Below are 117,451 nucleotides of genomic sequence, written 5' to 3' on the forward strand. Positions count from 1 at the left end.
TCTTCTCTTCTCTTCTCTTCTCTTCTCTTCTCTTCTCTTCTCTTCTCTTCTCTTCTCTTCTCTTCTCTTCTCTTCTCTTCTCTTCTCTTCTCTTCTCTTTTCTCTTCTCTTTTCTCTTTTCTCTTTTCTCTTTTCTCTTTTCTCTTTTCTCTTTTTCCCTTCCCTTCCCTTCCCTTCCCTTCCCTTCCCTTCCCTTCCCTTCCCTTCCCTTCCCTTCCCTTCCCTTCCCTTCCCTTCCTTTCCCTTCCCTTTTATTTTTATTTTCCCCACAGGAGATCATTAATCCTGAAAGCAAGAAGTCTATCTATTGTGGGGTTTCTTAGAGGAGCTTGCTCTACAGGATGTGATGCAAATGCTCATCCTTACCTCTTTCCTCGCCTCTGAGCTCACCCAGCATGGCACTGTGCAGAGCTGATGCAAAGTGCAAAGAAGTTCAGCAGTGAGGAGAGACACAGACCCTGATCACTGAGGAGCTCCTACCAGTACTGGGGGCTGTATGGAGGAGAGACCCTTCCCAGCCCTCAGCAGCAGGGTTGAGAGTCCTGTGTACACCCCTGAAAGAGGCATCCAAGCAAACTCTTCCTACCCAATACTCTCCTCCCCACATCATCCTTGAATCTCATCCATGGCTGAGAGGGGAGAGTGCTCCTGACAACACAAGCTCAGGATTTACTATGATTTTGCTGCTCATCTTGCAATAGGATGAACCCAAATAGTTGAGGCCAAAGCCCCTGTGCCTTGTCTTTTCTGTTTTCTTGTCTGTGCTGCTTTCTTCAAAAGGAGCTCTTCCTTCTTTAAAATACAAAGTTTAGTCCCTTGCCTACAGCTGCTAGCTCCAAATGGAAACAAGGCTTGTCTGAAAGGACAAATACCACTGAAAACAGCTAAGCACAGAAGGCTGCATCCTGCCTCATTGTATATGTATAGTGCCTACTGAAGTACTTTTGAGAACCTTCATCAACTAGGAGATCAACTAGTACAGTATTTGAAGGCATGAGCCATCAGACACCTCTCAGCTCCTCAGAGGAGCTGAGCAGCCCTAAGTCTCATGGAGAACATGCAGAAGCATTCCTTCAGTCCATAGGTTTGCAGTGCCCATGTCCCTCTACACCACAATGGGACTTGCTTGTGGAGTCACAGATAGAATTAGATACATCCCTTCAGATGGCAGTATCTTCAGTATTATTACTGCTTCACCTATATTCTCTACTGTGGCTCTTACAGAACAGTATCTTCATCCAGGGCATGTCAAAACAGAGACTATGAGAATTTTTTCCTGCAGCCAATGCTCTGTCCCACTCCTATGAATAATGGAAAACAAAGTCTTACAGTAGGGTAATCTACTACTTATTCCATAGGATGCTTTTAGCCACCCACCAGGAAGCCCACTTAGGTGCCATGCACTAAAGGATATTTCTATTTGAAGTTATACGTGAATATTTGTGTGTCTTGACTTTCTCAGGCACCATAAAGAGCCTGAGTCACTTTATCAGGGGACAGTGAATGAGAGCCCAGTGGAAGCCAATCTTTTGTTCCACTTTCCAGTAACAAATAACACAGTCTGCTGCAATGACAGCCTTACTTGCTGTTCAGGTTTCTGGGTAGCAATAACCACAAATTTTAAGAGGCAAAACCATAGGCTATTAAGCAGAAATTTACTTACAGAAATCCAGTCTAACTTGATTGTATACTGAAAACTGGGCTCTTTCAATTCCTAAAGAGGTCTCAGTTATTCTCTAATGTGCTACTTTTGTATACACTACCCAGATAACAAGCCCTATTTTCCAGCTTTTCCCTACTGCTATCCATTTCTGACTCTAGTTTTGCTGTTAATTTTCTCCCTTTGACTTGGTCTTTGCCAGATCAGCTCATTCTGAGGTTTGGACTATGTTTCTTACAGATACCGACTTGCTTGAATCTCACTCATCTCCTGGATATAACCTACTCCTTATATTCACCTAGTTATCCCAGTTGAGCCCAGCCCTATTTCACACTATTTGTACTGCCTTTAATGGATCGTTGGTAGCTGAACCTAGTAGCAAATTCCTGGATCTTCTTTTCACTCTGACAGAGATAACACCTTTTTGTCTCTTTGGTGCATCATACTCATTGCTTATTGTCATTACCAACCACTTGGCAACACGGCAGCAGACTGCTGTCTTCTGAGCTCTGTGGAGAAAAATAAGCTAAGTACTGCTCCACCTCAACAAGTGAATAGATTTCTGTGTTGGAAGAGGAGCATTGCTGCAAATATGTGGAATTTTCATGTCATTTCACAGAAATCTTCTTTGTAATTATAAATGTGCATGACTACCAGGACCAAATCACAGCACCCTGTTCTATTTTTAATTTAATTTTTCATTAAATTAATCAAATTTTTCTTACCTCTGCTCTGGCAGGATTATGAGCAGGTTCATTTGTCAGAAGGCCTAATTACTCAGGAATGGATTACACAGAATGGGATGATTCTCCTAGGCCAGTAGTTATCTCCCACAAATCATAGTGTCCAGGAAATGCTCTAAGCAATATCTTAATAGCTTATATATGAAACAAATGGACATTAAAAGCTGGAGCTTAATGTTAGTTTGTTTGTACAACAGCTAATGAAAATGAGTTGCAGGAATTGCATTTCACCACGGATCCCAGGGCTGTGCACTGCACCTTGCCTATGCAAAATACCCAGAATCATAGGGTGAGGCAGGTTGCATGAACCTTTTCCCTCTGAAACCATTTCTCTTGACTGTAAGCCTTGTATTCGATCAAGATGTGTCCTAGGAATCACCAAGTGCTGCTACAGCAGTGGTTGGGAACTCAGGAGGTTGCACCTCTTTCATCACAAACCTTGCAGCCACAGAGCTGCCCTGCGAGCTGCTATACAAGCCACACGAATGCTTTACAGGTCACATACTCGCCATGCAGAAGAGGTGCCCCAACTCCCCAGTCTTACAGCAGGTTGTTTGGGTTTTGCCTTTCATGAAATGCTGTTGCTCAGGAAAGCAAAGGTGATGATTTTGTTTAAAGGAAGTCTGCGCTTGTTCTGAATTGCGTGTTGCTGGCTGACTCACTGCTCTGAAGGTCAGTGGCTGAAGAGATTGCTAGATGAAACTGAGGACCCAAAGCCCCTCCTGGAGCTCTGAAGAACAACCAGTGAAGAATAAAGCCATTACCACAGCACAAAGAACATTGTGACTTTCACTGTCTATTCTCTACATTAAGGTGGAGCCTAAATCAACCTTTCAGCAGCTCTGGTTACTATGCCTTTCAGGAAGGTGCATTAAGTACCTTTTCATTGTATAAAGTAAGAGACATTGTTTTTCAGGGGATTTTCCTAATAGCATTTCATATCATGGCTGTCTGAGATGAAAAGTGAAGTGGAGAATTGGACTTGCTAAGTCAGTAAACTGCTCTATGATGCATTTCTTCTACTGTTGCTGCAGAAGACAGCACAATAACTGGATTATATATGTTTTTAATGCAAATTCTGCAGTTGGCAGCTTCTGGATAGACAAAGTACACAAAGGATATATGTCACAACTTCCCCCTTGAATAAAACTCACAAGAACCTTATGCACAAAGCTCAAGTCAGTAATTCTCAAGGAATAAAACTTCCTGTCATTCCTCATTTCTTTTATTGTTTATATGTATTTCTGAGCTTTTGCATTCAGCACAGTAATTTTTTCAAGATTCACTTGCACTGTAGTCATCCTGCTTCTTAGCCCATCAACAAACGCCACTGCCTGAACCCTAAGCTGCATTCTGCTTGCTTGCAGCAGCCAGCTCCCAACTTTGTTGCGTGATGTTAGCAAATGCAAAACACATTTTGTTAAGCAACAAAAAAGAAAAAAAAAGTTCATTCTATAAGATACATTATATTCAGCTGCTAGAGTTGGCCATCTTCCAGTCCAAGATTTTTAGGCATATTATTTTGAAGGTGAAAGAAAGTGGTACTACCCACAAATGTTAGCTGGAATATCGCTTGATACCATAACTGCTGGTCAATCAGGAAACTCTAAGACTCAAGCTGGAGTGTTAGAAAGCATTCATTCTTTAATAGCAGTTCCGTATGCATGGTGTTCATCCTCTTATCATGCATAGCTTATATGAAAGGTCTCATACACATAAGTTGTGTTTCATATGCAGAAGTTTTCCAAGAGGTATGTTACACATGCAGAAGTTTCTCAGAATCATGTTACATCTGCTAGTTTCCTAGATGTGACATATTCAGCAACTGATTCCAAGTAGCACCTCCTTTTTCCTTGGTACAAAGACTCAGTAAGTCTTTCTTACTCCCTCGGTTCAGAGACGGGGCAAGGGGGTTCATCAAGGAAGACTAGCAAGCTTAATAACATTGTTACAACTTGCATCATTAAAAGAGCTCAGGGAGCCTACACAGATATGGATGTGAGGCAGAAATCAGTTTGCTACAGCTGTAGGAGTGGCTATGTGAAAACAGAGAGAAAACAGCAACAGACGTGAAAAGAAAAAAGAATGAAGACTATAACAATGGAATGCTATGGAAATACACATTTAGGACGGTTTTTTTACTAAATTTATCTTGGCTTCAACGAGTGTTAGGTATGTGCAAACATGAACCTTTACATGTGTAGGCATAGGAATACAATCATGGTGTCATAGCAGTTATTTATTATCTTGATTAATTATATATGTTACTCCCTATCATGTAACAAAGTATGATCGCATCACGATAATAAGACAAAACTTATATTTTCTGGGAAGCTTTGCTTCCTACCACTTCATAGAATCACAGAATTGTATGAGTTGGAAGGGATTCTTAAGGACCACCTAGTCCAACTCCTCTGCAATGAACAGGGACACCTACAGCTAGATCTGGTGCTCAGAGCTCCATCCAACTTGACCTTGGATGCCTTTAATGACAGGGCATCCACCACCTCTCTGCACAACCTGTTCCAGTGTTTCACCACCCTCACTGTAAAAGACGTTTTCCTTATATCCAGTCTAAATTTTCCCTTTTAATTTCCCTTATCCTATCACCACAGACCCTGCTAAAGAGTCTGTCTCCTTCTTTCCTTTAATCTCCCTTTTGCTACTGACAAGCCTCTCTCAGATCTTCCCAGAGCATTCTCTTCTCCAGGCTGAACAGCCCCAGCTCTCCCAGTCCAAACTCGTAGGGGAGGTGTTCCATCCCTTGGATGGAATTTGTGTAAAGTTCAGGATCAGACATTATTTGGTTGTCATTTACTAGCTTAACATTAAATCAAGCCATGTTCCCTACAGTATTTATATGTGCTGAACTGCTCCTGCTCTGGAGACCCACAGTCATGGCATTCCCAAAATGGGAAGTCCTGGTTTCACCAGCAAATAGACACATAACCTGCATGGAAATGAAAAGGTGCTGCTTTAGCCTTGCAAATTAGGGCATCTCAAAACCCCTTGCTCTGTAAAAGCTCTTCTGTGCTACAGTTATAACACTGAGTTTGTTAAGCCATTCTTCTTTTTTTATATTTTCCAAGAAACTCAAAACCACAGAGTTGTCATTTCTCTAAATTGTTGTCTCTTCTAAATTGTTCCTCTTCCTTCCAGTGAACTACAAAAGATAACCTTTCTCTCCTCAGAAAAAGGGTTTCTCAGTTGCAAACATTTGTAACTACAAAACTTAATGGGTATAATGATGGTTGAGCTCCGTTAGATGTGTTACATCCCTTCCCTTTTTGTAATCTTTGCTTTTTTCACTACTCATCTCCAAAGAATGGAATGTCTAAAGGAATACAAGGCACAGCTGGCTACCCAGCCTGCACAGCACAACGAGCTCCTTGGTGAACAGGCTCTTGGGACAGGATAAGGTGTTTTGCCTTCTAGCTTATAAAAACATAGATAGCATTTATAAGAAATATATGTGAGATAGCCGAAAGTAATCTATTATGGAAAGATAATGAGTAAATTTCCATTAGGAAATTACTTTTTTAATAACTTAATTAGATGTCTAAAGGCAGTCTATGGGGTTTGTCTGTGAGGTGTAAACATCTGTAGCAGAATTTAATGCACTTAGTTGTATAACGTCTCAGCTGCATTCCCTGATCCACTTCATGTTTCCCAGTTCTGCTGCACTCCAGGTGCTGAAGGATAAAACAGTGTTTACTGTAGCCAAGCTCAGCCTTATCAAAGTCCACTACTTGCTGCCTTGTGCTTACAAGCACAAGAACTGATTGCAGGCTTCTTGGTCCTTGCAAGAAAGGAAAGAAGTGCAAAACAAGCAATGGACAGGTCAAATAAGGACAGAAAGCCCCTAATCAGATCTGTGAGATTGCAGTGAATACACAAACAGATGCACGTATACAGAGGGATTCTCACATCCATCTGTTTATACCTGCCTATATTACCTATCATAACACAGTGATCAGAGGTTTTTTTCCTATTAATACTGTGGGAAGATGCTGGTTTAGAGCAATCTGAGAAGGATCCTCAGGGCCACCTTTCTGGGTTGGTGTATGCTGCAGACATTTGCAAAGACAATGAAAAAAACCACAATTTTCATTCATAAAGTATTGAATTGATTCCAACTTTCTGCATCCGGAAATAAGTAGGACATTGGTAGCTACTGTAAATACTGTAAACACTGTACAGGTTTTGATTGAAAAGCTATGTACCAACCAGTACCTCTGATGTTTATTCATGAGAGAGGGGCAATAAGGAGGCATAAACAGTCATACAGACCTACAAAGTATTTGCCAGAGGCTTACTTCCTATTAGAGGTACCACGCTTGTTTATCGTTTGTTGAAAGCTTGCTTTGCAAGAGTCCTGCAAGCTTTTCATACTGAATCTCAGAATTTTGGTACAGAATCTGAGCACTCTGGTCCTGTGTGTGCTGAGTGTGTTGTCAACTCCCAACTGCCATTCACATATTGCTTTCTTAACTCAGTTGCTGCCAAACACAGTACACATCTGAGTACTCCATTCTGAACAGGAGATAGAAGAAGAAATAACAAATTTTGGAGAGTATTTAAAGAATTATTATTACTGTTTTGTCAGACTCTGCCCTGAGACTTCTTTGCATAGTTCTCTTTAGCACTTCTGTTCAGATTATTTTGTGAAGTAACTGATCAGTTCCAATACACGTGGCAGTGACTAGAGGTCACTAAAAACAGAAAATGTTCCATCTGAAAGTTTACATATTTGAGAAACAGCAAAGAGAATGCTTATAGCTTCCCCTCACTCTCTCTAAAGGAAAAGTCAATATGTTTGCAGAGGAAATAATAAAAAATACAATATTCTGTAAAACAGCAGTTTCAGCAGACAATTTCTGTCAAGTTTACTGGCAAATCATGCAAATCCTCATAGTAATTCAATAGCAAGCTCAGAGCTTTTCTTCAACTCAAAAACTAACATCCAACTGACATTTAAATGGCTTTGTCGTAACAGAACCCACACAAAACTCACTTCCTCATACTTACAAAGTTTTTGCTTGTTTGTTTGTTTGTGTTTTGTTTTGTTTTGTTTTGCTTTCCCCAGGGATATGTGCATCTGTGACGCTGGGTCTCTTGTTCACGGTACTGATATAGGCTGGCTTAGCAATAGGGATCAGTATACTAGTTTAAGGATCAATATATTAGTTTGTCTGAAGGAACAGATTAGTGCTAGTTCTAAAACTTCCCATTTTTGCTTTGCTTGGTGTTTGGGCAGCCTTGTTTTTCTCAACAACCCTGTATCACAGGAGCACTGGAGTCACAGTAGACTACTTTTATCTTTGCATCTATTGAGTGCAAGGACTTTTTCCTTGTATTTCACATAAATTGTTTTGGGTTTTTGTGCACAAAGATAGAAGGCTTCTCACTGAGGCATAACAAGCAATGGAAATACAATAAATCAGGGAAAACCAACTGAAGGTGGGCCAAAATTCACCACGGTGAAGCTGATGATGGAAAAATGAGGAGGAAGTTAAGTGATCTAGGACTATCATAGGTTCATAGGTACATTAGGTTGGAAAGGACCTACAAGATCATCTAGTCCAACCATCCTCCTATCACTATCCCTACCCAACTACTAAATCAAATCCCTTAGCACCTCATCTAAACGCTTCTTGAACAGCGCTAGGGATGGTGCCTCAACCACCTCCCTAGGCAGGCCATTCCAGTGCCTGACCACTCTTTCAGAGAAAAAATGCTTCCTCAAATCTAATCTAAATCTTCCCCGGTGCAACTTGTGGCCATTCCCATCAGAAGCACCTACCACACATTCCCAGAATGAACTGACATATATTAATTCTTTCTTGGAAAAGAATGAACATGTGTACCAATGTATTGCATATGTACGTCTTAACTATTTAAATATAGAACCTGAACTCTGATTTATGAAGTTGTCTGGTACGTACTGTGAGGAATAAAGAAATGGCATTCCAGGATTTCAGATGACAGTACCTCACATGTTTTGGTCTTACACTTAGTTTCTTGGTGTATCCACAGCACAGAACTGCATAAATGTACACCTTTGTATGGTTATGAGAGGAGGCAGTAATAAAAGCAATACTACTTCTACTGTTCTCACTTAAGAACTATGAATTCAACTTATACAAAATTGTTTTGGCTGTATGAGGACCTTAGAGGTTGCTGTTTCTTTAGATACATATCTAGAATGCAAGGAGATAAGGTTTCAAGCATGCTATTATTGCATTAGCCTGGACCTTAACCTGGAGGTCATCTTAGATAATCTGCATTTTTCAAAGCAATACAAGTTCAAATAGAAAAACATTGACAGAGGCAAAAACAACAAAATTTATAAAGATAAAAAAGAAAGCCTTCAAGCTGTTCAGATCTTATCCATAATTTGCAAGGAAGTCCTTGCCATCTCTCCCCTGCCCTTGCTTTTCACCCCACAGTATAAGTGGTCCCACGTGTCTCTTGCAATCCCCCTCACTCACTGCCCTCTCCAACCTCCCTCTGCTTGGGCCTCCCTGAAGCACCTAGCCCTCCAGCCCTGCCACCAGCCCTGGAGGACACTGTTGTCTTCAGAATATAGCTTTGCTCTCCAAGCAGTATTCACAAACATTTTGCTTACCTCTTTATTTATTATCAGTTTAGTTTAGCTATGAAACAAACACTTCGATCAACATAAGGTTTTGTATTGTCCAGTGTCTAGAGCAATGGAGCTGGAGGATCATGGTGTACCAGTGAGCACTACTGTTGCTGTAATACAACAAAACAATGTCATTAACTATTTAAGATTTTAGAAGATCTCTGATTTGCCACAGAGACCATTCTCAACAGTGGAAAACAAGAAGGTGGTGTTTACATAGAGAATCTGCCTATCACAGGAGCTTCAAGGACCCTGGAGGCATTTCTGTTGTGGTACAGGAAAAACAATTTTGTGACAGTCAAGAATTAGGCTTCTCAGAAATATGAGGATTGCTCTGAAAGTAATGCCTCCTATTTTATTATTTTGGCCCAAAACATCAGAGACAAATATTGGTGGTATTGGTGGCATGAGAGGCTGAACCTTCCCACCAATATCCTGTTACATTTTGTTACTGTGTCACAGATGGCAGTAGAGGGAGGTTCTGACAAAATGGTGTCTGGCATGGAAGTGCGTATGGAAGTGGTGTGTCATTGAATTCCTTCATGCAGAAATAATAGCACCCACTGACATTCATCAATGCTTGCTGAATGTTTATGGTGACCAATCAGTGGATATGGGCAGAGTGAGGTGGAAGGTGATGAAACATTGTGAAGTGGGGTCGCTTCCGCTGATGCTGTTGTTATTCACTGTGCAAAAATACATAGCTATAGTTGGTGATCATTGAAAAACAGTGTTCTGTAGCTGGAACTGTCTCTATCAAACAGCACTATTCAGTATTTTGTATCTGTTGTAGTTTTCAAGGAAATAAATAGGAGGCATTACTTGTGGAGCAACATATACTTTAGGAAACCCCCTTTTTTTTTTTTTTTTTTTTTGCAATTTTTAAAGTGACTTGGTGTCAAGAGTGAGACTCCAGCAAAGGCTAGGAACAGCAAAAAGAAACAGGTTGTAGTACGATGCAGGACTCAGTCAGGGGAGGCAGGAGTTACCTTACAGCAGGGAGTACTCAAGGTGTGACTATGTAGCATTGGCACATCTCCGTTAACTTCTACTTTCAGGCATTGCTTCCTAGTAATACACGACCCACTGAAATCTTCAGCTTGGCTTCCCGGATGAGCTTTGAATCACTGACCGTTAACTTTCCTTGTAAACTTGTGCATTAGAGCTCTTAATTGGGGCCACGTTACAGAAGGCTGTAGCATGAAGGCTCATATACAGCATGCTATTACTGCAGGACCAGCAATCAGAAGCGAGAGCTGCAGACATTTCCCAGTACCCAAGCTGGGAGCAGTGTTGGCTATGATTGACTCTTGAGCCGCATTCCTTCAAGTCTCACTGCCCACAACTACCACTAACCTGATGGATGGATGGATGCATCTGCACCATGGGTCCAGGGACCTGAGGGTTTTGAGATCTTAATAATCTGCACCAGCATGACATCTTTGGTTAAGCTGATGGCTACTTGCTGATTCAGCTATTTCAGTTTGTGCTGTACCTTCCCCTCCACTACCTGTTCTCCTTCATGATGAGAATAAAATTCATAAAGATAAGCCAAGTTAAATAGGTGTGTCTGCTCATACTAGTAGGCCTTCAGCTGCTTCAACAAGAGCAGTGTTTTCACATGTAAACCACCGTAACTGGTGCTAATTATTGCAAGGTCCAGTGGTCAAAATGAGCAAGTTCCACTCCTAGTTGAATTTAGCTGTTTTTAGTTCAGTTGATTCTATGACTTTATTTGAAGACTTGATCAAATGCAACCTGCCTCCTGCATAGAACAGACCATGAGAAACTGAAGTAATTCCCACAACAAGCCTTCAGTTATAGATGAACTAGCAATACCTCCAAATGATACAGGATCAAACATAATCCTAGGTAATTTTTACCAAAGGCAAATTCCCTTGCTGAGAAAGAGTAATAATTTGAATTTTATTGCTTATACCTGGCATCATGTTCCAGCCACTGGACCTTCACTGTATTTCTGTCTGCTAGATTAAGCAATATTGCAGTAGCTGATTTGTTCACTTTCTGTGTTTATGGCCTAAGATCAAGTTACTTTCTTGCCTGGAGCCAGAAAAAGATAGATATCTCAATCTTTCAGAAGCACTGACATATAACTTCTTCTTGGCTGCCTTCCCTTCCCTGTGGGTGTTGTTTTACTTTTATCTGGTCAAGTCACTTACCTATAATTCAATTTCTATTAAACATTCAGCACATGGTTCATCTGCATCAGTGGGGGGAAACTGCAACAAGGAGACATGTATGGATTTATTTTTCTACAGAAACCACAAAAATGAAGAATGTGATCAAACAGTTGATCACAACAGATTCAGTAGAAAATCTGCAAGGATTTTTCAAGAGCTTTTACCCAGCTACCAGAGGGAAGGAGAACAAATCCATTCTTAGAAAGGCTCCAGGACTGGTTTGTAGTGAAGCAATTGAATCACCCAGGGCAGGATTCATTCACTACACAACACTATAGCCCATATTTTGACATGTCAGCCTTCAAACACACCTTCATCCTAGACCTAAGGACAACAGAAGCTGTTGTGAACCCTTCCTTTTGAGAGACCAGAACTGAATCACTTTCTGACTCCTTCCAAAACTGGTCAAACCTTAAATTATCAAATTGAGTAGGCACCTCCCTCATCACTATGCCTCAGCTGGATGGGCAGATGTGATCTTTTCATCCATCTTGACAGCAAAGGCAACTTAGTTGAACGAGTTCAATTGACAACAGTTAATTGCTCACAAAGATCATCTCCTCTGCCCTTTACAGCCCAGCAGTCACTACACTACTGCCTGGAGCACAAGGGTTCAGGTCACATCCCTGCCTCATCACAGATTGCATTGGAGGAGAAGGCACCAGGCAGATGGATGTGTTTCTGCTGCAGTTTAAACTAGCTGGTGGAGTGCATCGCCTTTCTTTAGTGCTTTTCAAACATCCACTTTCTGGAGTCAGCATCTCTCTCTGGTTATCTGAAGGGAACATCTCTTCACAAGAATGATGTATTTTTTCTGAAGGGAACATCTTTGTTGTATTTATCTGCTACAACAGCCTTTAAGTGCTAATGGTACTGCCTGAAGCATTATTTTTAGAGATGCAGACTCTTCCTCTTCTTTCCCATTGACCATTGGCCACAATGAGCAGTGCCTCAGCAGAGGGGAGAGCATAGGCCTCGAGGCCCTGGGGAAGCAAAGAGGAAGTGGTGCTACACAGGGAAGGGGGCACAGTGTGAGCAGCACCTCTGTGATGTGTAATTTGCCCAGCAACCAAAATAAACTCCTTTTAGTTTTTAGAGTCGTTTTTTCATGTCTTTTACTCTTCATGGTTTTATGACTATAGAACCGAATTTGGCTGCCATGATTTCAAGGAAGGACAAAGCATTTAGCACAAGACCTATTGTGTCTATCCCATAATGTACAATAGGAGATTTTAAATAAATCTTCATTTAAGAAAGCCGTAAGAGAGAATTCCAAGATTAAAATGTTCATCCATTGAGTACAACAGAGATAATACAATTAGCTGATTGGTTTTGAAAACTGTAATCCTGATAGGCTCTATGGAAGTGAAAGTGGCAGTATTTGCCCTGCTGGGCTGACTCCTGCTCCAGCCTGCCTTGCTTGAGAGGCAGCCTCACCCTTGGGCAGATGTGTTGTCTGTGCTGACAGACAGATGCTTTTCTATTTATTTCTCTAGTTAATTTTTCTGTCTTACAGCAAAGCTGGAAACTGAGACCTGGCAAAATAATGAACCATCTAAACTTGTTAATGCACAGTATATTTCTGTTTTGCCAAAAGAGGGATGAGGCTTTATCAAATACTGGCATTCACATTCCAGTTAAGCAAAAGCTTGGAAATAAGATTTTTTCTTTTTAAATGAGTATAGCAGTCAGAGGAGTAACTCTCTGACTATTTGCAGGTAATCTGCATGTGATAATAGCTCTGTGCGTTTTATTTCTATTTTGTCCCCAAATCATTAATTTCTTCAATTTCCTGAAATGAATTTTCTAAACCAACTTTTCTTCCCCTTCTCTAATGGTGTACATGACTGTGCTTCTTTGGATGCCTCTTCCTGATACAGGTTTTTAATATATATCTCTGCCTCTACTAAGCAGAATCTGGGGTGAGAGAAAGAGGTTGCTTGGCACAGGAACAAAAAATTACTTTTCTTCAAAAGACAAGCAGAATAAAATTTGGTAATCTCTTTGTGATGGAAGCTCCTAAATGCTGTACCTGTTCAGGCCCAGAGTAGCTAAGCAAATGCACGTGTCCCACCAAAGACCATTAAATGGAAATTCAGCCGTTCCCCACATTATTGTATTGAGAGCCCTTACAGCTGCTGCTGGAAGAAAAGCGAGGTCTGAACTCCAGAGCACGTTAGACTAAATGAAAGGCAAAATTTAGTTGATATGGGTATCTTAAGGACACAAAGGACCTGGGGCTGCATTATTAATAGATAAGAAGGAACCATAGGAAACATAGAAGTATAATAACTCTTAGAGAAGACAAAGACATGATGCCATCATTTCTGCCATTTTGAACCTCTTGAAAGAAGACTACTAGTACTTTTCTGCTAAGTGTCTTGCAAGGTCTTGCCACTCTTTGTCTACAGCTGGTATTTCAATTTGTCAGAGAAAAGTGCAGATCCACCTTTGTTTTTCATAGATTCAGAATCACAGAATGGTTCATTTATGTTAGAAGGTACCTCTGGGTCCATCTGGCCCAACTGGTGCTTGAGCAGAGACATCCAGAGCAGGGTGCCCTGGCTCATGACGAGGCAGCTTCTGAACATCTCAAAGGAAGAGAATCCACAGCCTCTGGGCAACCTGCGCCAATGTTCCAACACCCACACAGAACTGAAGTGCACCCTGGTGTTCAGTGGGAGACTCCTGTGTTGTAGTTTGTGTTGTCCTGGCACTGGGCAATGTTTTCTTAACACACTCCCTTCAGGTATTTTTAGACATTGATAAGACCCCCGCTCCCCCCCGAGCCTCCTCTTTTCCATGCTGAGCAGTCACACATCTCTCAGCTTCTCCTCATAGGAGAGATGCTCCAGTCTCATCATCATCTTGATAGTCCTCCATTGGATCTTTCTATACATCTAGATCTCTCTTGAACAGGGAGGCCTTGTTCCCATGGCCATTAACATTTCAGAGATAAAATATTTGCATGTAGTCATACCAGCTGTATGAATTCCAGTCCCTGCTAGGTTTGTGAATAAGTGGTGACTTCAATCCTTATTTCCAACAATCCAGTTCTGATTTCTCAGCTGCTATGCTGTGGTGGCAGTAATATCACCTGCAGAATCTTGGTGTACTCTCTAATCTCTTTCTCATCACTCTGGGTAAAGCTTGCCATCTTTTCAATCTCAGAGAACAAATTCAAGCAGTAAAAAATGCTCAGCAATAGGAAAGCTGCTGCCTTTAATTAAAACACAATGAAGTCTCTTCATTGTAGCCCAGCGAGGAGACTTCTAAATAAACTTGAATGTGTTACAGCTAACACTTGAGATGCAAGGTAGAAGTCAGTCGCATACTTTTCACATTTGCACGTGTTTAAATTGGTTACTAGAAATAACAGAAAATATCATTAAAAACCATTGACATGCCTTAAGCAAAGAATTCATAGACTCTTTTTTCCACCCTTCCTGTTGCAAATATCACAGTACTCTGGAGTTACCAACTAGTCAAGCTGCAGTACATTTTCAACATTTTTCTAAGTAGTTATTTCTTACAGGAATAGAAGCTGACACAAGCTCTGGGCATTTTCTCTTTAACAATTTTCATTTTTAAAATGCATTTAGCCCAAGTCTGGCTTACCTTTATCAGAGATGGCATCAGCATTCATGCTATAGGTACTTTCACTTAAGCCATTCTTAGCTAAGACACACATGTGGCAGTTCTATAGCAAGAAAACATATTTTCCCCATCTACCTTCCCAATATGCCTTCTAGGTCCTTTCTATCTTGAGAAAATTTCTGGTCCAAAGCTGCATGGTATTTGATTTCCCCCCATTCTAAAAAGGATTGCTGCTCTAAGGATTAGTGTAGTTTAGCCATGGGAAACTCAAAAAGCCTGACAGTCTAGGAAAAAAGAGGAATAGGGTAATGTACAACTATTGGCTTGAGAGACCAAACAGTGCTGAGGCATTTCCAGAGAAGATTTACTGTCTGTTATTAACAGATGACACTGTTCTACAGTAGCATTTCTGTGAAAATGGGAGCTATCACCACCAACAACTAAGCAAGGTCTATAAAAACAACACAGTCAGATACCATACCTGAACTAAAATTTGAGGTCACACCATAAATATGCAACAGCTACTTAAGCTCTTTATTTGCTGCACAAAAACTGCTTTTCTCATGGTCACACATTCTGCCTCGAATGTTAGAGCTGTGATGGTGTACCCACAGTTAACCCATGGTTAACAGATCAAGTGTTTTTTTAATTATAATTGCAGATTAGGTGTCTAAATTCTATTGTTTCCTTTCACAATCTTTCATTCTAATATCAAGAAAAATGCATTGTGAGACATTTGTGCTTCTGTATTCCTTCCTAACTCCATATTCAGTCTAGGAAATTCATTAGTGAGGCAAGCTGCACAAATATCTGGCACCTCTTTTTTTAAAGCATGTTTCTTACTGTGTTCACTTAACTTTTCATGTTAGGATGCACTCAGCAGCTGTTTCCAGCCACTAATAAAGCAGCAGGCTGTACCTATACTGACAGCAGGAACAATATCAGTGCTCTGCATTCACATCCTTCCTGCATAGGAAGACCATGAGAACTGATAGTTCATCATGCAGCCAGCAAAGGACAGGATGGGTGGAAAAAGGACATCTTGAGCAAGAGAAAAAGAGAGTGAACTATCTGATATGGCAACCATATGTGCATTTCAAATTTATGAAATAACAAGAAGAGTGAGGAAGGGGCAGAAAGAAGGAGGAAGGCAAATCTGGACCTTACTAAGGCAAATAAAAATCAGCCCTATGAGAGCAAATTATTGCTTATAATCTAAGTTGCAGCCCAAATCGGATACCTTTTTTTTTTTCCATAAGCTAAGTTCTGTTACTTTTATCACTGAGATAAAGGCATTTATGGATCATGATTCAGCAAAGAAAGACCCACCTGTCTAAAGAACAAAGGTGGTGAAGTCAAAGGCAAATAAAGAAGCTAATCCCCAACTTCACTGTCTAATCAATTGTATTATCTGAACTATGACACATACATCAACTTTGCACCCACACTGCTAATAGCAAAGTAAAAAAAAAACCAAAAACAACTAAGTCAAACTAACCAACCAACCAAACAAATAAACAAAAACAAAACAAACAAACAAACAAAAAAAAACAATAAAAACCCACGGAAAATTATTCAAGAGCTAAAGAACTTATGTTTTAGCAAATTTTCAACCCAGGAACACTGGGACATATTGCCTCAGAGTGTGAATTTGATGATCTTTAGCCTGAATGATCCTATGATTTTGAAAACTGCCTTCTACAGACATGATTGGCCTTTAAAGTTACCTTCAAAAATAGGTATATTTATAATTCATAAAGAAGAAACTATATACAACTTGTACTTTTCCAGTGAGAAAACCTAACACTGTAATGTGTGATGGTGCCTTATTTTACGTCATCTTTGCATCCACTTCTTTGTTACCTAGGAAGCAAGCACTGCCTTATTTCAGACTACTTTAATCAAAGAGATTGTTAACCCAATTCAGTTGAAGCAGCACAGAGCTGCACATTGATTAAAATTATTTACTTCAGTTAAGTTTATTATGCTGGTGGGTTTTGTTTATAAACTTATAATGAAGCAAATAATTCAAACACAAATGGGAACGTGTGCATGTACTTACATATAAGTAGAAAGTAATCAGCTATCTAATTATATATCATTAAAAATCAGTTTACGTGTACAGAAGGCTGAAACTTTGTCCTCTGGCATCCCAGTGCTCTATTTTATTAACTTTTTTTTCCATGTGAAAAGTCAAATACTGATGTCTGAATCTGTACATACTATCAATATTTCATATTCTGCAAAATATATTTAAATCACATCAAGTCAGCTGCGAGATGTAGCAAGTCACTAAAGTAAGCAACACACACTATAAAAATAATCCCCATTTATTTGAGAAACAGTACATCAGAGAAATAAACAACCTGTGCATACACAGACTTAATCATAAATAGCTTTGATCAACAATTAGCACTGTGCACCCAGCCCACAATGAACATCATCCATAGGTTTTCAAATGCTTAGCAAAGTATAAGAGCACTGTTTCCATTTTACAGCTGGAACAGAAAAGTCAGATGACTTGTCTGAAGACTAAAAAGAAATCAGTGTCACAAATGGAGAAAAGGCCCATGACTCTTCACTCAAGCCCAAGCTTAAGCCATAAACATGTTGACTGTGACTGAATTTTAAAAAGTTGAATTAAAAAACAAAACAACAATGAAAACAAACAAAAAAAAAAAAACCTGAGACAAAGGAATGAGTTGGTTCCTAAAACTCAAAGAAGAAACTAAGTTTTCTTGTGGACATGGGACATGATCACTGTTGTGGCAATCTAAGGATCATTAAAACCAGACACCTGAAGCTGCTCAAGGGAAGAGGCCCCTTGATAAGAGCTAGATATGAAGAAATGGCACAGTAACAAGGAGCAAGCTGGACCACAAGGCCCACTAGAATCACCAGAACTGAGCTGGTGGCACAGCAAAATTGTGGAGAACCCCCAGAAATGGCAAAAGTTTTTTCTTAGTCACATGCTGACCAACAATTCCCCCACACTGTGCAGCTGCCCAGCTGAGAGGAGGCTGCCCAGCCCTTTCCCATGGTGGGGAAAATGGACAGCATGGGCTGCCTTGAAGCACAGCTACTCCAGTGCTGACCTGCTCTGAAGCAGAACATCCTTGGGCACAGATCAGTCTTGGACCATGGGTGCATGAAGCTGTGAGGCTTGCATAGAAGATTACTTCTACACAAGGCCTTCCTATCCGCAGTGTGACTGACCTTATGATTGCTGCTGGATGTAGCATGTTTTGCACTTCAGCATAGCACAACTCTGCTGAATACTGATTATAAATAGCACTTGTTACCTATTGCATGTAAAAATGCTGTCTCAGAAGGATTGGAATTTTACAGAAGGATATTTCTATTGGCAGGGGAGACATCTTTTGGCATGGTTACCTGTACTACTCTTGAAGAACAGTAGAGCGTTATTTGAATGTGTTCGCATAGGTTGCTTCAGTCCACCACCCATTCCACAGGCACAGCACAGCCCCAAACATAGGCTCCAGAAAGACAAACCACACACAGACAAGCTGGAAGAAGGACATAATGCTGTGTTCACTGTGGCATCCAAGGGTACCTCTTCCACTGTGCCATCCAGAAGCATTAACATCGTAGCTCTGTCAGCACATGCATGCGGGGATTGGGGCAGTCCAGGCTGCAGCAGGGGCTGCACAGCCCACGGGAGTCACTCTGTTCCCTTGGTTGTGTCTGTGAGCTGGGCACTTCCAGTTTTCCTGAGGTAGCAGATGCAGAGGTCTTTGTTTCATACCTTAATGAAAAAGTGCAGGAAAAGGAGACAGACGAACAGGGATGGTGGGGTTTCTTAGGAAAGGCACAAACACAAAATGTAAAACAGGTTTCTGAAGTATTTCATTGGGACAGACAGTGCCAGGGACTCCAAAAAGCAATCCTTACCATTCCAGAATCACCTTGAAAGAATGGTTATGGGATTGTTGTTGCAAGTTAAAAAATCAGTCAGCAAGAGAGTTGTTAATTTCACAAATAGTGTTCAGATACCACATCTCTTCAAAGTCCTGAAATTAATGGAGAAGGAACTCCTCTGCAGCAGGTTAGGACAGAAGAATCCCAGGCCCCAGGCTATAGCAGTACTGGCAGCTGGGACAGCAGCATTGCTACAGGGAGGCATTTGCAGGACTGATATGCAGAAAATGTTTGTCAGAAGACAAACAAACCCACTCTTTTTGTTGTTCTGCCAGTTTTTCTGCCAAGCATTTTACCAGGACAGGATCTACTTTGGAGTCAAACTTATTGGCAAACCAATGGCCATAATTCATAAGCCATCTTAATTCTGCAGCCCCATAGATACAAACACTACGAAGGTGAGTACCAGTGCATGGAGGATACAAATGGTCTTCAAGATAATTCCATTTCACCAAACGAGTTTTGCTCTGCAGGTCTGTGATATCTTCAGCAGACCTCGAAAGTTCCCCAGGCACCCCAGGAACACGCACAAGAGTGGCCCAGAAATGTTCATCTGGAGAGTAAGTATCCCTTGACCAATCAAAAAAGTCTTTTGCAAGAGAGCTGCTAAGGGTGTACTGAATAAAAGCTCGACTTAAAACGAAATAGGCACTGCCAACAAATACCTCAATATTATGAGGTGGCGGGTTCTTGGAAACATTGGTTTTCACAGGCATCTGCATGTATTCATAAGGCACTTTCATAAGTTCATGGTGATAAGTAAATCGTTCTCTTTTGCTACTACTTGGCTTTACAGTTTCCAGCATGTTTCCCCCACCGAGTTTCTTCAGTTCAGCAACCAACTGGAAATTTGATCGCAAAGGGAAATCTTGGCCACACAAGTTAATAACATACTTCCAGGGAACTGCAGAGTCCATCAGATCAGACAAACAATTTAAATCTGCTTGCAGTCTTGAAATGTGTGCATAGTTCACCATCTCCAGTTTCGATGCTATGAATATATTCGGAAAACATTTAGCTAGATTGTTCATAGCAGATTTAAAACTTTTTGCTGCTTTTTGGTCATAATGAATGCAGTATACATTTTGATGACTGTACAGTGAATGTATGAGCCTTTCAACCATCACTGCATCTTTGTGAACAACAAAAGAATAAGCTATTGGAAAACTCTCTTCTTCTGGAGAAACAGGTTTCAGGTGGTATTTCCTCAGTGTACGATATATGTCGCAATCATTTGTCATTGCAATGATATCTTCATCATCTAAATCAATTATATCTTTCCTTCTTATCTCTAAACTCTTGCCAATCTCCCGGGGATCTTGTTCGTATATAGATGAACAGTTAATTTCATACTGGAAGTGGTTTCTAAGATAGGAATATCTGTTTCTAACATAAGAAGAAGTGCTCAAGAAGTGCTCAACCAAATAAATACTATTAGGTGGAAAGAACTGCCTTTCAACATGGAGGAGCTTCAGGAGAGCAATCACCCACCCTGTGAAACACAGGATCATAATCTTCCTTCTTGTGGGACACTTGTAGGGAAACTTATGCCTCTTCATTCTGTAAGAAAACAGAGTACGTTGATATTTTACAAGAGGAATGATGTTTCAGAGGCAATTACATCTTTACAACAGAAACACCACCTTTCTTTTTAATCATCATGTTAAATCTAAGACAGATTTTGCCACAATAACAGGCAAGGATTTCATTGTGCCAGTTATCTGAACAAAGGCAATAAAACACCTCTGATTTCAGATAATAACCAGCTAAATAGGAGTGTTTGAATAAGACTTCTCCTGTATATTCTCCAGAGCACGTTCTTTCTTTTATTTGAGACACAAAGAGAGGTACAACAACCCTTGAATTGGCAGAAACATGCTTGTCATCTTAAGTGAGTAAGATGGAGACTTTATTTTCTGAAGCAAGAGTTCAGAGGGAGGAGCAAAAGACTCTCTGATGAGTCTGCAAAGAATGCATGCTTAACAATAGGCATTAGATTAACAAAAAAAAAAAAAGAGAGAGAGAGAGAAAGAGGGAAAATATTTACTTGAAAGCTTTGGAATTCATTCAGAGCATCCTCATTATCTTTAATACTGGCATTGGACAATGAAATCTGAAGAGAAATGAATTTCATTCCTGTCCCTTCCCAGCAGAGTCTGACGTGTCTGAAGTTCTGATTTCTTGAAAGTATTGCTGATCTCCCCTGAAAGAAAGAGACATATGCAGACACAGCATTTCCACCCACTGCAGGTAATATGTAACACAACCTCTGAAGGCAGGTGGGGCAGCAGTGAGAAACAGTGCATATATCTTGCTTTGTGAGTCACCCTTGACTGTGACTGCAAAGCAGAGACAAGGCCCTTTTTTTATGGAACAGGATATATAACACCACTTCTGTGAAGCAGTTTAGCAACTGTGATAGTACAGCAAGGAAAGTTCAATACAGTGATCCTGTTTGCATATATTCTTGCCTTACCAGCTGAGTGCAAAAGTAATTATTGCTGTTCCTGAACTAGTTATTCTAGAGTCCACATCCAAGTGAAGCACTAGTTTAAGCTCCATTTCCTGGCTTCACTGATTGCACTGTTCTTGCAGAACAGCTCCTAACATTTTCTTTTGGGAAGAAACTGATCCAGAATGCTTCATAGTGCCCGCCAACTTTGCCAGCTACGTTCAGGCTTGTTATTGGCTTTGAAACTTTGCACGTGTACAGTCAACAGAAGGATGTATGTAACCTGCTGTAAATCTTACGTAATGCTGTTGCAATGACAGAGAGGCTTCAGTTCAGGACAGGAACAACACGATCTTTTGCAAACCAAAGAAATGATCTGGGAGTGTTGTACATAGTCTCATGCTGGGAGTATGCCTGCACTTTGGGCAGCTTGCCTCTAGGTCCCCCACATCATTCCCACTCTGCTTCCTCCTTGCTGAACAAAAGAGTGGACACAGATAAAGCAATGTGTGTTCCCTGGTTCCTGAAGCTATGTAACAGATTGTGGTGCCATTGCAAAAAAGTCCCAGTCAGTTTCATCATTATCCACGTGGATGGATGGCTCAATATAACCCTTCTCCTTAATTCCCTATGACAAACATAAGGCAAACACCTATAGTGTTGTGCCTTCTCAACTGTACAAACCTCAACAGGAGCTATGCTTCCATATGGCACACCAACATCAACCCTTTAAACCAAATGCGGGAGCTACCCTGCATCCCTTCAGAGTTTTCAGGTGTGACAGTGGGATTACCAGAAGTGTAAAAGCCAGAGCTTTGAGCTCTCTGTAGGTTGTACAAACAGCCATCAAGCATACTAATTAATGATGAGAAAAAACAGGTCTCACCCTCCAATGCTCCATTAGCACAAAGCCAACATACCACTTTCTCCCTTAGTTAGCACTACCTTGCCTTCAAGCCTTCTCCAAACTAGTATGTAATCAATGTCTTAATGTTGAATCCAGATTTCCCTTCTACCTCTTTCCGTTGTCTTCTTCCTTCCCTCTTCAGCTCTTCCTTTGCAGGAAGCAGGGATGTAGAGTGTGATCTCTCTGGCAGCCCACCCTGCCACTCTGCCCAGTCATCTGTCTACCCACCAAGGACAATCAATACCACGCTTGGCTGAACAAAGCTACTCCTTTCAAAGGCAACTGAGAGGCCGGAAGAAGAAAAACAAAGCAACACAAAGTAAACATGCTCTCCAGTGCTCCAAAAAGCCTGTATGTACATTAGTCCTGGTCAGCTCCACCCAGCATCAAACATTCTGTTTCTACGTGAACCAACAAAGAAGCCAAGATGGCAGTTACCTGCCTAAAACTGCCATTCCAGACCACTGCATTCTGGTGTGGTGCGGAGATAGGTCAGGATAAGAAAGAAATCACTAGGATAGCACTGAGGTTTTTATATCCCAGCTGATGGGCAAAGCACCTATACTCAGCGCAGCTGAACGTTCCCATGGATTTTGGCACTGCCAACCACAAGGTACTATTATGCAATAGAAAGAGATCCTAGAAACAAAAAAATGGTGATGTGTTTGAATTCCTGTGGAGAATGAAATTAAGGAGCACTGGTGAGAAACCTCAACTGTTCCACTGAATCCCTCTGTTATGGAGGCTCTCCCTGATCCTGGTCAGCATTTGTTCAGATGATAGCACCAGGAGCTAGACATTACACCTTCAGCCTCAGCTGTTTTCTTACAACTCATAACAATTTCACTATTACTACAGTGGTAAGTAGAATCAGGCTGTGTGTGATCCCACCCACCTTTCAGCAGGGCAGCCACAGCCAATATCCCACTGTCTCTCCTACTCATCCTTATTGCATTAAATTTGCAGTCAGCATTGTTACGTCCAAAGCCAGGCTCAGTGTACCGGTATAGCAGCAACAGCTTTGCTTGGTAGGCACAAAGCATTTGCCTCTAACCAGGACAAGAGAGAGGGATTTCCCAAGCAACAGTGTGCGAGAAGAGAATGGAAACATTCTCCCAGGACAGAAGAGTCACCACTGAATCTCACCAGCTTTTGGTTAAAGTGCACAGCTCTTATTTCTTAGCACATGCAGCACTTGAAGCCCTCTCACACACAGCACTGTGCCACACACACAGTCATCCCTGGACAAGGAGAGGGAATGAACAGGAGGCAAATGACAGTACAAGCCACCTGAAACTGCCCAAAGCACATACCTCACGTAGCACTGACCATAATGGATATCAAGCTCATGAGTAATTTTTCTCTCGAGTACTAACTATGCAGGATCAAACTTCACAAAGAATTGTAAAAAGCACAAGGATTTTCCAGTAGGAACAGTGAGTGCCATTGCCATTATACTTTGTTTCTTAAAATTTCTGTCTCTCTCGCGTGAGAACACTGCTGAAGGAGTTAATGGAGAGCGGCCATATCTCAATAATCAAAAGATACCTCGTGGCTACAATATACATGTGCACAGTATCTGGTCCAAGCATTCAATGGATAGGATGCAAAGTATTGAATGGCTTAGAGGAGACAAAGAGGGGATTTTATTAATCCTTTGCATCTGTAATACAAGAGCAAAGTTAGTTCAAAGAAAGCAGACATGCAACAAATACAAGGGAAACTCATGCACATTGTGTAAGAACACATGCATGTGTTTATACATGTGTTTATACATGTGGTTACAGTCTGTCAGGAGGCATCCTAAAGACCACAAACTCAGCAGGATTCAAGAAAGAATTAGGCAATCAGCTGGCTATTGGGAGTTTCTAGAGTTACACTAGCTAAGATATAAATATGGCTGAAATCTCAATTCTCCAACTACAAGACTTAAGGCAATTAGTAGCTGCCAATAGCCCTAACTGGATTTTTTTACAGACAAAAATGCTTATTGTGACTATTGCTCTGTTTTCTGAATTTCCTTTTATTTCCTTTTGGACCAGAATAAGGATTTATCATCAGATTCACTGTAGCACTATTTCCTTCCAGGGAATAGCTGGGTTTTCTGTATTTTCCACCTTGCAAGAAGCCAGTCTGAGCAGCTTTACACCTTCACACTCTTCAAGCCATTTGCTTTATGCAACTGTGAAAGCTATGCAATTATGCCAAAGGACAAACAAAGGGAGTTTCATACCCCCTAAAGGACTTCAGCCATGCATCAAGTCCTTGGTACAGAGGAAGACACTGGATGTTCTAGATAAAGAACACAGGAGCTGTGCCAGCTTTTGTCAGCAGGGCAAATCCTCCTGAGTGGGACTGAGGGAAGCCTGAGCTGGGAAAGAAACTCCCTCCTTACATCAACTAGACTTACAGAAGGACTAGAAAATGCATGGCACACCATGCTTGGGCTTTGATACAGCGCAGCTTTTGGGAGCCTGAGAAAGAGTTCTGCAGCTCTCCTGTGGCTTGCAAACCTCTCATCAAAACCATAAAGCCCACACAGTCAGAACATAGGCTTTCTTCTTCTCTCTGTCCTTGAACACTGTTCAAGCAAACAGCATTTTGACTCATCTCATGGCAGCATAACTTGTTGTTGCTGGAATTAAAGTGATGAAAAAGCCTGTAAGAGAGGCTTCTTTAGCAGGGATTTTTCCTGTGCCTCATGAACTCACAGTGAGCACTGAACCTGTTGAAAGTGATGAGCAGAGCTTGGCCAGATAAGGGAAGCATGGGGAGGAAGTCCATGCTGAATGCATAAGCATGCTAGGAAATGCACAATCGGAATTAGACAAGCTTGTTCTCCCATGGGGAGATGGAACTAAGAAAAGAGGTAATAACATACGTTGGTGTTTACATATTATGTATATTTTGGGTAACCAGCAAAGGTCTGGGGATGTGAATTACTGCAGGAAAAACATTACTGCATCAGTCACTACTTGCTGCACTCAGCTGGCTGTGCAAAAGTTTAGCTTCCTGAGAAAACAAACATTCTTGCTTGCAAACTGGTCAGCTGCAAAGTGCCCAGAAACATGCCCCGCAGTGTTATCATGCACGTGGAAAGCAGAATTGCACCTGTACACCAGCCAGAGGCAACCCACTTGTGTCCACCATGTGGCACAGCCAACACCGAGTTCATACTGGAACACTTTCACAGAGGCAGAAGTAACATTCACCAACATGGCAAGCAAGGCAAATTGAACTAGTGTTTATTTCTTTTAGCTTTTACAACACAGCTTACTATGGTACAGCAGAAAAACATAGCAGCGTGTAATTTCTACTGAGCGACTGCAGCTGGTTGAGATGTTAACAGCTTACAGGGTGAAACCCAAGGAAAGGCTAACTGAAGGTAAATTAAAACCCACTTTTAGTATTCTTTTGGGAGAGACAAAAAAGAGAAGTGTTAAACCAATTATAATTCTAGCTCAGCAGGCGCATACTATTTCTAGGCACTACTAGATATGCACTCTGTAAAGCGGACAGCCTCTTAGTAGTTTTGTCCCTCAGTGCAAGGCTGCTGCTTTGACATTTTTTGTGCTTTACAGCCATGAACGCCACATAGAGTCCAGTCACCACATGACAGCAAATGAAGCAGCAGGGAATAGAAGGAGATCCCATCTGCAAGCACTCCAGGTGGAAGAGCAGAGCGGTGGTTGGGAAATGGCCCAGCTAAAACCTTTCCCTCGTGAATCACAGGCATCACCACTGCTCTGACTGACAGCCAGGATCCACTGTACCTCCAGCAATACCAGAATTTAAGGCACTGTCCAGGAAAAGGGTTAAGCAGAGGTCACCTCCAGGTGCAGTCTGCGTAGAGAGTCCCACACACTATGACCACTGATTCACATCTGCAGTATGTGAACAGCTGTGTGCTTTTGCATTTAGCTGGCACTTTCCACAGCTACCATTTTCCCTCAGCTCAGTAACTTGGAAGACACTGTTCCTATCCTAGGATCTTTCATTTATACAGGATGGAAGAAGTTGTAAAATAAATGCAGTTTTAAACAATATTTTAGTGAAAGTTCACATTTGGTCTTGTTTTTCAGTTTAGCCCCTGAAACTAAACTGGATTAGAGCAAAATTTGCTTATTCATTTGCATCTTTACAATCAAAAAGTTGTCTTATAATTCTCTGTAAAATAAATAAATAAATTATAAAAGTTACTGGTGGTAGCCCTAGGGCAACAACTGTCCTGGGAATAAAGCACTCCTGCAGCTAAACACTCTAGATTTTGTTGCATTATCCTCAAAAGACACCAGTTCAAATCACTGTGCACTACCAGAGAGTCAGTCAGGCAGCTCCAAGTAGCTTTTGTAACTCTCCTATATTACATGCCTTGTGTTATTTATAGCTGAACATCTACAATGCTGTGAAACAACACCGACCAGTGTAAACCTGATATAGAGTGTGCTTACGTGAAGTATCACCTTTTTAATTAAATCTCTGCAAAACTGGACCTTTTAAACTGTTGTGTGTTCTCCGTGCTACGGTGGCAAACAAACCACTGTTATTCATAGGTTCATAGGTTCATAAGGTTGGAAAGGACCTACAAGATCATCTAGTCCAACCATCCTCCTATCACTATCCCTACCCAACTACTAAGTCAAATCCCTTAGCACCTCATCTAAACGCTTCTTGAACAGCGCTAGGGATGGTGCCTCAACCACCTCCCTAGGCAGGCCATTCCAGTGCCTGACCACTCTTTCAGAGAAAAAATGCTTCCTCAGGTCTAATCTAAATCTTCCCCGGCGCAACTTGTGGCCATTCCCTCTCGTCCTGTCGTTATTTATCAGGGAGAAGAGGCCCACCCCCTCCTCACCACAACCCCCCTTCAGGAAGTGGTAGAGTGCAATAAGGTCTCCTCTGAGCCTCCTCTTCTCCAGAATAAACAATCCCAGCTCCCTCAGCCGCTCCTCATAAGACTTGTGCTCCAGACCCCTCACCAGTTTTGTTGCCCTTCTCTGAACACGCTCCAGGGCCTCAATGTCCTTCTTGTAGTGAGGGGCCCAAAACTGAACACAGTACTCGAGGTGCGGCCGTACCAGAGCTGAGGACAGGGGATGATCACCTCCCTGCTCCTGCTGGCTACACTATTTCTAATACAGGCCAGGATGCCGTTGGCCTTCTTGGCCACCTGGGCACACTGCCGGCTCATGTTGAGCCGAGCATCAACCAACACCCCCAGGTCCTTTTCCTCTCTACTTTCTTCAAGCCATTCTGCCCCAAGCCTATAGCATTGCATGGGGTTATTGTGGCCAAAGTGCAGGACCCGGCACTTGGTCTTATTGAACCTCATCCCATTGAGCTCAGCCCAGCTGTTCAGCCTATCCAAATCCCTCTGAGGGGCCTCCCTACCCTCAGGCAGTTTGACACATCCTCCCAACTTGGTGTCATCTGCAAACTTACTGAGGGTACACTCAATTCCCTTGTCTAGGTCATTAATAAAGATATTAAACAAGATGGGCCCCAATACTGACCCTTGGGGGACACCACTCATAACGGTGCGCCTGCTGGACTTAACTCCATTAACCACTACCCTCTGGGCACGGCCCTCCAGCCAGTTCTCCACCCAGAGAAGAGTGAACCTGTCCACACCACGGGCTGCCAGTTTCCTCAGGAGAATACTGTGGGAGACCGTGTCGAAGGCCTTGCTGAAGTCCAGGTAGACTACATCAACAGCCTTTCCCTCATCTACCTGTCTGGTCACCCAGTCATAGAAGGAGATGAGGTTGGACAAGCACGACCTGCCCTTGGTGAACCCGTGCTGGCTGGGTCTGATCCCCTTGTTGCCATGCACGTGTCGTGTGATCTCCCTCAAGATCATCTGCTCTGTAACTTTCCCTGATACCGAGGTCAGGCTGACAGGCCTGTAGTTCCCCGGGTCTTCCTTACGGCCTTTCTTGTAGATGGGAGTCACATCGGCAAGCCTCCAATCTTGTGGGACCTCTCCAGATAACCAGGAATGCTGATAGATGGCAGAAAGTGGCTCGGCAATCACCTCTGCCAGCTCCCTCAGCACCCTTGGGTGGATCCCATCTGGCCCCATGGACTTGTGGCAGTTCAGATGGAGGAGAAGATCTCTGACCATCTCTGCTTGGATCACAGGGGGTACATTATGCGCCCCGTCCCGGACTTCCAGGTCAGGGCAAGTACCCTGTGGACAACTGCTCTGTCTATTAAAGACAGATGTGAAGAAGGCATTGAGAACCTCAGCCTTTTCCTTATCATCTGTGGTTACATTCCCTGCCTCATCAAGTAAAGGAGAGAAATTTTCCTTAGTTTTTCTCTTGCTGTTAATATATTTATAAAAGGATTTCCTGTTCTCCTTTACAGCAGTAGCCAGTCTAAGTTCAAGCTGGGCTTTAGCATTTCTAACATTCTGCCTGCAAATCTTGACCAGTTCTCTGTAGTCACCCCAAGTAGCCTGTCCCATCTTCCAGAGGACATAGACTCTCTTTTTCTCTCGGAGTCTCAACAAAAGTTCCCGGTTCATCCACACTGGTCTTTTTCTCCTCCGGCTCGATTAGCCCCCTAATCCCCTGAAATCTCTTTTCATAGTTCGCAGACTTCTCTGAGATATTTCATTGCAGTCTGCCTGAACTACGAGTAACGGGTAGTAGTTGGTGGGGCGTATCAAATCCGGGAGTCTTCTAGCAATGTCCCTGATCCGAGCCCCAGGGAGACAGCACACTTCCCTGCGGTTTGGGTCTGGTCTGCAAATGGGGCCCTCAGTTCCCTTTAGAAGGGAGCCGCCCACTACGATCACCTTCCTTTCTTTCTTAGTAGTAGCAGTCTCAATGCGTGGAGTTGACTGCCTTGCCATTGGTGACCTCCTGCGGGAATCTTCCTGCACTTCCCCCCTTATCACCTCTTCAACATCCAATGCTGCAAATCTATTGCTTAGGGGCATCTGGGGACACTGGGGAGGCAGAGGGGGAGATTGCCCATGGTACCGAGTAGGGACTCTCTGCCAGCCCTTCCTATCCCTCAGATATCCCCCTTCTGCCCTACGGGGACAGGTCAGGGAGTCCACCACCAACTGCGGGGGATCTCCCCGGTGCCTTTCTCTCTGGCGCTCTAGGGAGCTACTCCACCAGTCAATCTCCCGCTCACAGTCCCTGATGGCCCTCAGTCTCTCAACCTCCTCTTTCAGTTCTGCCACCATGCTAAGCAGATCTTCCACCTGCTCACACCTTGCACAGGAGAACTGCTTAGCACCCTCATCCAGCAGCAGCAGGCTCTGGCACTCCTTGCAACCAGAGACCTGTGTAGCCACGCTTCTAGGCAGACCTTCTGTCTGGGTCACCACAGCCTTTTTAAGGCAAGCCCTCTGTCTAGTAGAGAACATGGCACAAAAAAGAATAAAAACAAATAAATGAAAAATTGAAAGTAAATAAATAAATAATAGTTTATAATGATGTATATATAGATATGAATTGTAATAACTTAAAAGTAAATAAATAATAATTAAAATATATATATATAAAATAAACACAAACAAACAAACAGTGGGTAGTGACACTTCGCTGCCCCCCCTGAGCCCTATTCAGCTGAGGGGTGTGGGCAAGGGCGCTGAAACCCTGGCAACACCTACGCCTCGTTAACGCCTCGTTAACGTCTCGAGAACAGCCCTAGGGACTGGCCCCTCTCACTCGGTTCCCGTGAGACAGGAACCTCCCGAAAACCCCCCCTGTACCTCAATCAGCCATTGCAGCTCCGGCTGTGCCGATTTCAAAGCAGTTGATCACGAGGACTGAGCGGTACTTCCGGGTTCTGATCGTTTTAAATCCCCCGCCGTTGCTCTGGCAACGCCTACGCCACATCAGCCTCTCGCGAGAGAGAGCTGCCGGGGTCTGTCGGGACTAGCCGCTCTCACTCGGCTCCCGAGATACAGGAACCTTCCGAAACCCCCCCCTGTACCTCAATCAGCCACTGCAGCTCTGGCTGTGCCGATTTCAAAGCAGTTGATCACAAGGACAGTGATGTCAGATGGTCAACTGCAAATCTGGGGTAGCACAGGACACCTTCTCCAGCCCATCGCTCTTCCCATAGGACCATACATATGGAAAGAAGAAAAGGAGAAGTCATATCCACTTCTGTGTAACATGATGGTCCTGGAGGGAAAATCAGGAGGTGACTGCCGAAGGAGGAGCAGAAAACTCAGATATTAACCTGCTGAGTCACAGCATTATACAGGATGTTGTGCTCCAATGGTAAATCACTAAAGAGCCTCATGCAAACAAGGAATATGCAAGTTAGTTTATTGCAAACCACATCTGGTACAGGGTGCACACCCATTCCTTCAGAGCAAAAACAAATTTAAGGCACCACATGGGAAACCATACTACTGTGCTGTCATGCATTATTTCTTAGCATTGTCTCACTGTGCCCTTGAGTATTTCGTGACACGGAGCAAAACTCACTGTGGCTGAAGCACTTGAGTGCTTCTGAATTTGTTTCTGATGGAGACCAGCAGAGAAATTGTCCTGTAGAGCAACTCTGCCTGCAGCCCAGCTGGCCACCCCTCATGCTCCTGGTATTGGCAGTGCACATCAGAAAGCACCAACTGCTTTGCTAGCTGTGGAGCATGCTCCCCTGAAGAACTCTCCCCAGATGTACCCTTAAGAGCCTGTTTTAACCCATCCAAAAGGACAGCCACCTCACTGGCTTCATCAAAACCTGTAGTCTTTTTTCAGCCTTTCCTGTGTAATGTTTAGTTATTCCTTTTTTGTCTGTTCACCACCCTTTCTGGGAAGAACTGTTTCGTGATACCCAGCCTGAACATCCCCTGGCACAACCTGGAAACATTCCCTCTCGTCCCACCATTGTGTTTATGTGTGTGTGTGTGTGTGTGAGTGTGTGTGTATGCAAGAGAAAGGAAGAAACTCTTCCTGCTTATTATTCTGCTTATCTGTGGGTACTAGGCAGAACTATTGGGTACGTTCCTGTGTGTAACACATCAGTTTTTAAGGGGAGTTAGCATGGTGTCATAGTGCTTGTGTAAGAAAGTTGGTGCTGTGTTGCTGGAAGTCCCATAAGAGACTGCTGCACATGAATGATTGTGGTCTCTCCTCTCCTTCAAACTCTTCCCTATGGGAACTTCACACATCTTCCCTCTGTCCATCACCTTTTCTAAGAGGCCGCTACCTCTTGCTGTCACCTGAGAGAAAAGACTGAATCCTATTTTGAATTCAGATCATGCTGATTTGCCAAACACTCATTAACCAGATTATTTGCAACTGTAAGGGGCTTTGCAATTCTCCAGCACTCAGTTTGGTTTTCTCCTCATGTTTGCTGTTTGGAGATCCTTGCAGCCCAGCACTACAGCATGGGAAGGAGCTCCAGGGAAGGGATTGAAGGGTGAGCCAGCAGAGCTGTCTGAGGAAGCTTCCAGTGGGTCTGCCTGCAGCAGTCCCTGCACCGTGGCTCCCTGAGGAATGCTGTGAGACGCACTCCAGTCAGCACACACCGGCCCTCCTGCAGTGCCTTCCGCCAGCCCATCCTGAAGGACTCGTCTGGTAAGCAAACAGAATTCCAAGCTCAGCCAGCAGCTACGTAGATCTGCAGAAGAACAACAGCCATGGCCTCACTTAACACACCTCTCTCCCTAATGTATCCTGCTTCTTTTCTACTTCAGTGTATGTCATGCCAGGCGCAGATCACCACCATCTGTTGGGATGGCAGGGTGTGTTGGCTGCTACCAGAAGAGGGACTTCTGGAAAATTCAAGTTGAATGTAGGCAGCACTCCCCCCCGGTGTATCTGGAATATAGGGTACTCATGATGGATAAATGTCATCATGGGGCATCCTGATTTTGTGCCTGCACAGAGCAAGACTTGAGGATTCACAGAAACTCTAAAGATTAACCTGTGAGAGAAGAGGAAATGGAGATGCAGGGAAGCAGGAGTCCTCCCTCTCCTCTGTGCAGTTCTATCTCCCAAGCAGAAGCCCTTCTGGGCAGGAATGAGGATCCTCTCCCAGCTCTCAGGTAAAAAAAAAAAAAAAAAAGAAAAGAACATAAAAGTATGGAAATTCAGGTACTGAGTAAAGTTTGAGCAGCAGAAAATAAGTGGGAAAATGATGAAAGAGGAGAATGGAGAGAGGGGCCAATGAAAGTAGGTGCTCTTGTATAAGTGGCATTAAGAAAAAAAATAAAAACAAACAGCAGCCAGACAGGCGTGCCACCTGACATGCTGCTCCTCCAGTCTCAAAGGCACCTGAGCCTAGAAAAAACAATTTATTCACTTACTGGTGTTTACTGGTGCTAGCCGGTTAATTTTCATTGCAAATTTATCTACGATAGGGATCTCAGAGCTCCAGGAGGAGTACTTTATACTGGCATCAGATCTAGATCACTTGGCTTTATCAGCTTTGCCTGTTTTTCTACCTGTTTTTCTGAGCTGCTTCCCTGCAGTGGAGCCCAGTGCCAGCCCTGCTCCCACCCCTCGTTTTGACTTGCCTGATGCAATACACAAGTCTCCTTTGAGGGACTGACAGCTGGAGAACTAGGAAATGCATGTTTTTCCCTTATTACTTCCATGCTGTTTTACGGACTTCTATTTGAGGAGTTCACGATGTGGAAAACCTCTCCTTTACTTTTAGATCCCAGCCTATTCAAGCAGTAAGTCTTTTAAGATTCTGAAGATTTGAAATAATATGGTGCCCAAAGAACAACAACAATAATATCTATAGTTTTTCACAGACTGATTTGTTTGTGCTTCTGGAAAAGTAACTTTTGAAGGAGACAACTGAGAAACATCAGTTCTACACAGATTTAGTGGTTATGGATATCACACTTGACTTCATCATCTCACAATGGCACTGTCATCCTAGCACTAAATATTAGGATATTCACGGAGTATGTAGACTTGTGTCCCTTTACAGAACAGAGTGTGCCAACAGCATGTGATTCTAATTATCTTCCTGCTCCCATTCCTAACCCCATTAATATTGGTTAGGCCAAACCTTTAGTACTGTGTTCAGTTTTGAGCCCTTCACTACAAGAAAACGTTGAGGCCCTGGAGCACATTCAGAGAAGGGCAATGAAGTTGTGAGGGGTCTGAAGCACAGGTCTTACAGGGAGCAGCTGAAGGAGATGGGATTGTTCAGTCTGGAGAAGAGGAGGCTCAGGGGAGACCTTACAGAGCTCTGCAATGACCTGAAAGCAGGTTGTGGCGAGGTGGGGGTCAGCCTCTTCTCCTGTGTAACAATGATAGGATGAGAAGGAACGTATTCAAGTTGCGCCAGGGGAGGTTCAGATTGGATATTTAAAAGATTTTATTCTCTGAAAGAGCAGTGATGCATTGGAACAAGTTGCCCAGGGAGGTGACTGAGTTATCTTAGAGATGTTCAAGAAACGTGCAGATGCAGCACTGTGGGACATGGTTAATGGGTATGGTGGAGATGGACTGACAGCTGGACTTTATGATCTCAGAGGAATTATTTAACCTTCACACACACACAGGTGATCCCCATAATCGCAGTAGAAAATCAAGCACCACTTCGTCCATTCCTGAAACACACTGAGGCCATGAAAGCCACGTTCCTCCTCTCTTGGCCAGAGCGTGGGACAGGTGATTTCTTGAGTGAGCACATGATGGCATCTCATCCTGGCTGCTCTGCATCCCTTGCTAGCCTGGGGTGCTTCAGAGCAAATTCTGCTGCAAGCTGCTCTACTGAGTGTCCAATAAGAACAGACTCTCGGCTAATCCCTTGGTACGCCCCAGACAGCTCTGCCCTGCCAGCCGGTGGGTTTGCAGCACAGCTAAGGCTCCAAGCTGCACATTCAAACTCTCAGACTTCAAGAGGTGGGAGTATCTCTGTTTTTCAAGGACTTAATGCACCATAAAGTCAGGAGTCAGAGGAAAAATACACAGGTAAATAGAATTTACTTCTATCGTGGGGCAAGCGGGAGTTAACAGATTCTCTCTGACTTATACAAAAGTTTAAAATAATAATACGCTATGGTGTAGTGAGAGTTAACCTTTACCCTCAGACTACTGCACAGCATAAAAATCAGACCCAAAGGGGCCACAGCTTGTGTACATTGGCAGCGGCACTGGCATGACAGGGTTGAAGCTTCCTGTTGGAGACGAAGGCAGGGGAAACCGCACTGTGCTGCAAGAGGCTGCAGCCAGCAGCCAGGCGCGTTCCTATCTTGAAAATGGGCAGAGATGCCTTCACCTTTCTTCTGAGACTCTCTGCAGACCTCACTGTAAGTCACACCCTGCACATCAATTCCTACTGAGTCAAAACCTTCCCTGCCCATCACATCTGTCACATCGGTCCTGTCACATCAGTCGTCTCACTCACCCTGCGCTTACCGGCCCCTTCCTTGCATCTGTGCTCTGGAAGTGCTGTTGGATGTTCTGTGCAGCAGTCGAAGCCCCATCGTCTGCTGCTCCCCCAGCTCCAGGTCTACCTGTGCTTCAAGTGAGGGCCAAGTTGGTGCACAAAGGAGCAAAGGGAACTTCACTGACTGCGAGGATTTTTTTTAAGTCTGAAAGTTTAGCTGAAAAATCATGAGAGCAGGCTTGTTCAGTAAACCATAGGAAAGCAGAAATTACCTATACAATAAGCACCTGCTTGTGGTTGCTCAGATGGCATTCCTAAGCACAGGGAGGATAGGGAAAACAAACATAAAAAAGAGCACATCACAGAATTGTATGAGTTGGAAGGGACCCTTAATGGTCATCTAGTTTAACTCCCCTGCAGTGATCAGAGACACTCACAGGTGCTCAGAGCCGCGACCAGCCTGACCTTGGATGCCTCCAAAGACAGGGTTCTACCACCTCTCTAGGCAACCTCTTCCAGTGCTTCAACATCCTTACTGTAAAAAACTCTTCATTATAGCCAGCCAAAATCTCCTCTCATTTAGTTTGAAACCATTTCCCCTTGTCCTGTCACCACATACCCTGCGTATGAGCCTGTCCCCTTCCTTCTTACATCTCTCCTTTAGATACTTAAAGGCTGCCCTGGTCTCCCTGGAGTCTCCTCTTCTTCAGGCTGAACAGCCCTAGCTCTCAGATCCCATGTTTCATCTGGACAACTGAGAAAAGCCCAGGTCAGCCTGGCTGCTCCCCAGGAGCCAGGCTGAAGCGGCAGCCCCAGGAGGACACAAGTCTACGTGGTGCTGTCCCCAGTATCTCATGACTCCTTGACTCAGAGGCCACACTTTCCTCTTGGGTAACAGCATGGCAGCCAACCCAAGGGCAGGAATCTGGGCTACGTATCATGCTGATGGTTCCAGTGATACCTTCTGAAGCTAATTTCAGGCATAACAATCTACACTGCAAGTCCATCTATAATATAACAATATTCTGTGTGATCCTCACAAGTCCCTTCCAACTTGGAATAATATGTGACCCTATAAGTACCTCAGTTCCCATTTTCTTGCCGTTATACTTGAGGTTTCTACAAACAGCAGTTACAAAGAAATTTTGAGGAACCATGTCTTGTACAATTTGCCTGTACATTAAGAAATGCCACAGCACTTTCCGTTGGGTACCCCTGTAGCACATGTCACTTTCTTCCACTGGCACGTTCTGCACGCCATCCCTTCTCACTGCCAGCTTGCCCAACAGTGCCAGCCCACAAGCCAGGGGCTGACATGTGCTCTGCCACTGGGGTGCAAATGATCACTTAACAATGCGTCTGGGTATGACACTACCTGAGAACTCACATTTTGTCAGAGTTGTCCATCCTGAGCTGGAAGAAAAGGGACTCATGAGCAGCACATTGCCCTGTGAGATCCTCATTCTGCTGGAACTTCTCAGTCAGAGATCTGGCAAGGCTGGGCTTATCAGCAGAGACGTACAAAGCTTACCTCCCCTGCCAGATTCAGTATCCTATGGTTTATGTGCCAGAAATGAGCTTTTGTGACTCAGCTCCTCCATTGATATTTCCTGGGAAACCTTAAAAGCTAAAGCCACATGGGACTCCTGATGCCTTCTCTGTCACGGTAAATTTACACCATAATTTCTACCAAAACCCCATGGGCACCACATGTGATCAAGACCCAACCACCTCACCAACCAGCACCAGCAGCACAGCCCATGCTCCTGCCTGAAGCAGCTTTTTTTGTTGTGTATGGGCACAGAAACTACCAGAAAGAACATCAGCATCTCTCAGATCCTGGTGCTGAGCAAGAGCTGTCACATTTCCAAAAGCCCCTTTTGTTATGCCTGCATTCTTGTGTCCTGAAATCTTTTAGCAGAAGTCTGAAAACACTCTCTTTCTGCTCTGCTAAGTGACACGACACTCCCACAAGGGAGATGCATAGATCTGAGGATTTTTCTTGATACCAGGCTGTACATCTCAGGCACCCATTGAGGCCCTCAGCAGAAAGGACAAACAGCTGGCAGGCTGACAAGTTCTTGGGACTTACCTGTTCTCTATGAATGTTTCAACATTTTCTTGGCTTCCCTGAATGCTGTATATCGGTGCTTGTCTTTACACTACCTGATAACACGCTGCTTGACCCTTTGTGCTTTCTGAATTTTACCTTTGGTTACTTCGCCTGGAGCACTTCTGAAGAATTCTTGAGATCTGGTCTCAGCCAAAGAGCTATTTTTAAGGTGATGGCTGGCAGTCTGGGGACTTACCAACATAATCTGTATGTATTATGCCAGAATATAGCACAAACAGCATGGATTACTATCCACAAAACCCACAAAGCTGTCGCAGGAGTGGATTTCACTGTTTGGTGCCTCTCTTTTGCATTCCCACTGCAATCCAGCACAAGCAATCTAAAACACAGCCAAGTTTTCCCCATTTCCAACAAGTTGCATCCCTTAAGAACTGCTTGCTTATATGGATTGCACAACACAGGGTGTTAGTCGGTGCTGTCTGTGATTCTGAATGACTCTGTGAGGGGGTAGCATACACAAAAATGCACAAAAAACAGACCAAAGCGAGTAGCCAATATGCGACCAACAAGTGAAGATGCACAAGGATGGCAGCAGCCCATGCTCCTTCCTATGCTGTCTTGTAAGAGCAGGCACATCACTGATCTCACCCACGGGGCACCTCCAGCACAGGACACTGTCTCTGCGTACACAAAAGCAGGTTCTTGGAAACGAGTACAAAGCACAGAAAGATGACGAGAGCACCTCAAGCCTCTTCTCCACATACACTTAACATCAATTCACAGCTCAGAAGCTGGCAAAGCTGGGGGCTGCACTTTCTGTTCCACACTATTCCAACATCCAGTGACTGTCCACCAATGAATTTACCCAGTTGCTTTTGATGTAAATTTTCTGATAAGCAGGAGACTGTATCAGAAATCACTGTGCAGATGATCCCAGTCCTATGTAAAAAGAATAACGAATAAACAAAAAAACCCACAAACACGCTTTCTTATACTTGTTTTCAGTCTTCCACCTCCCACCACCACTGGACTGTTGTGGTTCTGTTTGTGCAGGACTGTGAGTAGCACGTCCCTCGCTTGCTGCCTTCACTTCAGCTACGAGTTTGCCTTGTCCCTTCAATCTCTAACTGTTACTTCCCGAAGCTGTCAAGCGCGAAAATAAATAAATAAAATAATTAAAAGGAAAAAAAAAAGCTCACGTGGTAATTGCAGCAGTAACGCTGCCGGATGGACTCATTTAGGGGGTGTGCAGCGGAGCAGCTGGGACGCTGACCCCAAAAGTCACGTTATGCAGAGCCTCAAGGGAACGTCCCCGGAGGGAGCCCCTTCGGAGCCCTCCTCCAGCATCAGGGAAGTTTCAGCCCGTGAAAAGAGAAGTTGCCTCCGTCATTTCTCGAAGGGCAAGACCAGCAACAATTAAAATGCGGACCTTCCTGACAGAGCCTCGCTGCTCTGTTACTTCTGCTTCGCTAGAAGTAACGAGCGCCGTGCTAAAGGAAAAAAAGTGAGCGCGCTCGGCCGGTTAAGACTTAACACACTCGCTTATAGCAATTTACGGAGCGGTGACACAACACGGTGGAGACTCCAGCCCCGATTCGCTCCGTGCTGCAGACCCGCATGCAGCTTCCACCGCTCCGCTCGGGCGCAGCTGTCGCGGCTCAGGGCTGCGCTCGGCTCCCGGCGTACACCTGCCCTCGGCCGCTCCTCTCCTGCCGCCAGAGCCGCCAGTTTCACCCCGCCGTTAACTTTTCGGGCACACGGCGCGATCTTACCGGAGCTCCTCAGCACGCCTGCTGCCAGCGCAGCACCGCACCGCACCGCACCGCACCGCACCGCCCTCCTCTCGCCGCGCTCTGCCCCGCGCAGCAGCGCGCCCGCGCCGCGCCCCTTACTCCTCCTCCTCATTCCCCTCCTCCTCTTCCTCCTCCCGCCTCCTCCCCGAAGTCCTTAGCTGTGGCCGAGTCTCTAAGTTCGGGGAGACGGAAAGTTGGGGCCGGGCCGGTGCCGCCCGCAGGGCTCTCACCGCGGCTCCTCGCGGTGCGTGTGTGTGTGTGAGTGCGGCACGCCGCGACGGGAGGAAAGGAGGGACCGCTGCCCGCCACGCAACCTGGCGGCCAGGAGGAGGAGGAGGAGAAGGAGAAGGAGGAGGAGGAAGAGGAGGGGGAGCCGCGCTCCCGTAGCGGAGCTCAGCGCACCCGCGGGCGGCTGTGATGGCATGTGCCCCATGCCCCCTTCAGCACAATTTGCAGATACTGCCACCGAGTATTTGCACCATACAGGACCTGAAATCACTTTCCACAGCCAGCCTTCATTCTTGCATTTCACTCACCTTACCTGTTCTGACTGGTTACAGTTCAGCTTTGCCTGGCAAGAAAAGTGCACTGTGTTGTGCTGATCCTCCACATTCAGCTTTGCCCATCTTTCTGTTTCTGACTCATTTCCCCTCACCTCCTTTGCTTCTATCTACGGCCTGTGCTACGCGGGAGACTGGAGTTTCACATTGGTGTCTTCTGGCCTTAATGTGGATGAATCCAGCTGTATGGTTTGCCTCCCAGCTGCTTATCTCCTCTCGCTCTCATGCTTTTGTTTCACACCTTACATCCTTCCTCACTGATAGCAATCTTACCACTGACTCTGCTTTACTCCATCATGGCAAAACATAAATGAGTAAATTGGTGGGAATGCAAATCTGAATTCATGGCTTTTGTTCACTGCATCGTCTCTTTCTCCTCTCACTCTGCACCTGAATGTTAACAGCAGACAGAACGCCAAGGGTTTTGTATTCTTCGTGTTTCTTGTCCTTTGTTCTGCACGGCATGAAATACGCACTAATTCACAGCCTGCCAGTAGAGAAGTGGTTTGTCAAGCAAGGGAACGGCATCACAGAAGCAGCAGGAGGGGCTGCGTGGACCAACCACGGCTGTGTGCCACTTATTGTACTTGGGATCACTAATAGCTGCCCACTTCTGACCTGTGCCAACAGCTTGTGTTTTTATGCAATAGTACACTGAGAAAAAAATAAATATAAGCTGAGAAAACATCCTGTTCACAGTGGTAAGACTTCTGTCATCTCGGAGTGGATCTTTACACTGGAAGAAGATTCCAGTACGCAGAACATGAAAAATTCATGGGTGTAAGACTTAGGAAGCAGAGCTCCACACTTGTTATTCGTATTAAAACGGATGACGTAGTCAAGCTAGGATGTTCACATACAACACAAACACTGAAGAATGTGAGAGCTTACTTTCACATAAGATGACAATGAGAGCTGTTTCCATGTAACTCTGCATTTTTACCCTTTGCCCGCTTCGAATCAATCAGACTTCTGTTACTGTATCTTAGCATTGCCTCCGGTCACAGAAACACACTGGTGTAACACTGTAGAAACATTCACCAACTGCTCACAGTTTTTTATTATAATTTTATTAAACAATTCCTAACACAGAAAAGATGTCAAATAACATATAAGTGGCTCTAACAGTAACTTCAACAACCAAAATCTTTCACCTCTGATGAAAAACCACTTTTCTGCTCCAAGGATGCCCCAAGCAGCAGTATCCAAATGAACAGCTTCCTTCGACCAATACTCCTTCAGGTCTGTTTTGCTGCAGCAGCTGTGGGAATGTTGTTTACTTGCTGCTTGCACACTGACCTTTACAAATACCCATCACTCAGTAGCCTTTAACTTTCTCTGGCTTCAAGGCACTTAGCTTTTTCTTTCTTTTTTTTTTTTTCCTTTTTTTTTTTCTTTTAATCTTTACAGCCTAACAGGCAATGATTGCTCATGCATCCTCAGGCACAGTATTAACTCTCTGACCATCAGAAGCCTGTCTGCCCTAAACCTTCTCTTGTTTAAGACACTAATCAAATCCCTGCAGAACAGCTCTTCACACTCCAAATAGCGAGCTGAGTATGTTATGTATTGACAGGAGGTATTTCTCACCCCATTCACTCGAGTTAGGAGTAGTAGGTGTTATTATTTCAAGTCTTCTTACAACTCAGGGAATGAAAGAACTAGAACACCGCTTGAATACAGATAATTCCCCTAACAGACAAATGTACAATAAATGTGCCACTGAGGCAGACTCACACTGTGCAAAACCAAAACACACAGAAATCCCCCAGCAATCAGGCTGAAAATCCAGGACGTTGCTAGGCTGAAAAACTCATCTACCAGAAGTGACCTCACCGTACTTCCTGCCATGTGCTGGCACATTGTTTTTTGACTGTTGGATGGATTTGGTTGAAGCAACAACGGAACTTCCCTGAGTAACTTTCCAACAGTTAAAAGCCCTCTTCTAACCTCTCCCAGCATACACTCTGTTCTCAATTGCCTGCATATAACCAAGCCTCACAAAGCAAAGTTGCTGATGACTGTCAGAGCTGCCCATCTTGATTTTCACTTAATAGCTTACATGACTGCACAAACTCTTGCAGCCACTTCTGACAGCACGTGCTTGGGCGGATTGGTCCAACACTTAGCTGTAACAAGTGGACACTGGTGCTGATATCTGGTACTGTCCAGTATGGGAGGATAAAAAGCCACAGGAATCAGTGAGGTATCACAGAAAGCTAGCACAACAGAACACGATTTGTGGATCAGTGTATAACAAGCCCTGTCTGTTCTAGAACATTAAAGCACAGAATTTGATAGTGACAGTTACTCCCACCTGTACTCTTCAGTTTAATCAAACAATCTTTCAGCCCATTACAAGCGCAGGGCAAATGATTTATCAAAACAATAGTAACAAGGCTCTTAAAAGCAAACATGTGAACATTCAGAACTAAACAATGATGGAAGAAAAAAAGTGTTGGCATTTAAGAAGAATTCAGAATCCAAAATCTTCACATGCTCTGTAGAAATTCCAATGCTTTTCCATTTCAGGCCATGGTAGAAACTCCTCCATAGATATGACAAGTAACTCAGTGAACTGAAGAAAACAAGTTGGACTTTCTGCTGAGTTGAATTGGACAGAGAAACCTGTTGAAAAAGAATGTGGATGATTATATGGTGCACACTGACACAAGTGAAAACATTCACTGGCAGTATTATCTAGACAGGTGTCAGTATCTTGTTGGAACTATGCAGGCATTGCAGATCCCACTGCCTTAGATGTTTATATCATGAGATCTCAGCTACCTCATCTGAGATGCTGGCACAGTACTTGCACCAAGATTTCAGTGATGTAAGACCAGTGCTACATGCTATGGGGGGCTGAGTGTGAGAATCCAACCCTCAGCAGCCATTTCCAAAGATTCAACGGCTCTCAGTGGGAACTGGTATGGAAAATGCAGTTGTTCATAAGCATTACTCAAATTTCACATGTTGTGTACACAAACAAACAGATGTATACTATCCAAAAATGAGAGTGGTGATGGCCTCTGCTTGAAAAGAATGTTTAAGACAGTATTTGATATTTCAGGATAGGTATTCCAAGATGATCAGATCAGCCAAAATAAATCTCTCTTAAAATGCAAAAAGAACTTGTCTCAAGCAACAGCAGTTGGCTGTTTACCTTGCACTTATTCCTAGGCTGCGCTATGTCATACCAAGAATTTACCTTTCTCTTTTACCTCAACTTTCCAGTTGTGTCACTTACATCAGTTGCCAAGTGCATGATATATTCACTGAGCTGACAACATTAGTAGGTCCTCATGGTAAAAAATCAGTGTATCTAGTAGGTACTAGACATTTCAACTCTATTTCTCCTGCCCAATAAGGATTTGTCTGCAATGTCCTGATTTCAGGGAGCTCACTATGCAAAGCAGAGAAGTAGCACATTACTATATATGGTAAGAACTGTAAGTTCAGAATTGCAAACAATCTTGCACTTGTGTTGTTCCATACTTGTGACATTCGCAGTAAACTTTCTGACTTCAGTGAGGAGATCATTCCATGTTTTACATTCTTAGTGTGACTTTGGCATACTCATGCCATATCACAATAGAAAATGGAACAAAAAAGGACAGTAGAGTTATAATCCGATGTCCAATGTATACTTAAATATCTTAGACTATGGCAAGTGAAGATTGGCAGGCTGAATACAGGAAATCTCTGATAGGTTGTATAATAATGCTTCATGCACAAAGCCTTTATCTTTTATGAAAGAGTGGTCAGTCACATTAGAAGTCTCTTACATACTCAACTGGAAATAATGTTTCAAGGAGTATAAACAGGAATATTTGAATGGGAATTCGCAGAATAATTCTAAGGATGATCCCCAGGAAACAAAAAATCTTAAAAGTAAGTCTGGGGATATCTTGATAAAATAAACTGGCAGAAACTCAGCCAAAAAAAAAAAAAAAACAGAACTGCGTCCAGAATGGCATTACAGGCATTACTTTAACCTGTTTTGCACTGTGAAAAAGAAGCTTTTTCATCCTGCCCGCAGACTGTAGGTTAGTAGAGAAAAAAAATCAGTGTCTGAAGTTATTTTAAAATCTTTCTTTGAGAGATCATAATGGGACAAGAGACATTCAGTTTTTACTTTTGGAAATGGTCCTTCTAGTATTCTTGCTGCAGCATTCTATCTCACAAAAAAATCTGAAGTAATATCTGAAAGTGTAATAAAATTATGGCCATGTAAATCTACTGAAATATATTTTTTTCCCCTTGCAGTTGATGGTTTTCTTTGCTGATTCATTTTTCAACTGTATCATAGTTTTCCCACTATGAATTATCCATTGGATTAAGATTTTGAAAATAAAATGCAAGCATTACATTATAAATACAACTGGAGCATATAATTTAAACCTCTATACTCCCTAATCTCTAATATTCATTGAACTTAGGTAACAGTCAGCAGCAGAAGTACAGTAACATATTGACCTCGGTGTTGATCTCCTTGGTACTGACATTGGTCTTGAGTAACAGAGTTTCCACACCCACACACAGTATCTTCTTCCCCAGTAGGAACTGGTAAGTTTCGAATGTTTATTCCTTGTGTTGCTTAATCCATATTCCAAAACAGGTGACTAACATTCACCCTGTTTCCATTTTTCTTTCTCAGCTCTTCTTCCCTTTTCTCACTTTGCTTATAATTAAATACTTTAATACCCACTTTGAAGTTTCCATTCTCCATTTTTCTGTTAACTCTCTTCCCATGTTGAAAGTTGTCTTTGTTAAGACAGGCAGCTTAGAGGCTTTTAACAGTGCAGAAGTGCTTCCATACTGCTATCCAAAACTCATCTGTATGCCTTAGGAGCAGAAAAAAAAAAAGGTGGATAATTTGCATGTAGTCAGGATCTTCTCTGTTGTACTACCTTTGCTATCTTGTCAGGTGCTCTTCATTTTCTTCCACCTTTGTAAGCATCAATTAGTACCAACATCAGAATGAGACTTTTTTCCCTCTCTCTCTTTGTGATTCCAGGGAAAACACAAATTCTCTTGGTACTCTTTCCATCCTGCCTGCCAATAGCTTTGACATCTGTGTTGGCATCCATTTCAGGCTTATAGCTTTGAAAGTACTTTAAAACAGTTTCAACTTTTATCTTCATTTTCTTGCAGCTTTACAAGATGTTGCTTCTGTGGTAGGTAAGAACCTGAAAATGCTATTTAATGGAAATTCCCATTAGTGCTGCAAAATCATAAAAGTCAGGCCAGAATTTCCAGCTGCATAAAAGTTGGTCACAAAAGATTGCTACTTCTGTGCAGCCATCACTTTCTGATCATTACAAAAGAAGAACCAGTTTTTAAATATGTCTATCCCAATATTTTTCAAAAAAAGACTGTGTTGGAATCACACAGATACTGTAAATCACTTTGTAACTATTATACTGTTTCAAATAATCTGTAAAAGGAATTTAAACGTTCTTGCATTTTAACCACCAGCATAATCAAGTCAACTTACAGGCATTAATCAATCTAGTGTAACACAGAAGATTATTACTACATCTGAGAGAAACCTTAACTGATTTGTGACCTCAACAGTAAAGTCACAGAAGCTATTATCTACCTGGCTCAGATGGATCTGTTAGGTGCAGCTAGTTTAGATATGGTCTACAGATGCATTACCAAAGAGAAGATCCAAGGACAACACACTTAAAGACAACAGCATTCGATCCATAATTGCAACATGAATATTTGGAACAAAAATAATCTTAAGAGATTTCAAGTTTCCTGGGCCTCATCTGCCTTCCACTCAAGATCTCAAAACAGACATTGGCCCTTCACATCAAGTAAGGACTCAGAAATGACAGCCAGTACTTCGCACAAACAACATTTTTAGATCCTGTTACTCTCAAAGTGCTGTGACTGAATTGAGGCATACAAATTCTTCCCATGTTAGTGGTAATGTTGGAAATGACTTATTTATAGTTGATTAAGACCTGGTATCTTAGAAAAACAGACAGTGTGGAGACACTGAAGTTAGGCTAGATCTTTCTCTGACAAAACATGAAGCTTCCCTGATAACTGGTTGGTTTTTTTTTTTTGTTTTTTTTTTTTGTTTTTAATCTCTTCAGAAAGCTGCTTCTTTTTTCCAGGTCTCCCTGCACTTCTTGATTCACTTCATGTGATGAATATCTTCATTCTGACAGATTTTTCCTCCTCTTAATGCTGAAGCCCAGGTTTTGGCTTTTGCAGATGAATAAGAACTGATCCTTTTCTAACAATGAGAGGTCAACTAAGTCAGACACCCGAAAGTAAGGAAACCCTAGAAGATACAGGCCAGCATGGAGTTTGGCTACTTTGTGACACTTTGTGTCCAAGCCTACCTTTTTCTTCAAAACCTAATTTATAAAATGTTGTATTTTTCTTTCTAATATTGGTAATTTGGAAAAAAAATTGAGGCTATTTATCACATCTTGTAAATTAAATCATTTGAGTTTGGAAGTTACCTAGTTAACTATAAGGATGAGTTAACTTGTTGTACCACTAAAATTGTACCAGAAATTACACAGCAATATTTTGGAATGTAATTAATGCTTCACAAATTATTATTCTATTCTGTTGACGCTAGATAAAATGTTAGATTTGAGAAAGCAATGTTTCTTCCTCTACTTAATAAATAATAGCATTTCTCATAACCTCATTCTTTCTTTTTGTCCTCTAGCAAGACTGACAAAAGCAATGTCATAGAGCAGGAAAACAAAAACAAAAGCACACAAAAAAAGCCAAGTATCTAGAATCACTCTTCTTTGAAGGTATTTTGTAACAGTGACCTTTCTTGATACACTCTACTTCTACATGGAAAAAGTACTTGCAGGCATGATGAGAGAGCATGAATTCATGCCTTTTATTCTGAAGCATAGGATACAAGGTTTATGCTGAAACCTCTATTTTTATACTTCATGTGCCAGGAAGTACCTACAACACAGACTGGGAGACTGTACTTTCTGTAGAGATACAGTTACAATTAAATCTGTGTCTAAATATTTAAAAATTGTATTAATAATACTTCGTATCTCCTCTGCCAGCAACGAAAGTGGTATAAATACAATATATCATCCTCCATTAAAACTTTTTCCCACCTCATAAACTTGCACAGTAAGGTAACTTTTTCCTATCTGCTACATACAGTAGGTATATGCATGCTAGCCAGTAACAAAAACTTTATGTGATATGATAACAGTATGAAAAGCTAGCTACTCTTCAGGGTCCTTGTGCCAGTTTAAGTTTAGTCTTTTTATTTACCAACACAAGGAACTCAAATCCTCAAATCTATTACAGAAATAGAATATTATAGTACAGAAATACAGTGTTACCTGTTAGGATAAAAAGAGAACAATCCAAGTATCAGCAGATTTTACTGACATTACCACAGCTGTAATTTCATTTTTCCCAGAAAGAGGTATGATTGACATACAAGCCAATATCATTCTTTAAATGTACACAGGCTCCCATAAGAGAATATACCTTCAAGACTGAATTTATTTTTAAATAAATAAATAAATAGATAAGAAGGAAGAAAGAAAAAATGGAAAGAAATACAGTATTTTAAAATACCAAGCCCAATTCCTTTTTTTTTCCTAACAAATATTTTTACATAACTGTCCAATAGACTTTCAATTCCTGGATTAAGTCAAAGATTCTATTTAAATAACAAAATACTGAGTTCTCCAATAACAAATGCATACACTAGTATCCTTTATTAAAACAGTGTGATCCTCTAAAAGGATTTGGAGGAAACTATTTCTTGCTCTAACAAACACGCTGCAGGTTCCCATCACCAGTTTCTCTCTTTTCCAGTTTATTATTTTGATTTATTACTTTATACTTGATAGACAATAATTTACTTGTGTAATCATTTGGAAGATAAATACACAATTACCATAGATTGTTTCAAGCTTTCTATAAAACCTGACTTTAATGTAACAAGTTATTAAGAACCAGCTCCAGGGTCAATCTTGAGTAATTAAGAAGTAGCACTTCAAAATTCTCACAACTTACAGCACAATGTCATAGATTAGAAGAAACAGAAGATTAAGTATAAATCCATTTGCAGCTCAGGCCCAAACAGTTATCTGATAAAAATCCTATTGCCCATGGTTTTCACACACTAGCAAAACCTACAGGAGCTGTGACTTGCTCAGTGGATTATTATGTGCAGTCTCAAAACATCTAGAGGCTTCCCCTAAGCTATTACTGTGTGGTGATTTAAACACTGAACCTTTTTACTTAGGCAATTTGTTTCAACTTTGTTAAAATTCAGTGCAGGAAAAGGAAAAAAAAAGTGTGATACATCAGAATGCTCATCAATTTATTTAGGTAGCCTCTTGAGTGCTTCAATTTGACACTATTAGACTGCGTTGTCAAAAAGAGTCTCGATTCCCTGTTCAAAAGCAACAAAGCAAGCCTTCCTCATGCTGTTAATTACACTGCCTTTCTTTTATCACTTTTGTAAGTAGGACAGGAAAAGATAGGTGCATACTAGGAAAGTAATCTACAACAGCTCTGTTTTTCTCAGTTTTCTCGCAGTCTCCACATGACCACTGAAGCAGATGAAAAGCAGCTGTGTGCAGCTGAAAGGCCAGATATCAAAGTGCTTCTTTTACAACTTTAAAGTAAAAAGGCCAGAGAGACACTGTTTAAAGCCCTTCGCAGTAAGTTTACTTTTAGCCAGGTTTCTTAAGAAAACAAGATTCCTGTGCACAAGAAAAACTAATCACCGTCAGCACGGTCAAGCACTGGAACAACTTGTAAAGGCATGTTGCACAATGTACATCCTTGAAAATACTCAGAAATTGACTGGACAAGGGCTGGAGCAATGTTATCAGACTTGTAAATTAGTCCTGCTTAGACCAAGAGGCTGGACTGGACACTTCCAGAAATTCCACCTGACCTACATTAGCCTACAGTTCTGAGTCACCTAGTTACCTTTGAAGTAATATGCCATTTTCAGAAACAAACAAACAAACAAACAAAAAAAAAACTTAAGAGGTAAGAGAACACAGACATTAAATTCTTAGAATTGGCTTAAATGACATCCACTCCTTGAGATTACTTTCTTATTTTTCATTCCTGTTCTCCTCAAAAGAGAGTTCTATTTGGTTCTCATTATCCACTCAGCTCAATACACACTCAGTCACACACCCTTTTACCTTGCTGATAGTCACATAAGAGCAGGAAGAGGATTTTGGAAAGGAGAAGTACACAGATGAAGCAAACCTATACTTCAGGCAGGGCACAAAAAGTTACTGGAAAATGCAGCTTTGTAAGCTTTGCTGACATAACTACTTGCTTTTTTGTAAAGTATGCAATTAACCAAAGCAAAACTCTGGACCCTAAAACTACTGGGAAATATTTTTAAACACTTTGTCTATAAGGTACAAAGGAGAGAACACAGAATGCATTCAAATACAATAAAAATAAATTTTTGAAGCCAGAACTCAAATAACAGCCTTGCCATGAAATATCTGAGATGGAAAATTGTCACTGATAGAAGCATTTGTTTACAATCTCACTGCTTCTGTAACATAAGATATAAAGAATATGTAGTATGTCTCTGTCCTATACAGGAATTTGAATCAGGACACTGTGTAGTTAATGAATATTTTACTACAGGATACTAATATGTCCATGTATTTCTATATTTCCAAGCACTTTTCTTTCTGTCACTAATGGTGATGTGCCAATAATATCCAATCCAAAACTCACATATGCAGAGTCATGCTCCTTTAAGTCATGACATTTGTTTAAAAAGAATTAAACTTCAGATTCTCAGTTCCCATCCTGACTTTTTAATTACTAAATAATATTAATCATCTTTTCCATCCTTCTTCCAAAAATATTAAGATAAAAATACCAAACCTAAGCCTGAGCACAATCTGGAGCTCTGAAGTAGGAGAACACTGAGGAGTACACAGTTTAAGGTCTAAAGGAAAACGCTTGCTGATCTGCACACACAATGTTTACTAGTACTCCAATGTTATATTTACATGATACAGAAATACTTAACAGTTTTGGTTTCATTCTGTGGAGCATTTCATTTCAATTTAAGTATTCTTCTGCCCCCTAAACAGCTTCAATACCAGAACTTTGTACTGTACAAGACTAACAAGATAAGATCGACTATCAAGAAAACTGCTAGAATTACTCTTTTATCATTTTCCAGGACTAGTGAAGCCAAAAACAAATATTTGTTAAAAGTCAATTTAAAGCAGTTGAGCTTTACATTTAGAATTTATTCATCATTAAGTAAAGAAGAAATGGCATTGCGTATCTGCATTTGTTTCGTATGAGCCACCCAAAGTGCAAACAATACAGCAAATCCATCCTTGGGCTACGTGGGTTCTCAAGGCACTTTGAAAGTTTCATTCAAGAGACTCAAACACAAGTTTTTGAATAATTTTCCTTCCTAAGTAAGAGTTATTTATCCATAGTTTGCTTTCAGAAATATTTTTGGTCAGAAATTTGAAGTTTCTCCTCAAGTGGATATAAAAAGTGGATACAAAAGGTTTGGGTTCTGTAAGCCAGAAATGTGGAAACTGTTGGTTGGTTAAATTTTGTAAAATTCATACAGTGCACACTAAGCAGTTCTCCCTTTACTGACAAGAATAGTTGTAGTAGATATAAAGAAATCTATATTTGAAACAATATTTTTGTGAATTTCCAACATATTATTATTGTACTAGAAACTTTTATTTTGCATAATCCCTACCTGCCTGTCAGAGGTTATCTTTGTCTACAAAGTGAACCTTCTCATCACTTTCAGTAAGTTTCCAGATAGGACTGGTAACCCAAATAACAGGGTGACAACAACCACTCATGCTAAGTTAGCTGGTAAGTAAAACTACAATGAGTAAGTTGAGAAAACATTAAGATGCTCGGAGGTAACTTGTTCAGCACAGAACCACAACTCCTCTGAGCTGTAACTTTTCAATTAAATTCAAAGGGGGTTCAGTCTGCTGAGGGGTTTATTTTATAGGGTGTTTATGGTTTGTTTGGACTTTTTTTGAGTGTGTGATTTTAAAAATGGCAGTTAAGACGTTCAGTTTGAACTGCTCAGTATTAACATCCACACACGAACATACAAAAAAGTAGGCTAACAAAGTATGTTTTGCAGAAGATTCTCAGCTCCAGGGCTTACTCCATCTTTTGCACTGCAGCTGAAGGCCTTGGAGAAGCTTCAACAATGGCTTTACAATATGAATTTCAGTTCATAGTGCCTGACACATATTTAGACTTCACCTCCCATACACTTGTTACTGTTTCCCACAACAAATCTGATTCACTTCAGTGGAAAGTGACACTGGCCACTCACGGTTTGAATTTGACCACCCTGACTTTGCACTGCAGTTGAAGAGGGCTCTCAGTGGTCATGCCTCTGTGGTGTAATCAAAAGTAATACAGGCAGAAATGCTACCTGAAATGCAGTAAGCACTGCTGAATACTGCTAATACTGCCAACAGTGTTTAATGTGCAATTAACACAAAAGATGTAGTATTGAAAATACAAATTTAAAAGCTCAGTGAACTCCCCAGAGATCTCAGCATCTTCAGTAGCGTTTCTATTCATCTCTGAATTAGACAATTTTACATTATTCCACAATGTTGTTATATCATATTATTCTACCTACATCAGGGAAGCATCTGTATTTGCCATTTCTCAGTTACTCGGAGACAAGCAACTGAACACTTCAAATGACACTGAGTTATCTGGTTAACTACATGAAAATAACTAAATGTTTCTAATTTGGATTCAAGAGACTAGAACATACGGAGCTCTGAAAAACTTCATTATCTTTAGATTGATCCAATCAATCAGCAGAGTCATCATTTTTACCCAATATGCTTTTCTTTGCTCATCCAAATCTGGATTCCTGTTCCCCTTACTTTCTTTTTCCTTGTGTATCTGCTCTTAATCTCCACCCTTTGCCATTATTATTATTTATTTATTTTTACCACTTAAAAACAGAAACCTTACTCTTTAATTCTCTGTCAACGGGAAGATCTTCAGCTGCTTCTCTTTCACTGCATGGAAATGTTTCCAAAGTTTCTGTTTATGACAACAACGGGGTCCATAATTAGTATTGCTGCTTCAACATACTTGGATTTCCACCAACACACATTATTTGTGATCTTAATACAAAGATAAAATTAAAAGCTATGTACATAACTGGGTTTCCAAAAGAGTAAGTAAAGTATGAAGTTAACTTACTAAAAACTTCACTCGCTATATATTAAATATTTTTAAACAAAATTTTTCACAGATATTTTTATATAGGAGCCAAGTAATTAATAGTTATCTCCTTGATGCAACAACTTTCTGAAAGAAAAGAAATGTACTTCTTTAAAGACCACTTGCAATTTATGTCACTATGTGTTGCAATTCACGGATCTAATATATGTGTGTAGCCCAGAATGAATCAGAGAGCAATGGATACATTTTGGAATTTAAGCTCTTCTGATGCTTCAGTCATGGTGAATATTAGATTTTAAGTGGTACATGCCTCCAAGCTCTCTCTGTTGTGATGGCATTTCCAGGTCATTAGAAATAGGTGCATCTTCAACAACAAGCTTTGATAATTGTGTCCCACAATAAAGAACCTACAAACAAGATCAAAAAGGATAACTTCATTTTAATGAAGCTTTGTGTTTTGTTTTTTTTTTTCTGAAAAGTGAAAAACTTTCACTTTTATTCTAAAATTGAATTTAAGCTCTTAATAGTCTGCATCTGCCAATATCAAGCAGAAATTCTGCTAATTTAAATTCTTATTGAAAAAATGTCATTATCCACTAAGGTCTCTAAACTATAACACTATTTTTGCTACATTTGTCCCTGGCTTTTTGACATTTCAATAAGACTGCTCCTTTTTATCCCCTTATTTATCCTCTTCACAGTGAGGGTGACAGAGCACAAGAACAGGCTGCCCAGAGGTTGTGGATTCTCCTTCCCTGGAGATATTCCAAGACCGATCTGAATGCCTACCTGTGCAGGCTGCTGCAGGGAGCCTGCTTTGGCAGGGAGGCTAGACTCAATGATCCCTTCCAACCCCAACAATTCTGGGACTAACTACCTATCAGCTTTTTCAGTCCCCTTCTTAATCATTTTTAAAACTACATTTTCAAAAAACTGACAGCTTATAGAGTAGGTATTCCACAATCACTGAACATCTATGTCTAGTTCAGAATTCTACAGCTACTCTTTCTGGAGTTATGTCCTTCTGTTCACATCACTTCATTAGCAGTAGGAAGACTTTAAAATTCAGGCTCGTACCCTGTTTTTAGGATGAAGAAATGCAGATTGAAAATAGCAAAAATATTTCCTGACTGCATTTCACCTTATGAATTACAGATTTGTTAAATTTGTTACTTCCATTTATAAATATTATTTCTGAGTGTAAAAGTCAAGCATACCTTGTTCCACGCATACTTCCATGTCACATAAATATCATTTCCTAGTAGGTCTTTAACCCACTCAACTGGATTCTGAAATATTTTGTTCTTGCTTGTTTTGACCTTGCCATCTGCTAAAAGTGTTGCTTTGCAACTGAATTCCTAAAAAAAAAACAAAAAAAAAAAAAAACAAAAAAAAAAAAAACTTTTCAGCTCATAAATTAAAAACCTTAATTAAATTCATAAAAACATGGAAAAAATGTTGGACCATATAGCTGAAGAGTTGCATCAATTTTTTTCTTTCTCAATAAATAAATACAAATTGTTATGGCTTACAGTCTTTTACAGTCCAGCAAATTATAGTTTTGTTATGTACATTGCTGGTTAATGATGGTTACTATGTAGAAGGTTAAACAATCAGAATAAGGGAATGATTCACCAAAAATAATCAGCCACCTTCCACCATAACAAATGGTTTGACTCTGTAAGAATCTAAACTAAGATGTTTAACTCAAACACTTTGATAAACATTAAATCTAATTCACAGTTTCATAGCATAGGTTCATAGTGTTCAAAAACCAAATGCTGCATGCCTAAAGCTAATTTAAGTAAGTACTTTGTACTTCTAAGTAGATATATATAACTGTAAAGACACTTCACAAATCTCTTCTTTGCAATGCAGCAGATACTGGCCTCTAAATTTCAATCTCTACAGCACTGATGGTTTTCTAAGACACAAATGAATGTCACTTCCTTTCTACTAAAATCACTGTCTTCTCTAAAGCCACAACATCAGCATTACAGCATAGGGTTATCATTCCTTAGGATCCACACATAATTAGTTGTAATCACAACAACAGTCTTCAGAGATAACAGCATGCTAATTTAATCATTTTAGGGTTTGGAGGAGAATTACACATCCTCCAACAAAAAGAGTGTGTATAGATCTATGACATAATCCAGTGTATACGTTTCTAACTTGATAACACTGTCTTATATTACAAAACATAGCAACAAATCAGCTGCTCTTTTAAGAAAAGCAGAATTGTAGGTGCAGAAAAAGAGGTCTTTCTGCATTAACTCTACCTGGTTAGCTAAAAACAACCTTTCATATTCTAATTAATATGTTGCTCTGGAAATTAACTAGATCACAGATGTGAATTCAGTCAATAATTCCACCATTTACTCAATACTAAGTCAGTTCCTTAGCGGCTGTCTTAAAAATCTACTTTATATTTGGAAACACGGGGTCACGCTTTTGTATTAAATAGAGGTTGATTTTACTTTATTTTTTGCAAACATGGTTTGTATTAGACCCCAGAACCAGGTGTTATGTTATCTGGCATACATTCATATCTACCATGACACAGAAGTAATCCTTCATAGCTGCTTCAAAAAGCTACATTAAGTCATAAAAACCTGAACATTCCCCTCCTTCGAAGTTGAGGCAATACACAACACAGACCAACCAACAATTCTACTCTGACTTTAGCAATAAGAAACACTAAGAAACTGATAATGCAAAGTTAAACATTACATAAAAAGTATTTTGGGTATTATTATTATGGGCTAGCAGATGTTATCTACAGCATTTTTCTTTAAAAACTCATAAAAGATTACCTGTAACTAACACACACCATTTTTCACTACTAAATACTGACAGTACAGTCTGATGTTTCCCCATTTTTTTGTTTTTTGTTGTTTCTTTCCCCTCTCAATTATTCACTAATGTTAGCATTATTATATCTCAAAAAATACCTTCAGTGTGAATTGCAAAACATTTTCTCCTGGCTTAATCCTTCCCATTTCCAGAAGATCTATCAGTTGAAGTTTTCTTTTTGTGTTTTTTCTTACATACTTCCTTTGTTTTCGTTCACATTCCTTGTAACTATACTTCTGGAAACATTTCTTACTAAGGTTTACTGGATAATCTGTTTTTGATGTAAAATTTGTCACCATTGAGTCTGCAGTAGACAAGTTCCCACAACTCTGAAAGAACTCTTGAGGCAGATTAGGGAAGTTATCAGCAGACTCTGACGCCACTACTTGCTGGTGCAGCTGGAATGCTTCCTTCTTATGTGCATATCTGTGTATATCCTCATGTGCAAGAACCTGATGACAGTCACTGTCTGGCTGACAAACATTATTACTGACAACAATGCTTTGGGCTCTGGAAATATTTAATGTGTTGGTCACTGAAGTGCGATATGACGACTTGTTTCCTTGCTCTCCAACTGCTATGTGATCAATGTCTTTTTGCTGCGAACACTTGGTTTGAGAAGTGGAAGCAGCAGGTTTTGAAGGCAATGCCACTAACTCTCTAACATTTGGCAATGTTGGCATGTCATTGAAGTAATATTTTCTTATCCAGTTCTCAGATGCTGAAGTACTGTCAGAAACCACTTCGTTTCTAACTGCTTCTTTATTTGCTCCTGTATCAGCCAAGTAGTTGTTTGGGTATTGGCTGCATTTCTGAGCTGAAAATCTATTTTCTGAACAGAAATGTGCTTCTACATTAGGCATGCTGGAACCAAGCCCCATAGCATTTACAACAACATCAGAATTCATTATCTGCTTCTCTGAATCTGATGGTCTGAACACTTGCTTTGATTTTCTGTAATTTTCTATTTTCTGGAGTAATTTCTTCTGGTTTTGGACAACAGTCAACAAATTCTTTTCCCTAAAAGAGAGGTTAGCTTCTTGTTCCCTCCTCCGCAGTTCTTTTTTAAAAGATTCTGCTGAAGCTCTGCAGAAAATGTAAAAGTAATAATAAAGACTCCAGAGTTACTGTGAACATAAAACAGAAACACTTTAACTCACTAAAAACAAGGGTATGTTTCAAAAAATGTTATGAAACTCTAAGATCTGAACAAAGCTTTTTTATTATATCTAAAGTTGATAATACATTATTTATTGTTCAAATGCAAGGCTTTATGCACAACAAACTGCAGAATCCTGACAAAAGTAAGATGCAAAGCATCAAAACTGCAGTAAAAACCTTATACCATCTCTAACTCAACAGGTTTGTATTACCACTAGTCAGTCTTTTATCATTGCAAATCACTGCAGCTCAAATTTTGACTTTTTTTTTACAATGAGCTCAGAACGAATTATTGAAGTTACTATCTGATATTTTTATGGTCTTTCACCACAAAATGTTCAATGAAAATCAAAACTGTAATAATACTATCATAACTATTCAGACAAGGGGGCAGAGCAGTTTAGAATGTTATATGCTAGCCTGGGAATCTCTTTTCATCAGGTCCTGCTTCTTGGTTGAACTGGTCCCCCATTTAAGATTTCTTTCCAGGGATTTCACCTCCTGCTGAAATGGGAATTCTTTATTTTCACCACTTTGGCAGGAAAAACACCAGTATGATCCCCTTCTCTTTCCTTATCTCACCTCATTGGGCAATTGACTGCACCACTACTCTGACAACTAAGACAGAGGAGTATCGCAAGGTGTGGGAAAAGGAACAGCAGCAAAGTTTGCTTTATACTTCATCCATGGCACAGACACCATGCAAGTAGTATTATCCCTCAGTGGGAAGAGAAAGAGGAGATCAAGACAGAGGTACAGTAAGACTAGTTGGTATAGAACATGAACAGCTAAATTACAGCTTAATTACCCCATGCAATGCTATAGGCTTGGGGCAGAATGGCTTGAAGAATGTAGAGAGGAAAAGGACCTGGGGGTGTTGGTTGATGCTCGGCTCAACATGAGCCGGCAGTGTGCCCAGGTGGCTAAGAAGGCCAACAGCATCCTGGCCTGTATTAGAAATAGTGTAGCCAGCAGGAGCAGGGAGGTGATCATCCCCCTGTACTCAGCTCTGGTGCGGCCCCACCTCGAGTACTGTGTTCAGTTTTGGGCCCCTCACTACAAGAAGGACATTGAGGCCCTGGAGCGTGTTCAGAGAAGGGCAACAAAACTGGTGAGGGGCCTGGAGCACAAGTCTTATGAGGAGCGGCTGAGGGAGCTGGGATTGTTTAGTCTGGAGAAGAGGAGGCTCAGAGGTGACCTTATAGCACTCTACCACTTCCTGAAGGGGGGTTGTGGTGAGGAGGGGCTAGGCCTCTTCTCCCTGATAAGTAATGACAGGACGAGAGGGAATGGCCACAAGTTGCGCCAGGGAAGATTTAGATTAGACCTCAGGAAGCATTTCTTTTCTGAAAGAGTGGTCAGGCACTGGAATGGCCTGCCTAGGGAGGTGGTTGAGGCACCATCCCTAGCGCTGTTCAAGAAGCGTTTAGATGAGGTGCTTAAGGACTTAATTTAGTAGTTGGGTAGAGATAGTGATAGGAGGATGGTTGGACTAGATGATCTTATAGGTCCTTTCCAACCTTATGAACTTATGAACTTATGAACTTATGAACAGTGTGACTGTATTAATATCCAATACTATGATAGTGCTTGTAATCTTGTTTATAATCCATTATATGATCAACGTATCAGCTTATTATCAATCACTAATATTACTAAGCCTTCACAACTACAGAATCCTGGAGATCACTACTGAAACTCCAGATATTTTTCTAGCAACTTTTCTTTGGTGAAATTTTGTTGCTTTATTGCTGTATAAAAACAGCAGAAACTGCAACTGAAGAGGAAGTAGAGGCAAAAATATGACCAGAAATATAAGGGCAAAGCAACATACAAATAAGATGCTTTTTTCTCCTCATTTTTCCTAGGCGAGAAAACATTTTAGTATCTTCAAAGGAATATATGGAAACTGAGAAGTAATACATCTTCCTGTGCCATCTAAGTGAGCAACAGAAAAATTAAAAAAAACATGATAAAAAACATAATTGTCTGGTCATTCATGTCTTGTGTGGCAAAACATTTTATGTTATTTTGTTAAAAAGTATCTTTACATCATATAAATAATTAAAAGGAAATACAACATAATTTGGAATTCAGCTCATTACAGTAGATGGGCAGCTGTTGCATTAGGCACAGGGTATCTGCAATACCCAAAATTATCTACCAGATACCAGACTGAGAGGAGACCTGATCCAGGTTTATAAATATCTGAGGTGTGGGGGACAAAGTGGTGAGGCCAGATTCTTTTCAGCAGCGTGTGGAAACAGGACAAGGGGGAACGGACAGAAACTGCAGCACAGGAGGTTCTGCACGAATGTGCGCAAGAACTTCTTTACGGTGAGGGTGACGGAGCACTGGCACAGCTGCACAGGGGGGTGTGGAGTCTCCTTCTCTGGAGATATTCAAGACCCGCCTGGACGCCTACCTGTGCAACCTGGTTGCTTTGGCAGGGGGGGTTGCTTTGGCCGGGGGGTTGGACTCGATGATCACTTGAGGTCCCTTCCAACCCCTATGATTCTGTGATTCTATGATTCTACCAGTCTTCCTAGAACACTTTATTTCTTAGCATTAGAAGGCAGATTAAACTTGTGAAAATATAAATTGTTTTGTCTTTGTTTTTTAAATCATCCTCCAGCTTGTTCGCAAGAACAGTTTAGAGCCCTAACTTCTCTTGTCATAAACATTATTTTCTAGTAATTCATGTAATCTGTGTAGTTCTCCTCCTACTGAAGATAACAGAAGCGAGTATTATCTGCAGCAAAGGCTGAATGAAAAGAGATCTTCCTGCTTTCATGGCAATGTTATTGATCTCCTAATTACCTCCATCAGTAATGCTTTACAAAAATCCTATAAATAAAAACCTTGTATTCTACATACCTGTATTTTTTAGCAAGGGCATCCCTCTCTGCTTTCTGCTCAGCAAACATTTTATTCAAAGTAGCTTCTATCTGAGACAGGTCTCGGGTAAACACGTCTGTCCATTATTTTGATGTAATCAGAATGATGATGGCAACAGTTAGAAGAAAATAATTATAGCAATAACACATTTAATATAAAATAGTATATAAAAGTATAAAAATATTGTTACAGCATTATACTGCCATGCACAATAAAAGCTATTTACAAACAGAACACATTTAAAGAAATCATTCTCAGGAAGAATTAAGTACACATTTAATCTAAATTTAAATAGTCCAAGTATCAGTAAAGTTTGAAGTATCACTGCCCAGTCTAGAAAGGGAACAGATAAATAGATTAAAAACAGATTAAAAGAACTGTACCATGGCTGAGAAGCAGTGAAACTTTATGCAAAAAGCATACAGGCTTTGCTCTTACACATCTAAACATGTATTATAGAATAACATTAAATATAGTGAATAAAAATTTATGATTTCTTTCTGTAATAGGAGAGGCAGTTAAAAATTCTTCTCTGGCTGCTCACTTTTCTTAGACATATATCATAATGAAGAGTTCATAAGTCACAGTGAGCAGATACCACTGGAATAATACATGAAACCTAAAATCTCTGAAAGTATAAAACAGGAGAGATGAGATTTCATTATGGAAAATGGGTAGTTATATGACTAAAAAATGTATTTATGTTTCCAATAACCTATTTCATAGGACCTACCAGTATTTATTATTTATTAAATTTGAAAGATATTAAAATACTACTTTTATTTATCACAGAGTCACAGAATGGTTTCTTTTGGAAGAGATATTAAAGACCATCCATTCCAACCCCCATCCCAGGGGCAGAGTTGCCATCCAGGTTGTTGGGTTGCTGCCTAAGGCCCCGTTCAACCTGGTGTTGAATGCCTCCACGGACAGGGCATCCACACTCTCTTTGGGCAGCCTGTGCCAATGCCTCACCACCCTCAGCAAGTTTAACATAGTTTAACAGAAAATTTGAATCTATTATTTAGAGCAGATTGTATTGCATAAAAGCACCTAATTCCTGACTGTCAGTCTGTCAATATATTGACATATTCTTGTTCAGACTTGTGCTTTTTCACAAGCAGTCATTACGATTTCATTTAAGTAGCTAGATGATTAACACTTTAGTTAGAAGTGGTAACAGATCACCAGGTCCATCACACACACATCCCTAACCAGAAAGTCTGATACTCCTTATTTTCCTCATTCACTAAATTTTACGGATCTGTTTCACCTTATTACACAGAAAGCTTTATCATGCATACAGGATCCTGCCTAGCATATGTCTGTTTGACGAACACTTTTCAAGCAAATATAATTTTAATTAACAGTTCAAACTTCATGCCTTTGACTTGGAAGCTATAAGACAGAATAATTCCATATTTCACATTTATTTTTGAAGGGACAAATAGATCCCTTTAAATATAATTTGAAAACTTCATGCTATTTTCAGGGAAAGAAATGAAAGAAAACAAGCTTCCTTGCTGCTCTGGAGCAGAAGTCTTTCAAGGGTATGAGCTGCTCAAAAGTACACTAAGTTCTTCATAGCTGTCTGGGAGAGAGACACTGATCAAAGGCCTTCTGGCAGCAAGCTCTGCCACTTGAAAAGCCACAGCCTCATGATCTAGGAAGTCAGTGTCACTTAGTAGTCTCTTGAGATTAATCTGAACAGAGATTCAATAAGGCCAAGTCAAATTACATATCCAGGCATCAGCATTTCTGAAACTGTCCGTCAGCAACAACACCTTCTGTTTAAGATTTCTTGTTTTCCCCTCGAAAATTATTTTAGGCTCCTGAAAATGTAGCCACAATAGAATGAAAATAATATAACCATTGCTTTAAATGCAAACATAACTGTTCGTGATCATGGAGGGGCTCTAGAAGATTTTCATGTACTTATCACTGAAGAATGCTGCCAAGAGTGTGTGTTTTTTATTTGGTAATCTTTTTTTATACTATTAGGTTGATTTGAAACAACATATTTCTGTGCCTCTTGCAGCATGCTTTCAGTTTTTCATTCTTATGTAAACTAGAAGTATTTTAGGAAGTACAGCCATATGGAAACTACTATTAAAATCTTACTCGCAAGTTGTAATTTCTGAAGGATTTATCCAAACAGTAAAACTATTTCTAAAATGGCAATATTAGATAATTACAAAAAGATTATTGAAACAACTAGAATTAACACCTACCTGCATCTTCAGAAGTTCTCAGTTCAAGTAGTAACAGTTCCTTCTGCTTCTTTTCAAGATCTTGTATGGCAGCAACAGACTTCTGTTAACAAATACAGAAATTATAGCAAGAAGTATGGTCAAATGCACTACATAACACACTGCTCATGATGCACGGACTGCAGCCTAAATAACAGAGGACTCAAATCATTCCAGAGAGGAAGCAGCTACTGTGTGTAGGCCGTGAGGTCACTGGTATGATATAAATAATGTCAAAGCTGTGCTCTGTAAGGGGATGTCACAACCAGGGTTTTCCCAGTCATTCAGACTAGTCTAGTTCAGAGTCCCACCTCTGAATTCAGCACAAGCAGATAATGAATCTCACCAACACAGTAACACCTGGACAACTTACACGCAGTCTCTAAAAAGTTTTTGGAACTGCTGAAAAGTTTCAGTGCGAGCTCTCCTAAACATACAAAGTATTCAAAAATCTTTGTGGGTATTTTAAAGTAAGAGTACACAATTTCTAAAAGTCTTCATTATGAAGAAAAAACATTATACACTTATAAAAATGTTTACGTGTTGCCTATTATTTGCACAAAATGTATGAATACATTGGAATCATGATCAGAAGAAAGTGACAATCCACAATTTTTTCACATGCTGTAATCCACAGTTTACTGATCATGATGCTATTTACATAGATTCTAAAGGGTTAATTATTTTGATGATAGTTTTATGTTATTACGTCAGTAAAGAACACTATACAGTAGCACACTATGGAGCAGTACTGCAAAACTGTTCTATACTCACCACATCGTATTTCTCACTCTGGGGCTCCAAAGACATACCACCATTTTCACAACAGTTAAGACAAGTCACGCATCGTCTTCCTGACATACAACTATTGCACTCCACAACTAAGAAAATAAATATAATAAATATAATAAATGTAATTGCAGAACCACAATTTGTTAAGACAAACTAGTACAGGTTACAGAAATGCAATAGTAGACCACAGCAGACTACAATAAAAACATCTTGCATATGCAAATGAGATCAAATTTAAGCAGTATAAGGAAAGAGTCTTAAAAGCTACAATTATAGATGATAGCAAAAATTTTAAGAGTGAAATAAGCCCTTATTCCTCACATTTTCAGGAAAAAAAGAACCCTTATGTATCCTATTTTCTAAAAATATATGAATAATTATCAGTTGATAGTATCTGTGCCAGAAAATATGCAGCCCTGTATATTGCATTCTAATGTGTAGTTTCACATTGAGATTACAGTGTAATCTTATTTATATTAAAAGCCAACATGCCTGTAACATCACTAGTTTCAATGTGTCCATATCCAACAGAACAGTAAGACATGAGCAGATCTTTCATTTCATCATCACGAGCTCCATCCATAGCACTTTCCCCAGAATCATTCTTCTCACAAGGATTTGCTCCATGCTGTAGTAGAATCCTGGCTGCCTATTACATATTGTTATTTGTACTGTGGTTACTCTTAATAAGGAAATAGGATATGACTTATAAATGATAAATACTATTTATCATAAATCACAAATAACAAAGGTACAAATAAACCTGTCACACTTGAAGTCTCAACTAAATAAATAAGCATGATTTGCTCTTATATTTCTAATATTTCTTTAGAATACACATACAATTTACGACTTGTTTGTTAAACCTCCTTTACCTATGATAGTACTACATACAGCAGTTACAAAACATCACGGATTTAAATTTAAAAAAAAAACAACTGGCGAATTATGAATGAAGTGCAGAAAAGAAGTGGGTTGTTTCCTCTGGATATTTAATAGTGGCTTTATTCTTCAATTATGCACAGTAACGTTTGGGGTTTCTTTATTTCCAAAATTAAAATCATTTGTCTGCACGTGTAATTTTAAGATGTGGAAAAGAGATTTCTAGTACTGACGGAATCATATACCCTTTAAAATTTAGATCATAAGAACGCATCTGGGAGGCAGAGCTTGGATGCTAAAAAATTTCCATGTGCACAATTTTTCATATGTAGCATTTCTAATTTTCTTATTGTTAAACAGCAGAAATAATATGGAAGTTCAAAATCTGTTGTGCTTTTTCTAGAGTAGAGACAGAACCTTCTCCACTGGTTTCCCCCTACAAATACTGAATAATAGTTTACATGTTGTCAAGTGTAAGGTTCTAACACTGTGAAATCACTTCCTTTATTTTATCTTGCCCCACAGAAAAGATAAATGGCATTAAAAATCAGCTCTTTTGACAGGAAAAGTTGGAGTCAGCCAGGCATCATCTGCTTATATTCAGTTCCTTCAGACTTCCTGTGCCATTCAAATAAAAGGCAGACTTCTTGAGGACTGTATTTATTTCACCAATTCTGCATGGATTCAAAGCATCTTTCATGACTAAGTTTTTTTAAACATGCATGTTATAAACCCCAAGTCTATGGTGTGAGGAATTCCTGTGTGGGGCAATCCTAATGGTCCCATTTCCACAGTTACCTATCCATGCTACAGTTGTGTTAAGGCCTCACTTGAAGCACTGTGTCCCGTTCTGGGCTCCCCAGTACAAAAAAAAGAGAGGGATCTCCTGGAAAGAGTCCAGCAGAGGGCTACAAAGATGGTAAGGGGCCTGGAGCATCTCTCTTATGAGAAAAGGATAAGCTGAGTCTGTTCAGCTTTGAGAAAAGACAACTAAAAGGGGATCTGATCCATTTCTATAAATATCTAAGGTGTGGGAGGCAAACGGATAAGGCTGGACTCTTTTCAGTGTTGTGTAGTGATAGGATGAGGGGAAATAGCCACAAACTGAAGCATAGGAAGTTCTGCACAAATGGAATGCAAATGGAATGCACAGTGGGAACTTCTTCACAGTGCAGTGATGGAGCACTGGCACAGCTGCACAGAGAGGTGGTGGAGTCTCCTTCTCTGGAGGCATTCAAGACCCACCTGGACGCCTACCTGTGCAACCTGGGCTAGGGAGCTGCTTTGGCAGGGAGTTGGACTCGATGATCTCTGGAGATCCCTTCCAACCCCTACAGTTCTCTGATTTTGTGAAGCCTCTACTACCCATGATAAGCACCGTGGTCTACTCCTTCTCTTCCACTGGCACAGTTCTTAAACAGGCTCAGCAGCCTGCTCTAGATAAAATCTTGTTTTTAGAGGACTACTTCTCCATTTGTTCAGCTCCCTAAGCTAGTTTTATGCATAATCACCAAAAAGCGCCATGCTGAAGTCTGGCTGGTGACTGCTGTTAAAGGCATGCAATGTTAAGCACTTAGAAATGTATCATTTCCTTTGTTAACTGAACTCAGCTTCTCTCCTATACTCATAAAATACAGTTTAGTCAAGTTGAATCTTGTTAACAGTAAATGAAAATATTTTTAAATGGGAATAAAGAAAATAATAATGGTTCAGAAAAAAAATTTACAAAAGGTAAAAAATAGAACAAAATATTTTAAAATGTCAAATCTGATATTTTCATTGGCCTCTGTGATACTTCAACTCATTTCAGACATACAAATGGAAAAAAAAATCAAAAGTCTTTTGTTTAGAAATCAACCATTTTTTCATTAACTGGAAAAGCTTTTCCTCTTTTATTTGCCTATAAAAATTCCATTTTCTCAGATAGAATTTTGTCTTCTGATACACCTGTTCAACTCCTATAGGTTTCAATGGGAGGTGTATTCATGAAAGCTTAACAAAATTTTTCTGATTAATAGTCTCTTTAAAAACAAACAAACACAGAATGTGTATGTACCAGAATTAATCGCTGATTTTTTTGCCACATCAGGGAAACATTTTGAAAATTTAGGAAAAAAAACTATTCCATGTCTTTAAATATTACAATTTTCTTTTAAAAATCATGTTTTGAGACTTAAAACTTGTTTGCTTTAGTTTACCTTAATAGGATTATTAACTCACAACACCTCTTTAGATCTCAAATTTAGAATGCTCAGTGTTTCAATATTATTTTTAAAAGGTCCAATATGTGGGAGAGAAATACTGGGTGCTCCTGAACTTTTCTGATTTACACACTGGACTGAAAATGTCAATTAACTGTACAGTATTAATTGTCACTACTGAAAAAAAATTCTTATTATTTTCACTGACTCAAAGAATGTTGATTTACTTCCTAAATGTGTATACACTAAAATTGCTCTAGGAACTTTAGACTTTTCAGATTAAAACTATTTCACTTTGTTGGCCCAGTACTGGAAATTAGGTAACATAACTTATAAGAAAAAACATACCTCCAAAGAATTGATACTAACAGCATCATGTATTGGCAAAATACCATCCAGACCCCTGCTGTTAACATCAGCACCAGCTTTCAGTAATTCTGAGATCACTTCAGTAAATCCACCAGCACAAGCTTCATGAATTGCTGTCCAACCTAAAAAAAGTACAATATGCATCTGATTTGAAACCATCCACAGAAACCATTAACTAGCAAATACACATTTTGGTATTTTCTGTGAAATGAACTTTGGATTCCTAGCCTTTAATACTAGTCTTAAACAGAATCATCATAAATTACTAAGATAAATTATTTTCCATTCAGCTTTCATTCAGCTTATCTTAGAGGAAAATGTATCCAATATCAACCAGAAAGACATTTTGTACTCTTCTATTACACTTTTAAAGATAATGAGAAACAAATAAGCAAGCAGTTAAAAACAGAGTAGAAAGAATTTAAGCAAATGATTATTAGAACTGTTCCCAAGGAAATATAAGATACATGTGACTATGTTTCATGCAAACATAAATATTCATGTACATATGTATCGATTCCCTCTGATCTTTCATGGCAACTGGTCAATTTCAGTGACATTTAATAATGGATGTAGGTCTCACAGATAGCAACAATATAAGGGTTTCATATAAATGCTGTACATAAGGAATGTGTGCAGGCATGTATGCCTTACATATATAAACACTCATGTGCAGTTATAAAATCATTCTTACTGTACTGAGAACCATAGTGTATGTAATTCCTACATGTTATTTGAAATAGTGTTACAGAACTATTTGAAAAAAATATGAGAAAAAAAGCAGAAAAAAACCACGAATCAACTGTATTTATTTAACAAATATATAACAATGATAAAGAGAAGCTATTTTCTACAGCACTGTGGTTGAACAGTTTCAAGAGTCACAAAAATAAATCAAGATTCCAAAATTATATTAAAATTATACAAACTACATAAGGCCGTATGGACTATAAATGATATTAAATTACATCTAGAACAAATGTATAAGAAAGCAATCTTCAAACCTGCATTGTCTTGTTCATTTACAGGAATTCCAGATGATATGAGAGTTTTCACCAAAGACAAATTTCCCCTCCTGGCAGCAACATGCAGCTTAGTCTCTCCATTTGCATTTTTCTTCATTCTCTTCTTTGTCTTAACTGTTGTATTATATGTAACATTAATTCCTCCTTTATTGTACATTACATACATTATTTTGCATTATCTACACATAAAATTATATCGTCCTTTTTGGTAGACAAGAAATATTTTAAAACGCATACTGGATGTTCATTAGCAAAATGATACATCTTTATAAACAAGGAATTAAGCTTCCTAATTTATTTGAATTAGTGTAAACTTGTGCAATACCATGGCCTTAATTATTCAGTATTATTAACTACATCAAAAGTTTAGAAAAGATCTGCAAAACAGCGTGGATAACAATCTCTGTGCCAAAACACTTACAGTTCATATCTAAATGACTTAAGAAGAGTATAATGGATTATTGATAGGAGAAGGGGGAACAGTTTTAAACTAAAAGAGGGCAGATGCGGATCAAATGTTAGGCAGAAAATCTTTACTGTGTGAAGCTAAGACGTCAGTCTGCCTTGGAGGTACTGAAGGCCAGGCTGGATTTGCCCCAGGCAGAATGACCTAGTGGTTTGCAACCCTGCCCATAGCATGAGGGTTGGAACTGAATGGTTTTATGGTACTTTGCAACTCAAGCCATTTTATAATTTGATGATTACAGAAGAACAGGGAAGGTGACGAGGTTGAAGAGTTTTATACTATACAGAGGTAGGAAGTATGTTGCATTTCTCCACAAATTTCTTATAATTTATCATTTGTGCTTGCCAAATATATAAAATATATGGGAAAAGGTACTTAAGAAAGCAAAGACAACCATTATCACTTTTCATTCTGGATTCTGTAACAGAGAGGACAGAGATTTCTGTGGCAGGTATTTTTACAGCTGTGGTGTGACAAAATCTTGTGGACTGATTACAAATCCTTGACTAACATCAAGTGGCATAGCTGAACTGCCTTTTAATTAAACTTGTGAAGTACTTGGCTCATGAATGTAAATAACTTTTTTTAATCCTTCTCTTACTGATTCACAAAACAAACAATATCCACTTTAAACTATCTATGACTGTGAAATAGATTTTAATTCCCAGGTTTCAAGTCAACAGACAGAAAACAGGAAGAGGTGAAAAGAAAAAAGAACAGATCTAAAAGGTATTAATTCTGCATATAAAGTAAGAATGACCTTATCCTACAAACTGCTACCAAATAGACTTGTATGTCTGTGTCACAGTGTGTATAAAACTTCAAAAGCTCTACAATGCATTTTAACTTCTTTTTTACACTCATTCTCAATGATTTAATACTGTGCCATTATATTAAAAAAACAAACAAACAAACAAAAAAACAGAAATCACTTGTTTCTTTTCCTGACTTCTTAAAAATATGGAATTTATTAAAAAAAATGAAAGAGTAAAATACTTCAGCCATGTTTTTTTAATTATTCATATGAACAATTAGTTCCTGCATACCAAATGTTTCCTCTTTAGACAAGCTGTCTTCTCAAACATTTCCAGTTATTAGTACTATCAAATATCTTCCATGACTTGACAGCTGCCTTGTTTTAGGTTCTTCCTGTCTTCCAGAAAATCTATTTTCCCAAGATTTTATTTAAGCTAAACTAGTGAGCCTGTCATCCAGGACTGCTTGAAAGCACAAGAAAGATGTACTGCAACTATATAAGACAGGCATGTAGTGAGAATGTATCCATACTAACTTTAAATCAGCTAAAACAGGTTCTTTTGCAGTCAGACCATGACAGCACAGAGCTCCACTTCAGCTATTATAATCTATCAGAAAGCATTTGTGCATCCAATTTTGCATGGGTGTACTCGGCCCACACGGTATTGGCAACCAAAGGAACTAAAAACTTACTTATTCAAATGAAAACTGATTCAAAAGTAGTCAGAAGGGACTCAATATTGAAATATTTCTCCAGCAGCGTGAGACCTACTGTTCTGTAAGATAACATACTGTATTTTATTTAAAAGCTTCTGGGTATGAACTCCTACAGTAATCATTCACTTTCTGGTTCTTCTTCCCCCCTGCCCCCTCTTATTTGTGAGACAGTGTCCTAAGGGCTCTTTTCAGAGAAATGGGAGAGAAAAAAGGTGCACAGCAGCCCATTAAGCTAACAACCCTTAGTAATATAGGCTGAAAGTGAACAGAAATATTTGCAAAGTTTTCCAGTTAAGTTGCCATGCATGATACTACTCTTCATGCTTGCTAGGAAACATTTGAAATAGCATAATGGGACACTGGTATGTGAATCAAAGATCTCCATGAAGTACACTGCCAGGAAAGATTAGGACCTTGGCAGACACATAATCCAGGGACTGAACGTGCAAAGAAAAGGTGGAGAGGCTAGAGTAGCCAACAGTAAGGCTTGAGTAGGCTGGAATATTTTAACAACTTTTTTAAATAGGCATTTGAACACTTCACTACTGGTCTATAAGTAATTCTTTCCACAGACCAAACTATGAGTAAAGCGAGCTGTTTGTGCTTTCATTTGGGGTAAACAGAACAGGAATGCCAAGAGCCTAACAGGTGACTGATAAGGCTGAAGAAGCACTGTGCATGTGGTCATCTAGGAACAGGAGATTTTTGTTCCAGAATGGAATAACAAAAGGAAAGTCACTGGGGCGCTGAACAATCAGACAGGATACAAAAGCCAGTTAAAGGCAAAAATATCTGAAAAATCTGCAAGCTATAAAACATTATCCCATCTTTCTTTCTTTTTTTTCTTGCTGCAATCAGAATGCCAGTCTCCAAAGCTATTATTAATAATTAATTTTTTATAGCCTTCAGCTATAAAAAAGGCTATACTTTCTCCCATAATCTCTCAAACAGTAACATTCTTCTATAATGAAGGAAATAATTAAATTTTAGCTGAAAAAAAAAAATACTGTCTGTAGAATCTCCCTTGGGGAAAGAAAGTTATCCATGAAATAATATTCCAGAGAAGATCAGGATGTAAGACTCTTGTCTAGCAAGTAAAGAATGTAAAGGAAAAAACATCCCACTTACCCACTACTAGTAATGAGCAAAACCATAAGAGATGCAGAAAATAACATTTATAAGGAAACAAATGATTTCTATGTTCAATATTTATTCTTGCAGTAATTAATATCAGATAGTGACATACATCAAACGTGCAATGTTTTCTTCCAAGAATGATATAAAAAGGGATTCATACAAGAGAAGGAAGCAACCTAGAAATAGGAAAGCTATGTACTGAAACTGCCAAATACTGGAAAACAACAAGCAACAAGAAGCACCTGCTTCTTTCCATCCACTCTTCTACTTCCACAGAAATACAGAAACTTATTCCAGAAACTCAAGACAACAGGAACTTGAGAAGGACTGAAAATTAGTAACCATCCGAGACAGAAAGAGGAAATAGTATTCTGTACAACTCAGAACAAAAGAAAACAAGAAGCCTGTGACTACTAATGTAAAAAGATCAGCATAGTTAACTGGTTAATTTTTGTCATGATGTGAAGAGGGATAAAAGACATTGCAGAGATTGGCTGGTGAGTCCTTAATTCAACGTATTAAGTATAGTCAGCATCCAGACCAAAGGCATCGAAAGCAGGCAGCTCTTGACAGAAAAGACCAAAAGAGAAGTAATAAATAGAAATGCATATAACATGCCAAATCCACAGAAAGCTAATTTTTAATTGATCTCTGATACATGAATTACTTCATGGAAGACCAACGTAGTGTTATCTTTAGCTCTCAGCTAAGTGACTTAGTTAATTAGGGTTTAATTTAGTCTTATTTAAAAATCTTAGTTATGACTTTGCATCCTCTCAGTTAACACACTAAAAAAAGACTGATGAATACAACAGACAGAACAGAGAAAGAATATATTTTTTGTAAAAATGAGTAAGTTCTAGCAATATTTCAAGTATTTGGAAATAACTAGATTGTTTGTTGAGTATGCTATTCATACTTCCCCATGCTTTCCCTCCTGTATTACAAGAGGTTTTCTTCCCATATGTTCGGAAATAAAAACAACACTGTTTTTACAAAATAACTTTTTACCTGGTTTCTTAGATGTTTGCTGTGCTGACGCTTGACTGAACTTCGAACGAGCAGATGAAAGCTTGTTTTTCCTTATACTGGAACGCAAGTTTGTCTTTTGTCTTGCCTCCTGTGGGTCTATCCTTAATCTTTTGGTTTGGACTTCTACTTCAGTGAATTGCAAGAGCATATTGCACTTTCCACTTCCTTCTTCATTCTTTTCTGTGCCTTCTGTACCGCCCATTTCAGAAAATCTTCCTTTATCTGTCAGTTCAAAAAAAGAATTTGACATATTTTCAAAAATTGAATAGGTTACTGCAGAGGTAGTTTGTCCTGGACTAGGTAGTAATTTGGATTTTAACATCACTTAACTCTTTACCAACTAACAAGCTATGGATACTCTAACATAATACTGTACTCACTCTTCACTGTATGCTAACGTAATGAGATTAAATCCAGTTCAAAGATTCTTTTGAGAAAATAAGGCTTTTACAGATTTATGTTGCTAAAAAAAATTAAGGTGCTTATGAATTTTATTCTAATTAGCAAACATTGTGGTCATATTTTGAAAACACAATGGGGATTTAAATCTAAAATAGACTAAAATATAAAACAAAAATGACTAAATAATTAAACTGGCATAGTAGATTTTATCAGATCATATTCCATGTTTTTGCTATTTATGGCAATAAACATGCTCTGGAGAGTTAATGCTGCTGTTTTTTGGCTTTAAATATTTACATACAATGCTTACAACCAATTGATGAAATGACTATTTTGAAATAAATCATAGCACCTGATTTCTGAGTGGTTTCTTTCTGTGTATTTTACGCATTCTGAAATAAATATGGAGACTTCTTCTCTGTATAAATATCAAAATACAAACCTGATTTTGAGTTGGTGTCCTTAAGAACTTGTCTCTTCCGTTTAATTTGATCTACTTTCTTGTCATGTATTTGTATATCTCTAAAAAAAATCTCTAAACTATGAACATTTTTAGCTTCCTTCACGTGACATCTTTCAGTGCTTTCTTCTGCATAAAGCAGGATTCTCCCTCCTGCCTCTGGTTGCTGAGCCTTTTGCTCACTGGTGTTCAGTGCACCATCAGCAGAATTAGGACTTCCAGAAGAACTAGCTTCACTAGTAGTTGCTAAAGGCTCCCACACCAGGAGTGTTTCTGTATTTATATTAAGAGTGCATTCTGTGCAGCTGGTTCCACCATCCAATATATTAGTGAAAGTGCTTTGCATCTCATTTTCAATAGTCTGTTGCAATAGGTCTGCCCTTCCTAAATCAGTAAGATTTGCACAAGCTAGTTCTGACTCATCTGTTTGTAAGGAAACCTGTTAAAACAAACCCAAAGAAAATTATAAAAACAGAGTTGCTCTACTAATTTTGTTTCTATTCAGAACAGATTCAACTTGATCTGGCAAAGAAATTATTTGCTCTGAAGGTATTCTCACATCAGTATTTAGATTCCTGACTATCATATCGTTACTGTTACTCAGTGATCAGCCTTTTTGAGAGGAAGTCAAGGCAAGTAACAAATACGAGTCAAGTTCTGTTAACCCAACAGTCTCAGAAAGCTGTACAGACACTTTTTATCCAGAACCAATGATGTGGAACAACATCATCTCCTACTATAGCAACAGAATTTGCCGAGCTTCCATCTTTTCTGTCCTTTTCTTCAGTAGTTTTTCTATTGCAATTCTATCTGATTTACTAAGATCAACTTTCACAGACCAACTGGAATAGAACAATTACAACTAGAAACAACAACAGTGATGACCTACAGCAGGGAGTTAAGTTTTCCTGTATTCATTTCCTGCTACGTAGATAGACAAAAAGAAGATAAATACTTCTGGTGTTTAGTACTTCTGATTGAAATTACTTTTGATTATTTTTCTCCTGGCTGTAGCCTCTGCAATATCAATAACAGGTATTTATCTTTTTTGAATGCCTATTCTTTGTGTTTTTTTTGTTGTTGTTTTGTTTTTCCATTCAGTTTTCTGGCTTCAAAACCCTGAAGAACTGTATCTTTTGGTAATCCATTATTCTGCTTTTTTCATGTTTAGCAAATATTCCCTTTGGTGCTTCAGTATTTTCATGTTCAGTTGTGCTACCTGCAAACCTTACAAAGGCAGAGGTTCTCTAACTCTTCCCTACTGAAACCCAATATAAACAAATTACTGCACAGATTGAAGACAAAGCTATCTAAGCACTACCCAGCCAGGCAACAAGTACTGAGCAACACGCAACTTTCTGCTGTTTTAGTCAGCTTTCTGCAAGTACAGAGGGGCACCAACATACCACATTTGTTGTAAACTACCTCTGTAGCACCTGTAAAAACTCAGTAAGACCCACTGTGCATGACAGAAAGCTGACTGCCTCTGTCATGCATGTTTACAAAACTGCAGTTTACCATTATTACCCTCAGGAATCAGCAACTATTTGTCAAACTTTGACATAATGTTGAATGTCATTCTGCTTCAGTCTCTGGTGGATACATAACAACTGATACATTATTTGCTGGTTTTGAAACACATTTCATAAGCAGTTGTCTGCTCTAGTTTACTTAAGACTGCTAGAAGCTCATCACAGTACAGTACAAATTAACAAAGGGATTCTTTGGAAAGATGTACCTGGTGCAGGTTCGTATCCTCTGTGCTTTGAGCACTTAATGTATTCTCTTCAACATCTCCACCTGAAATGAAATTAAGACAAGAAAACCACTAATGAGAAGGGGCTATAATTCTTTGTTTTGTATACATTGCATCTTGTGTCTGTGACCTTGTAACAGTATCTACCACATTTAGCTATATAGAAAAATAAATGACCTACAGGCATTCTATTAGGATCTCCAATACATATATATATTGCTAATTAAAACCTTTGGGTATGATCTTCATTGCTGAAGGGATTTTGTACAAACCATGACATGATGGAGTAAAGTACAGCATCACGTTTACAAATTTTTCTGAAGGTTAACGACTTGAGTAATTACTTTTGAAACTTAGAGGAGCTACTGCATTTCCCTGACTTACAGTAGGCTTCTCTTATCCCAAGAGACTACTGAAGCCAGTAACACTGGGACAATTATGCTTTTTCTTGTACAACTTGGGCAGAGAAAGGAATGGAATAGCTACAGAGAAGACTTCAGTGTGAAAATACAGAGAGATAATTCCCGTTACCAATTTCAGTACCTTGCTGGCATGTTTTAGCTTTCCAGCTACATAAATTGATATGTAAGTAATACACAGGCTACCAAGTTTTTACTACAGTATTAACATACTTTACAAATCCATGCAATGCATTCTTGAAACTATACTGGTCACAGAACACTGTACAAAAGCCCTGTTCGTTACACTTGTGCTATTTTTACTTCAATACACATGCTACTCCCAGCCCTAAGGTTTGTCCAACAACCCATGCTGGAACCAGAATAAATTAAACAGGCATTTCCCAGAATGACAGCTCTTTTTCCAGCACTTCCAGGAATCTCACCTACCAAATGTTAACCCTATCATTAAGACCACCTCCAGCGATCCACTTCCAGTTCTTCCAATCTTGGTCCCAAATCAAGCACAATGGCACAGCTATTGAACACTGATCAGGACAAGTTCTAACCCAAATACACCTTGTGATCATCTTTATTTCAATATGAAAATAGCTCTAGTCCAAGAAAAAGAACACCGCTGTCTTTTAATACTTTGCAAACATACAGCAATCATGCTGAGTAAGAAGTGCTCACTAGAATATCAGACAGCAAAGCTCATGAAATTACTAGTTATACTTAAGGAAATACTGTGCAACAGATATTTGGAACTCCTCCATTTAATAATGATTCTCTCCTACCTGATACTGAATGTCTTCCAGATCTTGCTAGATGATGTTTAAACAGTCTCCTCATATATGGGTCAGATGCTTCACCTAATGCACTCCTTCCCATCTCATTTTTTAATAAGGCATCAGCTCCATAAAGGAGTAATAATGCTGCTAACTAGAAAAACAAAATTTTCAGATTCTCTTTTCTCAGCTTTTCCTACAGTCCTTCCTTATACAGGTTCCTCTTGTACTTGAGAATATGAACAATCGAAAAATAAATTTAAAGCCTACAATAGTTACTTCCTGTATTAGTTAATATAGCCCAAACATTCCTCTAGATGTATCATTATCCTAAATTCTTAATATTTTTATTTCTATGAGTTGTTTCATGTTACTAACCTGATGCCACTAAGCCAAGGTCTCCAGAAGTAAGATAAGATTCATCACACCCTAAGCTCATAATTAGTGGAAAATAACAAGCACTTTTAGGATATGAGTCAGCTTACATATTTACATCATACAGTTTAAGAGAATATAACTTGCATTGTAGATGCGTACTTTATTGTGACTCTTGTATCTCCAAAATAAATTGACAGCTATTTCAGATGTACAGTATACATTCAACTCAAAGGAAACCCACTCAAATGGTCTTACCAACATTTAAGCTTCTGTATGAACTGTAAAGCCTCATTCTCTTGTTATTAAAAAAGGGCTCTTGAGCAAAATGTTCCATGTAGTTTTGCAGAAAACTTTTTAAAGACACTGACATTGTTCTGGGCTACATTAAAAAAGGGGTCACCAGCAGGGATAGGGAGATGATTGTCCCACTCTGCTCAGCTCTTGTGAGGCCCCATCTGGAGTACTGCATCCAGGCCTGGGGGCCCCACTACAGGAAGGATGTGGAGCTCTTAGAGCGAGTCCAGAGGAGGGCCACTAAAATGATCAGAGTGCTGGAGCACCTCTCCTATGATGAAAGGTTGAGGGAACTGGTCTTGTTCAGTTTAGAGAAGAGAAGGCTCTGGGGAGATCTCATTGTGGTCTTCCTGTACTTGAAGGGAGCATATAAACAGAGGGGGGAAGGCCTGTTTATGAGGTTGGATAGTGATAGGACAAGGGGGAACAGTTTTAAACTGAGACAGGGGATGTTTAGGTTAGGGATTAGGAGGAAGTTTTTCCGTCAGAGAGTGCTGGTGCACTGGAACAGGCTGCCCAGGGAGGTCGTGGATGCCCTATCAGTTGAGGCATTCAAGGTCAGGCAGGATGTGTCTCTGGGCAGCCTGCTTTAGTGGTTGGCAGCCCTGCACATGGCAGGGGTGTTGAAACAAGATGATCATTACGGTCCCTTTCAACCCAGGCCATTCTATAATTCTATGACATTTTATAATCTGATGACCTTTTCTATTGCTAAGACTGCAATCATATTCCAACACTAGCATGGCTATACTTGTACCTCTGCCTTTCTCTCTTCAGCATCTATTAAGATCTGTTATCCTACACCTATGCATTTAAAGTCCCTCACTACTTCTAACCAGACTGTTACTGACAGAAGTGCTTACAAAGTTTTCTCAATTCATACATTCTCCTGACAACACAGAACACAAAGCATTCAATTCACTGCAAAAACCCTTTTGATTTTCACTAGTTCTCCCACATCCATGGGTCCTTTAAAACAAGGAATATTAAGAATTCTTCTTTAATGAGATCTTTAGCTGCATATTACATCCATATACTCTTACAATTAACTAAAAAATCTCATAGTTTTCCATATGCTTACTTTGCTTTTTTTGTGTGAGAAATAATTAATTTTCCTGTACTATATGTGGCAAAAGGGGTAAAGCAGTCAAAAGCCGTATTTCCAACTTACAATCTAGAGAAAGTAACTTGAAAGAAACAGTTACACCCAAAATCAAGTGTGCCAGGTCACTGCAGTGATAAAACTGTAGTGTTCCTGAGGAAACAGAGCCCCAGTGTGCATGTACCATTTCACATGAATGTACCAATCACATAACAATTAACACAGCTCTGAGTAGAATGGTGTTGATGTGCCCCAAGTGACCTAGCTGAGATCAGTGGTTTTCCAATACTGTTCAAGTTGCTGACTCCTTAAATATTACTTGTGGAGATGCAGAGTCCCTCATGTCTAACCATGAATGTGGTGGCTTTTTTACTTTCATAGATCTCAGAAACAATTCATGAATCTCCAAGGAGTCCTCAATCCATAAGCTGCAAACCAAGCTTGGGGTTCTCAAGTCTCTGGGAAATCATTAACCCTTCATCTTTTCTCTAGGGAGACTTGGAGAAAAACAAATTAAGTACTATCTTGGTTGTCAGACTGAAAGAGAGCAAATGTTTACTAACAAAACTTACTGCATCCCACAAAAGTTCCTGAGGGGAAAAAAAAAAAAAAAGAGAGAAAAAAAGCACCTTCTTGAAATGAATAAAGACAGACAGCAAATGTGCATTTCTAGAGAAAGAAACAGCCAGCAGGTAAAAGTGACATGCAGAACTATGACAGAAATCTGGACCACCTACAACCATGCACAGGCAGGTGGAGGCAAAGACTACCAGATAAAAATAGAATCCAGAATTCAGACACAGGGTATGAAAACACAGCATTTGGCAACATTAGTTATAATTAATTTGCACTGATCATTCATTTGACTTTCTGCTTAAGACTACACAAAGTACAAAGCCATATATTCATAACTCACCACAAGATTTTTTTTACACAGAACATAATCTGTGTGTGCCTGTAGCTGCACACCACATATCCATGTTCACTAGAAAACATGCATGAAAAATAAAATCATTGTAACTTTCAGAGGACTGCTTAGGTCATAAAACACTTCTGCAGTGATAATAAAATATGTGGAACAAACAGTATGAAACAGTAGGAACCTACTCATCAGTAGTATATCAGACACAATCCCAAACAGAAAAAAAATTTGTAAAGTATGTTAATGTTTGGAACAGAAGTTAAGCAGAAAAGACTTATTCAGTCCTGAATTAAGCCATAATCTGAAAGGACAAGCCCACATGTAACAAGACTATGTGACTTTCTGGACTAAAAGCAATAATGTATATTCTTAAATCATAATTTATGTCCAAATTGAAGTATACCTTAGAATGGCCTTCTTTAACTGCATTATGCAGTGGTGTTATTTGTTTAATTCCTCTAGCATTAACACCAGCTCCTGCTTTTAAAAGCTCATTTGCTATCTGGTAACAGCTTTCTAAACTTGCTTCATGTAGTGCAGTCCAGCCTGAAAAAAAACAAGACAAAAAAAAACTTAAAAAACGAAAATATTCACATTTGGATGAAATATTTTATAAAAATACATATATATATCAGTTTTAGATTGTCTATTAGATAAATATTCCAGAGGGATATAATAAAAAAGTAAGAACTACTGTGTTTTACAGTGAATTGTATAAAGAAATGCTTACTAAAACTCTCAGGTGCTGGGAGCTCTCAGTTTTTTGTCAAAATTTTTACTTACTGAAGAAATAGGTTCTGCAGAACATTAGTTTATGATAGTACTTTCAAAACATTTTTAGAAAAAAAAAAAAGAAAAATTACTCCTCCTACACCTTAATAATTTCTCCCTGAACTCAGCACATACTCTATTTTAAGAACAAGGTATATTTTCATTATGATCTTTTATCTTCATGACCAAGATAAAGGCAAGTAAGAATGAAGACACAAAATAACAACTAGGATAGCCACGTCTTAGCAACATTTATTTGCAACTAACAATATAAGGCAGCACTTCCAAAAACATTTTTAATGTTTTTCAAATTTCTAAACAAAGCAGTATAATATTCCATATCCATTCTCAGCTATATGGCAAGAATCTAGATATCAGCTTCACAGAGGTCATCTTCATGACCCACAGAACAATTATATCCCATGAAGGAGGTGCTGAGGAGAAATAAAAGATAGAAAGCAAGTCTGTGAACTAAGTTTACCATAGCCTTGAATCAGTTCCTTGAAAGCTGACTGCAGCAAACCTTCTTTTTTGTAGAGTGAGAAAACTAAGAAAAAGACAAAGGATCTACCAGACCCTATTTTCCAGCTCTCAAACAAGCATTCCTTACAGATGATCATTTTGACAGACAGATGTACTCTTCAGATAACTTTCATTGGCAGAGCATAGCTAGGTCCAATTTGGATACTAGAGATAAATTGCTTATCAAGACTATTCTGTTCATCTTAATGAAATTATCTTAAATTTAGTGAAAATGAAACTACAGAACCTCTCTTCTAAGCCACTCAACCCAGAATTATGTTCATAGGTCACTCTAGAAGTAATGCCTCCTCTTTATTTCCATGGAAACTACAGCAGTTCTGAAGAGCACAACAGTTTGACAGAGTAAATTTTCAGCTACAAAATACTATTTTTCAGCACAGTTACTACCAATATCTATGCATTTTTGCCAGCAATGATAAAGAGCCTGCATGCCACACTCATAAAAGTCTGTGTGGCCATCCAGAATATGGCTCATCTTTGATGCAGCTGTTGCAACAGCTGAAGCACACCACTTAACCGCCTCACTGTTTGGTCTCTATACATGTTCAGCAAGTGTTGATGAAAGTCAGTGGGTGCTGTCCATTCTGCAGGGAGGAATTCAATGACCAGCCTTTGCTTTATACGCACTCCCATGTCAGATGCTATTTTATTAGACTGCCCCTCTGCTGTGATCTGTCACAGGCTACAAGTAACAGAATACTGGAAGTTTCAACCCCTACCTACCAACAACTGCCTCTGACATTGTGGGCCAATGTAAGAAAATGGGAGGCACAACTTTCAAAGCAGCTCTCTTATTTGCACAGAAATGGCAAAGGGTTTATGATGGACACAGAATATTCCATTTGTTTGCCTAAAAACTTTGTGGTATTAGGTATTGTTCTCAAATGCTTGGAACTCAGCTTTACCTACATTGCCTAATGTTGACAGTGTTCCAAGACATATGTTTTTAACTATGTCACTTCTAAAATATTTTACTTGCATTTTATAGAGCACCTTGTTGATGAAGAAATTCTAGTAATTCAATATTCTGGAGCAAAATCTTCAAATCGTTTAAGGAAAAGAGAAGAAAGTTTGACTTAAGAACCTTTTCTGTTCTACATTAAAGTATCTTCTATGTAATATATTAATAATATCCTGAAAACCTACACCTGGAACATGAGTTCCAGAGCCAGAGCTTAGGAACGTGGTTCTCCAGAAACTATTGAGAAGACGAAGTTGCACTGCAACTACTTTTTAACTCCTTCAAGGGACTTCAAATTAAACATTCAAAGTGAAACCACAGACAGTATCACATGTTCACCCCATCCTTCATACTAAAGTCTAGAAAATAAAAAAAGAAAATTAAAACTCAACCTCAACTATACAGTAAGGTTCTCAAGAACAGTAAAAAAAGTGGAGGAGGTACAAAAAAGGTTAGGTAAGATATGGATAATAACTGGTGGATAGTTTTAAGGGAATAGGCAAGGCATAGGGCTAGAATATAATAATCAGAGCAACAATTTTTCAAAGAGAGAAAGATGAAAGTGCATTTCAAAATGGCATGGGTCTGTCAACACCTTTCTCATTATATCTCTGTCAATACAGAATAAAGCAGCTGGCCTGGGTGAGCTTCCCATCTCTTCAAGGAATTTTACTAAGGCACATCTTGCACAGTTGTGCTTCTATCAAAAAGATATTCACCCTTAGCCACAGGACGACATACTTTTTTCCCACAGGAGAGCTGTGAAATCCTAGCCACCACGCAGGGTGCTTTTATTCATTCCAGGAATTCAAATAACTGTGAAACACATTATGTTGATTATATGACTAAGAGACTACATTGTGGTAAGAATGCACATAACACTGAATTAAGGATAAGTAAATTTAATTGCAGGTTTTTTTTAAGCTTCTCAGTTTTTGTTTTTCAGTAGATTTTCCTTTTTTATGCACTTTTATACATAGGTCTCTGTCTTTTCATGAAGAATTAGCAAACTAAACCAATAAAAACACAATAACAGATCTAGTTTTACAGCACAAACTCTTATGTACTTTCATTATTATACCTACACATATTTTGTAAATAGTACATTAATGCAGCTGCCACTTACCAGCATAATCCCTACCATTTACATTTGCACCAGCTTTTATTATGTTATGTACACGGTTTAGAACTTCAGCAGCAACAGCTCTGTATAGTAAGGTCTCGCTGTATGCATTCCTCTTATTTATTCTTGAAAGCATTACATAGTATTGAGGATTTGTGAAACTCCTATGACAGAATTCTTGTCCTAAAAAAAAAGAAATAATAAAAAGATTAAATTATAGTTCCACTCATAAAAGATGCCATAGTGAAAGCCGTAACAAAACTCCAAATTAAGTTCAACATACAAGAATATGACTTCAGAAAAGTACTAAGTTTAAGCTTTTTAATGACATTTTTGCAAAATGAGTTCCTTCCTAGCAGTCAACAAAGCTAGTTTATAACTCACTACAAGATGAACAGACTTCAGTAGCTAGTCAGTAATGCAATAACATCTCTTAACAGTCAAATTTATCAGCAGTTTTTTGTAATTACTTACCTGTAAAGCTTCTAATTCACAACTGAGAAATATTTACAGAAGGATAATGTATGAAATTAGCTCCCTCAAGTTTCCCAATTACTTCACAAACAGCTCAGTCAACTGTGCAGCAAAGAAAACTGTGGGACCAAAATCATTAGCTATCCAATTGAAAATTACGTCCACTTGAGAGTCAGAAGCCTAAATGTCAATGTAACTAAATGTAAACTAAGAGATACTATTACTAATTCCTAGTTCACTATTTTATAAAAGAAATGCTGTAATCCACTTTGCATTCATTGTACTTTTCAGACTGGATGAAATCATTTTTGATACACAGATGATCTGTACTGCATTTTAACAGCAGTACCATAGCAGCATCTCCTCACTCTGCCAAGATGAGTATTCTGGCGCTGCATTCTTGAAAAACAGGGAGTGATGAGAGAAAGAAGGAAAATACAGGAAGATGGGCTGCAGTAAATAACACTGTAGTGGTTCAGGCCATTAGTTGATCCACTAGTGAAAAAAACTGGTTTGTAGGAACTACATTACATCTGTACTGCTCTTCTTCACAACCTGCAACTGGATGCTGTTCACTGTTTGGAACAGTAATTTTAAGCAAGCTGTAGTTCTCTAAGGGCTGTAACTCACAATGCCTAATGAGTTTACTTTTAATCAATTTTGGTATACTGTGAGCTCAGACTAAGTTGTTCCCAACCCTTAAGTGCTCACCTCTGCACAGATTTTTAGAATCTAATAGGCATGGACTCACCCAGCACCTTGAATCACATGAATACACGGGGAGTATTTCTATTCTACCCATTCAGTCTTGCAAGATCATCATCACTTACAACTCACTATGATACATTATTCAAAGATCACTTAAATCAGCCAAGAAATTTAGGAGGGGTAGTTCTACACAGACAAACATAAAACAAGACACAGTTTCATGTTATACTTGGCAGAATTTAACTAGACATTGTTACTTCAAGAAGTCCTATGACAACTATCCTGCCTTCCCTACCACCTTCCTATTGTCAGACCAACAGATGCCTGCTGATCCAAACCAAAACTTCAGTGAAACTTTTTTTTCAGTGGATTACCAAGATAAGATGACTCACAGATTCCTGATTGCTAAATCTGATGTAAAAGGGAGGTGAATTTGTTAGATTAGATTAACATACAAATACCTCCATAGGCAGTGCAATTCTTTCTGGAGAAATCATGCTAAAAACAACAGCTTATTCTTTGAGTAGAAACTAAGTAATTAAATAGATCAGCAATTAGTCATCTAAATTTAAATCTCATAAAAATTGTACTTCAATGGGGAATAGTGAAAACCCTGTGATAAGGGCTGTTAATTGGCAGTAGAATTATTGATATTTTCTAACATCTATAATGTAGCTATTACATTTACAGTTTATATCTTACAGACTTTTTGACCTGTTTAGATGATAGCAATTGCCACACAAATCCAGACTGAGGTGGCTTTAACAAGAACAAACTTTCCAGATCTCAGTCTTAAAGGTTAGCTCTAAAGTAAGCATATAAGTATGGAAATTCTGTATTCTCCTACCCACACTATGAGTCAAGGAGTTTCTTTGCATGCATCTTCTGCATGCATCTTCAAAGTATGAAAAATAGCAGTCTTCCTCTCTGACAAAGGCCACCGCAAAGAAGAATACTTCAAAGGGCACTCAGTGACTGTAAGAGTGAAAGTATACTTCCTTACCTTACACATAAACAGAATAACAAAATAAAACATTTAAAATAGAATAAATTGCTTTGTATAGGTCAATTTTGAAGGATGGCACTGCCCTCAAAGTGATGCTGCACACCGAATACTAGATTACAGATTTAGGATCTACATTTTCACCCTGTAAGAAAGCAATTTTCTTCTCTGTCACTGAATATACCATAAATGCTTAATATATTGTTGCATAATAAAAAATGCATTCCAAAAAAACTCTCACTATTCTCACTGAGTTTGTGCATACAAATCAAGTGTTAGATGGTAATATGCAGATTTAAGCAAGCAAAGTAAGTTATCAATAATTATTAAAATAAATGTATCTACCATCTTTCTAAAAGAAATTTATGTCACATATCCTTCAAAGACTATGAATTACATTTGGTTCACTACAGTTCTTGAAATAAAAAAGTAATTATCTGGTACTTATCAGACAGCTATCTTACTCATTTTATCTTTGATTCTTTTGCTCCTCCTTCTCTGGTCAGTTTTTCTACCCTCATTCTTAGATACTTCTTGGGACATGCTGATTTCTGGATCTTGTTTGTTTTTAGCAGATTTCTGAATTTTACTGTCATGAGATCTGTTTGAATCAACAAAAACATTTTCTATATGAAGCTGCATTTTCAGTGTTAAGAAGTTAAGAAGTGTTAAGAAGGTTAATATATTTGACTTTAAAATGAAGTTTCTAATGGCATGGAAGGATACATGCCAACTGAATAAATGGAAAAATCAAGAGGAAAACTGTCACGTATCTTTAAAAAGAAGGAAAAACCTTACTTCTGGTTCATCTGAAGTCATTAACACGAGGAATTAGTCTGTACACATTGTACATTAATAAAAAGAAGAAATTAGGAATATTACACATGCCTTTGTCTACCTAAAATACTTGGCTTTTCTTTGCAGTGCAATTGTGAAGCAGTTTTTTCAAAGTCTCTCCTGGCATTTTTTCATGACTGGAAATACTATCTCTGTACCTTATTGAGGAAGTCTCTCTTAGCTCCATTGCACTCCCCGACGTTCTTCTAGCTGTATCTGCACATAAAACAGCCTCTATAGAATGTGAACCTCCCTTTCTAGTTAGTTTTTCATTAGAGGTGGCACTTCAATAATCTGAAATTATTTCTTTTCCTTTCTGATGACCACTCACAAGCTGTGACAAAAAAGAAGTATTACAAGTAACTGTTAAGCACGCAGTTAAAACAAGGGCTGTATATATAAGAACTTAAAGAACATTGTGCTATGAATTATTTATGCCTCAAAGATAACAGAGAAGTTACTTAAATTAATAACTAGAATTCTACAAATAGCAGAGGCTGAAGTTTTCATAGGAGAAGCACTCCTAAAGCAGTATGCCACATCATATATATATATATTCCAAGGGTAGTATGATACTTTGTACTACAACTAAAGTAATATATCTAACCTGACTGCCAGGGAATAAAAGTTATTATCTCAAAGTTATTTATTTGGATGCGTAAAATGAATTAATGAAGCCTGTCCTGAAAAGATAATATGTATGATGTCCTAGGCTAAATCATCTTATCCCACTCTTGAACTAGTCTAGAAAATGTGTAATATCAGGAAGCATGTTTCACCCAAGTGAGGTTCAGTAACTACCAGCTGAGATGTTTCTGAAGACATATTATTCCTCATCCACAGCCAATACAGAAAGGAATCGCTTAGTTTACCTGCATTCCTCTAAAAGCCAGATATCTAGATGACACTAGACATCCTGGCTCTCTCTCTATCACTGATGAAGAGGATCAGTTACTTAAAAGAGTGTTTCATTTCATTCCAAATGGTGCAAAGTGGAACCTAAATTACTACTTTACACCAGAGGCTTATCTCTAACAATAAGTGAGCGAAATCCCATCCTAATCATATGTCATCATGTGGACTTTCATTTGAGTTAGTTTTAGCAGAGAGTGTGATATGCTGCTGAGTATCAATCAAGCTGCTGAACAGCTGGTACTCATTACACTTGACTAACACTGAAGGTCTCAGGGCACACATGCATGCGAATTCCTTCAAAATGATGTGGGAGAACTTGTTAGTACTTCACTGAGACAAAGAATGGGCTATCTTGATTATATCTACAGAACTCCACTTTTGAGTCCTTGCTGCACCACAAGAATCCTCTGTAATGGAACTGCTGAATCACGGCCTGAACCACTGATTGGTCACCTGAGGTGAGCACTGAGTCAGCCATGGGGGCACAGGTGAAGGTGATACACCTGCGTGAGTGGAAGGGGTGGAGCCTGGCTCCACCTCTCCCAAACCCCATTTAAGGGCTGACCACCACCAGGGAAGGTTCTCTTCTCGGAGATCCCTCCTATGTGGAATCCCCTGTAAGCCTTGACATCCTGAAGGTGAGCCATCTTCTCTTTTGTATTATTTGTATCCCATCTATATAGAACTACTCAAAATATACTATCATCTATACTATTTTGTTGTGAAGTACCATCCTTGGGAGTTATTTACCCCACATCCTCTAAAAAACAAGGACAAAAAAAAGGAGAATAGTACACTGTTAGAAGACAAATATCTCATATTTTTTCATTAAGTTGCTTCTCTTTTCTGCCTTCAAAAACAGCAGATGGAAACAACAACAAAAGAATACTCTGAAAATAATTAAGAATTGACAAGAGATTCACATCTTGAAAGTATGCTGCTTCATACTCTTAACCAATCCCTTATAAGCTGTTTTTCTAAGACAAGTAGCCTAGACATCTTTCAGCACCTTTGTTAGCTACTTTTGTAGCACACTTGATTTCACACTGTTTCAGTCAATATTATCAGCAACAACTGAATCAACAGTTTCTGGATGCTTTATATCATCCTAGGGAAGCAGAGTGACTGTAAGACCAAGTAAAACCTAGTTGTATTGCGTTTCCATATTTGCCGTTCCAGATTATTCAAAGACAACGCAGATAATCTGATTTCTGATTAGCAAGGGATGTCTACTACAGTCCATAGCATAAATTTACTTCTATGTTTCTCTGTCTTTCTGTTACTTAATCTAAACATTAAGTTATTATAGTGTTTCCGTCCCTTTCTAGTCCTAGCAAAGCTTTTGCCTTTGTGTTGTGACCAATCCCAGACCACCCTTACAGGCCAAGACATACATTGTGTGTAGAGCAGCACATGGTTTGAGAGGGAAGAAAAAGGACCACATGCTGTATCTGTGCAAATTACTTCTTCAGGGGAAGACATGAACACTAAACTACACCTCAATTTTTTTTTCAGTCATTCTTGTAGAGGCAGTAATAAACTACAGAAATGCAATTCTTAACACATTTGTTAAAGATTCTCAAAATAGTCCTGCTAGTCTCTGGGAGAGACACAGTTGTAATTATTTTTTGTAATACTTGCCACTACAGTGGCACGAATTCTGAAAGCAGAACACAGAATACTATAATATGAGAGAAAAAAAAAATCACACACCAACACAATTAGCTAGTATGCCACTGTGTTTCAGTGGAATAACAGAAGAGTGGTTCAGAACTTTGTAAACAATGTCATACAAATAAGATATGCAAAAATACCAAGAGGTTTTGAAACTCCTGTGCTGACTCCACATTTTCATGTGACTTAATTCTACTAGAATCTCCTATACCATTAAGCTCAGCTATTTTCATAAAATGGATATACTGAAATGGAAAAACACTACTAAACTTGTAACACAAAGATAAGATATTTAAGCATTTAAATTACTGATGCCAGTTTTTTTCCTATTAAGACTTGCATCTCCAAGTAATTTGACTATTGCAGAAAATATTTTCTGATAAGCATAACTTTTCAAACACTAATTAAACTATAAATGTACTTGCTCCTTTGCTGTCCTCTGCAAGTTAAATCCTGTTACAGCTTTTGACTTGTCCACCTGAACCACAGGAAGCTGAGGCTCAAGCATACTTGTTATTTGTGTACAGTCATCCTCCACTTGCCTGGCAATACCATGTTCTGAATTTGTCTGCTCTGGCTTGGTGTTAAGCTCACTTTTGCTTGGCACTACAGATGTGTCAGGCAGCACTAAAGATCCTGACATGGAATTCAGATCTGTCAGAAGCTCAAATGGCAGAGCATCACTGTTCTTATCTGCTGCTGCATCACTGGAAAGGCATTATCAGGATACTCTGATGGATTTATCACTGTAGGACTCCCAGAATCACTGAGAAATCTCAACCAATCACTGATTTCAAGTTCACCAGTCCTTAAGTTCTGTTCAGTGAGTGACAGTGATTCCATGAAAATCATCCCAAAGGCTAAGGACTGTTCCTTTATGCTGTTATTTTTGTCAATCACAGCCATGGTGAGATTCTGACAATCTTCTAAAACATGTTGAAATATATTTTGTGGTGTTATTATCTCCTCCAGAAAGGTATCTGGACACAGGACTGCCTCCGGAGAAAGATCTTCATAATTTAATTTCTGTGAAATTTACACATTAAAAAAAAATGTTTACAAAAAGGAATGTAACAGTTCTTTCTAAAAAGAACATAATTATTAATACTCACCGTACAAGCTATCGGTATACATGTTTTGTTTACAGATTTTGCATGAATTCTAAGACCTGTAAGCCTACCTTAAGAGTTCATACTATTTCTTAATAAGATTTAGACTGTAGCAGTGAACATCCAGAATAAGGGAGACTAATATTGTTAAAAAATCAAAGATTTTATGCCATTGTGAACGACTTGGTGGTGTTAAAGGTCTTTAAAAGAAAGACATCGCAAGCTTCTGTCACCAGAAACAATTAAAATGAACATACAGTATAAAAAATACTTATCAGAACATTATATACTGTATGTTTTGATTATGTATTTACATGGATCCCTAAGTAAGGAGCATTTGTGCTTCACAAGCTTCAGGTCAAAGTCTTAGAAGTATCGATGGAGGCTGCAGATTTGAGTTTTCACAATGAATACAAAACCATGGAACCACAAAACCACAACTGTTTTGGGAACAAAACTACTGCTATAACTATTATTCTCTACATACCGTTGCTTTCATTTTTATACCAATTAATAGGTGGTTGTTTTTTCTTTTTTCCACTTACAGCTGCTTCTGCAGGCCTAAAATTTCTTTCTACTACATATAACAGTGGTGTTGCTTAATAATACTGAAGCTTAAGGTAATTTAATTCAGTACATTCTCATACTCTTGCTGCCAGCAAGTGGCAAAACCATGTACTGCTAGTATGCTTTAACAGAGCCAGTAATGAAATTTGGACAATGCTCACACACAATAAAATAGAAAGCAGAAAATAGACTGTGTTGACTCATGTTCAATTTGTAAGCTATTACAGACGTGTGATCATTTACTGAAGTATTTTTCCCCAGTCTGCTGTTTCCTACACTGTATCTGGGGATCTAATTTCTCCTTTTTAAGTACTGACTACATTTTACCTTAACCATTTATTTTTAGATTACTTCCCCATTTTTTTGAAAACTTCAAGCAATTGGGGAAAAGTAAAACACTTTATGTATAGCTTTCTATGCTTGAAGAATTGTAGTGTAAATGGCAGGTATGCATATTATTAAGTTTCTACGAATAAGGCATGATGCACCAGCTGAAGGCTAGGTATAACTGAAATTGTTGGAGAGTGAGCATCGTTGTTGGAGAAAGATCTGTCAGGCGTAAATGTCTAATATGTTAAGAGCCTGAACACCCAAATATCAATGAAAATCCATCACTTAAATATGACTAGTATTATATACCTCCCTCTACTCTAAATACAAGTGCCTACACCTGTTAGCACAATCCTGTGGAACTATAAACAGTTTAAATCTGTCAAACATAACCTCAGCATCTTCCCTCTCCTAATATGATTCTCAACTGTCACTTGCCTGTGGAAACATTCAAAGCCCAGTGCCTACAGTTCTTATACCTACAACTGTCTGTTGGAATGGATAGGAAAGATGGTGAAGGAATTAGGGCTGAGATAGCTGGCAAGTGAACTGAAGCATTGGCAGGATTCTTCAATAAGGAAATTTTCTTTTGTGCACCCCAGTCTGGTGAATATGGTCTGAACAGAGATTATTTTCAGTCAAGGGAGGAGCAGGATTCCTCCTCAGTCAGTAGGTCAACAGTAAAATAACTGTGCTTAATGCAGTTTCAGGTCCACCCACTTCCAGAAGAGCTTAGTTTCATGCAATTCATTTTGCAAGGAAATACTACATGAGATTAACAATGAGGAATCTCCTTAGCATTAGCTTACTATTTTTTAATAAAATTTGAATACCATCCATTATGGCATCTCTGAATCTCTTCCACTAAGAAGAAGTACAGTACTTTGAAAGCCTTGATTCAAATCCCACTACCTTCCTGTCTCAGTGATATCTGGACTCATTCCAAATCAAGGTGCTCCTTAATCCAAGCACAAATACTGCTGACCTTCTAGCATCAACCCAAAGTCTCATTGCCCTAATCTTGCCCATGAAACACAAGCTGGCTAACAGTTGAGCAGGGACACGCTCCAAATCAAAACCTCACACGGGAAGAAACAGGACACTCAAGTCAAGTAGAGGTCTCATCTAAGAGCCATACTTGACTGTGGATATAGAAACCGTGGGTTAATACATTCACTACACCAAATAGCTAAGCCTCAAAGTAAGGCTTAGCCAAGCCCTATATGTTTAACTCTCCCTGTGCACTGTGTGAGTAAGTTGGAAAGAGGCACATTACTTCTGGCAGTTAGCAGTACATCCATACCATCTTTGTGAATCTTTTGATTTGTATTTTACGTTCAGAACAATTAAAAAGTCGCTGATATTGTATCTTTCAAATGTTTCAAAAGATGGAAGTGGACTGAGTAATATGGAAGAGTAAACAATGAAGCTGCATTGGAAATATGGACTCCTAGCAAAGTTCAGACTTGGAATACATACAAGAGAATCACCACAAGAGTTTAGGCTTCAGAACGATCAACACTCCTGGTTTTTGGGAGACTGCTGAGCTGAAGACTATTGCAGTATACTGGGATGTAAGAGATGCAAAAAGACAATCACAGAATGGTTGAGACTGTGTTGACCAATAAGCTTCTGTAGATAAACAAAAATGAACATGCCCAGTGACTCATTGCTGGTTGTCCAGGTGTCTATCCTGCCCTTTCTTCAAATCAATATAAGTTTGTGATGACCGTAGGTTTCCTCACAATACGTTTTTATGCAGTAACTTGACAGTGTTAACATCAGCCAATAAGGAAGAAGTATAGTACACAGTAAACAATTCCAATCTTCCTGCTACAGGCCCCCAAAATATCCCCAGTGGAAATCTCCATGTACTTCATCCAGCCATTCTCCAGAGACACGGGCATTTTGTTCAGTTCTGTAAAATGGGAATGTTTCATTTACTAACTACCACTGTTATAGCTGTACATTAGTTAGCTGTATATGTTTCAAACAGAAATACTGAAACTGGTATTTTACTGAAAGTTAACAGTTTTCCTAAGGACCTGCAGATGGCAGCAAGGATTCCATTTACCCACTAAGGTTAGTATATATATAGCAATTCACATAGTTTAGATAAAACGTCTCATTAGCAAGAGATGTAGCTTAGATAAACCACTCTGAGAACATGTTAACTTTCCCTTGCTTAGAAGCATAGTATCAAGACCTCGCACACAAACTTCCTTTGTTCCTCCTTAAGTCCTGACCAAGCTTAAGGTGGAATACAAGGTGGAGAATTAAACCAGATACTTCCACCCTTCACATAAGTTCATTTATTCAACAACATAAAAACTGGATCCTCTTGTAGTAACTTTGTAGACCTCACCTGATGGACACATCACACAGGACCTCCCCACTGCCAGGAAGGATTCTCCAAATCCCCACTGTACCCTGGGCTCCCTAGAAATTGTGGATATGGACGATGGTAAAGTATTAAGCTGCACTACTTAGTTCTATTTTACTCTGTTTCATTTCACTTAATATTTCATCGCTTTAAACAAAAGTAAACATAAACAATTCTTTAACTTGGCGTCTGTGTCCTTTATGCTGACCTAGTCCATTGGCAAAACAGATAAATCCTCACTCCCACATACCAAAAACTGAGTGAAATAAGCACATCTTAAATGAGCTTTATTGAATGATGTCAAGTTCTTATTTAAGTGGATAAGCATAGGTAAGTTCAAAAGGGAAAGAGAGTTCTCTCAGACAAACTCTGTACTTAGTATCTATGAAAGGTTCTGCTCCTGGCAATCACAGCAACAGGAAAAGTTTCCTCAAATTTCAACGGACTACAGATAAAATGTATACTAAGTAAGCTGATTAAACACATATATATTTAATACATCCAGGTCTTCAAACTGGCAAAAAGATAAACAAAAAGAAACCTGAAGAAAACTAAGAACACTAGAACACTTTTTGTCACTTGGATAGAGTAGACTGACAGAATAAGGCAGAAGTAAGGAAATTAAAAGTATTCAAAAAAGCCAAGGAGGTAACAGTAATAATATGTAATAATATGCAATAATTTTATGTAACTACTACCTGTTCATGCAATCTCTTTCAAGGGAATTAAGGAAGGTTTTCAAGTATTAATGGATGTGCACGTATTTAAGATAATAATGCATTAAGTATTTGAAGAGAATGGATACATTTAACAATCTTAAAGCTTTATTCAATAATATATGCTACTGTAGTTATATATGACTATACCACTATTACATGGATGTATGTATTTTATTTGTATCTTCTCAGTTCAAGTACTGTGTACCAGAATGAAAAGAACATATTTCATACAGTTCCAAAGCAAGGCATTCTCAGGAAAAACAGTAATTAAGAGCAAAAATATTTTTAAAACACTGAAAACACGTTTCTTCTTATTATTATTATTTAAACTACTAACTAAAACAAAGGATCTCATGAGAGCACTCACAGTTCATACAAACACATGGGGGTGTTGGTCGACAGTCAGTTAAACACAAGCCAGCAGTGTGCCCAGGTGGCCAAGAAGGCAAATGGCATCCCGGAAGCCAGAAGAAGCAGGGAGGGGATCATCCCTCAGTACACAGCCAAGGTGAGGCCACACTTCAATCGGTGCGTTAGTTTTGGACCCCTGACTACTAAAAGGACAATGAAACCTTGGAGCAAATCCAGAGAAGGGAAACAAAGCTGCAAAGGATCTGGAGCATGAGTCTTATGTGGAGTGGCTGACAGAACTGGAATTATTCAATCTGGAAAAGAGAAGGCTCAGGGGAGACCTTACCAATCTACAATGACCTGGAAGGAGTTTGTAGTGCACTGGAGCTCAGCCAGATCTCCCAGGTAACAGTGACTGAACAAGAGGGAACAGCCTCAAGATGTGCCAGAGGAGGTTCAAGTCAGATATTGGGAAAAATTTATTCTCAGAAAGAGTGGAAAGGCTGCCCAGGGAGGCGGTGGACTCGCCATCTCTGTTAGTGCCTAAGCAAAGAGCAGATGTAGTACCTAGGGACATAGTATTAGTAGAACATGGATGGTTAGACTAGATGGTCTCAGAGGTGCATTCCAACCTTAAAGATTCTATGATTCTAATATTTAATTTCTGGTGTTATGAACTCTGGCAACATCCACATAAATGGTTTGTTGAGAAGAACAACCTGGAAGAAAAGACTGGAAAAAGAATCTGTCCTACCTCCTATCTCAGTCGTTAAAGTGACACTGGCATTAATAAGAGATATTCTAAAACAAAAATAAATAAATAAACAACAAATCGTCCTCACTCACTCCTATAAGCTTAACAAGCAGTGCAGAGGCTCATCCTGTTAGCTGCCTTTGTCTGGACGTTGCCAGCCTCTGAAAGAGCAGGACAGCCTCCCCCGATGAAAGCCAGGACTGCAGAAAAAATAACATCAGCAAGCGATCGCATTTGCTGGTCGTTTTTTGTTGATTGTTGCTCGTTTCTTTTCGAGTAGAATTCTCACACCTCCGCTGACTAATGCCTTACCGGAGCAAAGTAAAAACCGGCGAGTGGACACAAGACCACCAAGTCAAGTTTAAGACCTGCCTCACCCGCGCTGCCCCTCACAGTGCCTCACCCGGCGCCGCGGGCTCTCCTCAGGGCGGCTCCCCGCCTCGGAGCCCCCCTCCCCCCGCCATGCTCTCGCCGCAGCCACCAGCACCGCACCGCTACTCACTTCTACCCTGCCTTGCCCTCCCCGGTGTCCCTCAGTGAGACCTGCAGAGTTCTGCTTGGGGCGGTGAGACTCTGGCTTCCGACACATGCGCTGTTCTCCAGAGCTTCTGGGCGGTGCGTGCGCAGCAAAGGCCTTGTCCTCGTTTCTCTGCTGCTGTGGCCGAGTGTGAGGAGCTAAAGCAATCTTCCGTCCTGAGCAAATTCCTCTCTGTAAACTCACCAGTAAAGACTTCACTTACAAAGGTGGATCAATGACTTGAGCTTATGAACTTTGTACTTATTGCACAGGCTTTATAGGCTAATTAATATTAATTTCTCTGCCTTGGGTGGCATACGGTTATAGCTAATTAAACATGTGTTCTGTGTTACATGGGGTACGTCGCATACATGGGGGAACATGTATTAGGCAGACTGGGAAGTCTGTTACCTCCCAGTACTTCAGCCAGTGAGGAAGGGAGAAGGGACAGAACGCCTGGGAAGTAAGGGTAAAAAAAGTCTGTGACCTCTGCTGAGTTGAGACACCCTGTGTGGAAATGTCCTCAGTAGACTCTGTTCAGATGAAGAAAGACCCTCCTATGATCTCTTCTTTCAGTGAAGGTAACTGGGCAAGCCTACTTCAGATTTATTTTTTTTTCCCAACAGTCTCAATGCTGAAATATTTTCAGTATTTTCACAGAATTTCTAAGGTGTACTCTCATATGTAGCCCTCTGACCGCCTTTAACATTGGAAGAACACTGCCTCACCATTGCCCCTCTATGTGGTATTTTCATGCAACACTTTATTAAGTGTTGAAGGGGGGAAACTGAGGGAAACTGGAGACAAAGTTAGGTACTCTCATGATTGAAAAACAAAACCTCTTTTTAAAGAGGCATGGCCAGCAGGGAGAGGTAGGTGATTGTATCCCTGTACTCTGCCTCTTGAGGCCTCACCTGGAGAACTGTGTCCAGGTCTTGAGCCCCCAGTATGGGAAGGATGTGGAGCTGTTGGAGGAGGACTTCTCCTATGGTGAGAGGTTGAGGTAGTTGGGCTTGTTTAGCTTGGAGAAGAGAAGGCTCCTGGGAGACCTTATTCCAGTCTCCCAGTATTGAAAGAAACTTACAGGTATGAGCAGGACTGATATTTTACATGTTCTAATAGTGAGAGGAAAAGAGAGAATAGTTTTAAACTGTAAGAGTGGAATTTTAGGTTAGATGTTGGAGGAAATTTTTCTCTCTGAGGGTGGTCAGGCTCTGGAACAGGTTGCCCAGAGAAACTGTGGGTCCCCAGAGGTGTTCAAGGCCAGGTTGGATGGGGCCCTCAGCAGCTTGATCTAGTGGCTGGCAACCCTGCCCATGGCAGGGGTTTGAAACTAGGTAACCTTTAAGGTCCCTTACAGCCCAAGCCATCTATGAATCTATGAGTCTAAAAACAGAAATCAGGAAACTTAAAATGCTGTTGGTGTAAGCTAAAAGAAGAGAAAAGCAAGTTCAGGAAAAATTAAATATTTTACTAAATCTGACTCCATTGTCAGTCTTGGCTGAACATTTCCACAGATTAACACATTCTGCCAATTACAAAGTAACACAATAGGAACATCTGGTGATGACACCCATGATCCAGTAGAAAATTCTGATTATGGTCTCACCCCTGAACTCGTATCTATATGACTGTTTGTCAAAATCAAACCTATTATTCCTATGCTAGTGTGACCAAGGAGAAGTTCTACAAATGTCCTTAAATGTGAGGCCTAGTTGTTATAACATCAAATTTACAAGGATTGAATGGTCATAGTGGAATGCCTTGCAGCAAAGCCTCTTGTGGCTTCTGGGTGACTGCACTGACCCAGACCAAATGTTTTAGGATTTGCTCTGTTGTGTGTCAGAATATGGAAACTCTTGATTCAGTCTGGAGTTTTGCTGTTAATGCATTAGAGGATGAGCCTAAAGCTATAAATCTGCTAGACATGTTTATGCCACTGCCCTGTCAAAAATTGTGACTAAGAACCCCTTGCCAGTGGCCACATTTGCTCGTATCCACGGAGTGGTAACAGACTTGGGAGAGGAGATGTCATGGCTTTTACTCACTGCCTGAATAATGCTACTGTACAGTGAAGAAGTTGAACAGACAGTGGTGGCCTGTGATTGATTATCAGCAATCAAATGCCAATACTGCAGCCTTAACTGTATACAGTATTGCAGAATTAAAAACTCAGATTTGGGGGACATCTCATACATGGATGGTATCCCTAGAGGTAAAGGATATGCTTTTTATGTTTCCACTTTGGGAGCACTACACAGCCAAAACTATTTTTACTTTGAAAGGTACATTTTCAACAGGCTGCCCTATGGGAAATACCATTTCCCATGATGTCTTGGTGAGGATTTTAGCAGAAAACTGTAGCCCACCACACATTACCATCTATGCATGTATCGATATACTGACAGAAGGAAGCAATTCAGCAGAAATCAAATATATTATGGAAGGTGTATGAGAAAAATTAATAACCTCAAGACCAGAAGTTCCTTCAGGCACCCCAGAAGGAATAGAACATGCTCAAAAATCACCTAGCAAAAATTACAAGAATTACAGCAGCTGCTTGGAGCTCTAGGCTATTGATTTAAACACATAACTGACTTTTTCTGTTATTGATTACCTCTCATATAATTCACATAAAATAGGAAAATAATGTGAATGGGCTGAACAGCATGAGAATGAGTTAGAATTATGTTGTAGGTTAACCAGGCAGGTGGCTAAGCACCACACAGTTGTTTGCTCACTCCTCCCTCTTCCCAGTGGGATGGAAAAAAAAACACGAAGTAGAATTTGTGCGTTGAGATAAAACTATTTACTAAGAGAATATGAAAAGGATAATAGTTACAACAAACATATATATATGAATGTATGTAACAAGATGCACAAGCAATTGCACATCACCTGCTGATGCCCCTAAGCAGTGGAAAAGGGAGAGAAAGGATTCTTTCAAAAGTCCTTCTGCATGATGTCATATGGTATGGAATATGCCTTTGGCCAGAATAAGTCAGCTGTCCTGATTCTGTCCCCTCCCCACTCCTTGCCATCCTCCCCCACCCCACCCCAGCTCTCCACTGACAGGAGATGAGAAACTGGAACAGGCTTGTCTCTGTACAACTGACTCTGCGTAGCAACAGGCTTTTTACAACTCTGCTCAGCAACAACTAGAAACATAGGGGTATTTATCCACATTGTTTTTCTCCAGCTATTCGGGAGAGAAAAACTGTCCCAGCTGAAACTAAGACAAAATCCAAAAGCCCAGCCCTGTACACCAGACTCGCTCTATTTATGCAAATCAGGGTCTCGGGGAAATGTGGCTCCCATTGTAGTGTTTGGCTAAGAAAACAAAAAGGCTGCTAGAGGCTAGGCTCCTAATTGTTCAGAGGCACGGAAACAAGATGTTTAAATCTGGAACATGTTTTGTTGTCCCTGCTGTGATCACTGAAACAATGGAACAGAGGAGAGGACAGAGTGTGATGATTTGGGGACATCCTGTCTCATGGACTTAGTTGACAAGGGTATAATGCTAGCAGCAGGCATTGTCCAGATATGTCCAGGTGTCACTTCATACAAACACAGCTTGGATCTTGAACTGAGTGACTGTAGTCATGAGTTGGATAATGTGTGATTTTCACATGAGGTATTAAAAATGCAGGTGCCTGCTTACTTCTTTGTGTAAACCTGGTGAGGTCAGCATGAAAAGCAGCTGAATGAGGAAGCCTTGTGGCATAGGATGGTTCTGTTTGGGCTAAAGCACAAGTGTCCAACCTTTTGGTTTGCCTGGGCCACACAGATGAAGACGAATTGTATTATGTAAGTGACTCCAAAAGAAATGCCTTCTATTTATTTCCACAGAAACTTGGATACAAAGAACACTGATAGATCCAGTTCTTAATTACGAAACAGTCCTCTTCAACATAGTCACCACCAGTAGCTATGTGTCCTCACCAGCAACGAACAAGAGCCTGCATGTTGAGCTCATAAAAATCAGCACCAGCGGAAGTGACCGCTGCTGCTGGTGCTACCACTGTTGGCCTCAGTGTACTCACATCCCCTGTTTGGTCTTTGTAATGGTTCAGCAACATCAAAGAATGTCAGAGGGTGCTGTTCTTTATTCATGGAGGAATTCAATTCCAGACTTTGCTTCATGCAAGCTTCCATGTCAGATGCCGTTTCATTAGGCTGCCACTCTGCAGTGACAACATGTAGTGGGATGCTGGCAGGAAGGTTCAACTTTTGCTGCCATACTGCCAACATCATGAAACAGGAGGCATTACTTTTGAAGTATTTTTTTAATATATGTTATATTTAATGTATATGAGCAACAAAAGTGATTTTAATTTTTTATTTTTTTATTGAAACATAAAAAAGTGCAGCAGAAGGAGAAAACTAGGGGGAGGTTGATTTTTTTAGCAACATATTCTCAAACCTCTTTATCAAGATGAAAAACGTGGCTGCATATTTTTCCCTATTTGCAGGACTGTGTTTAGCCAATGAACCACAACACGTGCAATTTTTTTGCCGTAACTTGAGTTAGCACCACACTGTGCTCTCCCTGTGTCCTGATTTCATCTGAGACAGTGCTGATCACATTTGTTGTGAGTAGCAGGGGCTAGGCTGCTCGAGGGGCAGAGCTGCTTCTATGATGGTGCAGGGCTCTGCAGAATTGCAGGGAGCAGCTGCAGGATAGGCTGGGCTGGGCCACAGGGACATGCCTGGGCTAAAGGTTGTGCGAACAGGCAGATAGCACATCAGCACTGAATCTTAAAGGCCTCAGAATGAGATGTTTTACTTCTTTAACCATTAAATTGATATTGAATTTAACACCCTTCAGTTTGCTAATGAGCTCTAAGAAGAACATGCTAAAAAATATGTGACGGTAGCACTTGACTCTATGCTCAAATAATGCTAAATGTCACCCCAGGGAGGAAAACACGTTAGGTGTGGGATATAAGGGAGTGGAGGACGGAAGTGGTAAGAGAAAGGAAAAGAGCCTGAAGAAGAACAGGGAGGTTAGAGACGCAAAGCTGTGTTCCTCTTCCTCCACCAGGATAGGGACACCTCTTTGGTAAGCACTGTGCCACCCTGCTGGATGAAGAAGACTTGGGCTGGTACACATCTCGCTGGCACTATCATCATGCATTACTGCTGCTGCAGCTCATGAATTTATCAGTGTCAGCCCGGAACATGTTACGTCTACCACTACAGTAACTCATCTATTCTTTTTAAATGTTTGTGAATCCATTCGGGGAAACCTCTTGTGTGAGGCAGGCACAGTCAAACTGCATTCAGTGTAACACCCACTCGTGCAGGATTGGTGATGTGGCTGTCCCACAGTGCTGCCAGCATGAGGCTGGTCAGTGAGAGCTCGAGGCAGGAAGCCCTACACTACCTGTGCACAGAGGATGCAATTTGAAAGTAATGGACTCCTGCTCCCAGCGAGCTTGATAATAAAACCATCATTTTGGTTAATTTTGAAATTCTGTGTTATAATAGTATCACAGAATAGTAAAAAAGCACGCGCACACACACACACGAAACACCCAAAAAACAACAACTGACACTACTCCAGAAAAAGTGTAGGAAACAGAGGCAGATTTAATGGTCATCTTAAATTACGTATCAATTATACATAATTGTTGGAAGTAGGTACAAATTGCTGCTTTGCTTTGACTGAGTCATATCCATACGCAATTATGGCAATTGCAGCGCATATTGCCACATTAGCGCAGGATGTGCAGTGGTGATGTTTTACTTTCCAGGTAACAAAGGCAAGATACTGAGGAAACCTGTGCGCAGCAAGGGGAGCCAGCAGGGGAGCGGCTGCACAGCAGTCACCGGGATTTACGTACACCACAGGGAGGATGGCAACAGGCCGCATATTTACAGTGTTAGAGGACTGAGCTGGCAACAATGATTTCCTCACCGACAGCACCTGCTTTGGGTGTAGTCCTCAAGCAACCCTTCGTCAGCGCATCCTTTTTGTCCGAATTACAGCAATGCTTTTATAGCAAAGTGCCACACAAAGCTATTTCTAAACAAGACTGGTGCATGCAAGCTTTGGGAGATACACAGCGTGACTTATGTGCAGCTGAACCTTGCAGCCCGTGACCTGGCCCTACACGCTGAGCTGGAATCGCTCATGCCTGGTCGTGCAGGAGCAGAGCGAAGACGCGGGGTACCCCGAGGTCTGACACAGTGAGAAGCCATAGATAAGTGGGAGGCGGCTGGGGGGGGCGGGGGGGGGGAGGGAAACAGCCGCGCGGGGCCCGGATTCCGAACGTCGAGGGACACCGCTGTTTTCCACAGCCGGGAGCGCGCTGGATCACCACGCGGATTCTTAACGCGCTGTTGGCAGGGGCGGCCGCCCGGACCGCAGCTCCGCGACACCGCCGCGTACCGACGGCCGCAGACGCAGTACCTAAGGGCTGCGCCGCACCCGCTCTAGGCTCGACGAAGCGGCGCCAGGGCCCCACGGAGGCGGGGCGGGCTTCTCGCTCGATCGGCGTATGTAAATAAGCTTCATCCCGCGGTCCAATCAGAAGACGCGAAGAGGGCAGCGCGCTGTCCTATTGGCGGGCGGCCCATGGCGAGATGGCGTGTTCGCCGCTCCTGATCGAGCCCCGCGCTGTGCGGCGTTAGCGGAGCGGTTGCCCTGGCGACGCAGATGGTGACGCGGCGCGGGCCGGGCGTGCCGGAGCGCTGCTATTGGCTGCGCGATCGGGCGATGGCGGTGGACGGCGCGTCCTGCCCCGATTGTCCTTGCCCGCGGTGGAGCAGCCGCCCCAGTTCGCCGCGCGGCGGGAGGGAAGCAGGAAGGGGTACTCTCGGCCGGGCGGTGAGCGGGGCAGGACCACGGGGGTGCGGTGCGGTGCGCGGCGTGGTAGGGGCAGTCCGACGTCGGGACGGCGCGGGGTCGCGCGGCGGCCCGGAAAACGGCCCTGAACGGTAGGCGGTGGCTGCTAGCGGCCCGGTCAGGGGCTCTTGAGTGAAGCCATGAGTTAGAGGGATAGCAGGCCGCTGCCCCGCGTCGGGCTGCGTAGAGCCCGGCGGTGCTGAGTCAGACTGGAGCTGCGAGCGGCGCCGCGCTGAGTGCTGCGGGGTGGGCGGACAGGGGCCAGCACCCGGCTCCCGCGGGGTGATGCTGCGAGCAGCGCTCCGGGATGCTCCAACGCTACTGCTCAGGCTTTGCGGGGATTGCTGCTCTTAGCTTTCGGGAGCTGCTTCCTTTTTTTTTTTTTTTTTTTTTTATTTTCCTTCGTTCTGTTTTGGTTCCCGGAATGATTTCCCTGAATCATCTGGTTGGACAACGAAAGGCACAGATAAGATTTACATAACGTCCTTTTACATCACACATTTGAAATCTAACAACAACAACAAAAAGCCAGTAGTGGTGAATTTCGGCTTAAATGTAACGTCTTGCTCATTTCTAGCTAAAAGTGTAGGAATAAAAATATTTTAATCGGACTCCAGAGCACGATCTGTCTGTATGCAGTGGCAGTTTTTTTCATGGAGGCTGTAAGGAGCCCTTCAGGTGAAGAGCTGCTGCCACTCAGTACAGCCCAGGATCAGCAGTGTGGCATCCTGTATTTCTCAGCAGTAATTAGTTAATTGTGAAACATTCACTGATTAAAAAAAAAAAAAAAAACCCGCCTAATTATTTTCATAGTCAAATAAATACATCTTCCCCTCCTTGATTTTTGTGACTCCATTTTACGCTTACTGGGGCGGGAGTCCTACTAGTTCTGCTTACAACCATAGGAAGTAATATTTGAAAGAAATACATACATATACATAAATACACACACACATGCACATATATATATATATGTGTTTAAATATATATATTCTCTCTGATTTTCCTAGACCTGGTAACATTTTGCTTCTTGTTTCTATGATTTCTGATATTGAAATTATTAGGAGTTGCATTTACGATCTTAAGGTTTTCAGTACTCTGTGCAGTTGTGTGAAAAGTAGTGTCTTTTATTTTCTCGTGTAATTCAAGCATGCTAGTATTTTAGTGGGATGTTACTAAGGCTTTTCTGGTTTTGCTTTTGTTCCACAGTCTCTGGCAGTGAGATATTACTATGACTCTGGCTTATTTTTGACTAAAAGATACTTTTCATGCTCCTGCTGAGAAATCATAGTTCCGCTGTAGTATGGTTTTGCAAGAACACACATTTATAAAATTATGTAAGTGATATTTGATGGGGAACAACAAGGAATGGCAGTTGACTGAATTTAAAAAAATAGCAAACAAAGCAACCTTTTTTTATTTGAGGGCTGTTCTTTCTTCCTTCTTTTCAAAGGGAACTAAATAATTTATTTGTAAGAAAATCAGTCCTCTTAATAATGTCCCCCATTGGGAACCCAGTTGGTTCCATCAGTGAAAAAAATTCTGCCTCATCTTCCCCTGGAACTAAATACAGTGGTGCTGCTGATGCTTGCCTGACTGATAATGTGGGGAGGAAGGCGGTCTGACAAGCAGGATGATTCTGGTGCCTTCAAGAGCACCAAGCGGACAGATTTGTCCAGATTTTTTTTTTTGTTTTCTGCCCTGAGTGACAGCTGTGTTCATGCAAAATTAAAAGTAGGAGAAATACTGTCTTCATGGAAGTCTGATGCATAAATTGTTTTGTGGTGACATAAAGGGATTTTTTAATCCATTTAAATGTGTTAATGTATAGAGCCCTCAGTCCTGTATGGAAGTCTCCACAGTGCTAGGTGTGTACTGACTTTCCATAGTTCAGTATTTATAAATACAAGTCAAACTACCATTTAAGTATCTCTGGGACTTTTGGTTATAGTTATATAGTTAACGTTCTTCATAAGGTTTTAGAAGCTGTTGATTTTGTGCTATGAGAAAGGCAACGTATTAATATATTTAAGATATGATTTTATGGCATTTTGTTTCTGTGCTATAAAACATGAGTAAATATTCCTGATGGACTGAGAGTCTTAAGGAACAGCACAGAGCAAACAGTTAAGGGTGCAGATTTTGTAACTGATGGAGCATTGGTGTTCTCCTTGTGTGAAGGGGAGCTGTTGTTATCCATTTAAAGCAAAGGGGATGATGAAATGCAACAGTAACCTGGGAATGGTTGTTGGTACAGTGAACTGCTGCAGAATACTGTAATCAAAAGGGATTTGTGTGTTTGGGGTAAAGAAAGATCTGTTTCAAATGGAATTAAATTACTGAATAAAGTAGAGAACATAAAATCAGAGGGAGATACTGTTGAGATATCTGTTCTTGAAATTGAGAATTACGAGCAATAGTTAGCTGCTGATTTATACAGTTATAATTAATATTTTTGTAGGAGCAGAAAGGAGTGACAGAATTTACTCAGTGTGGTGATGATGGAGACAGAGCAATGTCAAAATTGTCCAACAGCAGAAGATGCTGAGACGTTGCCATTAACTGAGAGTGAAGGAGAGTTGTTAATTAGATGCTTTAGAGAGATGAGTGAGATATGCGGAAATGGAAATAATGGAAAAAAAGAAATCAGGTTGAGAAGGCAGGAGCAGGTCATATTATCTTTCAGAAAACTATAAATAAATGTTTTAAAATGGAAAGTTGGAGAGTGAAGATGTTTCCCTTCTCATCTGTTTCTCAGCTGTTTTTGTATGAAACAAAATGGACTTTGACTTGTGGGAATTTCTAGAGCGCTGTGCTTTTCCCTTAAAGATCTAACTTGCTTATATGAAATACTCTTTTGTTGCAGGTTTGCTAACTGTGTTAAAGCGGTCCTGAAAATGTTGTCCAGACTCTTTCGAATGCATGGCCTTTTTGTGGCTTCTCATCCATGGGAAGTCATTGTGGGAACAGTGACTCTTACCATCTGTATGATGTCAATGAAGATGTTCACTGGGAATGATAAGATCTGTGGCTGGAATTATGAATGCCCAAAACTTGAAGAAGTAAGGATTTAAATTCATGCCATATTACTTAGCTGTTAATCGGTGAATCTGTGGTGCCCAGTGCCAGACGGCACAAACAGGAACTCAGGAGGTTCCCTCTGAACACCAAGCAGCACTTCTGTGGTGTGTGGAGGATGGAGCACTGGCACAGTGGCTGTGGAGTCTCCTCTTGGAGATCTTCAGAAGCTGCCTGTGCCTGGGCACCCTGCTCTGGGTATCTCTGCTTGAGCAGAGATTGGGCCAGGTGGACCCAGAGGTACCTGCCAGCCTCAGCCATTGAACAAGGATTTAATTCTGGGGGCAAGCTGTAACTGATATCTATTTTTATCCCTCTACCGCACCTCAAACACTTCGTTTTTTGTGTAGCTCCAAAACAGATTTTTGTTTGTTGTCATATTAAGACTCAATAGCAAGTTACTTCCATGTGCAAAATCTAACTAAACCCTTTTATGTTCCATGCAGGATGTTCTGAGCAGTGACATCATAATCCTGACAATCACGCGCTGTATAGCAATCCTTTATATATATTTCCAGTTTCAGAACCTAAGGCAACTCGGGTCAAAATACATTTTAGGTACTGTATCTGATTTTATGTATTATGTGTGCATTTAATCAGGATGTTATTGTTGTTTCTGTAAATCAGTAATCGATGTTAGAATATTAGTATTTACATACTGAACAGAGTTAGTATGATCTATGCAGAATATTTATTCTGCTGTCTAACCAAGAAAAGTATAGTTTTTAAGAAGGCTTGTGAAGAATTATATAAATTCTGGAATTGTAGTTCTTGAAATAACTTATTATGTGAAACTCAAGAAGGTTAGAGTTGGTAAGCTGGTTTCAGTGGTTACATATATATATATATACACATATATATATATATTTATACATTTATTGTGGGTTTTTTGGGAAATAAATGAGAAAGTTTATCACTTATATTTCTATATCTTCTATCACTTCCCAGCTCTGAGTGCTGTGGAAATCTTAGATTTCAGAATTCTTACAGAAAAAGCATCCGTATTAGTTTGTACCTCAGCTGCTGTTGATGTGGCCCTTTATTTCCATGACAATTAATATACAGTTATAGGGCTTTTTTTGTTTGTTTTGGTTTTGTTGCCCCCACTCTCAGTGTATATGTGGATATATTTAAAATATTTTTTCCCTTTTTTTCTTTTTTGAAGGTATTGCTGGTCTCTTCACAATCTTCTCAAGTTTTGTTTTTAGTACAGTGGTGATTCACTTCTTAGATAAAGAACTGACAGGTTTAAAGTAAGTAGTAAATGTGATTTCTTGCTTGAATTTTTTTTTCTGTAAAGTTCACACTTTAACATGCTTCCATTTGTGTATGTTTGTTTCTTCCCCAGCGAGGCTTTACCTTTCTTCCTCCTTCTAATTGATCTTTCAAGAGCAAGTGCACTTGCCAAATTTGCACTGAGCTCCAATTCACAGGTCAGTATTATTATTCATGTGATTCAACTTTTGAATTTAATGGTCAGAGATGAACAGTCCACATGGAGGAACATACATTTGAACGTGGTATTAGTGATATGCAAAAAGAATCAGATGCAGTTCAGGTTCTATATTCTGTGGTTTTACAAGTGAATAACAGTTCTGTACAACTAATGTGCAATAGTCATGTGAACTAACAATAGCTTGAATATAGGATTAGAATTTAAACATTGCTTATAGTTAGGGTAATGAATTTATAGTTCCTGGACCAGTAATGAATTTATAGTTCCTGGACCAGTGTCTTCCACAGTGCAGTTATTGATCTAAAATAAATAAATAAATTCTTAGGGCTCTGGGATACTATATAAATAGATGTCTAAAGTTATAATGCTAATGTGGGGAAAAAGCAAAATCTTACCAGAACAAACATGGCATTGTGTGTATGTAAACATTTTTGGTATAATTTTAATATCTCCTGGGAGATTCTTAAAAGCTGTCCAGATATGATCCTGGATGATCTGTACTAGGCATTTCAAGAAGGGAGGTTGAACCAGATGACCTCAAGATGCCCCTTCCAACCTCTGCTATTCACACCATGAAGAATCAACAGTACATTTTGCCCACTGTGTATTGGAATGATAATTCTTAATATTCTAAAACAAATCAGTTTAACTAGAAGTTATTTTATATGAACAAAATACTGTGCATGGTAATTGAAAGTAATAATTAGGCACTTTATAATAAAATATTATAGAAAATAATGATGCCTGCCTTATAAAGTCTTATCACTCTAATACCTGATTTACTAATCGTGTTATGTATGCTCCCTTTCTTCAGATTTTGTCTTCGGTGTAACATACAGAATTTTTTCCTTTCAGGATGAAGTGAGAGAAAATATTTCACGTGGTATGGCAATTTTAGGTCCTACATTTACACTGGATGCACTTGTGGAATGTCTTGTGATTGGAGTTGGTACGATGTCAGGTGAGCCATGAAGTCTTAAGGATCTGAACCTTTTCAGTTTAAAAATAAAATAAAAAAATAAAAGCTGATGAGATAGTGTTTCAAGTAGTAGGCGTGGGAAGTGGAATGACTTCATCTATTTATTTGAGCATTTTGGGGGGCAGGGGAGAGATGTGTGTTAATAAGCTGTTTTTAACTTTTGAATTACTTCTACTGCTGTATCTTTCATCTTTATTAAGGGAATTCTGTAATGCTATTATGCAGAAAAAGTCAATTATATTATGTCATACCATGCTCATGAAAGTGCAGGTGGGGCATGTATTTCCTGAACCCTTAATTGGTCATCTTTTACAAGGGATTTCAGTACATAATGCTGGCTTGCTACAATAAAGGGAGGAGTTTCAAACTTTCATTGTAAAGTTTTGAAATTTTAGTAAACTGTAATTATATCTACTTAGGTTTATGCTTCCAATATTTTGTTAAGTACCAGAGCTATATAGCATGCTTAGAATAAGCTAGTGCAAAATGATAGGGCTATGCTCTCATTCATATAAGCAGTTCTTTCTGTAATCTTTTTTTTTTTATGCTTCTGCCACACTTCTTCAAGTGTTCAAAGCCTATTAAAAAATGTTTCTTTTTTGAATGTAGGAGTTCGACAACTGGAAATTATGTGCTGCTTTGGCTGTATGTCTGTTCTTGCCAACTATTTTGTCTTCATGACCTTCTTTCCAGCTTGTGTGTCCTTGGTATTAGAGGTAAGACCCACTTAAAGATAACGTTAAATTTAGCATTCCGTTCTTGTAGGCTGATTTTTTTTTTTCTTTACTCAGGTATATGTCAGCATGTTTGTCTTCCTTTTGAAGTGAATAGAAGGGCATGAGAAATTACTGTACCTTAGCTGATGGATAGTATCTTGTTATTGCCACTGTAAATGAAGCTCAACAGTTTTGAGTTCTAAAGCACTGGAAAAAAAAAAGAAAAAAGAAAAAAACCAAAGTAGTTTAAATTAAAGAGTCTGGAGTTTCTCACTGTTTAAACCCCAATGCACTCTTAACTTTAAGCATTTGAGGAAGACTTTTCAGTATATTTTTATTTATTTATTTATTGTAAATGACCAAATAAAAATACAGCGTTGAAGATCACATGATCTTTTTTTTTGTTTTCTTGATTTTTCAAGTATTTACTGAGTGGGATTTAATTTTAATTTTTATTACTTCTCCAGCTTTCTCGAGAGAGCCGTGAAGGACGTCCTATATGGCAGCTGAGTCATTTTGCTCGTGTTCTGGAAGAGGAAGAAAATAAACCAAACCCTGTAACACAGAGGGTCAAAATGATTATGGTTTGTAGCTTTTTTTTTTTCCACCTGTCATTAAGGTATCAAGGCATCCTAGTTGAATGGATAAAACTTCTATGTTGTATAGGCGTTACTCAAGCTTACCTTGGTCATTTGTGATAACAGCCCTTGTTACACAGTCTGCATGTGCCATTTCTGTGTAAAACACAGCTTTTTCCTGCATATTACTTGAGCAAGAGGATGGATATGCTGGGATGAGTATAACTATCTTTTGAGGCATGAGAAACAAAATGTTTAATCTTAGTAGGTTAGATAACTAATTACATTTGGAAAATTAATACTTGTGTTTTGCTTTGTCTTTTTTAATGCAGTCACTGGGTTTGGTTCTTGTTCATGCACACAGTCGCTGGATAGCAGAACCAGCTTCTCAAAATGGTACAGCAGAAAATGCAGTAGGATTGGATGAGAATGCACCAAAGAGAATTGAACCTAATGTTTCACTGTGGCAGTTCTACCTTTCTCGGTAGGTCACTTCACAGAAAATGTATGTATTTCATTTAATGGGGGGTATTCACTAGTGCCCTCAAGCTGTTGGGTCTTAGGGTGCAATCCATAGTAAAATTGCATGGAAATGGAAATGACACTTCATAAGAAATACTTCAATATTACACTATTCCTCCAGACTCTTTAAAATAATAGGAAGGTGATGAGGAGCTGGCTGTACTGGATTGCATCCCAACACCATTTCTTTCTGTTAAGACTTTTCAGAGCACACTGGAAAGTATATTTTCTGTCTTCACTGGAATAATTACTTAGGCAGAGCTTCTGATTATTCACACACAAATGTGAATAGAGATCCATATTCCTGTTTCTTTTCCTTCAGTTCAACTGAAAACTGAGCAGCTGTGGTTCTGTATTATTTATTTTAGAACTATGTCTTACAAGAGATTTTTGCCTCACAGAAATTGAACTTCCATCATACTTACTATTTACAAGGGTTGATAATTGTTTGACTCTTTTTACCTTATGATGAGGAGGTAGGTGTTAAATGAATTTGGTTTAGCAGCTGAATGCTGACTAATTTTACAGGCATTTAACTTATTTTTAACTTTTTCTTTGAAGATTTAGTTTACTAACAGTGAATGAAATCTGGAGTACCTACGTTGTGAATAATACAAAAGAGTTAATGAGTTATTTCTCTACAATAACCTAGCATACTTGTGCCATGTTAGAAAATGTATTTTGACTGGAGTTTGATTTAGTGTATAAAAGATGATCATTAACTACTACACTTTCTAAACAGAGGGATATTAGAAGCTGTTATAAACACACATATAATGTATATCATACATTTACATTTACTTATTGTTTTTTGTCTTTTTTGTAGAATGGCCAGTATGGATATTGAACAAGTAATCACTCTCGGCTTAGCCCTTCTCCTTGCAGTGAAATACATTTTCTTTGAACAAGCAGAGACTGAATCCACACTTTCATTGAAGAATCCCATAACATCTCCTGTGGTGGTCCAGAAAAAGGTCCCTGAGAATTGCTGCAGGAAACAGTCTGGTCTTTTGAAAAACAGTCAGAAATCTAACATAGTAGAAGAGGCTTTTGTTGCTAAAGATGGAAATGGTAAGTTTTAGCATCATAGTCTGAAGTCTGTTGCTGAACATGTGCAACAAATAGGGAAATCTATGTTAGCATATTTTTTTTGGAAATAAATCTTAAGGTTTTTTTAAACCAAGATGCATTTCAATTGTCTTTGTGCAGCTGAAGTCATAAAGCCTGTGTTAGCAGAGTCATCAACCAAAGCTACATTTGTAGTTGGCAGCAGCAGTAACTCTGTGGAAATTTCATCAGCTCTTAATAAAAAAGAGGAAGAAATTGAGTTACCTAAAGAACCTCGTTCTATTGAGGAATGTGTTCGCATACTTGGAAATACAGAGGTATGGAAAAAGAAGTTGTTTTTCCTCTTGTCTTTTTTTTTTTTTTTTAATCTTCTATGACAAAATCTGATTTAAGAATAGCAGTTCATTTTCTAGCTTTTAAATGATCTTGATGATTATAATGTCAGTGAATGCTATGGTATTAATAACTAGCAGGGGGAAGGAAGCAAACAAAACCCTTTCAGAAGTCATTTCTGCAGCAGTCAATTTCCATTCTTTTTTTTTTTTTTTTTTTCTCTTTAATGAGATGTGGAAACCAGGTAGGTGCACATGTTTTGAAGCTGTAAGTGAAAAGTCTTCTATTAGGGACAGAGAGAGAATCATAAGTTGGAACTAGGAACAGAAGAGGCAACTTCATTATTCATGATTTATCAAGTGCTTTAAGCTTCTTTGTTTGCTTAACTTGGTGCCTGAGTAAAAGCCTTTACATTAGGCTAGGATGTACAGTTTGTTCCATTAGATAGGATATGATGATGTGAAAGTAAAGTTACCCTCTTTCGTATGGGAGCATTTAAAAGGATTTTCACTATCAGGAACTGTATTTCCCCATCCTTTTATGTTTACAGAAGGGAGCAAAATTCCTTACTGATGCTGAAGTTATCAGCTTAGTTAATGCAAAGCATATTCCTGCATACAAACTGGAAACCCTGATGGAAACTCAGGAGCGAGGAGTGTCCATTCGCCGACAAATTTTATCTCAGAAACTCCCTGAACCCTCATCTTTGCAATACCTTCCATATAGGAATTATAATTATTCTCTGGTGAGTAAAAGGCGGACAAGTAAAAATTGCTGTTGAAACCATTTTCAAAATCTTTGAAACATGTGCTCAGTGTGATGGATGTGAACTAACAATGAGCTTGGTCAAAATAAATGCTTTAAAAATATATATATATGTGCCAACGTAAGGCATTTCCTTAATATTTTCCAGTCTAGAGAGATACGTTAGTTGTGTAGCTTACCCTAAAAATAATTCCAAGATACGCAGTTGCTTTATCTCAAAATGCATAATTATAGCAATACTGAGCATGTGTTCAGCTGGGTAAAATGTTACCTTGAGCCTAAGCTACACTGGAAGTTTATTTAAAATTAATTTAACAGTAAAATTTTAACAGCATTTAAGTCTTGGTTACATTCAGTAGATCTTTCAAATGTTTGATTTTAACAGTATAAACTATTGATAACTTCTGCAGTTAGGAACTTTCTGAGTTAGGAATTGTTTGCTTTAGTGGAAGGGTTGTAGGTTGTTAGCTAAGATACCTTGTTGTAGTCACATACAGAGTATGCAGCATGCTGCCGAGCAAATTTAATGATAACTCTATGTATTATTTTTGCAAGGTTTTAGGAGCTTGCTGTGAGAACGTGATTGGATATATGCCTATTCCTGTAGGCGTAGCAGGACCACTGTATCTGGACAACAAAGAGTTTCAGGTTCCGATGGCAACAACAGAAGGATGTCTTGTGGCAAGCACAAATAGAGGATGTAGAGCAATATGTGTAAGTACTGCATGACAAGCTTGAAGACTTATTATAACACAAAATAGGTTTGGGGACAATATAAGGAATATATTTGACTTGCTAGGAATTTGTTTTCAGCAATCTTACTTTGTTTCCTTTCTGCTTTCATTTTTAGCTTGGTGGAGGAGCAAGGAGCCGCATTCTAGCGGATGGGATGACTCGAGGACCTGTTGTAAGGCTGCCCACTGCTTGCCGGGCTGCAGAAGTGAAAGCTTGGCTTGAAAGCCCTGAGGGCTTTAAAATAGTGAAAGAAGCTTTTGACAGCACAAGTAGGTTAGTACAGTGGTTATTGTGAACTTATTTCCTGATATAAGACTTCTGTGGACAGCAGAGAGCTCCTGAGAGCATCTGCATGCTGCAGTTCAAAAAACTGCATTTTCATTTTGGCTCTCCCATGTCATGTGAATTTTAAGAAACTGAAAGTAACTGGCTGTAGGACAAGACTGGTGATGCATGTTTTACAATGATCAGTAATGAACAACTGGATAACAGCAACAAATACCCATGTAGCATCTGTTACTTAGTGCATTACTTATTTTTGTTTAAGCATTCTAAAGTAAACATTAAAGCTTACTTGTGTTCTTAGTAGCACCATACTATAAATAATTTCAAATTTGGAATCTAACCTTTCTGGAAACCTTGTTAATATAGAGATTCCAGAGAATACAGCATAAGCTAATGCTAGAAACAGAATGTTTAAAAGTATAAAGCTATATTAAGAGTTAGTTTATTTCAAGCCCTGGAGTTTCTTCAAAGACGAACGATTACTTGATTATTTTATGAGGATTTAGAGATTTACTTACCAGTTAGGTTTCTTATTGACCTTACAATTGTCTGCAAGGATATGCTTATATTGGTGAGAGTCAGCTTGTGCTGCTCTTTCTATGCAGTGTTTCTCAGTTCTTGTTTGACTGGCCCTTGCTCTGACTGAATAAAGTTTTGGTTTGTGAGACTTGCATCGCTGTTGAAAAGGAAGATGTTTTGCCTTGCTGTAAAAATGTCTTAAACATTTTCAAAGCCTGTATTGTTAGTTTGTACTTGACAGTCAGATGTTTTAGGAAGTACAAACAAGGCAAATGTTTTAGTACTCTGGGATATTTTACTTCATTAAGTGGAGGAGTGAACAACATAAATAGACAGTAAACACTTCTAGGAGGAGAGCACTTAGAAGTATTTGATTGAGAGAACTGTACACATGGTAGCTGAAGGCTTTTCCTGTGCCAAGGGAGTAGGAATACGAATTGCAGATAGTGCTGTTAACTACACTGTGCTATGATTTCAGTGTCATTTTGTTGCTTAAAATCCTCAAGGGACTGAACTGCTTCTAAGTGATCACTACATTATCCTTGCAGGTTTGCCCGCTTGCAAAAACTTCTCATCAGCCTGGCTGGTCGGAACCTTTATATTCGTTTTCAATCCAAAACAGGGGATGCAATGGGAATGAATATGATTTCAAAAGTAAGGCTCAGTCTTCTTAGTAAATGTGTATTTCTTTTAAAAATAATAATAAAAAAAAATTGTATGCTAATAATCTGTAACTACCTGGCATGGGAAAACAAAGAGAAAGAAGATGCAACACTCTTTGCAGTGCTATAAAATAAGAAAACTGCTTGAACTCAATGAATATAAACAAGAATACAATGAGAACAATACAAGAAAAATGCATTAGAGTAACTTCAGTTTTTCTTTTTTTCTTTTTTTTTTTTTTTTAAGAAGATATTCTGGATAATATAGAATTTAAGCTGCATACTCTGTTGCATTAGGCCAAATATGTTATCCATTAGTTAACCTATTACTATGTTCATCATGTTTGTAAATAATGAATGATGGATCTGGTGAGTAGAAGAAGGGCAGTGTAGTCTATTTTTTTTATTTTGCTGTTTTCCAAATGTGAGTATGGGAGAACTATAGGCATGTTTTATGGTGTATTTCAGCAGGCAGCTAAACACCACAAAGCTGTTTGTTCACTCCCCTCCTCTCAGTGGAATAGGGGAGAGAATTTGGAGAAAAAATTAAAACTCAAGAGATAGAAACTAATTTATTAAGACAGAAAGGAAGAGAAATAATGGTGATGATGGGTGATGATGATAACGTATGTGTATTTACAAAACAAGTGATGTACACACAGTGGCTTACCACCACAATAGCTGGTTGATGCCAGGTCCTGAGCAGCAACTGGCTCTCCACTCCTCTGGCCAACTCCTCCCTGTTTTGTAGTTTTTTCACATGGTATCGTATGTTACAGAACATCCCTTTGATCAGTTTATGTCAGCTGTGCTGGGTCTCTTGCCTCTGAGCTCCTGTGCCTCCCAAGCTATCACTGGCAGAATAGTAAAAGAAGCTGCATAACTGAAGGTCTTGGCTTCGTGCAGTGCTTCTCAACAACAACAAAAGCATTACTGTGTTATCATCATTGTTTGTTTTCCTAGTATTGTGTCATATCATACACTGAAGAAAATCAACTCTGTCCACCTGATATGAGGACATTACACATAGGATGCATTGTATTGTTTGAGATAGGTTTTGATATGGACTGCTGTTGCTGTATAACGTGCTCTCTTCAGACCTAGTACTAAGTGCAGCAGACTTTTACTCTGTTTTCCTAGTATAGAGAAACTCTTTCTTCCTGCATCCAAAATGACTTCCTTTCATGTCTGTCATGGCTGATTTAGTTTTGTTGAACATGTAAACATTCGCTTGGAATGTGTCCAGAGAATCCACATGCACTGGCAAGGACTCAGTGTTGTTTATAAAGTATTTCCATGTAATTCTGTAATTTCGATTACAGAAAGGATGGTGGTCATGCTACCATTTTTGCCTGTTCAATATTATTTCTGGGAGTCTTGTTCATTTCTTCAGCTGTAATTAGTGATCTGATGAGGCTTAATTCAATCTTACTGTTGAGGTGTGCTTAAGTAGCTTGTTTTACAACCATAATTGATACATCAGCCATTTATGGTATCTGCTGTTAACAGGGCACTGAAAAAGCACTGGCAAGGTTGAATGAAGAGTTTCCTGATCTCCAGGTTATAGCTATCAGTGGTAACTACTGTACAGACAAAAAGCCCGCTGCTATAAATTGGATAGAAGGAAGAGGGAAGTCTGTTGTCTGTGAAGCAGTCATTCCAGCCAAGGTTGTTAAAGAAGTAAGTGTCTGCTTTATTGTAATTTGCTCATGAAAATACATACATTTTATGCAGTTAAATCATAGCTTTGTTCCATGTCAGGATGGTTACTACAAGAATTTTCATATTACTGCTGTGCAATTAATCACTTCTCCTGAGATCCTCTTAGCAGTATGTATTTTTTTCCTTTCAGTGTTCTAAAATAATGTGCTATACACTTAATAATGACAGTCCACTTGAAGACGTTATTGCTTTTTTTCCTTTGAAAGGTTATGTCAAAACTTGATAGCTTTTAAAGTGAAGTCAGTAATTTTGATCATTTTCACTTATTTCTTCTCTCTTGCACAAGCTTGGCGTTCTTTTTGAAATCCAGATTCCCCTTACTGCAGGGAAAACTGATAATTGTGAGGTTTCACTTAATTCCAAAGCTTCCTTAGCTTCATGCCTGACGAAGCTCCATCACCTTCATGCAGTGCCACACCTTCATATACAGCGCAGTCCTAGCTGGCAAACATAATCATAAACATAAAAAAGTTGTAAGAGCCATCTTAAAATCACCTTCTGCTCCAGATAGAAAGATTTGACTCTGTGTGAAACCAAATCCATTGCATATTACCCTGCTTCCAGCGTTGGCCAACACCAATATCCAGGGAGGACTTTATTACACCTTACTCAGAATACACCAACTTGTTCAGGATTTTCTGAATTATGTATGGTGGGGGGATTTTGTTTTGTTTTCTGATGATTTTGCTCAATTACTTGTTTGGTCCCTTTTGTAAATTTATGTAAAACTTCTAGCACAGATTTACCAGTGGAATTTTCCAGGGCAGGTATACCTCTTGTGGAAAAACTGCCTCCTTTTGTTGATTTAATTTGAAGATGGGAACAGAGTTGGACACAGTATTCAAATGTGTGTGGTCTTAATTTTATCTTTTGCTTTTATTTCATATTTTCATCAGTATTGCACACTTTGTGCGTATTTGTCATCACTTGCTATTCCACTGAATATAGTTTAAATTTGCTCACAGTATAATTTTGTTTGCCTTCTTTGATCATTTTAATACTGAATTGTTGCAAATGTTTTATCGGAGTCTTTCAAAATGATATGGCATACCAGTCCATTATTACTGTGTACAGTACTTATTTTCTCACGCACCAGTATTGTTTGTATTTTAAACTCTTCAGTTGAGCTCCATATTCTTTTGCTGAACAACATGGAGAGAAAGGGTTTACTAACTGGAACAACTTGGAAGAAAAATTGCTATAACGTTTGGGTAATGCTCCCAAATTGGTTTGTTTGTTCCAATTGGAAACAGAGTAGGTAGTTGATGAACTTCTCTTAGAGATGTATGCAAGTCCAAGCTGACTGCTCCTTTGTTATTTGAATAAACACTCTGCATGTGAAGAGTCTCCTTTTGAACAAAACAAGTATCTATGGTAGAGTCAGATTCCATTTGGAAGCAAACAAGGGGCTATGGGAGGAAGCTTATTAACATGGAACAGGGTATTTCTACTCCTGCTTAAGGAATGGTGTATCACTTTGTTTAGGTACTGAAGACAACTACAGAAGATATAGTTGAAGTGAATATAAACAAAAATTTGGTGGGCTCTGCTATGGCTGGTAGCATAGGTGGCTACAATGCGCACGCAGCAAACATTGTTACAGCTATCTACATTGCCTGTGGTCAGGTAAGTTTGTTTTATGCCAAATCAGATTTTCTTTAGCTTGTAATCCTTAACTGAAACACTTTGAGTGCGTTTTTTTTTTCTTTTTTTTCTTTTCTCCTTCTGGACCTAAAGGATGCTGCGCAGAATGTTGGCAGCTCTAACTGCATCACTTTGATGGAGCGTACTGGTTCCACCAATGAAGACCTGTATATCAGCTGCACAATGCCATCTATAGAAATAGGGACTGTTGGAGGAGGCACCAACTTGCTACCACAGCAGGCCTGTTTGCAGGTACAGGGCAAAAAGTTTGCAGCAAATTGTCTTCTTAAATAAAAACCTGCTTTTGTAATGTGTTGTTGTGGTAACAGCCCTCTTGAATCCTGGTGGGTTTGATATGAAAACACTAGATTTATCTAATTAATTATTTCCATGCTTTTAAAGCTTAAAATTATTAATAAAGAGACTTAAAGCTACTTGATTGGATTAAATTTGGAAATACTTTACTATTAAAATGTACTGTAAGTTGACTTGGTTTTCATCATATAACATTGCATATTCTGCCCTCCAGATGTTAGGAGTTCAAGGTGCAAGCCAAGACAACCCTGGTGAAAATGCCCGCCAGCTTGCTAAAATTGTGTGTGCTACAGTGATGGCTGGGGAGTTATCGCTAATGGCAGCTCTTGCAGCTGGGCATCTAGTCAAAAGCCACATGATCCACAACAGGTAACAAGTACAGAACTTCAGCTTTCTCTGCTGCTTTGCCCTTTTTTCAAGTACACAAAATTCGGTAATGATTACATTACTATTTGTAACATAAAACAGGAGCCTATCGTTTCAACCTACCTGATGTGGTTATTTTTATATTCTTACCAGGTCAAAAATAAATCTACAAGATCTCCAAGGAACCTGCTCTAAGAAGGCAGCTTGAATACTAAAGCAGCTTTGAAATGAAGCAACTGACAGGAGTAAAGGGGAAAAAATAATATAATCTGTGAAGCTCAGAATGAAAATCACCTTCAAGTCATTGATTTCCATGGACAATAAACTAAGAAATAATGGACTTGTGTGAGACTACTTATGCCTTTCATGTTCTTCAGTGATTAGAGATGACTTCATGAAACGAAGTGTTGTCAGCTGTCTTAAATATAGTTTTGGAATTCTTACTCTTATGCATCATTTTCTGGGTCAGACACATGTTTTTACAGGTTGAGATTATTTTGACATATAAACTGGTAATTACGAAGGTGAAATATGATATGTACTTTGTACAGTTTTTTGTTGTTTTGTTGCTTTGGGGTTTTTTTTCTTGGGGGGAAAGAGGGTGTTGATTGATGGTTTTTGTTTGTCTAACCTTGGCTTTAACGCATTGGTCCTTTTGAGGCGATGGCAAACCTAATTGTTTTCCATGAATTCCCAGTTTTAATCTTGTTAAAATGTTAAAGTTAGGTCGTATGCTCTGAGACGATTTTTGTCAGATCACATTAGCCCTACAGAAACCTCTGTCTATTTATAGTACTTAATTTTCTGCAGCTAAGCAACATTCAATGGTTGTCTTCACAATTTAGATTATTACTTTAAGAAGAGCTTGTGACCTACAAAGTGCTGAACTGTTGAGTTATAATGTATACTGAAGTAGGAAAAAGCAGTGTCTTAACCGTTCTGTCATTTAGTTCAGGTACAAAAAAAAATGTTGAAACTCATTTTTTGTCAGAGAGCTCAATAATTCAAACAAGTGCAGTTTCCTGTGGTTTTTGGGTAGGAATGCATTCAAACAGCAAGAGTCAGTAACAGATGTTTACATTTCTCTTAAAAGAAGTCTCTTAAGGTGCAGTATGCTTGCATATTACTAATATTTTTTTGTTCCTGGTGTTTGACACTTACTCCCCAGGAGTTGGTGTGTATCCACTGCTTACACTGAGATAAATGAAGTCAGAAAATCACACTGTTCTTTAATACTGCAGGGTTGTTTTTTTTTTTTTAATGTTTTAATTCCTTATAAACTTTTTGAGGGATATTTATTTTAAGTTTTTCCTTTTTTTTTTTAATGGAAAGTACTAATTAAGAGAATTCAGTGAAATTACATGCTAATGCAACAGATTTTGTATTAAAATTCTGTACTTGGACCAGTGAAGCAGTCTCAGGTGTTATTAATGTAATATAGAAAACACAGGTGTATTCTAGTTCGATTCACCCTCTGGAAGATTGCTGTTAGTATCACCCTGTCTCGCTGATCACGGGAGGAAAATTTGTCCACGTGGTTGTTGATGTTCTTTGGGGGGAGGAGGGGTGTGGGTGGCAGATGGGTGGATTGACTAGATGGGTTTCTTACCAGGATGTGGTGGTACTTCTAAAAGAGTGGCTAGCAGAGGTGCTCTTTAAAGTACAAATTCAGTATAGTTCATTGGGTTGTTTTGTAGTACATCAACAAATCAATATTATTGTAGTGAGCTCATAAAGCTTCTGTAAGCATGAAGTCATGCTACATGCCAGATATGCTCTGATAGCATGTAAATATCATGAACATGTATCTCCCTGCAGTATTGGTGTTAATAGCTGCCATTTCATTTAAGGGAGAACTACTTTATCTTCATTCAGTGAGCTTAATTTAAAGTAACACTGTACTGGCAATAAATGGTGTCTCAGTGTTCCTTTTGGTGGATTTAACTGACATTCTGTCTTGCAGAATAATCATTTTGTATTATTATTACTAAACTGTGTACATTTTGGTACAGAACTACTTCAGTTTCAGTAAAACAATCCCAAACTTGCTGGCTTAATTGTGGTACTTTAAGATGACCTCCTCATGTAGTGATACAACTTTGCAATCAACCTGCAAGGTTAAGGAAAGCTCTGTCAAGCGTACAGTACTGAAGACAGTGGGTATGTGATACCAGAACTTCTCACCTGTATTGCAGAAGCCTTTTTGCATTTATTCCCTTTAAAGTTGAATTATGCATTTTGCCCAAACGGCAGAGCTCTCACTTCAGCATTAACCAGACAGACAGGCCTCAAGAGAAGGTACTGTTGTCCTATCTTCCAGAAAATTGTACAACTGCACTTCTGGCAGTTCCTTGCAAGTCCACCACAGCAAAAGCTTCAAAGGCTTTTTTTTTTTTTTTTCATCAGGAAAGGATCTCTAGTTGGAGATCCCTTCTTTCTGTAGTTTTTCCCCTGTGAGCCTCAATCTTCAGAGATGGGTGAGCATTTCTCTTTGTATTGGTTGTCTCTTTTCCATCCTGATAATCTTTCTACCATCTATAAAATACTGGCTAACAATACCGTTTGGTATTATTCATTTAGTTAACTTCACCCATTATGCTTATCTATTATTGTGCATTTCCTTGAAAAGATTTAAAAAAAGGCACTTATTATTTATTTATATGTACTATTACTTTCCCCCCCCTGTGGTTCAACACCCATGTTTAATATCGGCTGTGTCCTTTGGCCTCTAATTGAACAGACAATGCAGTCTGATTTTTTTCTCAGTCCTTGCAGCTCTACAGCTTTTACACCAGAATCAGGGGTTATTATTTTGTAGTTGGCAGGAAATTAAAGAAAGCACAGGACTCCTATTCCATTGCATGCAGTAGAGTATTTCGACATCACCACAGAATTAGTGCAGCCCAATTATTTCAGTACAAGGAGTCCTGCTTGGTTTGAGTCTTTGG

General features: G+C 39.6%; 3 protein-coding genes across 3 annotated transcripts; 1 reads left to right on the top strand and 2 right to left on the bottom strand.

Annotated features, from left to right (window-relative positions):
• Positions 1-17,519: 17,519 nt before the first annotated feature.
• On the bottom strand, positions 17,520-20,918 carry GCNT4 (glucosaminyl (N-acetyl) transferase 4). The gene is made up of 2 exons (XM_065739738.1): positions 20,834-20,918; positions 17,520-20,346 (listed from the first exon to the last, which is right to left on the bottom strand). Exons 1-2 carry the CDS (start codon positions 20,851-20,853, stop codon positions 18,978-18,980), a joined length of 1,389 nt encoding a protein of 462 aa, XP_065595810.1. The 5' UTR covers positions 20,854-20,918; the 3' UTR covers positions 17,520-18,977.
• A 19,060-nt stretch (positions 20,919-39,978) lies between these two features.
• Positions 39,979-98,430, bottom strand: ANKRD31 (ankyrin repeat domain 31). The gene is given in 27 exon segments (XM_065740127.1): positions 39,979-41,530; positions 50,915-50,986; positions 51,441-51,537; positions 52,348-52,488; positions 54,085-55,072; positions 58,025-58,121; positions 60,277-60,358; positions 61,069-61,175; positions 61,579-61,735; positions 64,518-64,660; positions 65,543-65,677; positions 69,651-69,893; positions 70,516-70,972; positions 72,272-72,333; positions 73,485-73,629; positions 76,575-76,717; positions 79,573-79,752; positions 82,219-82,343; positions 82,653-82,673; positions 82,675-82,925; positions 85,602-85,900; positions 85,903-86,217; positions 87,685-87,735; positions 90,265-90,267; positions 91,394-91,438; positions 97,119-97,257; positions 98,344-98,430. Coding segments are annotated over 27 exon segments (4,737 nt in total). The 3' UTR covers positions 39,979-41,378.
• A 231-nt stretch (positions 98,431-98,661) lies between these two features.
• Positions 98,662-115,038, top strand: HMGCR (3-hydroxy-3-methylglutaryl-CoA reductase). Its single transcript, XM_065739740.1, has 20 exons — positions 98,662-98,742; positions 101,627-101,822; positions 102,285-102,396; positions 103,004-103,091; positions 103,187-103,271; positions 104,150-104,255; positions 104,883-104,989; positions 105,457-105,573; positions 105,900-106,051; positions 106,916-107,160; positions 107,299-107,474; positions 108,041-108,235; positions 108,811-108,969; positions 109,106-109,263; positions 110,343-110,448; positions 111,966-112,136; positions 113,664-113,804; positions 113,916-114,074; positions 114,352-114,506; positions 114,657-115,038. Exons 2-20 carry the CDS (start codon positions 101,658-101,660, stop codon positions 114,709-114,711), a joined length of 2,652 nt encoding a protein of 883 aa, XP_065595812.1. The 5' UTR covers positions 98,662-98,742; positions 101,627-101,657; the 3' UTR covers positions 114,712-115,038.
• The last annotated feature ends 2,413 nt before the right edge of the window (positions 115,039-117,451 follow it).

The sequence above is a fragment of the Cyrtonyx montezumae genome, unplaced genomic scaffold (assembly GCF_038088225.1).
Source record: "Cyrtonyx montezumae isolate F1298 unplaced genomic scaffold, pur_monq_1.0 scaffold_25, whole genome shotgun sequence".
Lineage (NCBI taxonomy): Eukaryota > Metazoa > Chordata > Aves > Galliformes > Odontophoridae > Cyrtonyx > Cyrtonyx montezumae.

What these genes read in the sequence shown, in the direction of transcription:
- GCNT4 (XM_065739738.1), bottom strand. Translation starts at nt 20,853, where the DNA reads ATGAATTCCAAAGCTTTCAA. An exon ending in ATGAATTCCAAAGCTTTCAA is followed by an intron (nt 20,347 to 20,833) that starts GTAAATATTTTC and finishes GTTTTCTTACAG; the next exon opens with AATGAAGAGGCATAAGTTTC.
- HMGCR (XM_065739740.1), top strand. Translation starts at nt 101,658, where the DNA reads ATGTTGTCCAGACTCTTTCGAATGCATGGCCTTTTTGTGGCTTCTCAT. An exon ending in GAGGATGTAGAGCAATATGT is followed by an intron (nt 108,970 to 109,105) that starts GTAAGTACTGCA and finishes TTTCATTTTTAG; the next exon opens with CTTGGTGGAGGAGCAAGGAG. An exon ending in GCTTTTGACAGCACAAGTAG is followed by an intron (nt 109,264 to 110,342) that starts GTTAGTACAGTG and finishes TTATCCTTGCAG; the next exon opens with GTTTGCCCGCTTGCAAAAAC.